Here is a 144,179-nt window from a genome sequence, read left to right as displayed (position 1 = left end):
ATTACCATAAAACTGTCCTCTGGTGGAATGAAAATCTAACACATTTAAGAAGTAAATGCAGAAAACTTAGACGTCAGTATCAAAACGCAATAAAAAACAACCAACTCCAACCTCCTCAAGTTAACTATAAATTCCATTTAGCAAAATACAAAAAATAAATTATTTCAGCTAAAAATATTTACTGGCAAAATTTAGTCAGCACAACTAATACCTCAAATCCATAGAACACAATATAAAAAATCTATACAAATAAACTCAGAAGAAAAGAGCTAATCCCCGTACTTAATAAACCAGATGGCAGAACCCCCACTTCCACAACAGAAGCCGTCGAAGTTTTATATGAAGCCTCCTTTTCACAAGGAACCTCTAACCAAAATAACTTGCCTGTAAGAAACACCAATATGCAAGAAGAACCCAAAATAACAAATCAAGAAAAAATTGCAAAAACAAAAGAAATAAAACTAAACACAGCCACAGCAGCTGATAGAATTGCTGCACACATCGCTAAACACTTACTCACAGTAAAAGTTGATTTTTTCAACTTTTTATTCAACTCCTGTCTCAAACAAGGAACCTATCCAAAAGGATGGCAAACAGGACAAGTCATATTTATTAAAAAACCCAACAAGAATTCTCATGAACCACATTCTTACAGACCAATAACAATACTACCTATAATATCCAGAATTTGTGAAAAAAAATTGTTTGGCAGATTATACCATTTTGTGCACACACATAATCTTTTACATCCATATCAATTTGGTTTCCGTCATGGGAATTCAACTACACAAATGCTATCTGAAATAACTAGAGACCTAAACACAAATAGAAAAACCAAATTACACTCAACCTTAACCTCTTTAGACATAAAAGGTGCTTTCAATGCCCTAAACCACTATCAAATTAGAAAAAATTTAGCAGATAATAAAATCCCAATTAACCTCTATATCCTAATTAGTAATTACCTCGATAACAGAATATTCCATACTAAAACAAAATCCGTTACCTTCACACACATAAACAAAGTAGGATGCCCACAAGGCTCACCTTTAAGCCCACTACTCTGGAATTTAGCTATTAATTCTCTCTTCAACATTTCAGACACAGAAAACATAAAACTGCTAGCATATGCAGACGATATCATTTTAATTATAAAAGGCAATTCTAGACAAAAAATAGAAGAATCAACAAATAAATTCCTATATAAACTTACCGATTGGGCCTCTAAAATCAACCTCGAATTCAATCCAAACAAAACAACATGCCTCACTATCCCATTTGGAAATAAATTTAAATCAAAACCTCCTAGTATAAAAATATACCAACAAAAAAATTAAAAATCAAAACACTCTAAAAATTTTAGGAGGCTAGTTCCATCTCAAATCGAACAATCCGGTACACTTGATATCTCGAACGAAGGGGGAAAAAATATATGTTGAAGCCATCGGAGAGTTAGGAGAAATAAACGCTTTCGGAATTCTCTGCGCTGTGTGGTTCAGGAAATAGGAGAGGAGGAAAAAACTGCCTTTCAAAAGACGATGTCGTCGCGCGCATGTTTGAGCGCTCCCTACAAGGCTATTTCTTGTCGCATTGTAGTAATTTCTTGATCTGTCTTTAGACCACTTAGGACACAACAGGATCCTGCGTTGGCAGTGATGTGTCCGTTTTTGTTTGTCTCCAAAAAAATATCAAAGTTGACTCAAAGTGCCGAAAAGCATCCTATTCACTGAAACATTGCGGACGATGTACGAAACGGATAAGATTGAGCTTTATGCCGTTTAATTTGTCATTCATGGGGCTATCGAATGATGTATAATTTGTTTCTCTACTCTGTCAGGAACGTAAGCGATGCCTCTTTAAGTAGCACCATACCACCGAAAAATGACGAAAAACCCCACCAAAAACTTTCCTCGAAATTTTTATATGACGTATAGGTAGTCCCTTGTACTATGCACAGAAGAAAAATTAAAATTCGGACTTGATCGGTAGGTGCACTATGAATTTTTTGCTACCCCTATACGCGGAGCGCATTCAAGCGGTGGCTCCGTGTCCCGCGTGTTGCAAAATCGAATTTTCCAAAGGGACTTTCAACTTCTGTCTTCACATGAAAGTAATTGCGACAGTGTGAAGACGTTCTGAGCGTTTATGTTCATAACATTGTTGTAATCGCTGAATGTAGATTGTGGAGCAACCAGATGTGCTAGCAGTTTTTTGCGGGATGTCACACATCCATTACAAGTGCTGGGAGCCCGTGAAGAACAGAATGCTTTTACCTCTTTGTAAGAGGTATATCTGTTCAGGGTGATTATAAACAAGCATATTTACTGTACACATTAAGTCAGGAGAGACGCAGTGAGTTCCAGCATTCTTTAAAACATTTCCTTTCCTACGGCTCCATGACCTCGGACGGCGGAACTCATACAGAGGAAAGTGTCGTTGTGTAGTGTCTTACACACACATTCAAGGCTAGTTCATGGTGCCTTTTGTGAACCTTGCCGAAACAGCCCGACTGGTGCCGCTGTCTAATATGTTCCTCGGTTCGACATGCTGCGACCATGGGAAGGTCCTAGTCGGATTAACTCTCGGAAGACACCTTGCGCAAAGTTTCGCATCATTCGTATCAGGAATGGCCTAGCTGTGAAGAAGCTGCTTCAAGTACTTCACAGCAAAGGTGGCTGGATAACAGCACGCAGCAATGTCGCCCACAGTTCAAGGAAGCTCACAGAGTGAGCCGTTTGTGCACCTGCCCGAAGTGGTCGAAGAAATAATTGAGTATATATCACCTGAAGCCATTAACGTCACACCGCTTAAGTAAAGACGGAAGTCGGTGAAGGCACATGCACAGCAAAAACACTCCCAAATACGCGAATAAATGGGCAGAAAGACAGGCCGTAAACTGGAGACCACTTTTGGTGTTGCCTTGCCAAACACCCAGGTTTAACTGCCAGGATTGCAGCGAGTGAGCATGTAACGTGAGAATAGCCTACCAAGAAAATCTGGCAAGAACCTGCCATCAAAAGTAACATTAAGGAAAGTGGCTCCTACAACAGCCTAAAAGCAGTTCATGACACGAGCACTCTCATCCACCCAGGATGTTCTGCATAACTTACGTTACCTTCTTACCTTCGTTACCTTGTCTTCTTCGCTGTCAAGTTGTTTTTATTATTTGTACTGTAAATATGCTTCGATATGATCACCGTGGAAAAATATACCTCTTATCAGTACGCAAAAGTATTCTAAAGCATTCTGTTCTTCACGGGCTCCCAACACTTGCAATGCATGTGTGACATACCGCAAAAAATGTGAGCACATCTGGTTGCTCCACAATCTACATTCAGCGATTACAACACTGTTCTGAGCGCAAACGCTCAGAACGGCATCAAATGCTAGCAATTAATTTTCATGTGAAGACAGAAGTTAAAAGTCTCTGAAAAATTCGGTTTTACAACACACGGGACACAGTGCCACCGCTTGAATGCGCTCCGCGTATAGGGGTGGCAAAAAATTCATAGCGCGCCTACTGATCAAGTCCGAATTTTGATTTTTCTTCTGTGCATAGTCCAAGGGACTACCTTCAATAGGCAGGCATTTTCGAGGCAGGTTTTTGGTGGGGTTTTTTAGATAATGGCTTCCGAAATTCGTCATTTTTCGGTGGTATGGTGCTACTTAAAAAGGTGTCGCTTACGTTCCTTACCGAGTAAAATAACAAATTATATATAAATCGATTGATTGATTGATTGATTGATTGATTGATTATGTGTTTAATGGCACAAAGGCAACAAAGGCCATAGAGCGCCAAAATCATGGTGAGTGTGTCGGAGATGATTATGGGAAAGCCCCATGAATGACACATTAAACGGCATAAAGCTCAATCTTATCGGTTTTTTACATCGCCCGCAAAGTCGCCGTGAATATGGTGCTTTTCGGCGCTTTGAGTCAACTTCGATATTTTTTTGCAGACAAACAAAAACCGACACAGTATTGCCAACTCAAGAGCCTATTGTGCCCTAGCTGGTCTAAAGCTAGATTAAGAAATTAGTACAATGCGACAATAAATAGCCTTGTAGTGAACGCTCAAACCTGCGCGCGACGACACCGTCTTCTGAGAGGCCGTTTTTTCCTCCTCTCCTATTTCCCGAACCGCGCAGCGCAGAGAATTCCGAAAGCGTTTATTTCTCCTAACTCACCGATGACTTCAACACATATTTTTCTCCCTTTCATTCGAGACATCAAGTGTACCGGATTGTTCGATTTGAGATGGAACTAGCGAGGAGCCACATATGACAGCCAATTATCTTTCATTCCACATTTAAACATAATCAAAGACAAAGTAGCCATTACCACAATAACTCTATCAAGAATTTGTAAAGCAAACAAAAATACTGAAGGTCATTTTATGCAAACATATTATAACAACATCATACAAAAAATCATCTTATATGGAGCACCTAGTTGGTGGAATCAAGAAAACAATTCTCACCTCGTTAGAAAAATAAATTCGATAGATAGAATTCCTCTTCTAAAAATTTGCCATGCCTACAATACCACCAGCAAAATAAACCTTCATCTACTAAGTAATATAATACCCAGCTATATTCAAGCCACAATTGACTGCAAAATTTACAATCTACAATTCGAAAACAAAGAATTAACTATTCAAGAAAACATCATATTTCCTCACCAACTTTAAAACCCATATGACATCTGGTCTATCCACACTGCTTCTGAACAATGCTTCCATTTTAATAAACCCGAAAAAGTAAAGTACGCAGGTTATATAATATTTACAGACGGATCTAAATCACAAAACTGTACAGGAGCTGCATTTTGCATCTTAAAAAACTAAGAATTAATTTATACCGAAAAACACAGACTTTCCCAAAACGCCACTATATTCGATGCCAAACTTCACGCTATCTAAAAAGCAAAATCCAAAATTTTAACTTATCCAACTTCAACTACCTTTCAATTATACTTTGATAGTCACTCAGTCTTATCTGCACTCTCAAATCAAAAACATAAAAATCCTAGAATACAAAACCTCGCCCAAGAAATAAAATTAGCCAAAACACTATATCATATTACATTTAACTTTATTCACTCGCATACAGACATTACCGGAAATGATATTGTAGATAAAATAGCTAACGAAGCAAGACTATTAGAAAACATCCAGTTCACTCCATTTAAAAAAAAAAATACATTAAAGCATTATCACACAACCAAGCAAGAACTCAACTCATAAAAGAATTTCAAAATTCAAACAGCAAATTGAAATTATGGACAACAAACCCAAATAACATCGTTTCATTACTTCCTACTAATCATTACATCACACAATTTCTCACTGGTCACGGAAACTTTCCAGAATATCTAGACAGATTCAAAATCAAAGAAAATTCAACCTGTAAATGCAACAAACAAAAAGCTAACAATGTACATTATATCATAGAATGCAAACTAACTTTAAAATACAGAAAACAAATTGAGAAATATATTAAATGTAATTTAGACAAAACAAACCTAAATAAAATTCTTATCAACAAACATGCACTCAACATTTTACACACCCTAGCTGAATATGTAATAACTGAACTTAATATTTAATAGCTAATGGTCATCAGTTTGTGTCATCTGAACACAAAATCCTGAAACGGATGAGACACAAATGGAAGCCATTAAGCATAACTCTTTTTTTTTTACCTGAACTACATATGACTCACAACTTTTAAAGCATCCATCATCCTAATCCAAAATACTCAAGAATTTTACAGGCTATTCAACAATCAAACTAAAGGACACAAGTCTACCACAAGCTCAACTCCACCACTTCAAGACAAAAGGAATCAAGTAACATCCAACACCAAGCAGGACCACAAGTCATAAGGCTAGCTCCAGAAATTGTAATAGCTATCATATCTTATTGTAATATAACCATACTTCAATACTAAAATAAATGCTGACAAGCTGGGCCTCTGCCCTTGACTGTGGTTTTGCGGATAATTCATCTAATCTCATCTTTCTCTCTACCCTCTCTCCTCACTTCTTACTTCCTTCTCCTGGTCTCTGCGATATCTTCGGGTGGTACAGAGAGCAGGTGATTCTCATCTTCCTTCGTCCCCCTTCTATATCCCCTCATAAAAACCTCACTTTCTTTACTTTTCTGTCCCTATTGGTCGCCCTAGGGACGTTGAGCTTGGTGGGGTCTTCCCTCTTCGACGGTCCTGCTGCGGCCGTCTCCCCGGCCGGGGCTTCGCTGGGAGATAGTGTCATGTCTGCCCCCCAGCAACCGAGCGATACGCTTAGTCCGTGGTACTTGGGCTGGGGCTCTCTTCGTCCCACTCTCTTCCCTCCCCAAACCAAACTCTTTCCTATTTTAATGTCCCTATTTCCTAAAAATCAACAACTTTATCAACTAAGCGAGATAAGCCTACTTTTAGCGAGGCTCAGGCTCTAACTTCTGAACCAAGGCAGATAATTGTACAAACTGTACACCAAAAGAAAGCTCTTGCATTCCGATTTTGAAAAAGTATAACTTTATTAAAATCGGACCATTAGTTTTTAAATTACAAACAAGACAAGAAAGTAAACAACGCGCAAGGGGGCAGCCATCTTGGTCGAGCACCTTACCAGCATATACCCCAGCGCCACCAGAAGCAGGAAAACTTTCCTAGACCTTCCTGATGACCTTTTCTTGAAGCCAACTGCCTTCAACCCCTCAAGATGGCAAATTAACTCTCCCTTTATCCCACCAGATTTAGCTAAATCAGCTAAATCCTACACTTCTCGATATCTTTGGTCCTATTCAACGTATTTAAATACGGTAAAGGGCCATAGATAGATTGGAGCAAAAGCAAGCTCGTCCAAAAGGAAACTGAAAACAGAAGTCAAAATCCCCAAAATCCGACCGCAAAAGGCCGAAAAATCGGTTTAAAGGTCAGAATATCCATCGACACCTGCAAAATACACAGCAAAGCTCAGGAAATGAGCTCTTGGGCACGACTCTGCGTTCTGCGTTCTCTGCACGACACCGTTCAAAGTTTCTACCCTTCACCTTAAATCCCCTCGGCATGGTACGGATAACATCTTGGGATTGGTGCTGGGGTCCGTAGTGGCGCCACTCACCAAACACCAGCCGAATCCGGTGCCCCCTGCGGGGACTGGAATATTGCCAATCTGCTTTACTGACAATAGTTCTGAGCTCTGCTTCCTCACCTCAATGTGGATGTCACCAGTTCTCAATTTCTTGCATTGTACACTTTACCTATTCCTTGTTTGGGAGTTTTAGCAACGAGAAAGGGAGAGACACTAGCTAGTGGTTTTGACTGATCTTCAGCCTGAAGGATAAGGATCTTCGGGAACCATGGTTCTGGAGTGGAACTAAAAAACTGCAATGTTTGCACTTCGGTGCGGTTCCTATTGTGGCGCTGATCATGTTTTTTTTTTCGAGTTTGTGTTATCCATACAGTGGACGAAGTGACTTGGTGCAGCAGGTGTGTCACCCACCATGGAGCCCAATGAGGGAACGTGTCCCACACATTAACACTGCCTCTGCACTATACCCAAGAGCAGTTTTCTAAAGAAAGAAGTACTGCCCAAGGTTGACCCTTGCCGCCGAAGAAGGTGAACAAGTGGGCTTCGGGAGAGGACGACAGACGGTCAGGATGTTGTTGACTCTCACGGATTTGGTACAAAGCAGAAGGCACGTCAGCGAGTCTGGATCGGCCGCCTGCAGAAGGCGTCAACCAAGGCAAAGGTCCATGTGGACACGTTTGGTGAGGCCACCTATGGTTTTCTCCGTATTGTCATTGTAGTAAAAACGCGGTCAATGACTAGCCGGGACAAAAGGGCAAGGGTGCAGGCCAGCTGGTACATGGTGAAAAAAGCATCGCAAGTCGCGTTCTCGCAAGTCGAGAACGTGTCGTGTCGTCCCTCCTCTGTCCTTTTCTCGGGTTCCAAATTTTTTGACTAGCCGGGAGCAGGAAGACTTTCTGGATGGACAGGCGCAGGCCGAGGGCGGTGATTCCGCGGATACCGTAACTGAAGGCGCTGATGACAGTGTGAACAGAATTCGGGAAAAGGAATTGGAGGTACAGGCGCTCCAGTTGCAACTTGAACTGGAAAGGTTGAAATTGCAGTCACGTTCATCAGGTGAGACGGGCGCCCGAGAAGCGCGACACCGGGTTGGAGAATACGCGAGTGAGTTGAGAGCCGTGTTGGCTCCCATGCCAGAATTTGATGCAATGGTTCCCGCCTGGTTCAGAAATGTTGATGTGTTGTTTGACTCGCTTGAGATCCCGTCCGCTGTGCAGGGCTCTGTTATTTTGCCGTTTTTGAATCAGCGGATGCGTGCGTTTATTGCGAGTCAGTCGCGTACTGGAATTTTAGCATATCCGCTCTTGAAGGATTCAATTTTGAAGGAGCTCCGGTTGACGGCGAACGAGTATAAAAGGCTGTTTTGGGTGTCCCACAAGTCGGAGAACGAATCGTGGTATCAGTTCACAACTAAGCTGGAGACCTTGTTCGAGTATTATGTGACCAGCAGGAAGGTCAGTACGTTTGATGAGCTTAAGGAACTAATGGTGTCCGATCGGCTCAAGCGGGAAATGTCAGAGGAGCTTCGTGGATATATGTTTTGCAAAATGCAACACAGAAATGGCTGAAACCCCGGGATGTTGCTAAGTTGGCAGAAAATTTTGAAGAGAGCCAAAGGACGTGGAGTGGCGCACGTGGAGCCAGGTTTCAGAGCAATGGAGATCCGAGTCCACGGATGAAGCGTGGAAGTACCGTATCGAATGACAATAGGAAGCCTGAGGGTTACAGGAACGACCGTTGTTACGAATGTGGGAAACTTGGGCACATGCAACGAAACTGTCCAGAAATTCATCGGGGTCGGGGAAATGATCTCCGTCACAGGAAGAGGGGACCTAACGCGCTAGTCGCTAGGGTATCGGGTATATCGCGGTTAGCTCGAGGTTGCGAGGGTGTGCAGTGGGTGGATATTACTGTCGATGCGAATGCAGTACTGGCCAGAGTGGACTCCAGCGCGGATATCACGGTCATACGTGCGGACTACGTGTCAGGTCGGGAGCCAGGCGCGGGGTGTATAACGTTGAAGGGTGCGTTCGGGTCGGTTGTTAGCGCGACATTGCAATATGGTCGTATTGAGTTGGGGCATAATAGCGGAGGACCAGGGAGACCTGTAAGGATGTTGTGCGCGGTGACGGATAAGTTAGCAGGTGATGTCGGAGCACTGATTACGCCTGAGGACTATGCTGCAATCTGCAAATTCGATTAGGAGCTTAGTAGTGAAGTAGAGGAGGTTCTAAACATAAGAGCGGAAATGGGTCTTGCAAATGAAAACACCGCAGACGAGGACGGTAGTCTGGACAGCGCCGCATGCTTACCTTTAAGGCTATGTTAAAGCATGTTATCTGTAGCAACAACCGACAATGGGACTTGTACATTCCATGCATCCTGTGGGCCTACCGTGAGACACCCCATGACATGAGCGGCTATTCGCCGTTTGAGCTGATGTACGGGCGCGCTCCACACGGACCACTGGCTATTTTGCGGAAGTTTTGGACAGGAGAGTGGTCGCCACCTGATGGGCTTAACATGTCAGCTGTTGAGTACTTAGATGACCTCCGAGCACGGATGACAGAATCTTGGCAGGCAGCGCAGGAACACAGTAACGAGGTTCAGAGGAGGTATGTTAGCCGCTATAATCTACGTGCTACTGAGAAGCATTTTCACGACAGGGGTGCAGTGCTGGTGTTAGAAAAAGGGCTGACGGGCAAGATGAGGCCTAGGTGGAGCGGGCCAGCGACAGTCAAATCGAAGTATAGGGACAACAGTTACGCGGTTAAATTTGCAGACGGTACTGAGAGATGGATCCACGCCAACCGGCTAAAGCGTTATGTTGCACGTGTGGACCACGTTACTGTTATTTTTGAGGATGACCGGGACTTTGGAAATGTAGAGCACATGCCAGTCAAAGTAAATTGTGGAAATTGCACGCTAGACGTAAGGAACACAGATGGTCGACTCGACCAAAGACAGGAGCAGGAGCTACGCAAATTGTTACACGAGGAAAACGAGTGCTTCTCAGAGGATCCAGGCAGGTGCACGGTAGGGTCACATAAGATAGTACTTTGCCCAGACGCACAACTTGACGACCGGAAATCGTATCGGGTGCCCATAGCGCTGAGAGAGGAAGTAGATAAGCAGGTTGACCAACTACTGCAATGGGGTTTCATATTTCCTGTCGAAAGTAACTGCGCTCATGCAGTTGTCTGTGTAGCGAAGTGGACGGCACAATACGTATGTGTGTAGACTATAGGAAACGAAACGCGGTGACCGAACCCGATAGGTTTCCTATGGGAGATTGCACGGAGCTTCTGTACAGCGTAGCGCGAGCCAAATTTATAACGACTTTGGACATGACCCGTGGCTACTGGCAGATCGCAATGGATCCTAAGGCCCAAAAACTAACGGCGTTTGCCACTCCTCGCGGTTTGTATGCATGGCGCGTGATGCCATTTGGGCTGCGCAATTCGGTCGCGACCTTTCAGAGGATTATGAATGAGATACTTCAAGATCACCGCGGGTATGCGGTAGCCTACATTGACGAAGTGGCGGTTTACTCAAATACATGGGGGAGCACGTACGGCACCTTACAAGCGTGCTAGAGTCAATTAAGCGGGCTGGGCTAAAGATAAACCGACGGAAACGTAAGTTTACAGAGAGTCAGGTGAAATATTTGGGACACGTAGTTGGTTCTGGGCGGCACGCGCCGGACCCTGAGAGGGTAAAGTCTATTAGAGAACTCGAGCTACCAAAAACAAAAACGGAATTACGAAGGGTGCTGGGGCTATTCAACTATTATAGGGACTACATTGATCATTTCGCAGATAAGGTAGCGAAGTTGACCGACCTTACAAAGCGGAAGGTTCCCTCGGTTATACCATGGGGGCAGGATACAAGGGATGCCTTTAGAAGCACCAGTCAATCTCGGCCTGTTAGAATGAGCCAAATTCCAGGTTCGTTCCAACATTTATTGACTGGGTAGCTTCTTCGAGCATCGTCCGCCGAATGTCTCCCGAATGTCCAGTGCCCGCGCTTCACAGCTCGGCACGTGCAGCCAATGTGTGTGTGAGAGAGAGAGATTATGGTTTTAATGGCACAAAGGCAACAAAGGCCATAGAGCGCCAAAAATACGGTGAGCCAATGTCCAAGCATCTACATCGTCATCGACGCTGATCGTCTTCCGTGTAACACCTCCCCGCCGAAGACGCCTGAGGCGTCTCTTCCTGCTCCCGGCTAGTCATTGACCGCGTGCTTCAATCCTGGATCGTCTACTGCGCCTGAGATATGTAATATGTAACGTGGATTAGAGGTAATTCAAATGTGGTTGCGGATGCGTTATCCAGATGAGTTAGTTGCAGTAAAAGGGGCTGTGCTTGTCCGGAATGAGGTCTTGGGGGTTATGCGTTGTGTGTGGGGAGGTGTTTCGGGTAATTAACTGTGTACCTTGGAATTGGTCGGCCATGACGGTACTGGAATGTACCACGGGTGTACTCGTTGAATTATCTGCGTGGTTTGTGTGTTGGTGCTGGGTTTCGTTTCGTCACCGGATGGATTGGGTGTCAGATGTGTGAGCAGGCTGCAACGCCCATCAACGTCTTCGGCGGGGAGGTGTTACACGGAAGACGATCAGCGTCGATGACGACGTAGATGCTTGGACATTGGCTGCACGTGCCGAGCTGTGAAGCGCGAGCACTGGATATTCGGGAGGCATTTGGCGGACGATGCTCGAAGAAGCTACCCAGTCATTAAATGTTCTCTAACGAACCTGGAATTTGGCTCATTCTTACAGGCCAAGATTGACTAGCGCCCTGTGCTGTATCCACATTGAATATTGAGGACAGTGTAGCAGCACCTGGTGCCAGCTCAACTGAACGACAGCCAAGCATCAGTGAGTATTTCAACCAGACTTGTGCTATGTCTTCCACTGGTCCGGCCACAATGCGTATCACGGACACTCTATTATTCATGATTGTTCGAGACTGCATGCCATTAGACACCGTCAGTTGTGAAGGATTCAAGGCCTTTGTGAGGGAATTTAACCCGCGCTACTGCCTGCCTTCACGACGGACTGTCACCAAGCTACTTGACAGCAAATTCCAATCCGTGATGCTGTATTTGGAGACAAAGTTAGATAGTGGTAAATATATCACTCTGACAAGTGGCATCTGGACTGACACCCTAAATACAAGGTCGTACATTGGACTGACAGCCCACTTCATTCTCCAAGGGAAGCTTGAGAGCAGGACTCTTGCAGTGAGAGACTGGCAGAGGCGCACACCGCAGATAACATCAAGAGCGTGCTCGAAAGTATTCTGAGTGAGTGGGACATTTCCAATGACAAGGTGGTGTCCTGCATCACCGATGGAGCAGCAAACATAGTAAAAGCTGCGGAGAATTTGTTTGGAAAGGGAAGGCACCTCCACTGCTTCGCGCATGTATTGAACTTAATGGCAAGCGAATCACTTCATGCGTGCACGAATGCGTCATCTCTAGTCAACCAAGTGAAATCCATAGTAACTTTCCTCAAACAAAGCGTGAAGGCTACGGTTCTGCTGCGCTCAGAACAGAGGAAGAACGGCGTAGCGGACTCGGATGTGCTGAAACCGCTGCAATAATTGAGTACCAGATGGAACTGTACGTACTACATGATAGTACGATACATGGAATTGCACAACTGTATTGTGCAAGTAGTGATGAACCTCAATGGACCGTCTATTCTTCCAAAAAAGAAGGTTGACGAAATCAGTGAAATAGTTTTGCTTCTTAAGCCCCTTGAAGTTGTGACCAGAGAAATTTCGGCAGAGGCATACGTGACCGTAAGCAAGGTGATTCCTCGCCTCCGGTGCATGAAGAACGCCATTGAGCGGTGCGTCGTAACAACGGACACTTGTTCCGAACTAAAAGACGTTTCTCATCAGAAGCTTCGAGAAGAGGTTTGGGAATGTGGAATCAAACAGGCTCGTAGCCATTGCCACCTTGCTCGACCCTCGCATTTGGCTAAACCCCACAGTTTGGCTTGGCCAAACCCCACAGTTTGGCTTGTGCACGAGCTCTCGTCGCATTGAACGCAGAGGCGGAGGTGCCGACTGTTGTGATTGAACGCGCACAGCGACCTTTACCGGTAAACATTGCAACTCCCGATGACATCTGGTCCTTCCATGACAACCTCGTAAGCAAAAATGTGACGACGCAGGAGGCCACTCTCGGGGGACTCCTCGTCTCCGTCAGACAGTACCTACAAACCCCGGTCATCGAACACACGGAGGACCCGTTGGCATATTGGAAAAGAAATAGAGACAACTTTCCAAGTCTTCACTTGTTGTCGGAGAAGTACCTGTGTATTGTGGGCACATCAGTTCCTTCAGAAAGGGTATTCTCAAACGCGGGAAACACACTGACAGTGAAGCGGAATCGACTAAACGCAAAGCGCGTTGAAAAGCTGATACTGATGGGGGTTTGTCTCTTGAAGAGTGGAAGAACGTGTGATGCATGAAAAACATAATTCTTATGTATCTTCATTTCCAGTTGTGCGATTTTTTAAATCATTTTCACCATGTGCATAAGTCTGATATGTGACTTCAATAAAGACACTCGATATATCTATATATCACCCGACATATTTCATTTCGTTTTCATAGTCTGCGGCGCCTTTATGTGGCGGGCTAATGTATTGCCTGAGCACTGTATTGACCTGATGTTATATGAAGCACGAATTACATGTTTGGAGAGCCTTATAAATTACGTCACTGGCAACCTACAGTTCCGAGAACACCTTCAGCAGAATAGCAGCTGCGCAGGGCTGATGGCATGTCTTCTCGTTTTTCGACAGAAAGAAAGGGCAAGTAAACCTTTTCTGTTTGTCTTTATCTCTATCAAAGACTGGTAGAAAATGCATTGTTCATTTCACCTCACTCTAATCGTGTGAATGAATCCCGTGAATCATGGCAGTTTTATACGTACACAACAAAAACGATCACGATGTGTGCCCATGTTCGCCGCTTGCACGCCCAGCGTCCAACTTTTGCAAGTTACTATCGACAGTTAAAACCATCGATAGTTTCCACGAAAAATATCGATAGTCAAATGAGTGGTCGACTCAACTATCGATAGTACAATCGATAGCCTTTGGACGACTAGGAACGCGTTCGTTCTCCACCGTTCTCCGAATGCACGTGCGCGCTGACCCTTTCTCGTTTCTTTACAACACGCGGGGAGAGGAGAACCGTGCCATGTGACTCGTGCTGGTCGCGCGTCTGCTGTCGACGCCGTTTGCAGGCATCGCTCGAAGCAAGGTTTTTTTTTTTTTTGCACGAGGCTTTTTTAGCGAAGAGCTTTTTAAGATCTAATAGGCATTATTGACTAAGGGAGCATAAATTATTAATTACACAGTGAATTACAGCATTCCGCGGAATTTCCGCGAAAAAAAAAGGTGATTCTGCGGAAGTCGTCATTTCCACGAAATTTCCCGGAAATCATTTTATGTAGATGATATTAATAGCTGTTGTCTTCTGTTTTCCGATTACCCTGGCCCCCCTATGCTGCGTATGTATTACTGAATGAGAGTTTGGGTGTTGTTCTTAATATCAGGTTCTCTTTCAGATCATTGCTGCTACTGCTCCAGTGAGTCATCTGGTTGGATAAGCAATATAACGAATGCTGATTTTTTGTTATCTTTCAGATCCGAACGTCCTTAGGGGTCTAATTGAAGAAAGCTTAAAAGAATCATTATTACATTTATTAAATATGTAATAAAAATATTTTTTGTTGCAGAAAATGTGTACGGTCTTGTATGTTTCTTCTGTTTCGGGTGTGAAGGTTTTTCTGCTCTTTGCAGGCAATATGTTCAGTCCAAAAAACAAAAAAAATCTTTTGCAGCGAGCACGACGTCTAGCTAATACAATAAGTAACACGGGCTATCGTTTAACCCTTTGCTGGGTGCCAAGCCACGTGGGCATACAGGGTAACGAAAATGCGGATCGTGCAGTTGCAGCTGCACTTTCAGCTGACATAACAGTCTTTGATGTCCCTGTTCAAGACCTCAGGTTATTTTTGATGAATGCTATCACCATGAAATGGCAGCAATTTTGGAGCACACAAGAGCAGAATAAGCTCCACTTGGTGAAGCCTCAAACAGGAAATCGCTCACAAAGTCTTGAAAACAGGTTACACGATGTCTTAAGGTGCGTGTTAAGGGTTGGACACACATACATGACTCACGGATTTTTGCTACGTGGGGAGGATCCACCTGAGTGCGTGCGGTGCAGAGAGCCCCTTTCTGTCCAACACATTCTAATTACATGTCCATTACATGAAAGTTATCATCAGCGTCATTTCACTGAATTTTATCGTTCTTTACCTCTTCATCCAGCTCTTTTGGTGGGTGATGAGGCTATTATTCCTTTTACTGGGGTACATACTTTTTAAAGAACACTGGATATCTTAACAAACTGTGAATTTACAGTGAGCTCTTTTCTTACCCTTTCATGTTTTTTTAAGCCACCACTAGCCAAGTTGTTTTATTATGAGCATTTCAGTTTTAACTGGGTTCATCGCATTACCTTGTTGTTTGGCGGATTATAGCCCTAGTAGCTTTTGCGCCAAAAAAAAACCAAATCATCATCATCATCATCATCAACAACATATTGAAGAAAATGTATTGATGCTTGACTCAGTCTTTGATGCTGCATAATGTTATTCAAAGGCCATTGATTTTCGTGGTAAAACCTTCCTAGTTTATGTATGTTCATCTCAACTTTTTTGGAAAATATCAGAGATTCGAAAAGAATCAAAGAAGACATCTCAGCAGTCATCGACCACATCAAGACACGAGTGGACAAAGCAATACTCCTAACACTTGCGCCATGCCCACTTGTCTCTAAAACATCGAGGGCATGGCACACGCTTCACTAAGTGAACACACATTTACAGACACTACAGTGTGGTAAGTTGCTCAGATAATGCAATAAATACTCTCATGACATAGCCGACTATGGAAAAAAGATGAAGTGGCATCCTTGTGCAAATTTAATGTTTACTGTAAACGCTGTATGTATTGTGGCAAGGAGAGACTGTTTATTCGGGTTGATCCTGGAACTTCCAGAAACGGGAGCAATCGAGCGTGCCGGATACGATGATCACGATGGCAATCGTCTGTCTCACAACTTCCCCCGGCGGAGAAAAGGAGCCAACCTGGCGACTGATGAACATGCATGTTCTGACGACTGATGAACGGTGTGGTTAGGGGGTGATGAAAGGCTTAAGGCGGGTGACGTGGACGGTTTCAGCGCCGCGGTGTCGACGGTCAGGAGGAGGGTCAACGGGTTCCACGACATAGTTCACCTCTGAGGTACGGCGAAGGACGCGGTAAGGGCCAAGGTATAGGGAAATGAGCTTTTCGCATAGGCCAGGAGTGCGAATGGGCGCCCAGAGCCATACGTTATCGCCGACACGAAATTCAGCGTGCCGGTGCCACTCATCGTAGCGATGCTTAGCGAGCGCTTGGTGGTGAAAGGTACGGAAACGGGCCAGTTGGCGGCATTCCTCGGTACGGGAAGTAGCGTCGGCCAAGGGTAGGTTGTGATCAGTTTGCGGTGTGTAAGGGAAAATAGTGTCGATGGTGCACAAGGGCTGGCGGCCGAATTGTAGGCAAACGTGACGTAGGGGAGGATGGCGTCCCAGTTGGTGTGATTGGTAGACACGTAACAAACCAGCACATCGGCAAGGGTGTGATTAAAGCGCTCTGTAAGTCCATTTGTCTGAGAATGGTAGGCAGAAGTGGGAGTGTGCACCACAAAGCAAGCCCGGAATATCTCCTGAAGCAGGGAGGCCAAGAAAGAACGGCCACGGTCGCTGATGATAACCCGCGGGGCGCCGTGACGTAGGAGAATGTAGTTGACGAAGAAGAGGGCAATTTCTTCACGCACAAGATGTTGAAGGTATCATAACGAAGAGGCGCGGTGGGCGTGGGAACAGGGTCTGGTAACGGTGCGACACGGATCCCTGCACGCACGAGTTCTTCGCGGAGAACGTCGCGAATCATGCTATGTATAGTGTCTAGAGTGGGCGACGCCGGAAAAATACTCGTGGGCGTGGACGAGAACGCATGGAGGGAAGGTATTCGTGCATTTATTGCGTCCTGAAGTGAACGACAAAGAGACACGACGTCAGCGACGGTCGTGGGAGCTTTCCTGACAAGAAGTTGAAGAAGAATCTTCACGGACGCCTTCGAGAATGTGTTTGATTTTGTCGGTCTCTGACATCTTCGGGTCTACCTTTGCACATAAGGAAAGAACGTTCTCGATTTACGACGGGTAGGGTTTTTCGGGAGGTTGCACGCGATGGGAACGTTTATGCTCAGCATCCACTTTCCGGTAGGCTTGCGGCCTAATAACTTTCGGGCACTGGTGTTGAATGCGACCCAGTTAGTAAAATCAGCTTCGTGGTTCAAGAACATTGTCTTGGCTAAGTCGGACAGATGGAATATGACATTGGTGAGCTTGGTAGCGTCGTCCCACTTGTTGTAGGCTCTAACCCTATCATAAGTGTCGAGCCACTCGTCGATGTCAACGCCGTCCGTACCAGAGAATGATGATGGGTCCCGCTGACGGAGAGCTGGCGCAAGGACAGGACGAACGTCGCCAGTAACGGTGTCAGTTGACATTCTGGTGAGGGAGCGGCCAGAACGAAACTCCAGAGTGGGGGCGTAGGCAGGGAACGGTAGCACCTCCACCAAATGTGGCAAGGAAGCAGGTATGGGCAAGGAGAAACTGTTTATTCGGGTTGGTCCTGGAACTTCCAGAAACGGGAGCGAGCGAGCGTGCCGGATACGATGATCACGATGGCAATCGTCTGTCTCACAGTATCTTTCATGCCTTTTAAACAAAAGTACGAGCCATTACGTTCAACGCTTGCAGATGACATTCAGCTCTTAGATGTACACAAGATCTTCATAAAGGGTCCCAGAAACCCGAATTATGGCATGTACGAGAGGTAAATTAGCAAAATGATCAAGCTTGTCAGAGCTGCATGGGATGTCTGAAACCTTTACTTGTACATAGGAGGTACAGACGTCGGCGCAACAAGGCAGCACCAAGGACTGACCTTGTGCACTGGAATAGGAGGGGCATGGATGCTGTTCACAAGGCCATAAAAGATTATCTGGGGCTGTAATTTCTAAAACTGTGATAGCTAGACACACGCTTAAAAATGAACATAACCGCATTGCACGCTAATAGCTAACCATCATCCCGAATGACATCATTATCTGCCCTGACTTGTTGAAAACTGGAGAAGTACGCCTGTTTTTGTGACAATTATGAACAGCATCAGTGTCACAACAAAGGCTTGTTGAGGTTTCATGCCGTGGACAGTCTGTGCGTGTGGCTTCAACACTACCGAGAGAGCATCAGTGAGACATCCAGTTCGGTCCACTCATCGAGAGAATGTGGTACACCACTTTGTCATCACACACCTCGCGCTGCTCGGGCCTTTTATTGTTAAAAGATAACTAATCCGAAACTAAAGGATTTGCGCTAGACGCAAAAGATACAGCCCAACAAATGCCCCCCTGCGTCCAGCAAATCCTACACATCAAGGAAAGTTTGTGAAGCCGAATCCTTTGCCGCACACGGTGTTCTTTGCGTTCGACACTGGTTTCGTCAAAGCGTCGGCGATCATGTCCTCAGTGCGTAAGAATGTGATCCTCAACCGTTTGTTTTCCACTTCATTTCTGACGATTTGAGATCGATGTGCTTTGTTCGTTGATGATACATCGGGTTTTCAGTTATTCTGATGGCAGACTGGTTGTCACAACGGACTTCTGCCATGAACGTTTTAATCTACTTTCCTTCTTTTAAGCCTTCCGTGAGCGCAATGTATTCCGCTTCGCATGTTGACAAAGCTATTAGTTGTTGTCTCGTCGATCTCAAACTGATTGCACCCAGAGACATTGTGAACACGTAACCACTCCTCGATCTGCCAGTGCCGCACTCGTTCGAGCTTGCATCGGTATAAGCTGTTATTGGCTCCTTGCATGCGCTGTACGTTATTCCAACGTTGCGGGTTCCCTTGAGGTAGCGTAGCACTCTTTTCGCCATCCTCCAGTGACTTAGCGTGTGGTTTAACTGGCTCAGGTAGTGAGTGACAAAAGCAAGATCTGGACGTGTCCCTTGCACCAAATACATTAAATTTCCTATCAGGGACTGAAATGGTACATTTGGATTCTTCTCTGCAGCAGTCGCAGTCGTCGTGTCATTCCTCTGTCCAACTTCCATTGGTGTTTTTATCGGTTTGCAATCCTCCATCTTGAAGCGGTTTAAGATCTCGTCGATGTATTTTCTTTGACTGATCGTTAGGGTCCTGTTCTGTTTGTCATGTAGTACCTAAATTCCGAGAATATAGGTTGGCTCTCCCAAGTCTTTCAGTTCTACTTTGTTCCCTAGGTCGTTGATAGCTGTTTTTAGAAGGGCTGATGAAGTGGCCATCATAAGCATGTCGTCCACATATACGCTTAGAATAACCTTCTGGTGTCCTTGGATCAATATGTAAACACATCTATCCGCTTCAAGTCTACTGTAACCCAAGTTCCTGAGGATTTCATCAAGCGTTAGGTACCATGTCCTCCCGGATTGCTTGAGGCCGTAAAGTGCCTTCTTTAGTAGACATACTTTATTGGCAGCTCCGGGATAGCCCAAAGGTGGCTCCATGTAGACAGTTTCCTCGAGTCTTCCGTGAAGGCACGCCGTCTTCACATCAAGTTGGCGCATCGCCATTCCTTCCTCAAAGCCTAATGCAAGGAGGATTCGCAAACTTGTCAACATGACAACGGGTGAAAAAGTCTCAAAATAATCCACGCCTTCAACCTGCGATGTCCCTACGGCAACAAGGCGTGCCTTATACTTGTCTATATTTCCTGCGGCGTCTCTGTTGATGCGATAGACCCATTTTGATTTGACCACTTTCATGTCTGCTTTCTTTGGTACTAAGGTCCACGTTTCCATTTTATGAAGAGATTTGAGTTCCTCTTTCATGGCTTCGATCCACTGTGCTCGTTGCGGCGACGCCATTGCTTCATCGTAAGATCGTGGGTCAGTTTGCTTTTCCTTCGTTTGCTGTTCTGTCGCCATTTCACAGTAGTTAGCCTACTTTGGATCAACTTGCATACGACTAGGTGGTCTACTGATTCTCGTCGATCGTCTTATTGGAGCGTCGTTTTGTGGAGGCTCCACATCAGATTCGTCAGTAGTTTCATATTCACTGTCTTCTTCAAGTTGAGATATTGAGTTGTGATTTTCCACCTGGGGGGGGGGGGGGGGGTCACAACATTCCCACCTTCTGCTTGTGATTCAGCCACATCCACATCAACAAATTCGTTATCATGAGGAGGTTCTGGTTCTCGTGGTGGGATCTGACTTGAGTACTGAAAACTTTCGTAATACCTGGCGGTTACTGTCGCTGTTCAACAGGAGTGAACCCTTTTTTTTTTCTTCTATAAATTTTACGTCTCTGCTAGCAATAATTGACTTGCTGGAAGGATCATAGAGAGGATAAGCTTTCTTGTCTTGGTAATATCCCACGAAAATAACCTGCCGGCTCTTTTTATCGAGCTTGTTTCTTTGGTTGCCAGGGATCCCGGCATAGGCAAGGCAACCAAAAACTTTAAAGTATCGTACCGATTGGTAGCGTTTAGAATGTCCTTTGCAGACGTCTGGTTTACGACGTAACTCGTCTGTGCGCTTGACAGCGACTGGACCATGACATTAGTAGCCTCGATCTCCTCCTTGTCCCATTCACGCCTGGCATCCTGGTCAGTTGGGCGTTCGCCTTCCACGGCTGACCAAAGTCCCTTCGCTATGAGGTATATCGTCATTTTAAAACGCCATGTGGGATAATTGCTGAAGTCAAGCTTCTCTAAGTGGACCGAGTGGTTAGTCGACGTTCCCTCCGCCATTTTGGTTTCTCAAAAGAATATGAACTTGCTCACCGCTTGAGGTTACTCGGTGTCTTGAAACCGATCTGGGCCCATAACCTTTGTTGAGGTTTCATGCCGTGGACAGTCTGTGCGTGTGGCTTCAACACTACCGAGAGAGCATCAGTCAGACATCCAGTTCGGTCCAGTCAGCGAGAGAATGTGGTACACTACTTTGTCATCACACACCTCGTGCTGCTCGGGCCTTTTATTATGAAAAGATAACTAATCCGAAACTAAAGGATTTGCGCTAGACTCCTCACATAGAGTTTTACCATGTGAAACTTGTTATCATTTTGTGTGGTCCAAGATTCCTAACAGGTATGATTGATCGCCCTCCTCAGCATGGGTCTCAACTCCTGATTGGGAAAGCCAGCAGGAGCGATCTCTCCCAAGGGAGCGGCTTCAGCAGCAGCCTGGTCAGCCTTTTCATTCCCCTGTATGCCTACATGGCTGGGTCAGGTGTTGAGCCCTGTTGAGCATTCTGTTTCAAGACATCGCGCTTGCTGGACAAGAGTGTTTTTCTTCAGTGCAGTCCACAAATAGCATGGAGAGTGCTGAGCGAATTTCTGTACACTACGGATGATTGAATTCCATTTGTTAAGGATGAAGCGCAGTACTAGCATCAGTCCAATGATTTCAGTGTGAAAATTGAAAAGTTCTGATGTAAGCAGTTAGCCTTTGTCACGTTCTCTCTCACCATGGCGAACAATACACCGACTTCGCTCTTCGATCCGTATTTATAACATGCAGCAAGGCCGCCGAAACTTTCCTCAAAGTCTCAAACTCCTGCTTCAAAGCTACAGTTGTTGTATTTCCCTTGTCACACCTTATTAATGATATGTTCGACAATATAACTAGCTCTCAAGGAGGTATTCCTTCGTTGTATTTCGAAAGTAAAAAATAATCGAACGTAAAACGGTACAATTCTGCACCTGCCGTGTTCACACACTAAATGGACGAATGACTCATGGCTTGTTTGATAGACTTAGATAGATTTTGAAGTGATCTGTTAATAAACGTACTTGGACATTTCTGAATGTGAAATCATAGGACAGAAAGGAAGGCACACAAATACAACAGAGGGTGCCGTTCATTTCTCACACTTCTGCGTTCAGGTGCAGGCAGACTTTGAAAATGGCATTCTTAGGTCCCTGGGCATTCAAAGACCAGTGAGAACAAAGTGCTTGAAGCGTTATGTCTAGATTCATCTCTTGCAGCTTTTGCATGGCAAATCGTGCGTGAATCAATGTGCATGCTCCTGAAATTCGAATATTATTATGTTACACATCGAAATTACCAACAGCTCGTTACAGAAAATGAAGCCACCTCTCGTAACTTAAGTAATTCATGCGAACGAATTTTGTTTTTCTTCTTGCAAACAAACAAACAAACCGTTTCGTCACATTCGTATGCAGATTATTTGCAGAAAGGCATTTCGAGAGTCTGTCCAGTACCACTTTCCTGCATTTATCACAACGTAGGCTTTTAAGAAAAACCACACGCGGGAAAGTACAGAAGCAGGTTCCGATGTCACGATTCTATGGTTTTGAGGCTGGAACACACACAGACGGATAAACACAACACATCCACAAGGTACCGGCATCGGGCTTCTTCGTCGATTGCCATTTTTCACCTCTCCGATTTTAGAACCAAGGCAGCCCTGTAGGAGAATGGCGACGTCCGCGACAATGTTCACAATATGGCAGGAGTCCACCATAGCTAGAACGGACACCGGGAACTATTTTGGTCACTGACGACACGTATTCAGAGTTGTACATATTCAAATTCGACAGCTGAGCATACTACTATCTACTATCTGCAATGTCAACAGAATCCTGATAGATAGATTGATTGATTGGGTTTTTTTTTGCGCAAAAGCAGAATCCTGATACCCAGCGAAAAATACAGCAAGCGATTCGCCCGGACTCGGTACTCTCGTTCCTAGGCCTCCGCAAAGAACCACACGCTTCTGGGAACTATTTTCATACGCGGGAGCAAGAAGCCTTCGCTGCCCTGGGGCTGCAGTGCCTGTCGACCAATCAGGGACGATTAATTTTGAAAGTTTGAATCCGAAGCGTTCATATCACAACAGTTTAGTTCTAGTAATCTTTACCCCGTGGATTTTTGCGTGATTTTTTTGAGGAGTTTGTTATCGAAGTCTATCTTGCGAAGTGTAAACCAGAGTGAGCCCTACCTCTGATGTGCCAAACGACCTCAGAGAGTCTCGGCGATGAAAACGGACAGCGCGGACGTGTATAAAACATTCAACACACTGAACGTCACATTCATACACGTTGGAGCAGAAAATTCGCTGGATTAACGAGATTCCCACTGTCTGAAATTTATATAGGATGGCTCAGAGCCAGAATTGAGGAGGCAATATATGTCAAGACGTGCTATAGCTGTATAAGCTACGGACATGTCACAAAGACCTGCCAAGAGAAGAGCAGCAATACCTGCCACAGATGCGCCAGACCTCATCAAGGGGAATGTAACCCCATCACTAGACTCCACTGCCTAGTATGCCAACAGGCCAACCACAAGTTTAAGACAAGACACGAGTTAGACCATGAATTTGGAACAACTCGCTGTCCACAACATAACAGGATACTCGCCATCCTACGTAGTAAGATTGACTACGAAACATAGGAGCCCTCTACTCCAAGGAAGAATTCTACAATATACTTAATCAAATACCCCAATGGCTCTCCGATTTCTACAAACAAATCAAGCACACTCCAAAGCTGGCTATCTCACCTTGGTCAAAACCCTTACAGATAATAATCCAAATGTTGTACTTATCCAAGAACCCTATTACCATGATCTATTCACATCTTCAATACCTCGCAGCTATTCCATTATCAAAGTAGAAAAAAAACCCCGAGTATGTACTTTAGTAAAAACGCAAGACTATGATATCCTCCCTCTTTTGATCACTCCAACCCTTATTCTCATAAAAATACAAAACAAAAACAAAACCTTCATTGTAGCTAATGTATATCGCCCACCTAATCAAAATACAAAGGAACTATTCGTACTTCAACAATACATATATCAAAATCAACACACGATGTTTATAATAGGGGGAGACTTCAATTCAAAAAACCCCCTATGGGGTGGAGGTGAGACTGACGAAAGAGGGGAGGAATTAGTCGATTTTATACTTGCTAACGATCTCGCTGTAGCTAATAACCCCCAGTCAAACCCTACATTTCAAGGCCCCAGGGGAACATCTTGGATAGATGTCACCATGATATCTGCACAATATTTCACTGAGATTTCCAATTGGAAGGTTTTGGACTTGGAAACAGGAAGCGATCATGGATATATCTCCTTCGAGATATTTTTAAACATCAAATCCAATGAAAAAAGATTAACAAAAAAAGGCCAACTGCTCTTAAACACTATCCTAGAAAAAGATAACTGGTTCACTTTCATAACTTCCAAATATACAATCGAAACACTAAATGTCAATCTGACAATACATACACTTAATAAGAAGATACAAAGATATACTAATAATTGCAAAGTTTATATCAAAAATCATAACAGAATGCTCCCCTGGTGGAACGAGGGCCTGCGATCCCTCAGAACAAGTTGCCGTAAACTACGACGACAAGCACAACTTTCACTGAAAACAGGACACAATATAGCAGTACGTACCATTTATAAAAAAGCATTAGCAAAATACAAGAAAGCCATAATACAGGCCAAAACACAATTTTGGGAAGTCATGTGCTCCTCCATTAAGGAAACTAATCCATACAACGACATCTATAAAATAATTACAAATAAAAATAAACGCATTGAGCACATCCCAACAATAAAAAGAACTGACAATACTTTCACTAACTCCACAGAAGAATCAGTGGAGGAATTATTCAAAAATCTTTTTAATCATAAAGCTACAGCAAACTCTTGTCCCTCAAAATACATATCTCCTGGCCAAAATGACCACCTCATAACCAAGAAAGAAATAATAGATGCCACAAAAAACATAAAAAATAACACAGCCGCAGGAGTAGACAGCATAAATTATCGAACCGCTAAACAACTATTAACAAACCACGCGGAATTTTTCCTTCTACTCTTTAATGCAGCACTAACTCAGGGCATCTTCCCTGACTCATGGAAGGTTGGACGCATTAAATTTATTTTAAAACCAAACAGAGACATTCACCTTCCTACTTCATACAGACCTATAGCAATCATGTCAATTCTATCTCGTACTTTTCAGAAAATCATATTCTCTAGGCTTTATCATTTCTGTAATCAAAACCAACTTCTGCACCCTCAACAATTCGGATTCTCTCATAATAAATTCGCTACCGAAGCATTATACTTTATAACCGAAACTCTTCGGGCAAACAAAAACAAAAAATTACATTCTGTATTACTCTCCCTTGACATAAAAGGAGCATTTAATTCTTTGGAACATGAAACCATCATCAAAGAATTAACAAGTAAAAAAATCCCAAACAACATACTCCAACTCATCATTCACTATCTAAAAAACAGAAAATTTCAGTACAATACAAATACAATAAACATAATCAAAGATAACAACATAGGATGCCCCCAAGGCTCCCCATTAAGTCCTCTTATATGGAATTTATCCATTGATTCTATCTTTGATATTAACACCCCAAACAACATTACGCTTATAACATATGCAGATGATATAATTATCATAATTAATGGTACATCAAGAATAGAAATAGAAACTGCCACAAAATACCTTGACAAGCTCACTGAATGGGCTACTTCTGTCAAACTTCAATTTACTCCTGGAAAAACCAAATACATTACCATTCCATACGGAAGTAAATTAAAATCTAGACCTCCCACTATTAAAATTATGAATATAAACGTTAAACACACAAATATCTTAAATATACTTGGAATTAATTATGATACTAATCTCTCATTCATTCCTCATCTTGACATTATTAAACAAAAAGCTATTGACGTAACTGCAAGACTCTCCAAATTCTCTAAAACCCGTTCTGGAATCCAACCCCCCATTATGAAACTATTCTTTAAAAACATAATACAACGAATAATTTTATATGCCGCACCCAGCTGGTGGAAGGATAATGACAACTCCCATCTTCTTAGAAAATTAAAATCAGTAGATAGGACCCCCCTGCTGCGGATTATTCAAGGATACAGAACAATTAGCAATATTAATCTTCCCATTCTTTGTAATGTCATCCCAAGCCATACTCAAGCCAGCATCGAAAAAAAATTCTTTGAACTATATAACTTACACAAAATAATCAAAATTAATCAAAAAGATATCACTCCTGATAACGTAGAAAGAGCATTTGACTTATGGACTATACATCCATCACAAATGGAAAGTATAGAATTTGAAGAACCTGAAATAGTTCACTACAACGGCCTCACCATCTTCACTGACGGCTCTAAATGCAATAACACAATAGGCTCAGCCTTTTGTGTTTTACACAATAAAGTACCTATCTACAATGAAAAAATACGACTATCTAATAATGCAAATATATTCGACGCCGAGCTCCTTGCATTAGAAAAAGCAGTTACTTACATAAGTTTCCATTCTACTTATACCACTTGTAGAATTTATTCAGATAGCAAATCAGTCCTCTCAGCTCTAAGAAACCATAGACATGATAATCCCAGAATTCACAACCTTAGGAAAATAATTATAAATACCCGTGATAAACATGACCTTACTTTTTACTTCATACATTCACATACTGAAATTTTTGGAAATGACTTGGCTGACAGCCTGGCAAATAGGGCAAGAAACGAAGAAATCACATATCATGTACCATTCTCCAAAAAATTCATTAAAAATCAATTAAAAAGGGAAGCCATAGAAAAAACAATAAAAAATTGGAAGGAAGATCCAGATAACAAACTTAAAATATGGATTAAAAACATTGATGAAATCTCACACATTTTACCTACCTCCCATTTCATAACTCAAATCCTCACAGGTCATGGAAATTTTCCATCCTACCTTAGGCGATTTAAAATAAATATGGAAGCTAAATGTAAATGTGGGAAACTAGATGCAGATAATTTGCATTACATCCTAAATTGTCCAGAAACAATTCAATTTAGAAATACAATAGAGCAACACATAAATGCTAAACTTGATAATTTAAATTTAAATAAAATTCTCACTAACCACAATGCCTTCACAACCCTTCGGGATCTGGCTATATTTGTCATAACTAATTTGAATATCGAATTATTCTCTTCAGAATGAGTCCAATTGTTGAGCTCAATTCCATAAAGCCTAGCAATAGGCGAGAGCTTCAACTTGTCCTCATCTATCAAGAAATAAGTAATATATTAAAATTATATCTAACATTTAAATTGTAACAAATCTAACAACAATTCTCTCTTTACAGACCTACACCTTACATTACAACAATTCAACTCTAGCCACACAGGACTCAGGGAATTCCAGCCGGAAGCCGGAAGCCCAGCCCCACCACGGTGCAAGACACACCGACTCTACTTTTAATTAATTAATATCTATCTATACATAATACAGAAGTTCTGTATTTTTACATAACACCATATTACCATTATATACAATATTACTATTGTAAATTCCTTTACCAACTACTAACACTATAAATAAAAGCCGTTGTTTTGTCGGTCTCTTCCCTTGGCTGTGGTTTCGCTGGACAGTGGACTCTCCTTCTATTTCTCTTCCTTTTACTTTCCTCTATCCCACACTCCCTCCCCCCTCTTTTTCCTACTCTGACTGAGTTCCTCTGCGATACCTTCGGGTGGTACAGGGAAACCCAGCCCTTCTTACTTCCTCCCCCCTCTTCCCTCCCCAAACATTTCTATCCCATATTTTTCTGTCCCTATAAGTCTTAAGTCCCTTTGCGCACGGGTTGGGACTCGTGCCGGGTACAGGAAATTTTTAACATCAGAGCGTGTTACAGGTGCCTATCGTATCAGCATGGGTCTCGGGCATGCACCGAGCAGAATGCCAGATGTTTTAGGTGTGGTGACGTGGGGCACCTGGCACGTCAGTGTGCCCGCGCGCGGGGTTCCGACCTGTGTGCTGCCTGCCAGAGGGAAAATGCACTTCATGGTGCTGCTCTCGGGGTGGATCATCCATTTGGCACCTCTATCTGTATCAAAGGGCACTTTATAGAATACGTAATAATGTTGACAACAGAACTTAATTGCACATTTAACAACATGGTACAACACAGGGAATCGGCAATAACCATTATTAATGGACAAAGTACACCTTAACGTCTTGCAGTTTAATGCCGGCAGGGGTAGAGCGGCCATGGACGCGATGATACAGTTTTGTACGGAGAATCAGATACAGGTTGCACTCGTGCAGGAGCCATTCATTTCTTCGGAGGCATTTTTGCCGCATGGTACTACGATAATACGCAGCATCGCCGGAGCAAAAGTTTGTGTAGTCATATTTGATTTTTACGGGGACGTAATGCCTTGCATGGTCAGGGAGGATCTTATTGTGGTGGTCATTTCAGTTGGGAATGTCGAGTGTATTTTTGTGAACGTATACATTAGCCCCACAACAGATATGGCGACAGTGATACATGATCTCAATAGAATCAATCGTACATTTCATAACAAAATGTTAATGGTTGTAGGAGACGTTAATGCGAAAAATCAATTATGGGGCGGTATTAAAGACGATGACAGGGGCGAAGATCTATTTAACTACATCCTAGCCAATGACATGGCTATAGTAAACAACCCAAACTCACTGTCCACATTCCATTCCCGGAATGGAGATTCCTGGATAGATGTAACCTTGGTAACGGAAAAAGATTTCGATAGAATTAGTAAATGGAATGTTCATGATTTACCTACAGCTAGCGATCACAGGTATATTACATTTACGTGCTTTGACTATAAAAACCCTGGAAGAATCCAATTAACGGCAACGGGGAGAAAAAGATGGATTAACGATATAATGGGGGATCAATGGATAGCATTAATTAGAAGGCAGAGTATTAGGACAGTTAAAGATTTGGAAGCGATAATTAGCATTTTACAACAACGCATCGAAAATTCTAGAGTTAGGCATTTAAGATTTGTGAAGAAAAGAAATAAAAATGTTGAGTGGTGGTCGGACGATTTAACCTCATTGCGAAAAAGAGTGCGCGCTATGCGCCGTCTATTTCAGAAGTCACGGGGACACAGGAGAGCCGAATATAAAGACAAGTATTTTCAACTTTTTAATGGGTACAAAGCTATGATTAACAAAGCAAAAACAGACTTAGTTAACAGGAAAATTAGCAGCATGAGCCCTGTAAGGCCCTTTGGGCACAACTATAAAGAATTTATGGAAAAATCCAGACATAGGATAATGATACCAGCCGTTATCCGTTCTGACGGAACCATTACAAAGGATTATACGGAGACATGTGTGGCAATTTTGGAAGCCATATATGGTGTTAATCATAATACGCATTCGGTAGTAACACATTTACTTGGTAACAGTAATTATTCGGAAGATATAAATGAGATAGATAAGCCCTTTGGAGTACAAGAGGTTAACCACGTGATCAAATTACTAAACAGGCGAGCCGATAAAGGAATAGATTTCGTAAATGTAGATATGTTAGAAATTTTACAGGACATACATGCTAACTTTTTGACATGGATTTTTAACAAAGCGTACTTATTTGGCATTTTTCCCCGAGCATGGAAACAATGCAAGGTCATATTGTTACCGAAAAAGGAGGCAGGTCAGTTAAGTCCGTGTGACTTTCGACCAATCAGCATATCAATGGGTATGGGTAAAGTATACGAGAGATTATTACACGGTAGGCTCGAGTCCTACCTATACAGTAATAAGTTTTTTTCACAGAATCAATATGGGTTCTATCATAAAAGATCATGTACACTGGCGCTGGACCGCATAATTTCTTCCCTGACTCGTGTGAGACATCAAGGACAGTGTGCAGCCCTGTATGCACTTGATGTATCAAATGCGTTTACATCAGTACGACCTCAGCATATAATTAATAATTTGGCCGGTATGAATTTTCCTAGAAATTTACTTACGACTTTGTGCGATTTTTTTACAAAACAGAAGTTACATGGTTATGACTACGCAGGGGAATGTAGGCTTGAAGGAAGTATCGGGATGTCCCCAGGGGTCGCCACTAAGTCCAATATTGTGGAACGTCGTCATCAACGAACTACTGTCGAGAGACATGCCGGAGGGTGTTGCTATACTTGCATATGCTGATGATATTACCATTATAGTGGAGGGGAACACCCGTAAGGAGGTCGAGACTAAGTCACAGGAAGTGATCGATTCGGTTCTTCAGTGGGGCAAGAATGTCAAAATAGAATTCAATCAAAAAAAAAACTAAGGCGGTCATGGTGGCCAAAGCCACCAAGTACGTAGGACGCCCACCGGTGGTTAAGATGGGAGCCAGGTCGATTACATTTTCCAACCAGGTAACGGTCCTAGGGGTGATAATTGATAGTAAGTTTTATTCCACACCTGGATAAAGTAAAGAACACGGTAGGTGATTTAACCCTCAAAGTAAACAGGCTGTGTGCTAGGCACAGAGATGAACGGTTTAGACTGTTCCATTCAATTTATAAAAAGTGTATTGAGAGAATAATGTTATATGGTGTGGGTGCCTGGTATAAAGATGTTAATAATTCACATATGAAAAGAAAACTGGAGGGCATACAGCGAATTCCGTTACTGAAAATGTGCAGGGGGTATAGTACTGTCCCTAATCATATTTTGCCGGTAGTTTGTGGGATTATTCCCATTACGCAAAAAGCCTGGGCCGAATGGGTGTTTTTCAAGATTCGTCAGGCTCATAAAGAAATACAGATTGGGGATACAGTCATTAGGCCAGACGATGTTGACGAAGATTTCCCAATATGGGCCTTGCACCCATTGCAACGTATATCGCTAACTTTTGACAGAAAGGACCAAGTAGTAGCGCAAGGTTGGCAACTGTACACGGACGGATCCAAAGGACAGGGTACAGTGGGTGCGGCATACTGTGTCATTGAGGGGGGACGGGTGGAGCGATACGGCAAGGCTGCTCTTCTGTCTCATGCTTCGATTTTTGAGGCAGAATTGGCCGCGATGGACTTTGGTATTAACGACGTCATTCAAAGTCGATACAGAGGGACGGTGCATGCATACACCGACAGCCTATCCCTTTTACAGGCCCTAAGTAATGCAGTCCATACAAACGTAACGATACAAAAATTAAAGGAAATCATTAAAGCTGCCGAACCTGGTATAAATTTTTGTTTTCACTTTGTTTATGGACATACAGGAATCTTTGGTAACGAGATTGCCGACATATTTGCAAACGAGGCGAGGGGAGGTCAGGTGGACCGGCCGGTACCCTATTCCAAAACATCCATTAAAAATATTATATATGAGCAGGTAATGACAAAATGGCAGGAGAGCTGGGACAGGGGGCAGCATTGGTGTAAGAACTGGATTAGGAGTGTCCGAAAGGACGTGCCACCGACACCAGACTACTATATTACACAGGTACTGACGGGGCATGGGGGGTTCCCGGCCTACCTCGAGCGCTTTGGCCTCCGAGATTCTGCCCGGTGTGGTTGCGGCAATGAGAACGCCGATGTGGAGCACTACATGTTTCAGTGTTCCGAGACCCGGGGTCCGAGAGAGGTGCTCGAGGGTGTCCTGGGGGGGCCTCTGGTGGCTGAGCGACTTGTCTTCCTGATAAATAGGCGCGGTGTTTTGCCGCAGCTTAGAGCGATAGTTGAAAGAGCAAATGACATGTAGTTTTTTTTTTTTTTTTATTTATTTTTTTCCCAGCCATTACCGGGGTTGAGGCCCCAGTCAGCCGTCTCCGGTTTTCGGGGGTGCCGGGGCGGGGCACTGATTGGATACAGGGCCAGGGCGCGCCATGGGGGGGGGAGGGTAGGTGCCAGTCAGGACGGAACTGTTGGGCAAGCCCCTGCGTGCTCGCATGCGGGCCTTAAGTACTATAACAATACAGTACTTTTTGAGGAACCCAAAAGGGAAAATGGAAAACAATTCCCCAGTACCTGTAGCTGGGAAAAAGGCTGGTTTCTGGTAAAACTGAAGGACCATATGTTGGTTGAGACACACCCAAGGGGCCTCCTCCCTTCACCCCCTGAGTGAGGCGCTCCCCTCATGGCGAAGGTCGTACATCGAGGAATAGCGATCAACCCCGACGTTGGTTGGTTTTTTTTTTTTTTTTTTTTCAAGAAACAGCTTGGAAACGGTCGTGGGCTGCTGGGGCTCAACTGGGGCGCTCCGGTGCCGACCTCGAGGGTCTACGGGATAGTATAGCATGGAAGGCCGAGCGATGGAGTCGGGTGGCTCGGAGCCGGGTCTGCCACGTGAGTGGTAGGCGTCCGATGGCCGGGTATCCCCGACGAGATCGTTCGACCAGATGGAGGGCTAGGTCCGGGGTTTTTGGTGTCCTGGGTGGGGCGGGGGGCCTCTGTTCTCCGTTGTGCCTCGTGGTCAGTCTGTTTAGTTGCCCTCGACTGGTTCTCCTGTAAGGGTGGTGTGCGGGCTGGATATCTCCAGGCTCCGCCTTGGCCACTGGTAGTTGTCATTAATGGATGTTCCTTGGTGGTAGACTGGATGGGGTTCGTTGCCGGTTCGATGGTGGTGCCCACCCACTTCCCCTCGTAGGGCATCTCTCACCAGGTTTAATCCAAACTGTAGGTTATATCTGCTTGATTTGGTTTTGTTTGTTATGTGGCAATGGTGGATCCAGTCTCCTCCTCTGATGACATAAGTATTAGCTGCACCCAATCTTAAGGCAGGGGGTAGGCGAAAGTGGGTCCGGTTATGGGTTGTGGCAAGGAAAGGGGCAGGTGGCGGCTCCTGGTTGACTTCTCTTTTTTTTTTTTTTGTGCTTTGCTCGGCCTTTTCCTGGCCTTCCCGTGGGGTGGTGGTGGTTACGCTCTGCTGCAGCTGCTTCTCCGCGGGGGGGCTGGGGTGGGGCGGGGTGGGGCCTAATGCTCCGGCGGTGGTGCGTTTATGCTTCGTTGGTTTGGTTTACTGCACGTAGGGTTCGTTGCCGTTGGTGGGGGGTGGTTACGCGCGAGCTGCAGCCCCCCACTGGCGGGGGTCCATGGTTTTCCCGTTTTTATCCTGGCCGGCATGTTGGCGGTGACCGTGGGTGTTGTACCACTCATCATTGACATTTTTCGTTTGTAGTATGGTGCCAATGTCCTGTGTTTCTATTCACTTTATCGTATTTACGTTTTGTGTGTTGACCAGGTGTGTCATGGGAGATAGGTGGTACCAGGGGTCGCAGGTACATAAATAACGTAGTTGCGCTCTTCCACTCGAACTGGTGGTGCATAGCTTACTGGCAGAATATGCAAGCCCACAGACACTTGCCACTCTGGCGGGGCCAAGCTGAAAATGTACAATATTAGCGGTGCTACTTATGCCAACGTCATCCCGCGCCCACCTTTCAGTTAGGTCTTTGGTAGATAAGGAAACGGGCCCCACCGCATCACAGACCATATATTGGCATTTTTCACCAAATAGAAATTGGAAGAGCATAGTCGTCTACGTCTAATGCGCCGCTCCTTCACCGTTTGGTTTGCGCGCTGGGAGAGCCGGGGTATTTAAGCACTTTGCAAGGAACGTTCTAATGTATTCGTGCATGGAGCACATGGATGTACATGCAGGATCCCCGTGGCGGCAACTGGACTGGAGACGGAGCGGCGATGATGGGGTAGGAGACCCGGACCCGGAGACTGAAGGAGGACGGAAGGAGGCCTGGTCCTGAGGACGGGGCGTCGGGGTGACCATCCGGAGGTGCAGCGCTGGTAGGCCAGGCAGAGACCGGGAGAGGCGGTGACGGGAAGACGAAAAGGACCAGGGACCGTGAGGTGGCGACGGGGGGTGCCCTTGACCATCGAAGAGAAGTCGGCCCAGGTGCAGCAGAATGTCCCCCGGTCGTGCAGCAGGACAGACTGCGGCTCGGGAATGGCAACGGCGGCTCCTCACGGGGGCGCAAGGAGAAGGTGGCCCAAGAGTAACGAGCCCAGAGCCGAGGACGTCAAGTTGGTCCACGCAGCACGAATATCCCGGACAAGAGTGGTGCTTCAAGATAAAGAACTCGGGACAAGTGGTGCTAGACATGAGGAGGAGACACGGAGGGTGCCTGGAAGAAAAGGGACTCATGCGGGGACTGTGTGCCTGGCAGGGTGGTCTCAGGTGTCCTTGGTGCAGTGGACAATTTGGATGGTGACTCTGGTGGTTGTGCGATGGAAGTTGACATGAGTAATGATATGTATAATTAAAAATCGTTTTTTTTTTGCGTTTGTTATTTATCCGGACTGAGCCAGCCTCCGGGGAGGCCATGTAAGTTGTTTGGATTTTTCCTGTATATTATGTGATATTATGATGAGAGTTCTTTATAAAAGCTGCTGTCCTTGCCTGTTCCCCGTTCCCCTGGCTGCGGTTTCGCGACTCCCAATCTCTATATTCCCGACTCTCTTTTCTATATTCGTCTTATTTCTGGGTATACTAACCCTCGCTCATTTGCTTTCACTATCCTTAGCTGTTTCTTTTCTATTTGAGGCCCAGGCCTGCGATACCTCGTGTGGTGTGGGTCTGGGTCTCTCTCTCCCTTCTCTCCCTTCTCGTTCTGAAAGTAATGTCCCTATAAGTATATAACTGCATAAGTAGTATCTCAAAACATTCCTCTTGATTTCGATTCTCAAAAACAGCTCACACATCAAAATCCGTTCAATACTTTTCAAGATACGATCATCCGAACAAGATAAACACACGTGCAAGGGGGCCGCCATATTGGTCGGTCACCGCCCGTGTAACAGGAGGTTATAAGATCTGCCTCCACTTCCTCCAGACCAAGTATATAACCCCTAGATCTCCCACACAACCATCCTTTGAGGGCCTTTGCCCTCACTTCCTAAGTAGGGCAAACCGAATCTGCCCTTATTCAGCTAAAGTTGGCTAAATTCTGCCAATACTTTAATCCCTCATAACTTTGGCCCTAATTGCCGCAACTTTATGCGGTAAAGAGCCTCTAGTAGAGGGTTTATTAATAAAGCTGAATAAAAAGGAAACTTACGATGGAAACACAAAAAACCCGAAAAACCACGGGAAAACCCCGAAACATCGGTTTGAAAGTTGTCACCCCTACCAAGTACGCTGAAACATCGTGGGCTACGGAGCCTAGGTGCAGGGCTTGCATTGGGAATAGTGGAATGGAATAGCCCATAACTGAGAGCGTCCACACCAACAAGACCCGACAAGATGTCGGATGACGAGAACTATGCGAAAGGAGGAAAAAAGACTAAAAAGAAGAAGAACAAAAACAAAGATAGAACTAACCGGGACGACACTACCACCCAAGATCGACCCGAAACTACAGAAAAAGATACTGAGAGCCAGCTTGAGACTCAGGACGACGGGAGCTCTAGCGACGAGGAAATTCGCCCCTCACCAGACAACCACCAGACCAAAAGTGAACAATGGCAGGATGTCAACGAAGCCCTAGAAAAGATAAGGGATAACTACATCGACGCAGAACACAACATCCCTAGGGAAAAACGCAATTTTCTAAGGGACGTCTATCATAAATACGAACGACTCATAAGAAGTCTTGATCTACAAAGAGCCACAGAAAGGGCAAGACGCAAAGAAACAGAGAGGCAAAATCTCCTCCTGGCCTCCAGATGCGACGAGCTCCAAAAACTCCTCGACGAGGAGCACGCTCTACCTAAACCCACCTACGCCAGCATCGTCAAAAGCCCGGACAGTGCCATCCCTGTTCCGGCTACTACTCCACAACCTAAAAAACCAAGAAACGACGCAATCATTTTTAAACCCAATCAAGGCTGTTCTACAAGAGGTCACTGAATCTCTTAAAAAAACCCTCGGAAAAGAAATGGACCGAAAAAACTCGGCCACCATAAAGATCACCAGGAGTGGCCTGGTTGTGTTGGAAGCTACGCAGTCGGAAGAAATAAAAGAAGTAGAGAAGATCTTCAATCAATCCGATGCCCTAAAGAAGAGAGCAACCTGTAAAATAAGTTCTCAGCCACTACCAGAAATTTGCATCAGGAAAATAAACAAGGACACTCCGGAAGAAGACATTGAGGAAGATTTCATCCTACTCAATGGGCTAGAAGAAATCAGCGAAGAAATCAAACTCCGACACATCAGGAGGGAACGAGACGACACCAAAACGGCGATATTCTCAGTCCCACTCGTACATTGGAGACACATTCTTGGGAAAGAGCGTGTCAAGATTGGATGGGAAAGCTGTCCAATCTTCGAACATCTCAACATCAAGCATTGCGGCAAATGCCTCACATACGGCCACCCAACGAAATTCTGCAAGTCAGAAGACGTCTACTGCACCTTCTGTGGGGGGAAACATCCCAACTCAGAGTGCTGGCAGAAAGAAAGACATTGCAGGGCCTGCGAAAACAACAAAGAAGTGGAAAGAAAAGACTTAAACCACGGCTTCTTTGATTGGAATTGCCCAACATTCAAAGAGCACCAAAACAGGGCTAGGGCAACCTTCTATGCCTAGATCAAAAGACCTAGGACACAACACCCTTCACCAAAATGCTCAACCACAACCCCATCAACTTTTTACAAATTAATTCAGCCCACTCTAAAGCTGCAACATGCACCCTAGTCCAAGAAATCAATAAAAACAAATATAACCTAATATTAGAACAAGAACCATATCCCTGTAACCTCTACGACTTCGGCCTAGAAGCCAAGTACAAAATATTAGAAAACAATACTCCTGCCCGAACAAGAATCATCTACTACAACTCTTCATATGACATCTTCCCAACCCACATACAAGATGATTTAATAGCGATAAGAATTAGTAGAAGAAATAAAGCTTTCATCATCGTTAATATATATAATTCTCCCAACGAAAAACTACATACTCTAGACCACCTCCAAAATATCATCAACTCTTACCCCGACACCACCTTCATTATCGGAGGTGACTTCAACTCAAAGCATCCCCTATGGGGTGGTGATAAAACCGATCCCAGAGGAGACGAAATACTTGAATTTACAACTTTAAATGACTTAGCCATCATTAATCAACCCAACTCAGATCCTACTTTCCAAGGTCCAAGAGGAAACTCTTGGATCGACCTCACAATCTGTTCCGAAAATTTTTATCAATCCATATCTAACTGGGAAGTTTCCACCAAATTCACTGCTAGTGACCATAAATACATCACCTATAGTATAAATGAGAATTCCACACCTATCTATAAAATAACAAGAAAATCAAAGCTTTTACTCCTTGAATATATAAGAACAGATCCTTGGTTTCGAACAATAAACGAACTTTTTACCACAGATAACTTAGACATAGACCAAACCATCAAAATACTTACACACAAAATTAAAACCTACCGACAAATTTGTCTCAGAAAAGTACAAGAAAGCGGTACCACTGGACCTTGGTGGTCTGAAGAAATTGAAACCTTACGTAAAAATATAAGAAAACATAGAAGAACCTACCAAAAATATAAAGGATCAACAGAAGAAAAAACTCATAGAACAATCTATCACAAACAATTTGCTATATATAAGCGTACCATATTTACCGCAAAAGATACATGGATAAAGAAAACCATAGAAAACATAACTGACAGAAACATCTTCAACTCTCCTTTTTGGAAATAAAAAAAAACGTGGTAAAAATAAAGACATAGGAACTGTGCTAAATCAAGAAGGGAAGCCTACAAAAACATTGGAAGAATCCTTAGACTCCATAATGGAATATCTTTTTGGGAACAAAGAAACAAAAGATCCTTCTCCCTCTCAAGAGGCACACCGAGAAACAAACGACTCGGCTATCACAGAACATGAAACCATTCAAACAATGAAAAACATCAACACCCGATCAGCCCCTGGTTTGGACCACATTGACTATGACATTCTTGTAATCTTCACAACACACACCACATAAAATTTACTACATTAATTCTCAACGCTGCCTTACAACAAGGAATATTCCCATACACTTGGAAATCCGGCAAAGTAACCCTAATTCCCAAAGATAACAAAGACCCTAAACTGCCTAGCTCATATCGGCCTATTACCGTTCTTTCTCTATTCAGTAGACTATTTGAAAAAAGACTTTCCAGACGAATGTCGGCACAGTTCCCCCTGAAGTCGGCCCAGGACGCATACTAATCCCCCTGTCCCCCACTCCTTCCTGCTCTCCTCTCTCCGTCTGTCCACATCTGTACGCCGCTCATAGCCACAGTTGCTTCGCGGTGCTAACACGCAATAAAAAACAATAAAAAAAATAAAGCAAGCAAAAGTCCAAAAACTTCATACCTCATTAATTTCCCTAGATGTTGAGGGAGCCTTTAACGCGCTCCAACACTGGAGCATTATCAAAACTCTAAACAATATCGGCTGCCCCCAAGACCTCAAAGATTTAATACAAAACTTCCTAAAACTCCGCTCCGTCATTGTAACAACTAAAACTCAATTCAAAAGATTCCCAATAAAAGTAGGTTGCCCACAAGGCTCCCCTTTAAGCCCTACACTTTGGAATCTTACAACTAATTCCATCTTTTCATTCCACTCCTAGAAAATACCCAAATCATAACCTATGCTGACGATATAGTGGTCCTAATTTCCGGTCCTTCCAGACACAATATTGAATTCAAAGCTAATATATTACTTGCTAGAATTCAGGAATGGGCCACCAATACTGGCTGAACATTTAATCCACAAAAATGTTACCAGATCACCATACCATTTGGAAAACTCGACATCAAAAGACCACCAACCATTAAATTTAACAACTCCAACATTAAACACGTCCAAACCATTAAAATATTAGGATTAACAATAGATTCTAAACTATCTTTCTTACCACACCTAGAAGACGTTAAAAATAAAGTAATAAAAGCCACTCACACACTATCCAATCTCACTAGGGCCACAAAAACCATCAACCCATACGTACTAAGAAAACTTTATATTGCAGTAATAGAAAAAATTATACTATACGCCGCGCCAGTTTGGTGGTCTCCAACCCCAAACTCGCATTTAACACGAAAATTAACATCAATTCAAAGATTACCACTTTTAAAAATATGTAAAGCCTACAAAACTACCCCTAACTCTACTCTACCCCCTTTATGCAATGTATTACCCATTAACCTCCAGGCTACCAAAGAATACTACCTTTTTCAAATTTTTGAACTTAAAAACAATGTCACCTACGAATCTCTTACAATAAATCCGACTGAAATAGAACAGCCGGTGGATTTTTGGGCCGAACATCCTGCTCTTCCACATGAATTTATATACGACTGCCCTAACTCTATAACTCACAAAAACATAACAATTTACACTGACGGCTCAAAATGTGATCAAACGGTTGGAGCAGCATTCTGCATCCTAGAAAACCAAGTACTTACTCACTCCGAAAAATATAAATTACCCTCTCACTCATCCATATTTGACGCGGAGCTTTTAGCACTCACCAAGGCCTGTGATTATATTAACAATAATAACCTTATTCAAACAAATATATACTCAGACAGCTTATCAGTTTTAAAAGCCCTGAAAAAACATAACCACAAAAACCCCAGAATTAAAATATTATACGATTTAATAGAAAAATTAAAACAAAAAGACTTTATCTTGAAATTTCATTTCATTCATTCCCACATTGATATAGAAGGGAATCATATCGCAGACTACCTGGCAAATAAAGCCAGATACTCTGACATTCTTGTTCCCATACCTAAATCTAAAAAAATACATCAAAAAACAACTCAACGAAGTAAACAAAAGATTATATCGGACCACCTGGTTCCAAGAACAAGAAAACGACATAAAATACTGGATTCCTGACATAGGATCCCCACCAAAAAATTTCATAGGAAATCACTATATCTCACAATTTATCACAGGCCATGGTAAATACCCTAGTTACCTTAAAAGATTCAATTGAAAAAACAATGATCACTGTAAATGTGGAACAGCAGGCGCCAACAATTGGCATTATCTACTGGATTGTACACTTACTAACCACCTAAGAGATAAAATAATAAAAATCATAAAAAAACCTCTAAATCAACAAACAATATCAATTATTTTGAAAGATGCTAATATGAAAATCTTATTCTTTAAATTAGCAAAATATGTCATAGAAGAAATAAACTACGATATCTAATGAGGGAAATGGCGGAGAAGACGGACCTACCTAAATGGATTAATATCCATCCGTACTTCTTCCGCCATTTCTACTCTTAATACATTTAACTATACTACAAGACAGAAGATAGAAGACCCTGAGCACGAAGACAAGACACATCAAGACAAATTCAAGACAACCAGCATCTACCCACACCAGCACCCACCCCCGGGAGAAGCCTCCCCACCTGTAACATAACAATTGTATAATTTTCCAAATATATCAACCAATGTATCCAAAGACAATAAACTCCCCATTTTATTTTATGCCATGGCCTGTTCCCGAACGGTGGTTTCGCTGGATAATTCTTCTCTCTCTCTCTTTCCTTCTCCTCTCTTTCTCCTCTCATCCCTCTACTCTCCCTCCTCTTTTTCCCAAATTCTTCCTACTCCTTTCAGTAACTCTGCTATACCTTATGGTGGTACGGAGTTGCTGAAATCACTTCCTTCGTCCCAACACTATACTCCCCCCAACCAACCTCTATTTCACCCATCTGTCCCTATCAGAATATAGGCAGTGGGCAAATTCACATGCAAAAGAAACAACAGCCGTTGCAGGAGCCTGGCCGCTTCCGCGGGACTTGTCTCGCTTATGGGGGCTTGTCAGACCTGAACCAACACGGCGGCTATCTTCACAGATTGAACGGACGTCGGGCTTGGTGGGGTCTTCCCTCCTCGTCGGTCCTGCCGTGGTCGCTCCGCCGGCTGCGGCTTCACTGGAGATAGTGCATCTTCTCTCCTCTCCACTATATTTTGTTTTATCTCCTGGCCTCCTCGTCTGTAATACCTTTGAGTGCGAGCAGGGGGAGGTTCGGGTTCAGTCTCTTCACCTCCTGTCCAATCATTCATTTTATCCTTCATTACTGTCAAGTTCCCACATTGAGGAGGTGTCCCTTGGGACCAGACCTTGGGAGACCTTGGGAGGTGGTGCCAGAGGTTGAGGAGGAGGCACAGAAGGTGTCTTGAACAAACGTGGCTCCTGGTGAGGACTTTGAACTTGGCAGGGTGGTGTGAGGTGTCGTGTGGGCAGTGGACAAGACGGATTGAGACTCTGGTGGTCTGGAGGTGTGCCCTACAGCTGGGACGGTCTTGGTAGGACTGGTGTGGTGCGCGTTGCTTTCTGACATGACGTAATGATTGTAATAATTAAAAACATTTTTTGTGTGTGTTTGTTACTTTATCCGGACTGAGACAGCCTCCGGGGATGTAATGTAAGTTGTTTGGGTACTTTGTGTACATTGTGTGATATGTTTCATGTGATATTATGTTATGAGGAGTGATTTATAAAAGCTGCTGTCTTTTGCCTGTTCCCCGTTCCCCTGGCTGTGGTTTCGCGACTCCCAACCAATCTCCTTCTTTCTGTATTCGTCTTATTTCCGGCTATACTAACCCTTGCTCACATGCTTTCACTGTCCTTAGCTGTCTCTTTTCTATCTGAGGCCCAGGCCTGCGATACCTTGTGTGGTGCGGGCCTGGGTCTCTCTCTCCCTTCTCTCTCTTCTCTTTCTGAAAGTAATGTCCCTTGGGACCTTGTCCCTAGATCGGACGGTTTTTTCCATCATCCAGAGGATCGCTGGTGATTTTCAAGCACAAGAACACCTCAGGCATCTGAAGTGAGTGAAATTTTAAGATAAAACCCAAAATTTTGACTAAAACAAACGATTTCTCAGACCAGCCCGGCTAAGCCTACTTTTAGCGTGGCCGGGACCGGATTTCGAGTACGCGACCAATTAATGATTTAAATTTATAACTCAAAGATAGATCTCAACTTCCGATTCTCGGAACTATAAAAATTTTGAAATTCCGCCCAGAGGATCCTGAGAAATCGTTATAAATAGTGAAGTAAACAAACCCCAAGGGGGCCACCATCTTGGATAGAAAGTAACAGTCACCTAAACAGAGTACGGTCCACCTTCGGACAACTTTACGAACCCTCAAATCGAAACCGAAACTAGATCTTACTGGTTTTCTCCACGAAAACAGAGCAATCCTATATAGCTCATATCTTGAGAACGGGTATAGATATTTAAATTCTATAAAAACTCACGGATAGAGGAGGGAAAGGGGAAGAGATTGGAAAAGGAAAGGAAAGGGAAGAAAAGAAAGTGAAAACGCCGAATTCCTACGGGAAATAGGCGAAAATTGAGGTTAAAGTTGGTAATGCTAAAATGGTGAAATTTAACCATTGAAATGGAGTTAGAATCCAAAGAGGACAATGAAAACGATCAGACGAGTCTCTCTGCTGCTTATGCGGCCGACAATCAAACACTAAGTTCAGGACGCAATTTGATACACACCATGTATTCGCCACTAACGCGTGTCCCTCCTTGAAAAAATGGGAGAACTTCGTTAGATCTCGAACAAGCTATACCGAGTAAACCTACACACCACCCCTTTCCTCTCATCTATTATAACATAACACCGCCCTCCCCCCTTAATCATGGTAAATATCCTTCAAATCAATACAGCAAAATCCAAAACAGCCCATCTTACAGCCATAAATACAGCCCTGGAAAGGAGAATTGACTTTCTACTAATTCAAGAACCATACAAATCAATCATAGAAGATCTAGACTATGACAAATTCACAAGTATCAAAAATCCTAAAAATCCCAAAACAGAAATAATAAGCCTTGCAGACTCTTGGGATATAATCCCAGTTTCCATATCTACAGAAATCATTGCAATCACCTGCAAAAATAAAATGGATAACTATCTCATAATAAATGCATACGCACCACCCAATGACAATTTAGAAAACATCCTCTACGATATAGAAAATATTACTAAAAACTCAACAGCAAACATAATATGATGCGGAGACTTAAACGCCAAATCAGCCCTATGGGGACCAACAAATGATGATAGAGGCAATGCCGTTTTAGAATTCCTAATCAACAATAGTCTCACTACTATTAATGACGCCGACAGTCCCCCTACCTTCCAAACCATCAATGGAAAATCATGGATTGACATCACTGCTACTAAAATCACATACGCTGACAAAATTACTCTCTGTGAAGTTTTAGACACCCCTTCTAATAGCGACCATAATTACGTTATTATATCCACCAACAAAAACAACAAATTTGAAAAGAAATTCACAAAAAAAAAAAGCCAAATCGAACTCAACCAAAAAAATAGCCCAGGACAATTGGTTCAAAACCAAACATCCCATACCAGATCCCATACCCTTCCGGACTTCGCCGCTGACGATGCAGTGCACGTGTGGAAGCGTAAGCAGAACATCCACATGGGCACTCTGTTGCCTCCACTCTCGCAGGGGGACACTGTGCGGTTGCAGCGGTCTGGTTCCTGGGACGTTAAAGCAAGAGTACAGGACCAGTTGGTGCCAAGGTCCTACCGGGTTCTCACCGAAGACGGGAGAGAGATACGACGGAATCGCCAGCACCTTCTTCGAACTCCGGAGGTATTCACCCTTCCTACGGTAGCTCCGGACTACAGCACCGCAAACAATACCACGGAAGCAGCAACACCTCAAGCCGAGCCAGGTCCCACATCAAAAGGTCCAGCCGAGGACAACAGCCAGGTACCACCAGTGATGGAGCCTCAATTGAGAAGATCATCGAGGCAGCGAAGGCCGCCAGATCGACTAATGTATAGTTAAAGCGTGCCGCTTTTTTTTTTCTCCTTGTAGAGAGTAATGCTTTATTGTTGATTATGTAATTTGAGTAGTTGCATTTTGATACTGTTTGACTCGTGACTGTTCTTAATACTGTTGTTGATACTGTTTAAACGTTGCTGTGAAAAAAAAAAGATGTATCGGGTTCGCCTGATAACCTTGGTAGGCAGCCCCGCCCACTTGTGCTTAAAAGAGCAGTTCTCTTTCTAGTGCTGACACGCTGTCTGTGCAGTCTATCGCGATACAGTCCCGGCCGGGATCGTCCTGCACTGATGTACGGCCGTCTCGAAACCTTTTGCACCACTAAAACGCTTTGCTGCATCTAAGTGTATCGTGGCTATACTGGGTCTGAAGTCTTCTGTAAATCTCAGATGACTTTACGCCTTCATTCACGAGAAACTTCATGAAAATTCGCTGTTCGATGTGCGCGCTCACCTCGTTGTCGGCCATCTTGTCCAGCACGTGTATTCTGTTTTGCACAAACTTTGGATCACCACGTGGTGAACGCGGAGGCCTGTCGCGTGTGAAAATGACGAAAAAGATGTAGCGCGAGCCATTTGTACACTCAGGAGACAGAAACTCCCGGTTTCACTTGAACACCCCTCGTATGATGCTTCTTTTACAGGTGGTGTACGCATCAACTTTGAGGGTATGACGGATGCTGCGGTTAAGACGACGGTGAAGAAATGACTCTACCCTGCTGCAGATAGAAAAGGTGGACGGTCAAGGAGGCGGAGGCGAAAGGAGACTGCGCAATAGAATTCTATTTCTACAATTCTTGTAGAACGTACTCCTATTACTTCTTCCTTCTACCCGTACATACTCCCGATGATTTCTTTGAAACTGTACGTTTGAAAGACGTTTGTTTAAACCGAACGAGAGGTGCGCAAGAAACACGACAATCGTTCCATACTTCACGGTGTTTTTCGATTGCACGTATAGTATACATACACACACAGGCACTATGTACAATATATAATTACATAGAGATATGTATTGTTAAGTATCCACATTCGCGCAAACGTTGACCAGTCAAATGGAATTCGATCTTTTGCCATTTTGGCCAAAGGAGCCGACGCCAAACGAGGAATGTGCTGCACAGTCAAGCTTGTTCCATGTTTGGCTACTTTAGCTTGACAAACACGGCCAAGTTTGGGTTAACATTGGGCTACATTTGGCATGGAGCTTGGGTACACATTGAAAGTGCCCAAGGGGACCAAGCGAAAATGGAAAAGTTGCGAACGCAACTGGCAAAACAAGAAAATGATCCTGTTGTCCATGCCGAACAGGAGAGTTCCGATCGTGCGAAGGAGAGGGTTCAGAAAACGCCGCAGAGGAGTCAGGAGACACCTTCGCCACAAGTCAGAAAAGGCTGTGGATTTGTACTACATACGGTAGAAACACACAACATTTGCACAGCACATACATATTTGCCTTTTTTCTTATTCTTTTACTGAATGTATGCATTGTACGGCTCGCATCTCTCATGATCATACTTGTCTCGAGACTTAAACCCTTAAAATTATTTTAGGAAACAACGCATACCTGCATCAAATTTGTCCAGTGACGTGGACAATGGCTCAAACTTTTTTACACAGAAGTTGTTGCCACGACAGATATTTACTTTCTCATGTACAGGTTTTCCCGTCCATTTTAGTCCAAGTCATCTGATTTAATTCACGTGCCATCTGAAATAATCCAGGCGCTATACAACACAATCCAGGTGCCATGGCAGTTTTAAGCACTATAGTCTGTATCGTCGCTCCACGAACATCATCGCAGAATATTCTAGCGGAAGGAAAAGTGAAAAAAAAAAAAAAAGTTAAAAGTCTTATGTTGAGCATTCACCGTGCGCCTAGGCATTGGAAGTTGGAGCCGGAGTACAGCGAACCACATTGGTGCTGTCGTCTGCAACACAATATCTTCTGACTTAGACACGATATTCCGCGCGGTTAGAATAGCACGAAATGGCGCGACCAACATAGCAGACGATAGCCTTGGTCCCGTCGTCTGCTACGGATTATGTTGTAGCTGAGCCGCATGATATTCGTTGCGGACAGAGGAGTACGCGAATGGACATGGCACACATAACAGACGACACCATTGGTCCTGTCGTCTGCTACGGAATATCTTTTGACTGAGCTGCTTGATATTCCGTGCGGTTAGAAGACCGCGAGAAGACATTAAACACATAACAGACAAAGCAGTTAGTTCTGCCGTCTACTACGGAATGACTCAGCTGCAGGTCCTTCTGGCATTAGCTACTAAGGTCATAATGAGCCAAATACTACTGGAAGTTTTACCTAGGTAAAATTTGTGTGTTCACTAAAACTGGGCTAAATGCTAGGTTCGTAATTGAAATCACAGATCTTTAAAAACCCGGAATCCCTAAAAAACATGTAGACCTTTCAAAGGATAGCAAACTTTCATCACCCAGCAAAAGCGCCTGATGCAGTGGTAACAAGCTTGTATAGAATAAACCAAAATGACGCTGAGGAAGATGCTGATATACTGGGCATAGAATGAGCATGTGAATGATTGAGAGTTGTTCCCCAAAGTGACTGCACTTGGGAGGGTCTTCCTCCAGTAAGAGATATCCGTGGGTTAAGTAGGTGTGTCCCAGGCGGAGCCAAACAGGATAGCACCTCATACAGACGATTAGATGTAGATGGAGGAGGGCTTATCTTAGGTTTTATAGTGTGTAACTTGTTGCTTGTCTGTTGGGACCAAAAGCTCTGCCAGTGTCTGTTGGTGCTGCCTTTTAAGCTTTGATTTGATTTGATTTGGGTTTTTCTGGCGCACTAGCTAGCCTTTTAAGCATAGCCTGAGATCTTGTGATGGAATGTCGAAGGGCGTTATGTCGTTTGCTAGGGCAGGTACTCTGCTAGGCGATGTACTAAGACGTTACCACGATGCCCCGTATGCAAGCCACCCCGGAGCGACAAAAACGGGGAAAAGAATCAGTGGGGCGTACTTCTGGGGGAACATGAGAAACAGCGTTCAGGCGTACAACGCATCGTGTGAGTCATGTCTGAGGCACAAATCGACGAAAAATCGTTTTGACCATTTGACCGCACTGGAATGGTGATGATGATTCGGTTTTTGTTTCTTTTTCTTTTTTTTCTTTTTTTGTCGCATCGAGAACTATGGCCATAAGCACTGCAATGGCCGTACTCAGATCCCTATATGTGATTTTAAACGGCAACAAGTATATTTAATGAAATATGCGAAGGCAATTCCCATGCCTGACCAAAGGGCAGGCAGCGTAGCCAGGCTATTTACCGAACGGGTTGTCTTGCGGCACAGCTAGGGTTGTTAATCCCGAGCCATTTTTGCAGTCTCGGGATTTCGGAAATTTTGTTGTCATTCCCGGGATCCCGGGATGGAATTTCGGGATTGTGACGAGTTCAGATGGTGTTTCCAAGTATAGCCCTGCGCGGGTCAGAATTATCTAACCCGCCATTATCTAACCAAGTTCATTTACTTCAAGTGATTATAACGGCGTGTTGTACGCAGTTCATGTGCGCTTGGTCAATCCTACCATTTCCTGAAGGAAAGCACTCGAAAATTCTCAATGAAACCACACTGATAAAATAGTGACGGCGAAATACTTACATTTCACTTGTTTGTTTTTTTCTGCTATGACAATGCCACTCCTTTTCTATTCATGTGCGTTTCACTGTTGCACGTAAAAAGATGTCGAGTTCCTCTACACTTGAAATAACAGGAAATATTACTAAATAATTTCCTCAAACGGTGTAACATTCCACTTGAATGAGGAACTGCAACGAAAAAGACAAATGGAAAGAAACGAAACAGTAAACAGTTTACAACACTGTCGCTGCGTGATTATTACATTGTACAATGATTAATACACGACCTGAGAAAGCACGAGCGTCGAGGTTTGTGTCCCCCAGTTCGGAGAGAACTTTTGTGAAAATACTGGCTGCCAAACTGAAGGTCCGTTCAGCTTCTGCGCTACAACAAACGACAGTCAGCAAATATCTGTACGCACGTGTAGGTAGCGGTCGTCTGCCCCTCCAGTCATAAATTTTCCTTACGAATTAGCGAGTCTCTGCCTGATGGCCTATACGTGCTTGATTTTCCTGTCATATTTGCTCTCGGATATCACGTGATTTTGCGGAAGATTGATTGATTGATTGATTATGTGTTTAGTGGCACAAAGGCAACAAAGGGCAAGAAATCTCGGGATTTCGGGACGTCAAAAATTGGCCGGGATCAGGGGATTTCGTGATATCCCGATTGGCAACCCTAGGCACAGCGTAGCCAAGCAATTCCTAACCGACTAGGGGTCTCATTTCACCTCCCAACTGATGGAGATACACCAATTCCTTCGAATAAAGAAATTGCAAATGACAGCGTGGTACCCGCAATGCAGTGGAGCCGTGGAGACTTCATCAGAGTCTCGTGAAAGTGCTGTCACACTTCGTGTCCCATGAATAGGGTTCCTCGTTTTCGGCATTTGTGAAAAACACCCGCCGAATATTTTTCTTGAAATTCAGAATATTCCGAAAAATCCCTAATTTTACCCTTGCATCTGGTGCTACATGCCGAAAATGCCAGTCCCAACTTAACTCTTTTTTTTTAACTGTGGAGCGTCACATTTTCGTTTTTCCCCATTTGGTTTCCACGTGGAAAGCGGACTATACTGCGCTGAAGAATCACTAGCCTCTGGTGCCACAGAAAACATCTCGTGTAACCCTTTCGTTAGTAGGTCAGAGGATGTTCAAAATGTATGTGAACCCACCAACAAAGGAAAGGAGATTCCAGGCATTCAGGTTCTTCAAGCTAGCTGTTCTCCTTCCGTGAGTCCTCCAGGCCATGCCTCGCATTGGTCAACAACCAGTGGCGACCCCCGAAGTGCAGCCGTCCTTCGTTTTTTTTGGTTTCGTTGGCACTATTGTCAGGACAATTTACAGGAAAAGCGCAGGTGATTTTCCCGTTGGCCTCGCAATGGGACGCAAGAGGAAGGCCCCCGCTGATTATGCCAAAGAGTATCCTGATTTCGAAGTATCGGCTGTGGGAGGCACCGACGGTTTGATATGCAAGTATTGCCGGATTGCGCTCAAAAGTGAATCTGGAAAAACCGCCCTGCGATTATTCGAACATGTGAGCTCTGCAAGACTCCAGAAGTTGAAAAGAGCGCGTACAGGTGCCGGCGCCGTAACTGGTCGACTCCTCCTTAAAGTGTAGTTGTCATGCTGTTTTAACAAGCTGGCTTTTTATCATAGTCTGGTTCTCTAACGAATGTCTATGTGGTCTCATTCTCAGCCTGTGCACGACAGCCGTCGCTGGAAGAATCAATTACACGTGCACGAAATAGCAAAGACGACGCTAATGACATCGCTCACGAATTCTGCCGAGCCCTCTGCTACTCCGGAGTAAAGCTGAACGACGTCGACGGACCCTTAAGCCAGTTCTTTCGCCGACTGTGCCCTGCAGCTCGAACCATGGCTGGCAATGATCAGTTCTACAGGAAATATCTTCCGGAGGTATACAGGAAGGATATTTGTGTCATCCGAGCAGCGATGGAAGGCCACGCTTTAAGCATCACTGTTGACGAATCTCCGGATCTCAAGGGAAGTCCGGCTGTAGCTGTGATGGTGACATACCACGACTCGTCGGCGGTGACTGGATGCAGGACAGTGATGTTAGACCTTAGGGTGATTGATCAGTGCAATGCTACGGCAGTGGGAGCGGTGATGCAGCAGGCACTGTGCAAAGTCGGCAGGGCATTCGAGGACGTAGCTACGATTGTGACGAACTCAGCCTCCTACATGTCGAAGCTGCATACCGATCTCAAAGAGTCATACTCAGAGTACAGAGCACTTCACATAAAAGATCCCTGCCACCTTTTGAACAATGCTCTTGGGCACGCTCTTCGCATGGACTCTTTCAAATATGCACATGAGTTTGTCGTTCACGTGCCCGCGATGTTGAAAGGGTCTCGTGAACTCAGGCGAAAGTTCGAAAAGTTCTGCAAGGCCATGGACATTGAGCCGAAGTACTTGTCTACGGTAAGCCCGTCCCGATGGTTTTCATTTTACGAATCCTTGTGCGACGTCCTTTCTTTTTTGGCGCCCCATCGTTGCTTTCCTTAGAAGAGCAGAAGCGTATAGAGAAAAGTGCAAGAAGTTACGTGCCATGGTAGATACTACGGATAAAATGCAAGAGCTTCTTACTAAGCTAAAAATTTTGAGGGAGTCATCAGGCCTTGTGTTAGAGGTAATCCAGAGGATGGAATCAGAACACACCCTAGTTTGTAATGTTCACTCCATCTTAGCCGTCCGGCTTCCTGCGCATTTTTCGAGATGGTTCGACACCACGCAGTGCAGTTACGGATCTGATGTGTTGACACTTTTGGACGCCATAGAACCAGAACTGCGCGCATCTACACTGGAAGCTTTTTCTCAATATTACGAAGCCATTCAGAGCAAATGGTTCGGTTCCGTTGAGAGGAACGTGCAGGGTGATCTTAATTATGGTGAGGACTCCTTTTGGTACCGCACACAAATCCTAGACCCAAATCTTAAATCCGAACTTAAGACGAGTTTTATTCTCTACGAAGAAGTGTTTTCCACTGTACTTCGTGACGAGTCTGTAATGGATGGCTTGATTAAGGAATTTTCTGAATACGCCGTGTACGTCCCCCCAGAAAAGGTTGTTGCTCCGCCACAGTTTTGGGCATCGCATGAGAATACGTGGCCTCTTTTGTCAAGATATGCACTGGAAATCCTAGCAATTCCAGTCTCGAGCGTAAACGTAGAGCGAGCCTTTTCGAAATTGTGAACCGTAAAGAACGAGTAGCCATGTCTGATGAAAGTTTAACGATGTAGTCATGCTTGTACTATAATAAGCCCTAAACCGAATTGCTGTGTATAAATGTGCTGTAAATTGTGCTCTGTGAAATAAAGCAAATTTCGAGACGGGTAAAACATTTTCATCCCTGGTTGTTTCGCATCTTGTATTTCGTGCGGTGTTTGGGGAAGCTGCGCATTCCTTGATATTTTAGCTGCCGACTTTCCGGCATCTATTTTTCGTGCAAATGATATAAAATGCCGAAAACATCCGAATTTCAGAAGAGACATAAGTGCCGAAAAACACCCCCACGAAACTCCTGAGATATAGATGCCGAAAACGTGGAACCCTAGGAATAACATGTACAAATAAAACGGGAAAACTGTGCAGAGATGTCAGAGAAATTCCTGAAATTGAACCTTCACCAAGCATACCCCCTGAAATCTCGGCACCCCCCCCCCCCCCCCCCCCGCAGTGAATTTCTGGGTAAATCACTGCCGAGAACCCTGCGGTTGTGACTCCAAATATCCTATTGACACAAAGACGGGAACACCATCCACCTGCTGGAAATTTCAATGCTGGTGACATCTATCAGAGGTAATGGTACAATCCATGGCCCACGCTTTCTGGAATCGTTGGAACCAAGACTACCTTCCAACACTCGACGGTCGTCACGTGTGGCAGACACATCAACGAGATGTTCAGGAGGGTGACACTGTGTTTCTCAGGGATATAGACATTGACTGCAATGAATGGCCAATGGGTCGTGTTGTTAGGACGCTACCTAGTTCCGACAGGCGTGTTCGGAAAGTGCACGTCGTGATCTACAAGAACTGTGCGCCAAAGGTGTTCCAGCGACCAATAAGAGAAATTTTCCTCTTTCTTCCTAGAGAAAGCGCAAGTGAACATTTTTTTTTTCTTTTGCTCTGAACATTTGTACGTGTGGTGGTATCTTGCAATACCAGACGGGGAGTGTTCTGCCTTCGTGGCTTTGTAACCCAATGTAACCAGGGCTACTATTAGGACTCTGTCTCGGCCGCCCCTTACGCGGTGCATCTCCGAGATGTGAGGTGCCCTCATGGGCATGCTCTACAGTACATTTTCATTGTCAGGGAACATGGACGACTGCTGCATGCAGGGATGCGCGATACTTTCGTTCAACGACAGAAGATGATGATGATAATTAGGGGTTTCATGGCGCAACGACAACGAGGATCATAATGCGCCAAGACTCTGTTGAAGTTTAAAACAAATTTACTTTAAAAATAAGCTGATTAATTTAAAACAGGGGTAAAAAGTTCAGAGTTCTGTTCTGAAACTGCAGTACCTCTCGTTGCCGTTTATACCGACGTGACTAGGAACCCAGCAAAGTGTCCAACTGTACCTTTTTTCTTGTATAACAGCTGCCATAACAGCTGCCAGGTACCTAGCACGTCTCACCAATAGATTCTTGCATGGTTGCGGACTACATATGGCACGTACGGAGCTCAGCGAGTCTGTGTAGATGACTGATGATATACGTGTCTGTAAAATGTGATTAAGAGCGACAACAATAGCGTGCATCTCTGCACTAAAAATCGACAATACATTGTTCAGGCGGTGTGATTTTGTGCATGTGCCGCTTACCATCGCGCATGATACTCCCATGTTGGTCTTTGAAGCATCAGTGTGTATATCAACATGATCACGAAGGCTTTCTTTAAGATGCTCAAATTCATACTGTATTTCTTCAACAGCATTTTCCCGTTTATTGGACTTAGTGAAATATTGTACTGTGGTGCCGGCTGCCAAGGAGAAATCATCTTGCTAGGCTCTAAGGAAGAATGGACGTAATGTGTAAAACCAAAGGATTCAATATCTCGTTCAAGCCGAATGCTAAAAGGTGGTATAGCTTTCGGCTTGTTCATGAAAAACTGCTTGAAACGAGTGCCCTTTATACAGGGCAATGTAGGATGTTGAGGGTAACCTGTAATCCTTAAACCATATGATGTTCCAAGATAAGAACGCCGTCTTTGTGAAGACCACTCATTCGATTCAACGTACAGGCTCTCTATCGGACTGGTCCTGAAGGCTCCAAGCACCAACCGTTATCCTAGGTGGGGCACGAAGTCCAATGCCTTCAAAACTGAAGGGCGTGCTGACGCAAGTTCATGATCAGAGGGTACTACTGCTCTCTCTAGCACTGTTGTGTATGATTACTTTTTCCAGAGAGTTGCAGAGCAATTTAAATTCAATTTTCGTGATAATTATGACTGGGTCGAATTAGTTCTCATAGTATATTTTACAGGCCTGCTAAGCTTTAGTTTAAAATTTTAGTTTAGCAGCCGTGCAGATCGAAAAAAGTTTTGTCGATGCATTGTCCAAAGTTTTTTAGTTTTGGCATACGTGACCAATGCTTTTTATTTGCATACAGCTTGACCTTGGAAATGGACTTCAAGTCACACAGAAGAAACTTGACTACCTGTGGCAGCACGACGAAGAGTCACGCTTCGTCAAGGAACTCGCAGTGGCAGTTTGGGGGACGTCCGTTCTGGCACGGAAAACATTCACCGGAGAGCCGTCTAACAACTCTAAGTCGAGAGGCAAAACGGAAGTGTTTCCCGCACTAACGCCTGAAAAAGTGGAGGCTGTGCGCCGTAAGTGTTTTGTTTTTGTTTTGTTTTTCTGTGTCTCATACTAAGCCCAGTCTCCTTAGCAAAAATTCCCATTTTGGCTAGCCATTTACTATTTTTGACAACATTTCAAACTGTAACACTAAAAAAGACACCTTCGTGTAAATTCTCAGCTGGCAAAATTAGAAGACAGGGTTTGTGCTTCAAGTAATGTACCAGGTAACGATGGCCTCTACTGAAGTCAGCACAGACTTTGAACACAGGCCAATCCGGGTGGCTTAGAGAGCATAAATACAATATTGAAAGCAAGCAGGTAGGCTGGGGGCTCACTGCAGGGATTGTGGTACTATCCTTAGTTATTGCATCAGCAGATAAAATTTGACAATAGAGTTTTCAACCAGAAACATTGCAATGAAATTGGGAGCGACCAAATAAGGAAACCCGGTTTAACGTGTGAGCTGCATGAAGGGTGTTTCAAACATATTCTTTAAACAATCCGTTGTGCTGCACAGCACAACAAAGTGCTGTGTATATTTGTCTTTGAACACCCTGTGTTTCAAAATTTGTTTGTGCTTAAACATATATCATGCATACCAACAAGCTGCTCCTTTCCACCTTTTGCTTTGTGCTTATAACTATCACTTCAGGTAGTGCAGTCAAAAGTACCAAATTGCAGTTTTACTTCAAATCTTGTCGTTGAAGTTCTAACATCATTTGTTACGCTCCAGACCTTCGTAGCGGTAAAGTACTGGCTTCTCTTCAGGAAGAAGTTCCTGAAATCCTGCACATTGTGTAGCTTTCTTCTCAGTTTCAAAGAGATTTTTGAAACGTGATTATTTTGGGGTATATTTAATTTACACTGTATATTGATGCTTTCACTCTGCCACTATGTTCACTGCTAGTTGACCTGCAAATTTTCCTCTCTGCGGAGACCTACAGGAGGTATTTGACTGCAAAGAAACATCTTCCGTTAGAAGAGCTGAGGAAGAAGAGTGCTGCAATGCGCAAGTACATGAGTGAAAAAATGTGTGACTTGCGGCGCAGGCGAAAGGACGTTTATTTTTCAGACTACGCAGTCTAGTCAGTTTTATGCGCACTAAAAATATACCTTCACTGTACAGCACGCCGTGTGCGAGCCATTCCAGCCTTCCATGCCTACCTTCCCGGGCTGTGACCACAGAGTCCAGCGTCTGCAATCTTACAATACGCTGCTGCAGTCCAGAACAACCAGCAGCAACGTTATTGCCTCGCTCCGTTTCTTCCTGCCTTCGCTTCAACTTGTCGGCGTTCATGCGGTGCCTGTTGCTCATTACGTGGTTGTCGATCGTAGATTTACGTCGATGGTCGACAGACATAGCACGCACCTTGCAAAAAAGGATGCCTCCGTCCTCATAGAATACGGCGTTTCTGTATTCCCGAGCGCGATCCCGCGCAGTTTTCTTCCCAAGGTGCGACATGACATCGTATTCGTATGAATAGGAAGGCGTTCGTTCTCCACCGTTCCCGGAATGCACGTGCGCGCTGACCCTTTCTCGTTTCTTTACAACACGCGGGGAGAGGAGAACCGTGCCATGTGACTCGCGCTGGTCGCGCGTCTGCTGACGGCGCCGTTTGCAGGCAAAGCAATGTTGTTTTTTTTAGCACGAGGCTTTTTTAGCGAAGAGCTTTTTTAGATCTAACAGGCATTATTGACTAAGGGAGCATAAATTATTAACTGCACAGTGAATTACAGCATTCCGCGGAATTTCCGCGAAAAAAAAAGGTGATTGTGCGGAAGATCGTCATTTCCACGAAATTTCGCGGAAAGTTGGAGGCTTTAACCATCAGGGTCAAAAAACCTCCCAGACATCAAGTTTGATGGTCCATCAGAGGAATTTTCAATAGGGTAATAGTTGTTGTCTTTTGTTTTCAGATAACCCTGGCCCCACAATGCAGTGTATGTAATAGTGAGCGTTGCTATTATGTTCTCCTGCAGGATATACATGATTCCAACGAGTAGCCGCTGCGCCGCGCCATGTTTAGTGCCACAGCGACCTCTGCCGGCTTTCTCCTCTCCTCCATATTGGACTCTTGGAGATGCGCGGTCTTCTACTTCTACCTCGTTGATTACTCGGGCTGTTTACGCTTCGCACTTTTCTTGCTATTTTTATTTTTTGTCATCGTTGTTTCCGTTTATCTTTACATCTCCTTATTACTTTTTCGCTACTGTTGCGAGGTGCAGTGCCTACCGCGAAGTATTGTTGCTGTTTGAAAATATTTACGTCGTGATGGCTCCGGCCTCGCGAGAGCCGTCGACTACAAAGACGAAGCAGGCGAAGATCCCGCTAATGATAGAAGGTGAGTGGCTAGCGCTCTAACAGTTGTGTGTTTTTGTCAGGGCAATGATATCTCCACGGAATCTGACGCACAGTTGTAGTTGCGCTACAAGGTTCAACTTCTAATTCTAGATGGCCGGTACTACCCTCATCCCGACGATCTTGACAGCTGGAGCGACGATATGAAGTGGTGGCCGGGAGTCACCTCAGGTGACATCGTTTACTACCTTCTCAGCTCAAAGGCTTGTGACTTGAAAGACGTGAAGGCCTATAAAAGCCTGGAGTCATACAATTACCTACAGTGCGGGTGGGTTGGAAAACTGTTGGTCCACAAAGTAGACAACGAAATAGTGTTTGTTAAAGGTGAGGTGACACCATCGCAAGCTGTGCACAACAGACCCCATTCTGTATGGATATGTGCGAAGTACAGTGGCACAGTTCTGACTGCTGGCTGTACCTGCATGGCAGGGAAAGCCAGAGTATGCAGCCACGTTGGAGCAGTCCTCTGGAAGATAGACCTTGCAGTTTGCAATGGGCTGACTGGCATTTCCTGCACAGACACAGTAATGCAGTGGAACAGAGGAACGAAGCAGAACGTGGAACCAGCTGTGCTAGGGGACGTCTCATTCAAGATGCAGAGGCGGATACTTGACCCGGATGTAAAAAGGGAAAAAAGAGCAGCACTACCAAGTGACCCGCCTATGGATGACAGAACCTTCAAGGAGTTCATGAAGTCATCACCCTTGTCTCCTCTCTTCAACGTTAAAGGTATTTTGGTCCATTTTGTGTACTAAAGTGTGTGTGCGGTAGCATTTTCAAGAAGTGACAGGACCAGACATGCTCATTTCAGTTATTCGTGAAGCTCAGTTGTTATTTCTAAAAAGCTCAGTGTTGCCATGTCGCAGGATTTACAGCTGTCCGACATTTTGCTCAAACTTATTTCTTTTTCATATAGGAACACTTCTGAATGAAACCTTCCACCCTCCTCCACGGAATCAAGACCGAGGAAATATGAAAGGTGTTGCGTCACCACTGATGGAACATTGGCCCTTATGCCCAGGTAACCATGCAAGCCATGATGCAGAATATGAGCTGCCGCACAGTTGCTCGCCATGTAGTACGTTTCATAAGAACTATATTGTGCTATCGCCGACTGCAATATCCACGCTTGAGTACCATACACGAGGCCAGGACAGTGAACTGTGGCATGCAGCACGTCGCTTGAGGCTCACAGCATCGAATGTCAAGAAGGTGCCAAAAAGGGAGACAACATCATACAATAAGGCAGCAAAGGGTATTGCCATGCCATCATTCCTTGGGAATGCAGCGATAAAACATGGCAAAGCATGTGAAAATGCAGCCCGTGAATGGTTTATGGCTAGGACTGGGCTCCACGTTGTGAAGTGTGGAATTTTCGTGAGTGAAGATTACCCATGGCTTGCCGCCTCTCCTGACGGCATAATTGAATCTAAAGACGCTGTCCTCGAGATCAAGTGTCCCCATGTTGAAAACTGCAAGGAAATGATTGTGAAAGGCAAATACGATGTGAGGCTCATCGACGAGAATTATGTTATTTCAAAGAATGGACCTAATGGGTTGTTCATGCAGGTGCAATTCCAGATGCTGTGCACTGGAAGACGACGGTGTTATTTTTATGTGTGGTCTGTTGCCACAAGTGGTGATGTGACTGATATAGTTCTTGAAGTGCTATTTGACCCGTCGTTCTTGGCTACCAATGTTGTGCGACTAAGAAAATTTTACTTTTGTGCACTGTTGCCAATGCTTGTAGAGCACCACAGAAATGGACAAAGAGAACTTAATGTAACATACTGCAATATCCTGAAGCTGTAATTAAAACATTGATCTTAGTCTTGTGAAAGTCGCAACATATCGGCCATCATTTGAACCCCCATTACGTCAACTCAGATTCCTCTCCACAGGACATACATGATTTATTGGAAAATGCTCAACACACAACATTTACCACCTATGCTGTCCTGTGAGCTTCCCTGATCAGGGTGGCTTTAAGTTACAGAGCCCAGCACATACAAAAATTATGTTACTGATAACCTTCTTAGATGCAATAGGTAAGGCCTGTTTCAATATGCGATAGGTCTTTATCCTGTTGATCGCTCTTTCAACGTGGATCCGTACAGCGGCTATCCGTCTTGTCTGGGTCACTTCTGCCTCTGTTAATTGAGACTTCCCTGCAAAACAAAATTGTGGTTAAATGCATGGCTGCTTTTGAGCTAGGGCACTTACCTCTTGTGAATGCTGGGGTGTTAAGTCGAATCCCCTGCACTTGCAGTTCGTGGTCCAGAGTGAAGCCTCTATCTGCCATGATTTCATCCCCAGGCATGAAAAGGTCACAGATGCGACAATCTTTCGTGATAAGTTTATCGGATGCACGCCCACCATAAGCTTTGGAAACAAACATTATGAAGCCATTCAGGGCAATTGCCACCAGAAACTTCACTGTATTGTTAGCTTTGTAGTTACTGTAGGTCTGTGCTCTAGGCATGAGCTTCCTCGGGCGTTGTAGCACAACTTCAGTACAGTCAAGAATGCATGTGGTGTAGGAATATCCATTCTGAATGAATGAGTCGGGCATGGTATTGCAAATGTAGCTTCGTGGTAGCCAGGTAACAACTTGCTTCATGATTTCAGAGAGAATTCCAAGTATATCAATAAAGTGGTTCCCCACACTTGAAACGGACACACGAAAAATTCTTGCAAGATGTCCGTAGAGGAGCCCCAGACGTAGTCTCATAAGGCACAGCAAGAGCTGGTCTTCGCGTGGCAGAAAGCTTGGCTTCTGTGCAAGCATTGTTACTATTTCTACCATCTGACTAAACACTGGCTGTGACACCCCTGTGTAGAAATTGTCATCAGCAGAGAGTGTGCTGGCAAATGACGTGCGGTGCGGCTCAGTAGCAGGAATTTGCGCATAACAGTGATCCTCATAGAGGTTCCGTTCCCATTGCGTTCCCTGGTCATGTGTTTGTCCTGCTACCGTGCTGGTGGCAGTTGTCTGGGTACCCTGACATTCAAAGCAAAATGGCGTTAAAGAGAAATGTTTGGCAAGCCACTGTTTGACTCATAAAATGGTTGCTCTACTTACGGCATCCACTCTTTCCTCAACAGCAAGCCCGCCTCTGGCAGATGTCTGGGTTTCCTGCAAGAGAGCAGCGTTAGCAGAGTTCCTTGGAAAAGAAGCTTATTTTTCGTCATGATGTAAATATCACAAGCTGCCATCTTTAGAGTAGTAGCAACACTTTCAGCCATATTTTGTTTTGTACTTACTGCATCCATTCGTTGCGGTTGTGCACGTTCGGAATCTTGGGAGCCCGTCACAAGAATGTGTGCTGATGATAATGGTGAATGAAGCCCTATGCTACTACTCTCAAAGCAAATGTCACTGTCCTGTAAGGAACAAATACACATTCTACAAACACACTCTCACTGTGCATCAGACACATCATCAGGTGCACCTATTTCTCTGGAATTTTACTTACACAATTTGTGTTTTGCAGTTCAAATTTGCTCTGAGAAACTACTGCACATTCCAATAAAGTAATATAAGAGCATGTGTACCTCAAGCAATGCAGCAGCACTGAGGAAATGTGACACTGCAACTTCCTCTGTGTTGCATTGTTCCTTAGTGGCACTTTTACGAGGTTCATTCCTCAACATCTCCTCCTGCATGTTTGCGCGGAACTTGGGCTCGTTGACAGTAGCCCCCGTTGGCTCTCATTCGTTCTCTAAAAAATAAAAAAAGAATGCTTGATTATCAACGTCATTACTCGCTTAGGTACCGCGCACCATCCTCTTCGGCGTTCTATGTGTACGCTTTACGATACGCCGATGACCTTTTAGTACCTGCAAAGTATGAATTCTGTAGTAGTGCACAAAAGCATTAGCACGCATACCTTTCTATCGTAACCCAGAGACAGCATGGGCACGGGGTTCTGGTCTGTTTTCCGGCCGTCCACGAAGTGCTCGGAGCACACGCACGAAGATGGTGAAGATACGAAATCTTTGCGATTAACAGCGCTTAACCACTGTCGTTTCAAATCCGGGTCGGCCGGGAACCTGTGCAACAGGTACATGTTGCAGCCACACTGTTCCTGCAGCACACCGTGAACATCACACGGTTGTTTTCTTGCAGCGTTCCTTTTCTTCTGGTTATTCAGGCAGCCATACACAACACAGTGCTGCCCAGATGAATAGGGATTACTGTACGGCATACTGTTCCCGTGAAAACCGGACACTCGTCACGCGGACCTAACTTCGCGCGGCAGCCGCCAGCAACGCCAACAGTCCAGAGAGAGGGAATGGTGAGGAGGAGCACCCGCTACTCTCCACCCCAGATTATTGCTGTGCGATATGCGCCCTGGTATTCAGGTTGCCCCTGGAAAGGTCTATAGAGTTCCAATGGCTTATCATTTTATGTAGATGATATTAATAGCTGTTGTCTTCTGTTTTCAGATTCCCCTGCCCCCCCTATGCTGCGTATGTATTAGTGAATGAGAGTTTGGATGTTGTGCTTAATGTTCGCTTTCAGATCATTGCTGCTACTGCTGCAGTGAGTCATCTGGTTGGGAAAGCAATGTGACGAATGCTGATTTTATGTTATCTTTCAGATCCGAACGTCCTTAGGGGTCTAATTGAAGAAAGCTTAATAGAATCATTATTACATTTATTAAATACGTAATAAAAATATTTTCTGTTGCAGAAAATGTGTACTGTCTTGTGTGTTTCTTCTGTTTCAGGTGTGAAGGTTTTTCTGCTGGAGTTTTCTCCTTCACGCAGATTGGCAACACAACTGGTAATCCCCAACACTATTGGCTTTAATTGGCATTAATAAAATATTTTTCACTGGCAACATAATTGGCAATCCCCAGCACCATTGGCTTTTATTAGCATTAATAAAATATTTTTCACTTGTATAAATGTGTACTTGTGTTGATTGCATGTCTTGAGGAAGAAAGTATGCTATGTTAATTGCGGTATGAAAACACTCCTCGTTCGGGGATGTAATAAATGATGTGGAAAGGGAATAAGATGTATTTTGCATGTCAATGCATGTTCAAACGCGAGAGGGAAAGCCCTCTGTGCGCGGCCGCGGAACGTGTGGGGCGGTCTTGGCACGCGCTCCTTCTTGGCGCAGAGTATCCTGCTCCAAATACCCTCCGATATCAGACGAGGGGGGATACCGACAGTCACCAGTATCCTTGGTTAGGATAATCCTTCCCCTTCTACTACTCTTGTCTCCACCTCCTGTTTCTTTGCAAAACAGCGACAAAACAGCTCCAGAGTAATTATTTGGGGGGGCAGAAAGCTGCCGGTTTGGAGAGCGAATAGGAAAATGAGGAGATGACCTTGTTTGCAAGGGAATGAATGGAAATCAGTGGTAAGGAGGCGGCATGATAATGAGGTCACACCACTTTTAAAAAGTGAAGGTTTGTTCCAACCATCTCATTTAAAAGATGTCTGACGATGACACCGGTAAATTTTGCTGAGCTGTGTAGTTCTTTTTCTCATGAATGTTGTCTTTCTCAGTCTGTACATCGAGTCCGGTCTTGTTTTTTGGGGATGGTAAGGAATTATAGTGAATATGAAAAGTGTTTAAAGTTGATTTCTTGTTTCAACCCCAGAGTCACTGCCACCGAGCTGTATGTGTTATCAAAATTTGATTGATTTGAAATAAATATACGAGTTTTTCAGATGACTCGGTGGAAGCAAATGAGTCAGCATGCATGTACTAACATATGACTATGTTTGGTTATGATTAATTGCAAGTACCTTTAGGCACTACACAGGTGCCGCCACGAACCCCGGAGGTGAGTAAAGTTATAGGGTTAGATGTACTATATGTTATTAAGAGTAAATAATTATTTCAGATTATTGGGGTCCTGCTGCACCTCATTGTATGCATTATTGTAATGTTTGTATTGCTGCTGATAGTAATTGAGATTCCCTTTTCAGACTGGTGCAACGCGGGGTATGTATTAGTGAATCAGATTGTGATTTCATATAATAATAAGTCCCCTTTCAGGTTATTACTGCGGGCTACATGAGCTATCAAGTGGTAAGCAACGTGTCGGACGCTGATTTTATGTTTTCTTTCAGATCCCTAAACCCTAAGGGATTCAGTAAAGGATAGTTTAGTTGAAGCACTATTGGATTTATTAAATAGCCAACAAATATATATTTTCTATTACATGTCTACTGTCTTGTGTTTTGTTTCTTCTGTCTCGGGCAGTGAACGCTTTTTGGTTAGGACTTTCTCCTACACCTGATTGGCATCACAGTTGGCACAATTCTCAGTACTACAGTCAAACCCTCGTACAGCGATATTGACGGTTATCGTAAATTTGATCGTTATACGGATTATATCGCTAACCGCGGGCTGGGCTAAAAATAGCCGCGCCGCATTGTCTATCCGCTGCGATAAGGCAGACTGTACCAGAGTTCACTTTGGAAACCAGCATTTGTTGAAAATAGCTTGTTATTTTCGCTTGCTTCTGATTGTTCGTGCGCACTACAACCTCGCGCTCAAGGGCGTCGAGGATTGCCGCGTACTCAACGGGTAGGCCGCGATCCACAACGAAGTCCTTCAGCGCGTCGAGAGCGCGCAGAGCAGCGGCGCACGAAACAGGGGGTGATGCGTCGTCGTCTTCGTCTGATGAAGCGTCGTTCACATTCCCATCACGCAATTCGCGAACCTCATTAACGATGGCTTCGTCGGTAAACTCTTCTGTGGCCAGCACATGGTCGTCACTGTTGATGTAGTCTTCCAAAGACACGTCGCGGTCCACGAGGTTTGAGTCCGTTGCTTGTTGCCATAGGCTTCGAATCCCGTCAGTAACTTCATCGTCTTCGAGCAATGTGCCGTCGTCGCAGAGATCGTCATCAGCAGGTACAGGGGGAAGAAAGCCCCCTTTGAGGAAACAGTTTCGGATTGTCGACCGGCGCACCTCGTACCACGCCGCATTGACAAACTGCACAGCCATTAATGGCGTCACCTTAAGGTCAGGAACATAGTCCGTTCCTTGCGCCTTGCTTCTGTCTATGTTGAAAATCATGCGGTCCACAACGCGGCGCCTGTAGAAAGCTTTCACGTTGGCGATTACGGCCATATCCATGGGCTGTAGTCCAGAGGTCGTGTTCGGCGGAAGAAAGAGCACTTCCACTGACGATAAGGTCACATTAACTTGATGTGCAGTGCAGTTGTCTAGCAATAATAAAACCTTCCTTTGTTGCTTTAACATGTCCCTGTCGAATTCTTCAAGCCAATCTTGAAACAATGCACGAGTCATCCAGGCCTTTTGATTGTGCGGGGTTGGAAAAACCGCGTGGCTTTTTCGATTTCCCTATCACAAAGGGTTTCCTCCGATCGCTACCATCCATATTCGAACACAGGAAGACAGTAAGGCGCACCTTGCTGTGTTTCCCCCCCGCACAGTCTTCTCCTTTGAGAGCGTGCGTTGCTGAAGGCAGCAGTTGGTAAAACAACCCCGTCTCGTCGCCGTTATAAATGTTGCATTCGGTGTACCTTTGAAAGATGTCTTCAAGATGCTCATCCAGCCATGCCTCCCTGCCTGCACGGTTCATTGATGCACTTTCGCCGACAATCCGTCGGTACGTGATGCCATAGCGGTCCTTGAATCGTTGCAGCCATCCTCCGCAGGGCTTGAAATCTTCATCGAGGAGGTAAGCGAAGTGTTTTGCTTTTGCGGCCAGGACCGGCCCACTGATCGGGATTTTCCGACTTCGGGCGTCGAGAAACCATTTGTAGACTGCTTCCTCGATATCCTCGTACGCGCGATCCCGAATCCTTTTTCGCTTCGCACTCGCTCCGCTGCCGGCTGCTTCTTTCCGCAATTTCTCTTCATTCTTCAGGATTGTTGATATCGTTGACTGCGAAAGTCTGTGCTTCTGTGCCAGGAACGTCACCTTCGTTCCCTGTCGATGGTCATCGATGATGGCGAGTTTCGCTTCCAAAGATATTGCCTTGCGCTTCCTCGGCACAGACGCCATGACCGTCTGTAGGGAATGTTGATGCTCACAAGCTGCCGAAGTGGATGCCTATCAAGCACGAAGAGATTCCCACAAAAGAAACTGGCCCAAGAATGCAAGCAGGAGAAATGCAAAACGGGAATTAGGGCAAAGGCGCGATGGTCGGAACCGGGAGCGACCTTGACTTGTGAGTCATTAGGGTCAACAGCCTTGTGAGTCACGGAAAGCACGCGGAGTTCTCCTCCCCGCAATGTGCTCTCTTCGGCGCGCTCGCGGAGGTGTGTAGCACGACGGAAAATGACGATGAAATGCACGTGCGGCAGCGCGGCTGGTATCGCTGTACAAGTACTGGGCGTGGAGGATTTCATCGTTATGCGCGGGTCCTTTTTCCATAGAAGCAATGCAAACTTTGACGGTAAAAATGGAAATCATCGTTGTGCGGGATATATCGTTATAGAGAATATCGTTATGCGGGGGTTTGACTGTATTGGCATTACAACAGGCAATATAATTGGTTTAATAACTACATTTCAACTTGTACTTTTGTGTACGACTCCTCTTTGCATGTTTATGTTATAAGCGCATTGACAGCCCTCCGCCCACGTGCCATCCAGCGCGCGCTGCAAAAAAGTTGCGAAACGAAGTCGGCTCTGACGCGACGGTGTCGCCACATGGCGTCTAGGGGCGAGTTTCTCCTAAGTCCTATACTCCGGTATTCAAATCTAGCTTCTGAGACGTGGTAATCAGAACAATGTGTAAGAATAGCAGCTGAAAGCACAGAGACAGCTGGAATTTCTCACTGTTGAGGAGACATCAGATACCCAAGAAGCCTCGGATGATGACACAAGCGAATTGACAAATGCAGCTGCAAATCAGCAATGGAGTGACTCTTCATCTGAGGAGGAAGAAGGTACCAACATACAGAAAGGTGACGGACGAAGATGACGGTGGAAAGCAACGGACGTCCACTTTGCGGTGATGATGATTGGAGTTTTAATGGCGCATTGACAACACAGGTACTCCCACTTTGTCGTCTCTGGCCCTTCAGTGGGTGCAGAAAACAAACCAAACTACGCTATGACAGGCTGGAAGGCAAACAAAAAAAAAATTGCAGTATATCCAGGATGATTTCTTTGATGCCATGACAAAAAGAAAACATCCGTGTTATAAAGCAAAAGGGTAATGAGGACCAAGCGAAATGAGGAAGTCCACCGTGGAACTGCCGCACCAATGATGAGTGACAGCATTAGTAGGGAAAGGTACTTCTAGATCAGGAGCAGTGTGGCACTCGTTGACGACGACCGGGTGAGAAACGAGGACAAAAAAGGGAGAAGCTGCGGCGTGTCCGTCCTGTTATTGACAGAATCAAAGTCCTGCCACAACCTTCCACGACAAAAAGCGTTCTGCATTGATGAGCAGATAATTTCCTTTTCGTGGACAACACATCTGAGTTGCGGGAAACTCAGTACTAGATCTTTGCCACACAGTACCTTAGCAGAAGCAAGCTATGCTTCGACAGGTGGTTTACCACAGTTCCACTCATGGAACAACAACAACTTTATTTTCGGCCTTGGAGAGTGGGGAGTTTCATCGCAACAGGCGATACTCTACCCCAGTGCTTGGTGGAATGGGGGGAATAAAATAACGTGCCCCTTTACAATAACGATCGAAGTCTGATGGTGTCCAGAAATGTCAGAAGTACTCATGGACATGGACTGCTACAGGCACCATCATGAAATCGCATGTGCCGAAGGCCATTCACTTGTGCTCCGACAAGAAACTGCGGAAGAAAAGATGGGACTCGCCCAAGCAGTTTGTGTGAAGAGACAATAAACTGGCCTGTGTATTCCGGTATGATAACATGGCAGTGCTCCATGTGTCCACATCAGGAGCAAAACCTGCAGACATTTACAAGCTGTAGCCGAAAAAGAGAGGAAATAAGTTGATACCGAAAGGCCATCTGTTGTTCGACACTATAACACAAATATGGGTAGAGTAGGTCTGTGTGAAAAGCTGCTCTCATTCTATTCGTCCGGACCTACGACGAAAAGACGGACACTTTGAGTTCTCGTGCAGTTGCTGAACTTCACCTGTGTCAACTCCTGGCTCCAATACAAAGAAACCACGCTCCTGGAGGGCACGCCACGAACAAAATCTATCGGGTACATCGACTAAAAATTGGACATTATGCACACACTGCTCAGCGTGGACATTCAAAGGACAACACAGAGCTATGAAAGTAGTGACACCAATGAAGAACCAGCTCCAAGAAGAAGGGTGGTTCCTTTGACACCTGCTGTGTTCCAGAAAACAACGGGAGGCAAAGCACTTAGCAGAGTTTTTTTCCGCTGCACAGCTCACCACAGTGCAGGAACCCAAATTGCAGAGAAAGGAACCGCATACGCTATGCAAAGTGCAGTGCGTCTTGTGCGTGGCAGCAGACAGGATATGTTTTATCGATTTGCATGTGGCTTGTACGTCAAAAATGTCCAATGACACTACATAATCCATGGTGTTCAGTAACAGATTATTGTATCGAGTAGTTTTCAAAATAGAGGTGCCAACGTAGAGCAGCATAAATGCCTCAAATTCTTTATTCTTCAAAACTATAACCTGCAAGCAGCCTTGCACCAGAGACGCTAATAGTTTTTTCCCTCAGCTTTTGCCTTGTACGCAACCAACGTTCACCAAGCATGCTCGACAGCCCTGCCGACGTCCACTGCCAGGCACGCATGGCAGTGATTCATGGCACTCTGGTCCCGCAACAACCAGGGCAGCTTTATACGTCTGCTGCTAGAGAGAGGGTCGAGAACGAGATCAAGTGCATAGGATGCACCTATACCCCCTGACAGTACTGCAGGCAGGGCCGGTGCTAGGTGTGTGCGGGGACTGAGGCAAAGGCACATCGCGGGGCCTGTTTCACACCAGCAGTAATGAAAAGATAAGAAGTGATAAGATTTTCGCAGTTGGAGATTTTAGCAGTACGGGAAATGTCAGCAGGAGAGAAGGGTGCGAAATCCTCCGTATTGCTTGCAGGGTTGGCGGATTTTTCTTAAAAGTGGGACTTTTTCTCATCACATGACGGAATGGCACATAGCCCATTTTTCTCTCAATTCTGTTTTAGTCGAAGATCGCGCGTGCGATTAAGTGCATACTTGATATTTAAAAAAAGCAATCCCTGGATGAGCGCTTTGTGCATGGGACCTAAGACAGTCACCTTACTCCCCCCCCCCCCCCCCCCATCGCCGGCCCTGACTGCAGAAACCCTGTTGCTAGCATCAAGAAAGAAGAGAATGAAATAGCATACAACTACCCCTTATATGCGGATTCGGGATCCACTGTGTGTGTCATTAACTTCCAACAACAACGAGAAAAATATCAATTCCTTTTACCAATATTGCTCGACTTCTGTCTACATATATTCTGAAGATCTTCCTGTCTTCCTATTGACTGAGTTCCTGGTCGGATCTTGAAATATATGCAGGGTGTCTTTCTCTAGGAGATAGATTTTTCATAAAAAACTATAAATGAGAACATGTGTTCCTTTCGGTGACCTGATATCGCAGCCGTTTTCAGGACAAAAATCCGTTCGGTTGAACGTCCACCAAAAAAAAAGAAATGCGTGAACGACACCCTAAAGAAAGACACCCTGTATATGGACTCCCAACAATTACCACATCTGTTTTGTTATATATATATATACCTGCACCTTGTCATAATGCAGTTATTTTCCTGTATGACTGCTTCATTGGTTCCACACCGATGAAGGTGTTTTGGTTGTGAGGACCCATGATCAGTCATAACTGTAGAGGTGAACATTTACTTCCCTGGTTTTTCTGTTGATTAGTATTATTACTATTAGTTATTGTGTCATGAGAAAATGTCATGCACGTTTCCGATGCAGTGTCCAGCGCGCAACTGCATACTATATTAGCGGCTACGCTTCCTGGCCCTACACGTCGCCCGATATTCACCTTTCACATGGTGACCGTTATCGTTTTATTTAAGGTTCGCGAGCTTTAAAGCTGCTTGGTAGGCTAGCGCAAGAGCTCGCAGCGAATCACAGGCCGAAATGACGCACTTAATGCGCACCTGCTGAACTGGCCCAGTGGTTTGCCTGTTGACCATGTCACGTCCAGAGTCACTAAAGAAGCTACGGTTCAGAATTTCGCCACCTGTGCAGAAGGGCGCTCCATGGATGGCGCTGGAGGTGAAACGCAAATAACATGGCGGCTCCAACTGTCCCTTTTGCCTCTGTGTCAATACACTGAAGCGTAGCTTATTTACTGACTCTAATCACACCGAGACTGGGGGGTACCCGAATTCGAATCCTGGTACCGGCTGTGCTGTCTGGGGTTTTTCCTTGGCTTTCCCTCAGATGTCGTCACACATATGTTACTAAAGTTCCCATAGAAGTCAGCCCAGGACGCACAGCCCTCGGAGCATTAGTCATGACCTGCTGCCAACAACTGCCTCTTTCAGCACTACCATCATCACCATCTGACGCCCATTATGGCATAATGACAAGTTGAAGATCGTGCTCCAGGTGGCGGGACCTCCTGTGTCCCGGCTGCCGCCGCATACACTCGCACTAGAGCTCCTGCACCATCCGCAGATGGAAGCGGATATCCGCAAGATACTTGCGGATTCGGATGAAACTTTATCACTTTCTGCGGTGTGCGGTCGGATGCGGATGGCTCGAGGTCTGATGCGGATCGGATGCGAAGGCAGCGGATCGGTAGCGGATCGGACGCGGATATACCGCATGTTGTAATTTTTCCACTAGCAATTTATTTGTATTGCGCGCAGAAAACGAGCGCATGCTCGGGTTCACCTTTGACCATGTACGGCAAAGACGGGAGAGGAGGCATTCTGGCGTCCACACGAGCACCGGCGAGGTAGCGTTCCACGTGTTCCAGAAGTCTCTCCATACCGTGTTTGTTGAAAGGTTTATCTTTGCTTGTCGTCGTGCGTCCTTCCGTGACAGCATGGAGGCAGCCGAAATTATACCAACATTCTTCCAGCGGTATTTACGCGTCCTTCAAAACTTGCGGATTTTGCGGATCGGATGCGGCTATTACGTTTTGCCCAGCGGATCGGATGCGGATGTAAACGGTTGTGTATGGGGCGGTGCGGATCGGATGCGGATGTCAAAACTCTCATCCGCGCAGGGCTCTAACTCGCACCACAGCCAGTGCCACCGCGGCAGTCACCTCCGAGGTAGCTAGAGCTACTGCTATCGTAACCACTCGCCAGATATGATGATGATGATTGGAAGTTTTATGGCGCAGCGACAACTGGGATCATAATGCGCCAAAACTCTGCTGTTGTTTAAAATCAAAAGGATTCGAAATGAGGTTGTTCGACAGGTGTGTAAACCACCACATAAAATGAGATAACTAGGATATTACAATTCATTCACGATGCCTATATCCCTTAAGAATAGGAAAACGTCCTCAAAGGGATGAGGGCCTCATCCCCTAACAATAATGCGGGGTGAAGGGGAATACAGTACTTGTAGAAGATATGCAGCTTTTTGTCTGTATCCCCTCACTAAGTGTCATTGGTGAAATAAATTATTATTATTATTATTATGTAAATGACGTTGGCGATGTGTCACAAAGGAAGGGCAACGAATGAGTACACGCAAAATGGAAAGGTCTGCGCCACAGCGTGCACACTCAGGTGCATCCTCTCCTGGCAAAAGGTACCCATGGGTCGAATGTGTGTGACCCAACCTTAACCGACTTGACAAAACCTCGTGTAGCCGCTTTTTAAATACTTGAACTGGGGCTCCAATTGAATTAAAAACAATTAAAACCCCCAGTGCTGGGTAGGATAAGGACAGAGGATAAAAGACAAGGACCGGCACTGAGTTCCTTTTATCCTCTGTCCTTGTCCTACCCAGCACTGGGGTTTTTTAATTGTTTTTAATTCAATATGAACCAACCAGCCCAAACGCTTGCTCTGCTACATGGGGCTCCAATTTGAGGTTTAACTGTGTGCATGCAATTTGTTATCAGTTTGTCCAGACAAGAAAGCTTGTCACTTCCTGCTGATGACCCTTTTCAAATTCAGCAGTTGATCAGGGAGAGGGATCTCAAAAGGAGTGGTGTCATGGCCATGGGCAGCGAGAGCTGCACGGTCAGCCCTTTCGTTGCCGCTTATACCGACATGGCTGGGTACCCAACAAAGTTTCAAACTGTACCATTTCTCATGTATGACATTTGCTAAGTGCTGCCCACGTCTGACTAAAAGATTTTTGTGTGGTTTGACGCTACAAATGACATGTATGGAACTCAGTGAGTCTGTGTATATAACAGACGACGTTATACGTGTTTCTACAATATGATTTAGTGCAACAATAATCGCATACATTTCTGCGCTGAAAATTGTCAGAACTGCTCAAAGAATGCGATCTTGTACATGTTCCTGAAATCATGGCGCACGATACTCCTGTACTAGTTTTGAACCATCCGTGTAAATATCAGTGTGTTCACCGAAGCCTTCCTTGAGGGTCTCAGATTCTTGCTGTATTTCCACAGCATATCTCTCTTGTTTGTTAAATTTTGTTAAAGAAGTATCATGTGCCACGGGTGTTCGCCAAGGAGGGAGCATTTGTGGGGGCTGTAGCGGAGGTCGATTGTAGCTCCGCGTAAAAGTATAGTGCTCTACATCTTGTTGGAGCCGAATACTGTATACAGGTATGGCATTCGATTTGTTCATGAATAGCCGTTCGGAACATGTACCCTCCACACAGGGCAGCGCAGGATGCTGAAGGTAACTTTTAATTCTCAGCCGATACGACGCACCAAGATAAAACCGTCGTCTTTCTAGGGACCATTCGTTTGCTTGAACATAAAGACTTTGGACTGGAGAAGTTCTGAGGGCTCCAAGGACCAGCCTTAATCCGAGGTGATGCACTGTGCCTAAGGCATTCAGAACTGAGGGACGTGCAGTAGCCTGGAACGGACAGCGGATATGTAAATGCGGTGGAGGGTTTCGCGGTCCGCTACCTAAGACCTGCGATAGAGAATTTTAGGCACATTTAAAGGTTTTAAGCATTTGCGTCTCAAATCCTTCACATGGGGCAGGAAGGTCAGCTTTCTGTCAAAAATCAGACCAAGAAACTTATGTTCATACTGAACACAAATATCCTGGCCTTTCATTTGGAGTGATGGACCCGGAAAAAGACCTCTTGTTCTGGCACAACGGTACACAAACAGTCTTGGTGGGTGAGAACTTGAATCCGTTTTCAGATGACCATTTGGTTAACCTGTTGATAGTCAGCTGGTGCAGTCTTTCGCACACAGCAAGTTTAGATGACGAAACACATATTTGCAGATCGTCTACATACAAAGAATACGAGACAGATGGGGGTATAACACTGACAAGTGAATTTATTTTGATTACAAAAAGGGTGACACTGAGAAAGCGCCCTGCGGGACACCATTCTCCTGTACGAACGGCTTCGATAAAGTAGTGTCCAACTGAATTCTAAACAGTCGCCATTGGAGGAAGTGTTTGACACAGCGAAACAGGCGACCACATACTCCCAGAGAGTGGAGGTCCCTGAGAATACCATAACGCCATGCTGTGTCATAGGCCTTCTCCAAATCAAAAAAGACAGAAACACAGTGCTGTTTCCCGATAAAAGCCTCCCTTATTATAGTTTCTAGGCACAGAAGATGATCAGTTGTTGAGTGTGCAGTTCTAAACCCGCACTGAAAAGGGTCGAGACATTCGTTTAGTTCCGGGTAGTACACAAGCAGACTGTTCACCATGCGCTTGAAGGTCTTTACGAGACAACTGGTAAGAGCAATCGGCCTGTAGCTTGATGGATCAGATTTATCTTTTCCTGGCTTCAAGAGAGGGATGACTGTTGCCAGTTTCCAGCTAGAAGGTAGCATGCCTTCTTGCCAGACCAGATTAAAGAAGTCCAAAAGACTGTCAAGGGAGGTGTCTGACAGATGGCTGAGCATAGAATAAGTGATGTTGTCTGGTCCAGGTGCCGTGGCTTTACGAGAAAACAAGGCGTGAAGAAGTTGTCTTTGTAAAAGGCTTATTGTAACCACATCTGTTTGTTTTTCCGCATGTTCCTTGAACCTTAAGAAGTCAGGTGTGCAATGTGATGAACTCGAAACGTTTGGGAAGTGAGCACCAAGAGCATTTGCCTGTTTATCTATGCTCTTACAAACTGTGCCATTAACCTGTAGCAGCGGTACGGAAAAGCTGGCGTAGTCGCCCTTAATTTTTCTTAGTCTATCCCATAGTGCATTTTAAAGGACTATGAAACGATTTTTTTCTTCGTTTCGTTCGAAAGAAGACATTTTTCTGAGTCTAGAACCGAAATTTTACTTTCGTCGCGCGAGCGGATTTCTCGGGAGCGAATTTAAACGGAGCGGCGAAGGGAGGACAGCTGGCGCCGCGCCGTGACGAGCTGCCGAGCGGAGACACAACGGGTAACTTGACGCGACCACGGCCGGCTCAGCAACACGTCATCGTGACGTGTTGCCGAGCCGAGGAATCCCGCCAGGAGCATGCGCCGTAGGATCCCGCGTATGCGTTCATCGGGAGTGGAAATCTCCATGACAGCAGCTTTCGCGCGATCGGCAGATTTCGGCAGTGGCGGCAGCCACAGCGCGAGCTCGCGGCATTACTTGCCATTGTGCAACACCGGTGACGTAACGGGGAACCGAAGAGCGGTCCGTACAGTTACACCATCGGCAGGGAAATATGCGCGGGAGAGGAGGAACGCGGAAGAGACATTTCCAGCGCGCGCTCCTCGCAGAGTGGAGCGATTTCGTCCGGAAAAATTTGTGGCATATTAGTTTCTGTGCGGGAACAGTCTCCATCGAAAAAAAGTATGGGGGTTCGGGAAATTTCATAGTCCCTTTAAGATACAGCGAAAAGGATGACGGAAACGAAAAGGTTCGGGGGAAGACATGTTGCGTGCGTACACGTTTCACGAAGAGAAAGAAGAGACTGAGACTCGAAGAGAAATGCAACGCTTTTATTTACACGTCGTCGTCCTCTACATTGGAACTGCGTTCCCAATACAGATTATCCAGGCTAAAGTTGGACTTCTTTTTCGCCAGTCTGTCCGCGGTCGAGCGTCTTCATCTTGATGCGGTCGAGATGCGGTCGAGCGTCTTCATCTTGTCCTGACACATTTCTTGACGCGCTTGCAACCATTCCAGGCGGTGGACTTGAAAGGCTTCCTCCACGATGCCGCGAATAAATTCGCGAAGTTCTTCGTTTTTTGTCTTTTCCTTGCGACGACGAGAAACGCAGGAGAATAAACCACACATGGCGTTTTCCACGTATCGGCCAGAATGATGACGCGAGCGCAGTGCGCGGTGCCTTTATAGAGATAAACGCGCGCGCGCGCAATAGTGAAACTGGAACTCAGAAGCCACCCGTCGCCGCTAGGAGCGCGCGCGCACGCAGCGGAGAGCCGAAACCGAAAACACCCGCGGGCGGCGCACAGGGCGCTAGGAGCGCGCGCGCGCGCATGCGCGGACGGGTGGAGCAGAGGCAGAGGAGGCACAGTAAGCCGGTTTCGCGGCCGCGCAAATAGTGTCGCCACTGGCATTTCCCGCCAAATTCCGGCTATTTACTTTCCATTGGCTCCGGTCTCCCACGTGACCCTTCTCGATCATGATTGGCTGAGGCTCATTTAACCGGTGGATTCGCCCGCGTTCGTTTCTCCGAGGCGCCGACCCGTCTGACCGTTGTGTTGCTCGCGTCTGCCTATGTGAGCAGGCGGTGATTTCGTTTCGTGGATTTCGAAGATCTTCGAGCCATGGATGAACGCCTGAATGAAAGGTAAGCAGATAAACGTATGATGCATGTCAGTGATCAGACGTTTAATACTGTCGCCTAACTGTGTGCACCTTGCCCCGTATTACATCACTTTCTGCCGGTTAACAGTCATGATCTGGTTGATGATTCTGCGTGGCGTTGCTTCTTGCGTTTTGTTCCGCTGTTTGAATGTGTCTGATGCTTAATACACTGGTATGCATGAAAAGGAAAACAGCGTGCATCGCGTACGCAGGGCTCCTCCAATTTTGGCATTAGTCGACATTAGACGCGTAACGCTGGCATGTCTTATAGAGCGTATTCAGCCAATTAACGTTGCCTGTGCTCCGGTTTACCATATCAGTAACAGGTTCCCTTGTTTTTTGTTTTTTCATTCAGACATCGACAGCTGTTCGTGGCCCTGCGATCCGCGAGCATGTGGCCCCTGTCACCAGAAAATTCGACAGTTGTGCTGGGATGAAGCGGATGGCTTCTGCGACTCATCACGTGCTATAGATATGTGTAATAATATCTACTTTCTCCAAACCGAATAGGTTCCCTTAAGGATTGTATAATATGATAGTCACGCTTTCTGTTGCTCGGCGCTATTTATTCTCTGTTTATTCTGCAGTATTCTGTAATAATCGTGTAGATTTACTTGCATTCAAATGTTGCTTCTTGTGTATATGTTTACCGTGTCAATAAATTTGTACATGTGAATTCCTTCGTCTTCTGGATTTTCATTTTCTGCTTCCCGATAATATTAGCAGATGACCTGGCGAAGCGCTTGGAACAGGGGGGGGGGGAGGAGATGAGTGAGAGGGTGTGGAGAGGGCACGCAGCGCACATGCGCAGTTCGATCAGCCAGCGCGCGCTCTTTGGCGCCGTTTTCCGGCTATTTTGTCGTGATTCGTTACGGATGATCACGTGGTCAAGGGGGGCGGTGGTTTTCGTGGCGAAACTGTGGAAGCTACAGCTGCACTCCACTGGCAGAGGGCGCGCGCGCATCCATAGCTGCCGCTGCGCGTCGCCTCACTCAGTTTCTCTCGGGCTGTCGCGGAAGACGGACGTGCGCTCCCAGCGCTCGCTCAGTTTCTGGCTGGCTGTCGTACAGGGCAGACGTGTGTTCCCCGCGCTCGCTCAGTCTCTGCCTGGAAGTTGCCGCGGGGGAAAAGGTGAGTGATTTGACGCACTCCTTTTCTCGTATGTTTGCCGTGTTTAGCGGTGACCAACGAGTGATTTGACCGCGCTCGTATTAAGCCTTTTCTCGCATGCTTAGACTTGTTTTGCGGTGAGCAAGGCTTTTGTTCGTGTTGACGCATGTTTAGCGATGTGTGCCCAGTGGTTCCCGCCTTGTGTTAGCTGCATAGTGTTGTGACGTTGAGGTTAGGCCTAAGCGCGCTCCTTTTCTCGTATGTTTGCCGTGTTTAGCGGTGACCAACGAGTGATTTGACCGCGCTCGTGTTAAGCCTTTTCTCGCATGTTTAGACTTGTTTTGCAGTGAGCAAGCCTTTTGTTCGTGTTGACGCATGTTTAGCGATGTGTGCCCAGTGGTTCCCGCCTTGTGTTAGCTGCATAGTGTTGTGACGTTGAGGTTAGGCCTAAGCGATCGTCCCCGTAAGCCTTTTTCCCCCGATGTGTACTGTTTTCTCCGTGCTGTTTTAGCAGTAGCGGTTAGACCTTTTCTCTCGCATGCCTAGACTTGTTTAGCAGTGCTGCCATTTTTACCTGCCGCTAGTATCTTGTTCTGTCTTTCTCGTCTAGAGCTATGACGGTGGCGGCATCTGGTGTGATGCCTTGCAACTACGTGGCCACCTGTCGTCGATCTCTGCAACTGCTGGGTGCAAACTACCAACATGGCGGGCGCTGGTCACTCGGGTGTTGCGGAGCGGCTTCTTCGCCTCGGCATCGTTGATTTTCGAATAAATTGTTTCTCTCCACTCTATTTCTATCTTTTTATTTTATTTTCTGCCTATTATTTTTCTTTTTTATGGACTCACATAGTGCACAACGCTCAGCTGGTCTGGACACGAGTTAGACTTTCCCCAATTAGTGTGGTGGCTCCCTGGAGGGTGCTGATTAATGTGGGGGGTCCCAATTAGCTCTAATTGCTAATTAAATCGTGTTCAGGCCAGTTGGGCGTTGTGCACTATGAGAGTCCAGTACCTACTACTGATACATACCACCGAATGATGAATACACGCCCGGAACAGGCGGAAAGTAGTCAAGAAAGACCCATGTACGTTACCATCCCCTACCTGAAAGGTGTGTCAGAACCAATTAGACGGGTGCTCTCCCAGGTGAACATTAAAACTGCATTTAAGCCCACGACAACACTGAGGAACGTACTAAGCCTCCCCAAGGACAGAACACCACCGGAAGAAGAACGAGGCGTTGTACAAGGTATCTTGTCAAGATTGCCCTGCCGTGTACATCGGAGAAACAGGAAGGAAGACACGAACAAGAATGAAGGAACACAAGAAAGATATCGAGAAATCAGCAACAAACCCAACAGAACTGTGTGAACACGCGCGCAAAACAGGACACATGTTAGACCTTGACAACCCATGCATTCTGGCGAAAAAGAACAAATGGGGGGTGAGGAGACAGCTGGAGTCATGGCACATAAAGAAAACAAAAGAAGCTATCAATCGACAACCAGGCCCCCTCCCAGAATGCTACGCTCCTCTTCTACGTAAATACCCGGTGACGACCAGGACAGCGTCATTCTAATGATGGGACCCGAAACGTTAACTGTATTTTGTTATGTTTGTTGAAAGCCGGTGCGGTTCAAACTAGTAAAGATGACATTGTCGTAATTGATTGGTAAGAAACGTATAACAATCCAGGTGATACACACAATTTCTGCGTAATGAGAAAAGCATAGAGAAGCAAGTTGTGAACTTGCGAATGTGCCTCGCGACTAGACCTTTCGAACACAGTAGCAGGAGTGGGAAACCAGTAGATTCTTTGGTGCATGAACGGTAATAACAGATCGTGTGTGTTTTTTTAAAATGAAAACAAGGGTATATTACACTGGTTTACACAACAGTAAAACAAAAATACAGGACGTTTCTATCTGGCCATTTCGCGTGTGTACTCAAGCTGATGAGGACGCCCGTACAGGCGTCGAAACGTCCTGTATTTTTGTTTTACCGTTGTGTAAGTCAGTGTAATATACCCCTGTTTTCAACATGCTTCCTGGCTTTTGGTCTGTATTCAACCCCAACAGGTGCTTTATACTTTTTTATCGTTCAGTGATTGAAAGGGCACTTGTATTGGGCAGAAGCAGATTGCGAGCGCACTATGCTTTTCGAAACCGCTTGTTACTCCTAAAATCCATAGTACGATAAAAATTGCCTGTGCAAAGTTAGTTTCACTTTCTGGCTCCCATAAACTCATTGTTCTTCCTGCTGGATCAGTGGTCGAGGCGTAAAGTAATGTCGGACACGTGGAATATTTGGCACACGGGCCGCCAAGTGCTCCAGGATCGACACTTTCTTTCTGCCCATTAAGAAAGACGCGAGTTCTACCTCGTCAGTGCCCTCGGAAGCGACTGCATGCTCCTCGACTGTGGACTTTCAGATGGACACGGATACGTCTCACGCACAACCGTCAAATGATCCTGGCCCAGACTGTATCGGAGACCAGGCAGATGGGAATTGTAATGACGGAGCGGTAACGCTTGGATTTGCGGCACCCGCAGAAGTTATGGACCTCAACGACGCCCAGGTTCGCGTTCCTGTTTATTACATTGAACAATACGTCGGAAAAGAAAGTCCCAACGACTACACTCTGGTGAAGTTACTTGAGGAACACTGGCATCCACCGCTTAGCTACGAATTCCCATTGTCGAAACACAGGAAGGGCGGTAAAACTGAAGCACGCTTCGTCCTGCGTGATCACCTCAGCAAGTATCAGAGGTTGGTCGTTTCGGACACAAGGAAAGGACTATTTTGCAAATATTGCCCATTTTTCGTGAATCGCGCAGAAGGGGATATCAGCAACTTGGGAACTTGGTAACAAGACCACTTTTGAATTTTGCCAAGCTTCTCGGGAAAGACGGCGCCCTCGAAGTGCACCAGAAAAGTAAATATCATCGGGGCGAAGTTGAAGCAGCGAAGGCATTTCTATCTGCCTATCACCAGCCGCCAGAAGGCATAAGCAACAAGCTGGAAACTGCAAGGCTCCAGCAGATACAGGAAAATCGTGCTTGCCTTGCTAGAATCATCGACTGTGTCATATTCCTCGGAAGGCAAAATATTCCATTTCGAGGCCACCGAGACATTGAACCTTTGGAGGTTAGACAAGAGGAGGACACCGAAACCGAGGAGAGCGCTGTGAATCAGGGCAACTTTCGAGAGCTACTTCAGTTGATGGTGCGATCAGGCGATGCGATACCGAAGTGTCACCTGGAAACAAGAGTAGTACTTTGGGGAAGATACTCCTGACCAAAGATACTGGTGACCATCGGTACCCACCGCTCTAGATAGGAAGGTATTTGGAGCAAGGTCGTTCGCGCCAAGGAGGAGCGCGCACCAAGACCGCCCCGCGCGTTTCGCGGCCGCGCGTCGCGTAGAGAGGGGTTTCCTTCTCACATTCGAGCATGCATGAACATGCAAAGTACATAACCACCAACCCAAATGTTATTGCCCGCCCATCTTATTCCCTCTCCGGCCCAGTTCCAGATACAATACATCCTGAGTGAGGAAGTCCACTCCAAGGAAGAGTGTTTCATCTCCCCATGCTTCCCCTTAACATAGCGTACTTTCCTTCTCGCGTCCAGACATGCAAGCAACAGACATACACATTTGTACAAGTGAAAATATTTTATTAATCTAAAGTACTAGCAATCAGCATAGAGAGGTGTAAAGTTGAAACGAACAATTTCTGCAACATTCACATCCTACACACACACACTACAAATTTTATGATATCGTAATATCTGCAGTTAAACCAATTTAATATCAAATGGATAGATTCGATAACTAGAGCGCGCAGACAATCGCTTCCCCAGAGCAGATAATATTTATTAAATGACCTTCAGGAACACAACTTTTAATTAAGGAAGAGATTCTTAGTCCATACATTAATAATTAAAATTAAAATTTCTACCATAACAAGTCTGAGCTTCTTCTATGTGACCTCCATCTTCATGTTGTAAAACAACATAAAAAAATCATACATGTAAATAATTAATTATTCCATGCTCAAATCATTTCAATGCTATTAAATACGAGTCATTTCGATTGAAGAGCACAACAGGGGGGACACACCGCGCCATCCAGGAAAGCACTACTTAAACAAACAATAGTTGTCGGAGGGACATCATTAGCACAACTTTTAATTAAATAATCTTTAACTTCGAAGCTTGCTATCAATACGACCTGAGCTAGGACGAATACCGAGGAACGCGAACTATATAGGGAGGACAATTTTCATTGATATGAAAGATGATACAGCCTGCACTTTCTTGTGCATTCAGAATCATTACATGTACACACGTTAAATACAATTCCGACTCACATTTACGCATTTTTGCCGAACATTTCCATGAGAAGAACACAGTGACACACACGCACACACACACAAGCTCAGATAAACTTATTTCCTGACCCGAGTCTGCTAAAACCGGTTTCACCTCTCCTTTCACACATCCCTCTTTCACTCTTTCCTCGAAACGCGTGGGAGATCTCCCTCAACCCCATATAGACGATTCCATCCCAAAGTCAAAATACATATTGGGTGCCATCATCATTAGAGTGAAGGATGATATCAAACCACAAGTAACACCACAAATGCAACGACTGATCTTGCTGTTATATTATGGCGATATTTTTTTATTATCCTAATTGAACAATATACAATGATCACAAATACTCTATATGTAAGCATCTTCAGGGTGGCCAATTCGAATTTTTTTGTAACTCACACCCCCGTTTTGTTTGTTTGTTTGTTTATCAGATCACCATCACAAATAGGTGTAAGGAAATAATAATTAACTGCTTATATTAATCGAAAGCTACCAAATACGAATCTACCAAGTGAAGAGCAAAACGCAGGAACATGTGGATAGTTGGAGAAGTAGAATCAGACATACGATCACAGCAACAATTATCACTAGTCAACACTACAAATATTATGCTAAAAAGAGGAGCACAAGTTAAGAACATGTATATAGATGGAGAAAGTATGGAGGAGTAAAATCAGACACACAGAATCGTAACAACAATTAGCAATAGTCAATGCTTAAAGAATTAATAATAATTATCTACGTATATTAATCGAAGGCTACCAAATACGAATCTATCAAGTGAAGAAAAAAAACAGGAACATATAGACAGATGGAGGATTTATATCAAACACGCAGAATCGTAGCAACCATTATCGTTTGTCATTGCTTGGAGGAATAATAATTCTCAACTTATATTAATCGACAGCTACCAAATACGAATCTGTCAAGTGATGAGCAAAACACAGGAACATGTAGATAGCAGGGTGTCGAACCGCAAAAAATACGGGTTCGGTTCGGGTTGTTTTGATTTCGTTCCGGTTCAGTTCCGGTTCGGCCACGCCAAAAACCGAACCGGTTCGCAAACCGGTTCGCAACCCCGAACCGGTTCGCCAATCGGTTCAACGCTTCCGTTTTATATGTTCCATAAAACTGCTTTTATCAGGAAATGCGTGGCTAATAACTTACTGCTGTTGTCGGCATTGACGTCTTTAGCGGTGAGGTAGCTCTTTAGCGAGAGAAATAAGAAATGGATGAACACTTATTGCAAATAGAGTCCACGCTGATGAAGCGGTGTTGTCCCGCTACTTTCTGTTCCCAAAATCTCTTTCTCACACGCACAGTGCCAGCAAGATAAACTGAAAGGAAGCCTAATAAGATGGACAGCGTAAGATAGACGACAGTACTTGCCGGCACACTGCCTTCGCAGCGTGAATCGATCTGAAACCGTACTGAAGCATGTCGAAAATAAGCCTGCCAGCCTTACTCTGTCGAGCTCACAGCAGTGTACTAGTTAATCCACCTCACAAAGGCAATGCATCACGGCACAACTGCACTACCAATAAGCAGAACCACATTTACTTTTCAAACCACGACCAATCAAACAGGCACCGTTCTGCGTACGCTCCTTCTTCACTTCTCATGTTTCTGACTTGTTTAATTTTTACTGCTCACGTGTAAAAAGAAATCTTGGGCGCTTATTTGATCACATATTCGTCGTGTAGAGCTACATAACTGGCCTACTTTATTCCTGTTGCATTCGTCCGCGTGGCACCTCGTCTCTGAAGAGTAGACGCCGCATCACCGCGTGCGTGAGGCGCCAGCCGCGGCGCTCACAAGGACAACTGCGCTTCAACATGTTAAAAAGATGCTGAAAGTATACTTACTATACGTCGTCGTCTGACTGCTAGGTGAAAATTTCTGAAATCCTATCTGAGGCCTATAAGGCCTCTTTCCGTTTACAAACAAAAGACGCCATTGTTGTGTGGGCAACCACACGAACGCGACTCTCGATTGCCGTGTGTAATTGCAGATTGATTCAGGTGTTGTCGAATTGTAATTTCTGACAAACTGTCACATTATTCTCATTGTCCCGGACTCTCTGTTAATTTGTTAATGATGATACCGATGTGTCTTCGTTCGGGGATAGAGAGGAACTCTTGTGCTGACTTCTATGTCCGAACCGTTTTGTTGCGAACCGGTTACCGCTATTATTTTTTATGGTTCTGCTCCGGTTCGGGTTCAGCAGTGTTCTGAAAATTTCGGTTCGGGTTCGGTTCCGGCAAAAATAACGGTTCGGGTACGGTTTTCGGTTCCGGTTCGGGTTCGGTTCGACACCCTGGTAGATAGTCTGGAGGAGTAGAATCAAACACACAGAATCGTAGCAACAATCACAGCAACACTGTTAGAAATAACATGCTAACAAGGGAACATCGAATAATCATTAAAGGGATAGAATCACGGCGAGCAGTCATAGAGGTAATTAAAACAATCAATAGTCAATGCTAAAAACTGTCAGAGGGATATTATTAACACAACTTTTGATTAAAGTAGAGTTAACTTTTATGCACGCTGTCACTGCGACCTGACCTAGGGCAAACACCAAGCAACACGAATTTCTATAGCAGGACAGTGTTCATCAATCTGAAAGAGGCTACAAAGCCTACATTCTTTTGCATTCGGGATCATTACATGTGCACAGATTAAACGCAATTTTGACTCACATTCTCGGATTTTGTTGAATATTTCCATGAGAAGGACAAAATAGCATACACACAGAGACAAGTTCACTGTCCCCCAGTCCCTACAGAACCGGTTTCCCCCGTCTTTTCATTTGTCCCTCTCCATTCTTTTCTGGAAACCTACGGGAGAGGTCCCCCACCGCAACCTACGGTTTCCCCATGGCCGAAATTCCTATTGCATGGCAAAGCAGTGGACTGAAGGATACCAACGCACAAGTAATGTCATAGATTTTTTAACAATACGATGGGTAAAAGCAAACGACATGCTTTAATTGAACGTAGAATCCCCAAGTGAAGAAGTTGTAACACAGAGTAAACATCATCGCTTTTCTTTGCTTTTTCTCTCTGTAGCATTCATTATCACTACAAATTTTAAATATACTCATACCGTTTTTTTAACGTTATGGATAAACAACCGCTTCACATGTATCGAATCATTATTCTCTCCCTTAATCAGTAGCATAAATTTGAAAATGAAAGAACATATGATAATACATCTATAAGCTTACTTTTATTTTTTATTTTTTTGAGCAGTTTCATGGCTTCGAAGACTATTTCAAGACAACTGCCAAAATAGTCCAATGCATAATTGAAAGAATGAGCATGACCTCATTTATCAATGTAATATCAATGTAATATGATATAATGTAAGGATCACTGTCCCAAATTTACATCACATGATACAAATGCAACGAAAGCAGGTAAAATGAGAACAACGAACATGACCATTTAGTGATGGGAAGCTCTTTTTTGTATACTTAGACAGTCATAAACAGCCTATGTCAGGAACTGATTTTCTGGCGGTGAAATGACAAACCATATGCATATCTAAGCAACAAACATGTATTTTTCATTGACCTACAAGAACGAGCTGGGCTGGAAATATTCCTACAAAGCCCACGAGTTCTCTCATGTATTCCTCACTGCATGCAAGTAACCTTTTCTCAGTTGTGAGGAGGCACAGACAAAACCTTTCTAGCTGGCTACAACACAATTGACCATAAGCTCCCCATCCCGTCAACAATAGAACGTGGAGATGTACGGTCTTTTTACGACTTCAAACGCCCCAAGGATGGAAGTAATTGATGTTGGGGGAGAATCGGTACACAGGATGATGATAAAATTCTCTCCACACACACCTCAAACCAACGCTTTTTCTTCTTTACGCATTACTATCATGTTTCAAACTTAACAAAAAAACTCAATCGAAAATATTTTTGAGTGTCAAAACAGACCAACCAATGCTATATGAGGAAGAACTGTTTACATCAGCATATGGACTCAACAAGACAAGCAGGACGAGCGAAAGCTTTGTGAAGCTTCTAAAGCAACTGTGAAAATAAACAATTCCACAGCTGAAAAAAAAAGAACGAGTATAGGTTATTTTCTCTATACATCGCAAGTCAATGAATGTTCAACTGGAATCTTGTAAACTACTCCACTTCTTTGCCAATCAACCAAACGAATTTGATTGCATTAGAAGGAGAACACATAGTTATTAATCATCTTTTCCAAATCGTACGGAGATTCATAGAGATGCTCCCCAAATGCCACAGTCGAGGCCTCTGTTGGAATCAGCGCGCAGACGAAATAGTGTTCACGAACGCACATCATCCCAATGCAGTTGCTTCTTCAAGTTTGCTTCTGTTTAATCATATCTTCTTAATCAAGCTTCTTCTTAATCATATCGTCGGTTATCGACAAAATTCTATGTCAGTGTGACCTTCGTGTCCTCTTGTCGTCGACGTATCAGTCACATGACTAAAGCTTGTATATTGCTAAAATCGCACTCTTCGTAAATGTATTCGTAACCTGGAACAGAGGCCTTTTAATAATAATAACTGGGGGTTTACGTCGCGAGACCATTGAGATGCAAAGGCCTTTTGTGATTACACATCCTTTGACATGCTCACCATATTGAAAATCCCCCGTCAGGAGACAATCAGAATCTTAACAAAGAATCACATTTTTAGAGAGGGAAAAAACGGGAAAACTTTCTATACATACCGCGTAGCACTTCTGCGCTTCAATCGTCGACTGTGAGGGGGATGTTGAAAAGGAATCCGATGGGGAGGATGTGCATACTTTCACTCTTGGTTGCGTTTTTCTTAGTTTGCAATTGGTTGTTTACTACAAAGACTTTTGCTACATGTGGATTTCTCTAGCCCGCCCCCACATCAACATTTTCACCCTATAAATTCGAGCATGGATTCGGTTATTTCCGGGACCGTTTTTTCCTACACCCGGCGTGCAGTGTTTCTCCAACAAGTTCTGTTGCCCTGGTTGCAGTGCTTGTTTCATTTTGCCTGCCAAATTTTGTTTGGTGTGCTGCCCTCCTGCTCAAGTTCCAGGCCAAATTTTGTTTGGTGTGCTGCCTCCTGCTCAAGTTCGTGACCAAAGCTTGTTTGTTGTGCTGCCTCCTCCCCAAGTTTCCTACTAGACCTGCTGAGAGTGAGTATTTTTCTTGATTTATCTTCAGATATTATAACTGAGACCTTTCCATTTTCTTTTTTTTATTTAGTGCCTCGCTGTGGAATTTGTGGGTATGATGGTATTGAACAATTAATACAACGTATTGAGGAGAGGGAGCAAGCTTTGCAAATTGATGCTGGTGGTGTGGAAGCTAATCATCCGGAGTGGGAATTGGATTTTAATATGTTACTGGATGATGGTCTGTTTGATTCGGATACTCCAACAGATGCCATTCAAAATGACAATTTTGCCGAATTAAACAACCCATTACCACCAGAGCCAAATGTCGATCAGGTACAAGAGCTCCCAGAACATATCAGAGGTGCCCACCCCGGCGTTGAAGTTCCATACCTACCATTCTTTCTAACTCAGAGTGCATTTGGTGGTCATAATAGATGTTTTGTGCTGTTTGCTTCTCCACATGATGACAGTGTGGAAGATCCGATCGATTATGTTCTTTTGTATCAGCATGATATAGTGCGAATGTTGCAGGATCAGTGTATACCTTTCCGATTTTATATGCGACTAATTTTGCATATGGTGAAAGAAGTAGGTGACAATATCACAACTAACATTGCATACATACCAACAACATCACAAGAGATACATAATCTTTCAGATATAATGGTTGCACTAAATGAGAGCTTTTCTGAACTCTCGCAAAACGTGGAAAACTATCAACGAGTTGGTAGTGGGTTTGTTTCCAGCGATGTTTTGGAACTTGAGGTAACTATCACTAAATTAAAAAAGAAGCGCATTGGGTGTAGAACGGCTATACCCGATGAGTTGAAAAAAAAGTGCAAGACAATTACCAATGTGGACTCTCCTCCCAACGCCCCTCACGAGTGCTTCAAATATAATACATTGGCTTTGTTGCACCCTCAGAAGAGGCGTATAAATAATTGGCAATCATATACCAAATACTTGAAAAATTGTGAGTCAAATTCTATTGCTCGTGTGAAGTGGTGGCCTGAGGGTCCAGTCTCATATTCTGATATAGATCTGGGAAGATCGTAATCAAATTGGTGTGTTTATTTACAAGTATGAGGATGGGACATTGCATGCCTCTCGCATACCGAAAAAGGAATGCAATGATAGTATTAAGCAGTGATGGGCAGTAGTTCAATTACATGTAGTTGAATTACTAGTTAAATTACTTTTCGAGTAGTTACTTGGTAATTATAACTACTCTGTCATATGTAGTTGCAGGTTGGTAGTTAAATTACATTTTTTGTAGTTAACTACTGTAGTTTAACTACGAAGCCGCGCCCGCGACCTCGTGGTGATCGCGCGAAGCCGTAGCAGACGCCTTAGCCCGAGGCACCCGCTTGGTCGCGGCCGGAGGCAATCCAATCCAAGTATTAGCGTTCTGGGTTGCAGCGAGCATGCGTTCGTTGTTGTTGCAGCATGTTTCACGTTCTTCTTCTTGTCGGCGTTATTGCCTGTGTCACTGTCGGGATGGACTCCTTCGTGATTGAGTACTGCTACAAGAATGTTAAGGTCAAGGAGGGAAGCGCAAACTTCACTGCAGAGTGCCGGTTTTGCCCCTGTCGTACGTTGTCCGGCAGCGTGAGAAGTTCCAGTAACTTCTTGAAACACGTACGGGTGAGTAAATTCACTTGCGTTAATAAATGATCTGTGTATTCAAGTGCTTTGCTATAGACAATTTCCACCGATTAACGGCAACTCCTATTTACCTATGTACCAATTTATGACCGCAGACAGGTGAGCGCTTTGGGACTCAGGGGCACCAGGATGGTGTGAACGCATTACGAATGTACATCGAATTAAATTATTACTTCAACCGATATTGCTGTCTATTATTACTTATTAGTGACACCTTTATTGTTCTTACAGCCATTTTCCACAAAGTAGTTGGAAAAGTAATTGAAACTACTTTGTAGTAGTTACAAATATAGTTTAATTACTTTTTGCAAGATGTAGTTAATTAGTAATTCCAATTACTTTTAAGGGAAGTAGTTAGTAGTTGTAGTTAAACTACCTCATGAGTAGTTACTGCCCATCACTGGTATTAAGTTGTTGGAGGTGAATGATCACTTCTTTGGTATCAGAAATTTCAACGCTCTGATGAGTAGTAACGGTCGGGTATTCTGCGAGAGATGCACTCGTGGATTTTATACAAATGATTCGCTAATCAGGCATTGTCGTGTGTGTAGGAACTTGAAGGAAGTCATCTTACAGTTCCCACCACCGGGCAAAAATATAATAAAATTTAATCAATATTTCAATATGTTCGCCTATCCTTATGTGATAGGACTTGACACAGAGTCCATTCTGGACCCTAATACAGCAGTCAAAAATGCCGTACAACGCCACGTAATGAGTTCATTTTGTGCAGTTCTAGTACCTTACGACTCGCAGATCGTTGCAAAAGATGTATATTTGGGACCTGATGCTGGTTCCAAGTGTGTAGAATATCTCATGCTTCTACACGACATCGCAGCAATGTATAACAGCGAACCAGCACCTATAATTTTGTCACCTGAGCAAGAGAGTAAACACAATGCAGCCATTCAGTGCGAGTACTGCGGTGTTCTCTTTGATCAAGCTCACCCTAAGACTTGTCACCATGACCACAGTAGGTATGATGCCCAAACTTTTTGGCCTCTTTGTGCAACCAATGCAACGTTGGTTGTGCAAATAACGGTAAGATACCAGTTTTGGTACACAATTTGGCCTATATGACATCAGTTCTTTGCTTCGTGGTTTCCACGACATGAAATGGAAAACACCACCCAAACTTATTGCAACAAGTAGTGAAAAAATACGGAACTTTGAGTATGGTAATTTCATTTTCCGTGACACTACTCAATATTTGAATTTAATCACTGTCCTGTCTTGTTGACAGTTTAATGGTTTCTGAGGGTGTTCAAGTGTCTGAAGTAGGTATACGGCGAAGATTTTCTTCGTCTGACTCGGAAATGTGTCTTTCCATACGCCTACATTAAGAGCTTTGATGTGTACAAAGAAGAACTAGGACACCTGTGAGCGACGATGACTATGCCTATGCACAGGATATATTTAATCACTTTTCTTGCAGGACCCTCGCCGATTACAACAACCTTTATTTGTTATGTGACACATTGTTGTTGTTGGATGTAATGCAGCATCTTAGGTTTCTATCCTTGAAGACATATGGGTTGGAAGTGCTTTGCTTTGTGAGTTTCCCAGGTTTCAGCTGGCAAGCTGCTCTGAAGCACACTTCGGCGGAAATAGAGCTCTTCACTGATGAAGAAATGTACCGTACGATTGAGGGCTCCATTCGTGGAGGTATTTGCCAACAATCGAAACGCTATGCTCGAGCTAACAATAAGGATTGCCCTGATTACGATGAAGAAAGACCATCGAGCTATTTGGCCTACTATGATGCCAATTCTTTGTATGGTGGTTGTCTCACAAAGTGCCTTCCAGTTGGAGGGTTCGAATGGGTGCCTGAAGAAAAGTTCTCGAGTATCGATTTTGTTAATCACCCAGAGGATGCAGCTATCGGTTATATATACGTATGCGATCTAGTATACCCTCCTGAGTTGCATGAGAAGACACGGTATTTCCCGCTGGCGCCGCGCAAGCAGAAGGTGGACTTAAGTTGGTTGTCAACGTACCAACATCAACTAATTGAGCAGCTTAATTACAGGACATCCACTCAAGAGAAGTTGCTTCTCACATGTATGGACAAAACAGGGTATGTTGTGCACTATCGTTTGCTAGGGTTGTACTATAGATTGGGTATGAAAGTGAGCAAGATCCATAAAATACTACAATTCAAGCAGAGCAAGATATTTGAACCATATATCATGATGAACATTGAGCGTCGTAGAGCAGCACAAACAGAGTTTGAGAAGAGCTTGATGAAGCTCTCTATAAAAAGTATATTTGGAAGAAGTCTTCTTAATCCTTCTCGTTTCAGGAATATTAAGGTAGCCTTTAGTCTAGAGGAAGCTGAGCGGTATAGCAGTTCAAATGACTGTGTTCATTTCGAAATTCTCTCTGAGAATTGTGTGCTGTATGAATTGAAAAAAAGAACTATCAAATGTAACTTCCCATTGCAGATTGGATTCTGCGTGCTTGACCACTCGAAGTATGTCATGTATGAGTTCCTCTATTGTACTCTACAGAGCAAGCTCTCCTGTACAGTCATTCCCATGTACACGGACACTGATATTTTTATCCTAGAGTTGGTGACTGACGATTATGAAGGTGAACTGAAGAAAATTGCAGATGAACATCTGGACCTGTCATCATATCCTGGAGATCACGCATTGTACAGTGACAAAAATAGGGGTAAGTTGTTTAGATTCAAGTGTGAGACTGGTGGTCGTATAATTGAGGAGGTAGTTGCTCTAAAGGCTAAAATGTATTCGATAAAGTTGGTTGGTGATGATCAAATAGCTAGAGCAAAAGGAGTGAAGAAGGATATACTTCGCAAGCATTGGCTTCGTAATGTGTACAAAAATGTGTTGTTCAATAGTGAAAAGGTATCTCATGTGCAAAGATCAATATGTAGCAAACGTCAGTGCATGTATACCTTGGAGAATACCAAGCTTGCTCTCATGCCCTATGATGATAAACGTTATCAATTCAATGCCATCGATTCATACCCTTATGGAAGCTGCCAAATCAATGAAGAAAATGTGTGAGTATGTTCCGTTCTCATGTCTTAATTGCCATCCTGTAGCATCTTTGTTGTCTTTTATGTTTCTTCTGTTTCAGGTGTGAAGGTTTTTCCGCTGGGTTTTCTCCTTCACACAGATTGGCAACATAATTGGCAATTCCCAGCACCATTGGCTTTAATTGGCATTACTAAGCATCATTGACTTTAATTGGCATTAATAAAATATTTTTCACTTGTACAAATGTGTATGTCTATTGCCTGCATGTCTTCAGGAGGAAAGTATGCTATGTTAAGTGCGGTAGGAAAACTACCAGCTCGGGGATGTAATAAAAGATGTGGAAAGGGAATAAGATGTACTTTGCATGTTCATGCATGTTCAAACGCGAGAAGGAAACCCCTCTCTACGCGACGCGCGGCCGCGAAACGCACGGGGCGGTCTTGGTGCGTGCTCCTCCTTGGCGGGAACGATCTTGCTCCAAATACCTTCCTATCTAGAGCGGTGGGGACCGATGGTCACCAGGCTCTTTGGTTCTGCGTATCTCCCTACGTCTACTACTAACAAGCACGTCGAAAGCAACGTATATAAGCAGCCCAGTCCAGAATGAACTTCTCAAGTGCTGAGGACAAGAAGTGCTTGCCGCGATTATGAAACGTGCAACAGCATCACAGTTCTACAGTGTCTTGTTGGACGAAGCAACGGATATGTCCCAGATACAATGATGGGCAGTACTTGAAGTACCAAGTACTCAAGTAGTACTTTAAGTACATTTCAGTGTACTTGTACTTTACTTTAAGTACATTTCAGTGTACTTGTACTTTACTTTAAGTACATTTTAAGTCGTGTACTTTGTACTGTACTTAAAGGACTTTCTCCGAGTACTTTCCCATCAAGTACTCAACTACCCAAACTTGAAGTCCAGACAAAGAAATCACAAAAGAGTATCAAAAATTAAACCTACTAAAAGCGCTAAAATAACAACAAGAAAACGAAAACACAGATAGCAGATAGCGCTATCTGTGTGTTTTCGTCTTCTTGCCGTCATTTTAGCGCTTTTAATGGGACGCACTACCAAGAGTCCCAGTCTGACATTTTACCAAAAAATGATTTTTGTGCTTTTAAAGAGCATATTTGTTGAAGCAAATTTATTGTTGAGCGGCTTGAAGTGTTGAAAAAGTATCAACGCTTCTATGATTATGTAAAACGAATGGAATGCAAATACACGCACACATTATGGCACTAACCGGCAGCACAATGACTTGGTCAATTGTTATTTCAGTTCTCCCAATGCAGGGTTCTATGCTTTTTTTATATTGTTTCCTTCGTTGGCAATTAATAATCATTTGATATCCCAATGTGTGATTATTGTGTGGGCATTATATTACAGAACACTCTGAGAAACACACATGAAATTTTTACATTGTACTTTTTTTAATTGGTCACATGGATTACATTGCTGCAGATCACAGTCGTATAAAAATGATGGCTTACATTGTGCTTCATCCTTTTTTACATTCTTCATATTCTTTGTTTAAACATGTTGTATTTCAAAAGCAGCATGGAATGCAGTGAAATATATAATCTCCGTTGGCTTGTACTTCCCCCCCCCCCTTGAAATTCCCTAGCCTGGCCAAGCAGATTAGTACCGGAACACCACACTATGTGGGAGATCTTGGATCAGTCAGCGTATAAAACATAATCACAGCACAGCTGACGGATTACCTCTCTACATGTGACTGCAAATTATGCCATCTGATTAAGTTCATATTCACGGGTTAGCTCTTAACCTGGGACTTCATGGCTTTAGAGGATTTGTCAAGAATGCTCGCTAAAGTTTTGCCAAAAAGAGCAAGACACAGATACTAAACAGTGAAATGAAAAGTGATACAAATTAAATTCGTAATGTACTTGATGAGTACTTGAAGTACTTTGCCTAGTACTTTGTATTTTACTTGAAGTACATTTGGAACTGGGTATTTTGTGCTGTACTTGAAGTACTAATGACCCCAGGTACTTTGTACTTTACTTGAAGTATAATTTTGAGGTACTTTGCACATCACTGCCCAGATCTCCCAAATGAGTCTCTTGCTGAGGTACACCATCACGAAGTCGAGCAACGGTACGCACTGTATAAGGGAGGACTTTGTTATGTTTGTGAACGCCCATGCTGCACTTTCGGAAGATGCACCTGGAAGTGACCAGACATATGAGCCATCGCTGCACTGGTGAAGTGCTCGGAAAGATTGTGATCGACAGAGTAAAAGATATGAGACTGAATCTTGAAAACTGTGTAGGCATGGGAACTGACGGATGTAGTGTTATGGTATCGGAGGCCTGTAGTACAGTGAAGGAAATTAAGAAGGAGGCTATCAATGCGGCTCGTTGACGTTGCTTCCACGCCTGCAACCACGCCTTAAACTTAAGCATATCGAAATCATCTTCTGTACAGAGCGTTCGTAACGCAATGGGGACATTCCAAGTAACAGTGTCCTTCTTCACGTCATCATCGAAACGTATGTCATCCGGCATGTCATCATCCGGATTGTGTTGAAGGGAAAGCTGATGGGCCTCTGTGAAACTCGATGGATAGAACGGCACAACGCAGTCTCAACGTTCACGGCCTCTCAGTCAGGCATCTTAGCAGCGTTGGAGGCTGTGTCAAATTGGAAAGGACAGCCGTCATCTGCTATCAACGCTCGCACACTAATAACGGCGTTGTCCACAGTTGACGTGATCCCCATCGTGCACGTCATGAGTAACATCTTTTTGGACACATGTCCTCTCAGCAGACTATTTAAGTGTGAGACACTCGATGCAAATATTGCTGCAGAGACCCTGAGCGATATGCTGTGTCAGCTGAAGGCGAAACGGGAAAGTTCCTTGCCCTTACCATAGAAATCATAAGGAGAGGCTAGAAGCAAAGGTGGCGCTAGCTCTGCGTCAAGACGAGGGATGTGCCATATTGTGGCGGCCAGTGTTGCCATGTGCCAGTGCTGTCTGCGCGCTGTCCCTGGCATGTCCATGGTGAATATTGTTACTGTAATCAATTTACGAGGAAACAAATGTGCAGTAAGCATAAAATAAATATGAAGTTAAGTAATACTGCGCCCTCCCCGTGCTGTAATCACCTGTTCTAGAAAGAAAAGGCGGCCTTGAGTGCAAGGGGCAGCTAGGACAGTTTCGGTTCCGGAGTTGTCGACAGCCGGTCGCGGTTATCAGCTAAAGATAATTACGCGGAGTGCGACTTTGACGCTCGCTGCATCACAAGAAACAATGCGGCTGAAACAACTGACCAGAAATCGTTGACTAGAACGTTAGAACATGTCGAATTAGGGGAAACTCCGACGGGGTAATGAAACGATTGGAAGACTGGTTTGACCCTGGTGATGGTAATCCTGGCGGTCCATCCTTTGTGGGACAGCCGCCACAGACGAAAAATATTCGCCTCTCCCGGAAGAGCCTCGTAAGCACACAAACAAACCTACCGCCTCATGTGCATTCTGCCGCCGCTAAAAACATGGGGCCTTGACACCATAGAAATCATAAGGATAATTTCTCCTCATGATTTCGGTGCCTGATGCTCTTACGTTCAACTTTCGGGTGCGACGACTTGTTTTCTTTTCTTTTGACACAGTGATACACAATTAATACACATAAAGCAAATCAGTAAATTAAGGACATAGGGAGTGGTAGGCTAAGATAAGGAAGATGGGCTCACTAATTTTGTGACGGGGAAGGGGTGGCACCTCACAGCACAAGCTCGCCGAGAATTCTTTGGGGCTCTGACTTACTTTCTTTTTAATGTAATGGCCTGCTTCCTGGAAATGTGGAGAACAGTTTTGAAGCCAGTGCAAGGAAGCTTCCGGGACCGCAGGATCGTGGTGAATATTTGTCGTCAATGTACACCGGCAATACCCACTATTCCCACTGTTGTTGTCATGTCAGCATTTCTTCATTTGTAATAAGGTGTTTGGTGTTGGCTGGTGAACTTGCGAATCTTGCTACACTGTATCTGGAGTTTTGTTTCCCGAGCTGTGTTTGTGCTTCGGGTACAAGTCATGCCCATACCATGTGCGCTCCCAAGGTGTACGTCACACAAGTGATTCTGCCATATCTGGAGTATCTTTCCACAAGTGAGTGTCATTATTCACTGACATTCCCTAACACCTTTATTGGAGACATAAAAATAATCAAATCATTATTTCTATTCATAGGCGATGGGAATTGTTGAGGTGCCATAGGTCGCCCTTTCAGGGACCACCGTAACCCCCTCAAGACCGTGGCTTTCGGGCGCGAGCGCGGGCTCTAGCTTCGAGCGTAGTTCAACTCTACCAAATTGATGGCGCTGTCGAACACTATGACGTCATTTGTTTACAAACAGCGAGAGGTCTATTTTTCCTCGTTAATACGTACCTGGCGGGGAAGCGGAAAAAGTACGTACTACGGGGTCACCAGAGGTGCAGATACATGTGTACACATGCAGGTCAAGAGTATCTTGAGAAACGAAAGCGTTTCCTTCATTTTAACGCAAAGAATCTCCCAACGGCAGTGGTTTGGGCTGCAACTGTACATTATTGTCCGTTGGCTTCGCTACACATCATGTGGAGAGCAGTCCCGCGGCGGCATGGCATCAAGTCCGTGCACAACACTGAATACCATGCACGTGACAATATGCACCTAAGCATTGCCTTTGTTCGAATTTAGCAATAAAATAAACCTTACCGCATTCTATGTCGACCAAACAGCCTAGCAAGTCTGGCGAGCGCGTGTCCCCACCTGCTCAAACCCAAATACGGGAGTCACGTGGCAATAATCGCGATGGTGATGCAGCTGATATGACAGCACACACAGGGGTGACACAAAACCACACAACTGGAAAGTTCGCCCTCTTCGCCGTTCCGCAGGACCCAGAAAGGTTTCAAGAATGGAATCAGCGTACAGCAAGTGCAGACATGCCTCTCCAAAAACATTCGGCCGTTTGCGAAATACATTTCGACGATTGCGCTTTTACGCCAACGCACCTGTCGTGAACGTCAAGATCGAGCCGATGAAGCGTGACCGGCCTACCCTGAAAGATGATGCGGTACGCACAATACTCCCGGACCCAAAAATTCCCGGACAAACTCCAAGAAACTGCCCGCTCAGCGCAACAGGAGGAACCGCAACGTGGAGTCGCCAGTGCCTTGCTAAAGGAATACATCTGATTCTGACATGGCTGATGAAGCTGTAGACGCCGGGAATACGTCTGCACAGAAGGACCCTTCCCTTCTTCCTTTGAAGCAGCTTTCACTAGATTTTTTAGCATGTACAAATTACATACTGACAGCCTCCATGAGTTGACCACCAGTGCTCCAGCCTCAACACACCATGTTGGTTGTGGTCTCCACAGAAATGAACTAACAGGTGCTGTGTGCAAGTTTTATTTGATCACAATGCTTTATTTTTACGTAAAGGGCGTAAACCTCGACAGACAGCAGAGAAGAGTATGCAGGAATATGTCCAAACAGTCTCGACTAAACTCATATAATATAACAAACTCAAAAAATATAACACGCAGGAAGACAAGGCCAAGCGCTTTATTTATTTATTTATTTATTATTTATTTGATATTTATTTTATTTCCGTTGCGGTAGCTGCTATGCTAGTGGCCAGGACTTCTGGGCAGGGCTGTAAGATTGTTCTAGTCATAAATAGTGATAAATGTATCCTGTTTGTGCAGTAAAGTGCCGTTATTGCTGAGGAAAGGGCGGATAACTAAAAGGTGTAGTACGTAATTGGAGCAGATGCGGCAGCTTTTTGCGCTCGCTAGAATCTGTCGGCTGTTATGGTACGAATTGCGTTTTGTTATTGTTTTTCATGTGAAAGCCTCCCATTTGTTCAGGAATACACGTAGCCCCTGTGCGTAGTGTCTCGGCTAAAAATAAACTCGCAAGAAACTGCTTCAGAACGCGATTATTGGCGAAACTCATCGAAATGCGAACCGTCGACTGGGGAAAGAACGCATACCTCAGGCTTGAAGCGCCCTCTGCGCCTTTCTTCCAGCGGGAGCGTGCGCTTCTCTCGCCGGTCGGGGTACCACTACCACCCTTTCTACCTACCATACACGGAGCACACCACGCGGAGGAAAGACGCGACGCGATCCAGGGTGCTGTATTTCTGTGCTCTGGCGATGTATTTCACGTCAAAGTTAGTGAAATTCGATGTCTGAAGTGGGTGAAAACTACGTATTAACCGGGAAATTATTATAAATGCCCAATTCGGGCATTTACTTTCTAGTCTACGTCTTGGATTTCAATTTCTCCAAACATCATAAATGCCGATAAACACCCCCAGAGTTTCTATATATTATAAGTACAAAAAACTGGAAACACTGGTTATAACCACCTGTAACCAGAGCTATTGTTCCTTTGCTACTATAATGATGGCTAATTTTATTTTTCCTTCAGATTTCTTCATTCTGCGCCTTAGCAAAGGAGAGAGCCCTGTCTCGGAAGAGGAAGCCATCAAGAGAGCACAATCAATCAGAAAATATCTCAGCGAAAAGTGCACCGATTTAAGGAAAAAGTAAATTTCCATGTGGTTCATATGACATGTGGTCACATGCACTCTCTTAGGGAACAGTCAAAGCCATTTTGGTGGTGGTAGCATATATCAGCACAGCACAAATCTTACACAACACATTTTTCTGGCTCCATCAACTTGTGCCGTTACAACAGACCAATACCACAGAGAACTACCCTCAGCCTGATGGGTTCTGAAAGCCTCTCACCCCTGAGGGGTTTCAAGCACCTCTCAGCCTGAGAGGTCCTGTTAGCCTGAGAGGTCCTGTCAGCCTGGGGGGTCCCGTTAGCCTGAGAGGTCCTTTCAGTCTGAGAGGTCAAATAACACCTGAGGCCTGAAAGGTTAATTTCTGATAGGGCGGGGGAAACCAAATGAGTCAGACTCAGCAGGATCTAAAAAGAGAATAATCTGCAGTGTCTGCTTCTGGGTCAGGAGAAGGGGTTGAAGGTATATGTGAGGCCATAACCCTCGAGGGCATATGGGATACGTGAGTGCATAAGGGCGTAGCACACAGAACGTTAACGGCATCTGAGGTTAGCAAGTGTGAAGACACCAGACGTAGCTATCCTTTTAATGAAGTGAATATGATGTTGCCACCCGATATTTTCATGAAGCACAATGCCCAGAAACCATAAAGATGATACCCGAGTGAGTTCATGTGGCCCGAGCCTAAGAACATTGTTAGCGAGGTTAAGGGCTTTTTGGGGGAATGGTGAAAAAGGGGTTAATTGTTAAGACCGTTTCATGGATACAAGCCTGGTAATACTCTCCAATCAGTCGGAGATGGCACAAGACATGAGCCATGTTGATAAACTGTTTATGTTTTGCAGTTTGGAAAATGGTATGCTCGCTGAAAGATTCACTGTTTCACGCCCAACCAGAGGCGTAAAGCTCAATGCATGTTCAAAGTATTAATGGACTGTCATATGTTGTTAAATGACAGTGCTGCATTCACGAGTAAATGATGTGTGTGTGAAGTTCCTTAAATGGAGACTTCGGAACAAAATGGATTTCAAGCTTGCGGTATTCCCACAATCATTTACACGAACTGAACACAGTTGTAAAATATCTCGCTTGAAAATGAAGGTGGAATCATAAAAACGACTTTCAAAATTTGGAAAAGTCTGGATCCCACCGAACGTCGAAGTACTTCTTCCTTTCTCTGTTCGGCCAACGTCACCGTGCATTAGTCATACCATTCCTGCGCTGTTTTCTGGCTCTCAGGGGAGCAGATGACCGTTGTTTCTTTCCATCTGTGTCTGAGTGATCTGATCCCCAATCTTCGTCCACTGTTTTGTTCCGGGAATGTAACGCAGCGACTACGACCGGTGTGCTATACTACTTGTCCGCCCCGTGCAGGGTGACGTAACGTGTTGGCGTTCGGAACGGAAAGTGTTTGAGACTCCTCTCCACGTTCCCGTTTCGGTTTGAGTGCTCGCTTATTTGAGGCATATTCGTCACACGAGGTAGAAACAAAGTTGATGGCAGGTAGACTGTGGATGTTATGCATCAACTACGATGTGCAGCAATTTTTTCACCAATCGTTCCAAAGTATCCCTTTAAAGGGACTATCGCATCCGGGAACGTATGATACCGACAGGGTAATGTTCGTAACCGCTTCGACTTTCGCTGAACCAGCTAAATGCCTCAAATCAAAAGCAGTAAGAAACACAGACGTAATCATGACAGTGAGTTAATATGCCAAGCAGTTCTTGAGTCCAGCGTTATCGGTATACGCAATCGCATTGAAATTAAACACCTCACCCTTTAGTTTGACTCGCAGGCAAACAGGACTCTCGAAGTTGTGGAAGCTGGCGAGACAAGCAATATATAGTATCTGTTTTCGCTTTGGAAAGGTATGCCACTGCCTTTCTAAGTTCACGGTTCTAAGAGCTTTTTAAAAATGCATGTCCATTGCCCGTAACAGAAATACTAGAAACAAACCACGATGAGCAACTGAGAAAGAAAAACGCAGTGGCCGAAGCTGAAACAAAATGGCAAAATAAAACGCCTAGTAGCAATCTGTCCACCTACGCAGCAGCTCAACGAAGAGCATCAATAATAATGAGAAAATACAGGGCCCTGAGCACGAACGCAAATAAGTCCGTGCAACGTCCTAGCATCTCCGTGTAACTTCCTGTGAGGACAAACGACGGATGTTTGTGGGACGTCCAAACCGTGATCACTCGGAGATGTGGGGGATATCTGTACGAAGAAAGTCTGTCTCCCAGGGAGATCCGAATTTCCGGGAAAGGATACCCCCAGGAACACCGCAGGAAGTTTTGTTCCGTTTGGGAAAGTTCCCTAACGACCTAGATGCACTTTCAAGGGATTTTCAGGAGGTTAGAAGTCAGATTTTCATTTATTTGTGTTCTGCATTGGATTAATCCATATATACCTGATTCGATGCAGGCAACATTTCTTTGAGTTTGAGGAACAAAGAAAAATACCAAAAACAGACACTATACTACACATACAGGGTGTCCACGCTAAGTGTGAACAGATTTTTTAAAAATATATATAACACTTTTTCCAATATGAAATCAATTGCAATATAGCATATGCTAAAGGGCACTCCCTAGCAGGGCATTAGCAAAGTCCAAAGGCAACGTCTTAATCAAATTTCATTAATTAACATTTTAATTATAAAAGCTACAAAGTTGTCCCAATGAGAACATCGGTTCCTTTCGGTCACCTAATATCGTAGCCGTTTTCAGAACAAAAATTCGTTCGATACATCGCCCGCAAAAAATTCGTGAAGGAACGCCATTTTTTCTTTATTTCGTTCATTGCGCTTCTTAGAAGACGCGCCTTTCTTTCACCCCCAATCTGAGAGGGAGAAAGAGCACACTATCGCCTCTCGCGTCCTGGAAAAAGATTAAAAGGAAACAGAAAATGCAACCCAAGATAAGGCCAATTCCGATAGAGTCACCCGATACATTTGTTTTTGTTTTGTTTCCGCAAGTTAAAGGGACGGTCTCGTACCCCCTGCCCCATTCATAAAGTGTACCATTCGATTGTCCTTTGTTGAAAATGGAATACTGCTAATTTACCCGACAAAACACGCCACAGTTATTAAATAACCGAATTAAATTGATAAAGATTGCAGAGCACGCCGCGATCTGTGTTGGCAACAATAAGAACGGCCACGTCGCCCTGCGGGTAAGTCCATGATAGGATACAGAAATCGTCTGCTTTTGCGCGTGCTAGTGCATCGGCGTGAGCAGACGATTTTCAGAAGTTACTAGGCACCGCGGCAACTCTCGTACATTTTGTTTCAGTTCTCAGGTGAAAAACGCGCATTCTAAGTAGTGGCAAGCATGGTGGTTCAGAACAACTATGTTCATCCTCAGAAACAAGTTAAAAGTCGCAGAACAACCCCATCCACAATCACAAATCTGAAGTCGCTGGCCATCGGCGCGCGTGGTCGCATTACACCTCCGACCAAAAATATATTACGCGCGCTTCCATTACACTCCCCGTTGTATACTGGTCATGCTTCGAAATCAAGCGTCGCTGACGACGTACATGGAGAAGGAGAACGTGTTTATTTAAAAACCGCATTAAATACTCGCGGAAAGAAAACACGTGACTTAGCTTCCACGTATTCTATTGTGCGCCACATTATGGGAGACCCCACAGTCAATGCTCGGACTACATTCTCCGCTCGCGGAGGTATATGCCTGAGTGTCCCCATTTCGAGAGCAAAGAGGATTACTCAGACAAAGGTGCTTCTGCAAGTTACAATTACCATGACAACGACGACGCACCCGCGGGTCGACGTCATACGTGACGTACGCATGAGAGAGGCGCAACTTTCGTTGTCTGCTCTTACGGCACGTTTCGACAAATTCCTCGAAAACGACTTGGTTATTCCGAATGAAACTTTGACGGTTGTATGTGTACAATACTTGTGAAACTAGTTTTGGCTAAGTTTCGGAATCGCCCCGGCTGTACGAGACCGTCCCTTTAAAGCTCATCTTCGACGCATGAGGCGGCACTGTGCTCCTTCCCCCTCTCCCGTTGGGGATGAAGGAAATACGCGTCTTCTAAGAAGCGCAATGAACAAAATAAAGAAAAAATGGCATTCCTTCAAGAATTTTTTGCGGGCGATCTATCGAACGGATTTTTGTTCTGAAAACGGCTACGATATCAGGTGACCGAAAGGAACAGATGTTCTCATTGGGACAACCTTGTAGCTTTTATAATTAAAAAGTTAATGAAAGTTAATTAAGACATTGCCTTTGGACTTTGCTAATGCCCTGCTAGGGAGTGCCCTTTAGCATACGCTATATTGCAATTGATTTCATCTTGGAAAAAGTGTTATATATTTTTTTAAAAAATCTGTTCACACTTAGCGTGGACACCCTGTATGTACGTGTAGTGTCTGCTTTCTGTGCTCTTTGCTCCTCAAACTCAAGGAAATGTTGCCTACATCAAATGCCTACCAGCTCACTTGCACGCTCCTCATCTGTTCCTTCACTGATCTGAATGTTCTTAAATGGGTTGAGACAGGCCATCCCACATTATCCAAGATAAATGTAAAAAATGGTTCTCTGCACCAGTGTGAACCCGCACTGAAACTGCCACAGCGATGAGGGTAACAGAAACGGAGAAAATGGGCACTGTGAATACCGAAACTCGTGCGGCCTTGACGTCACGGGGTGCGGTACAACACGTCCATAATCTTATTAACCAATCTATGAGGTGTCCCAGCCCCCTTAAGTTCGCTGCTTTTGCCTCACTGTACAGAAAGTTGTTTATTTTGTGATATTCTGTTCTAATCTCTAACATGAGGCACCCTTTTCACAGATTTCAGGAGTCTCAGGTGTCAGCGGGTGCACTGATCGGACCTACACCCAGATTCGGCGCCCGATACACAAGATAAAAGTCCACGTGTGCAAATAGACATGATATCCCAAGCAGCACAATGTACTGAAAGTCGAGTGCAACAGGGGTGGACGGTATGTGTGTTATCAATGTTCTTTAGTTTCACGAGCCTGTTCACGGTCTTCCACCTACCCGTACACCCCTATTGCACTCGACTTTCAGTACATTGTGCTGCTTGGGATTCCTTCTCCGACCATGCAGGGAGTGTGCGATGACAAGCGGCGCTTCCTCAATGTTGAACGGGTTTCCCGGGAAAGGTACATGATGCACCGGCTTTCACAACCTCATCAGTCACAGCAAAGCTGCCATATATATGTTGTGCAAACAAGTATCACATTCTTGGTGACGCAGCATATCCCTTGAGGGAGTACTTGCTTACTCCCTTCAGGACTATGGTACATTGACAAAGGAGCAGGAAGAGTTTAATTTTAAGTTCTACAGGACACGTGTGCGCATTGAGAATGCATTTGGCATTCTAAAGCAGCGATTTCGGCAGTGCAGCTTCTTGACTTCATCACAGTTGACCAGACGTCAAAGTTTATACTAGGACGTTGCATACTTCGCAATCTCTGCATAAACTCTGGTGACTCTTCCATTGATGATGTTGAATCTGCTCCAGAAGTTCAAACAAGTGAACTATAGGAGGGTTGAGGATTGGGCTAGTTGGTAATGAGACACGGACAAAGAACGGAGAAATAGACAGGACGGGCGCTTACTTCCAACTAAGTTTATTGAAGAAAATGAGCAAGAAAGCATAACCCCTCACAGCACACGTGTCACATTCTGGGCGCACCGGTTCTGAGCACACCGGTTCTGAGGAAGATCAATTCCTTTTCGGTTAGAGTAGTTGTCATTCCCTACCTGCATAACATCTCGCACCGCCTAAAAAAGATTGGTGAAAGGGCAGGAGCAAGGGTTGTCTTCTCGGCCCCAGAAAAGCTAAGTAAGCTCAGTAAGTTGAGTTGTCCCCAGGCTACGCACACAATGCAGTACCAAGCACAGAAATCCATTTGTTCCATGTGATGAAGGAGTGGTGTATAAGTTACCACTCACTTGTGGAAAATGTTATATAGGCCAAACAGGGCGATGTATTAATGATCGCTTGCGCGAACACCGGAACCATGTGAACAACAAGAAAAAAGAGGGGTGGTTGGCTTATCATTATAACACTCATGGATATGAACCCATCTATCAAGATTGCCATATCATCGCAAGAAACAAGACTAAACTAACAAGGGAAATAATAGAAGCAGAAAAGATAAATAACCATCAAGATGTATGCGTTAGCACACCTTCTGTACCTCTAACCGAAAAGGAACTGATCTTCCTCAGAACCGGTGCGCCCAGAATGTGACACGTGTGCTGTGAGGGGGTTTATGCTTTCTTGCTCATTTTCTTCAATAAACTTAGTTGGAAGTTAGCGCCCGTCCTGTCAATTTCTCCGTTCTTTGTCCGTGTATCTTGCGCTCTCAGTTCAGAACTATAGGAGGTGCAGATGTGCGGGAGTGCGCCCTTAGAAAGCTTGGAGAACTTAAGCACCTCATAGTCATGAGGTCTATGAATCTGTTTCATTTCATATGCATTCATGATGGTCTTAGTCTGTTTCAGAGGTGCACTTGATCAGCATGTCACCTGATCGCATGTGTTTGACCCTCAGGAAAATACATAGACAGAGAAGTCGCCTTCTCAATGAAGAATGGTGACATCTTACCCAAAGTGACTACCTTTTCTCTGCCATTTCTTGCTGCTGCAAGAACTGTATATTTTGCAGTGAATTTTTTTTTTGAATTCCCATCGTGCACTCCAGTTGAGGGTTGCTTTGCGGCCCCGCTCGTAAAAGAATTTTTTACCATGCAGTTATAGGAAATGGACGGTCCAACAAGTCGCTCACATTTCACGTTTATACGCATTTGAAGGTCCTGGAGTTTTAAGGAAAACCCAATCGGCTGGGGCTTGACCAAGACCCTGACCACCACCGTTCAAGGCTTCTACACTTCGCCTTTCCACCCCTTAGCACGGTACGGGTAACACCTTCGGACTGGGAGCACCACTCATGAAACATCAGTGTACACTGATTGCCCCCATGGGGCTTTAGCACAAGAAGAGCATTTAGTTGTATGGTGCTAGTGCAATGTACTCGTTAGTATTCACTCGATTTTTTTCTTGTATCTTTGTCTTCTGTATCATCATTAGTGCGCTGTTCTAACTGCACCGTTTTCAATACGATCAGCAAATCTCTGTCACACTGTGTGTGCTCTTCACAGGGACTGACATCGAACAGGCACAGCACCTGTTTGCCGACAAGACTTCACTTTTCCGTGTTACAGATGTAGAGGAAGGGGTAGCCAGTATCCTGTCAGCTTACTGGTTGCTCCAGATAGTGTGTTGCCAGAAGCCTTACAGCACGCTGTGTTCATTAGAAATGCTTTGTTTAAAGCTCTCAGATTTGCGAGTAAGGGCCCCAGTAATTATGTTTCTGAATAAATACAAAAAGCACTTTGAATGAATGCTGTGATCTACAACTATGGATCTGGCATAGCAATGGTGGGTATAGTGATCGCTCTTCCTAATGGCCTAGGCATTCGTTTATCTGGGGTTGCTATATAAGTTATCATTTGCTGAGCAATCTCTGATGAATAGTAGCACAACTGCACCATAGCACAAGTTTGGAATTTGCTGTAGTGGTCTTCCTGAGCACATATTTGTGTCTAATGTACTTGTACTGCAGTGCACTGTCATACTACAAAACATAACCTTGAGATCAAGCCTAGAAAAAGAACTGCAGGCTACTTCGGGACACAGATCACCACACATGAGAGTTGCTGTTACTGATATGTTGTTGTTCTTAATGCTTGTGTTCAGTAGAAAGACATGCCACAATCAGGCAGCACCTGCTTTATTGTTTTGTAGAGCACCACCGCGTGATAAACACGAAAAAAACTTGCTGTTTGTGCAACATCACTCACGTGCTTTTAATGCCAGTACTTTACATTTGTGCTGCCCATTTTAGTGACTGCAGCGTTCTGCGGTGATATGCGTTTCAAATGTGGCCCGGGCCTTTTTCTCTCTCTCTCTCTCTCTTTAGGCTTGATCTTTCTGTTATTGTTTGCAAAGAAACATGTGACAATGTAGTGACACAATGCACCAAGGTACAAATACACAAAACAAAAAATGTGTTCAGTGTACTTGTGCGATAGTGCATTGTGCCACTACATCACCACAGGTTCCTTTGCAAAGAATAACCGAAAAATCAAGCCTAGAAAAAAAAGTCCGGTCCACTTTTGAAACAGAAATCACCATACCTGAGAGATAGTTAGTTGTTCATTCCGTTGCTTCTTTGTTATTTTTTTTTTTTTTCTTTTCACGTATGTTCAGTGAAGAGGCATGCCGCATCCGACCACCACTTGCTTTATTGCTGCAGTGCATTTTTACTGAGTTTTTCGTCTTAGTCTTTCAGTCACACAGCCCCAACAGCGCTGCGTCTTCTCAACAGCGTAGCCAATCACCTATGACCACAGACACCCAACGAGCAAGTGGTGAAGGTGAGACCCATGTGACAGCCCTTCATTTGTGCTTTATTAACTCATACTTTGAAGCTGGGTTGCAATCCGTTCTTTTGTTATTGTTGTTGTTGCTTTTGCTCTCGTTTTTCCTCTCTAGTCTTTCAGTCAAGCAACCCTAGTGCTATGTCTTCTGAAGAGTCTAGCCTATCACCTACACCACAAGACGTCCACGAGGTCAAGGTAGATTTCGTGGTTTTCTTTTCAATAACGCATTATAAGCTCAGATTTCTGAACTGCCTCGCAGTGTGTTTTCAGCTTTTCCGCCTCAATGTTTCACTTTTTTATGAAGTCACCTGACTGAATACAAAATTAAACTACCTTAGTATTCAGCTGCCTCAGTCATAAGTGAACTTGTACAGGGTCGGACACACATAAGCGTATCGCGGGAGCGCATGACCTGCAAGTATGCCAGCGCCGCGCAACGGATACTCCTGGGTTTGAGATCTCGCGCCTAGCGAACACATTCGCCACCTCTCGGTTGGGTCCGTCATTGCCCTTGTGGCGCTGGCGGGCGGGGCGACCCACCTGCTGTTGCTATTCAATCTCTGCTGACGACGTTTTGATCAGTGCGTGGCGAGACGTAATCTTTGTCTTATCGGAATCGAGAAGAAAAGTGAAACAGGCGCATGTCGTGGCATACTTGCATTTATTGTAATGTATAGTTATCTGTTCGTTTGCGAAGGATGCATCGTATGTCATCACATCCGTCTGTTTCACTTTCCTTCTTGATCCCGATAAGACGGTGATGTCGTAAAAGATTACAACGCGCCACGCACTCATCAAAACATCGTCAGCAGAGATTGAATAGCAACAGCAGGTGGGTCTCCCGGGTCTCCCCGCCCGCCGGCGCCACGAGAGCAATGACGAACCCAACCGAGAGGTGGCGAATGTTCGCTAGGCGCGAGGTCTCAAACCCAGGAGCATCCGTTACGCGGCGCTGGCATACTTGCAGGTCATGCGCTCCCGCGATACGCTTATGTGTGTCCGACCCTGTGCCATATTCCAGCTTCATGAGATAAATTAATCCCAAAGTTCAAGGGACCCTAAAGCGCCCTATCTTTTTGGCAAAGTCTAGTACAGCTAAAAGCGCACCCTCTTGTTTGCCCTCAAGTGCTATTTGTGTTGTTCGTTTTGGTGCTGATTTATGCAAACTTGTCCTGTACAGACTCTCCAGATGCCCCAGAAGGCACCTCGCTTCCTACTGGGGAGAGGGTGAAGATAATGTGGTAAGACACAGCAGAGTAACATTTTCTGTTGAGCACTATGGTACGCTTCGCACAGGATATGATATGCCTCGGCTAACTCCTTTGTACGAGGGGCGTTCAATTGAACGCCCCTCCCGGTTGAAGTCCCTGTTTGACTTAAGTCAAACAGGGACTTTTCATTTTTCGCAAAAGTAAAATGAACTTACAGGCGAGAAATGAGTACTATTTTGCAGCGCGATTTCCAGCTGCACTATGCACTTGTCCCAGCGTTTCACGAGGGCTTGGATGCCAGCAGCGTAGAAATCCTTACCGGTGCGTAGCAGCCATGATCGGACCGCATTCTTGACCTCGTCGTCGCAGCTGAAGTGGCGGCACCCAAGGAACGCTTTCAGTGGCCCGAAGAGATGGAAATCGCTGGGGGCGAGGTTTGGACTGTAAAGGGGATGTGGCAGCAACTCCCAGCCAAGTTCCTGTAAGGTGCGTGTCGTGAGATGCGCCGTATGGGGGCGTGCGTGCGTTGTCCTGTAGGAGGAGGACTCCTTTGGTGATGAGGCCCGGCTTTCCGAAGCTGGAGGTGTTCATGAATGATAGTGTTCGACGTTCCCACAGAAAGGTCCGTCTTTCGAGCCAGTTCAAGACATATTATCCGTCGGTCCTTTAAGATCAGGCGTTCCACCAGTTGGATGTTCTCAGGAACTCTGACACTGGGCTCTGAGCCGCCCCGGCCTGGATCGTCCTGCACTGATATACGGCCGTCTCGGAACCGTTTCCACCACTCAAACGCTTTGCTGCGGCTAAGTGTATCGTGGCCATACTGGGCCTGAAGTCTTCTGTGAATTTCAGATGACTTTACGCCTTCATTCACGAGAAACTTCATGACAATTCGCTGTTCGATGTGCGCGCTCACCAAAAGCCTCCTCTATACTCTCTCTGCCTGTCAGATAACCTGTTTCGCCCTGTCGTTCGCTCCTCCTCGCCCCGGCACTTGTTACGCCGCCGCCTGCCGAGAGAGGTCGACAGCCACGTAGGGATGTACTGAACCAAAGACCATAGACTGAACTGAGCGTTTGCTTTAGATGGTTGTCTCTTCGTGTGCGTTTTCAGATCTTTCTGTTGTTTTCTTCTGGAGACGTTTCCGTTTAATGAAACTGCGACAGACTGTGACAACAGCACAGCACGCTGTGTACGTTATATTCGGACTGACACAGTGTAGGCCGTTTCGTGCAGCCGGGATTTTCAAACTTCAATGGCATACTGCTGCGTGCCGCGATGCCGGTCAGATTGAAAATGCAAGGTGCCTGGCGTATCATTCCACGAGGTGCCGGCGGACGCGACTGTGCGAGAACAGTGGCTAGCTGCTCTAAAAAGAGACGAGTGGATGCCAAACACCACGTCTAACTACTCAAGGGTGTGCAGTAAACATTTCAAGCAGGATGACTTCATAGAGGGTAAGCGACGGCGCCTGAGGAAGGGTGTCGTACCTTCAGTGTTTCCCGAGTACCCATCCTACATGCAGCCCCAGCCCGTGAAGGAGAGGGCTACAGCAAGCATAAGAAAGAGATCAGCTGCGCAGAACCCTAGTGGCAAAGATGAGCCACCAAAGAAATAAAAGAGGTGCTTCGAACCAACTGTGGAGATTGAGGAGCCACCACCACAGGCTGTTGACTGTTGCACCGCTCAGGAGTCATCATCAGAAGAGTCGACATGCCATTCGGAAGCAAGTATTCCTGATGTCGAAGCAAGTGTGTATGCTAAAGATGTTAATGTAACAGTAGCAGACCAAGGAACACAAGCAGATATAGGGATCCCAAGCCTGCTAGCAAGAGAGAGGGCAAAATGGAAACGAAAAGAACGAGAACTTAAGAGACAGCTGGAAAGCCTTCGCAGGACAGTAGATCACTACAAAACCGAACTTCAGAAAATGAAAGATGACTCTCATTTTGGTGATCTACCATGCATCAGAGAGCAAGCAAATGAAAAGAACCTCTCTGCTGTATTCCTATGGGATCAGATAGTTAATTTCAAACGGAAGAAAGCACTATGGTCTGAAGATGTCGTGCGCCACTGTATAGTGCTGCGGCACTTGTCTACAAAGGCATACGAGCACATGAGGAAAGAAATGCTTTTGAAGCTCCCAAGCAGGAACACACCGCAGAATTTCATTGGTGGCATCAGTGGAGAAACTGGGTTCAGCAACCTCGTGCAAGCCCGGTTAAAAATAGAGCTTGAAAAACTTGACACGCCCCAGTCCAGGGTCTGTTCTCTTATTGTTGACGAGATGCGTGTTAAACAGAAACTGCAGTATAACAAACAGCAAGATTGTTTTGTTGGCCATGTGGACATGGGAGTAGCTAATGAACTGCAAAGCAAGAGGCTCCTGGCAAACCCCTTACTGTGCTTCGTGATAAATGGACTCTCCACATCCTACCGAATTCCAGTGTCACACTTCTTTACCAAGGGGCTAAATGGCGAACTGCTGTCAAAGTTGATTCACTATGTGATGAACAAAGTTGAGGAGGCTGGGTTCAGGGTGCTACGCCTTGTGACTGATAACCACAAGGTCAATGTCAATGCTATGAAGGAGCTTTCTGGTGGGTTTCTGACCTAAAGGATTCGGCATTCATGTGACCCGGAAAGGCTTCTTTTCATAAGCCTTGACTACTGTCACATACTGAAGAACATCCGTTCTCAGTTCCTTGCACGCAACTTTGGCAAGGATGGAGAGGTGTCATCCTCGCACTTGAAAAAGCTCTACGAAATACAGAGAGACTGGATTGTGAAGCCTGTCAGGAGTTTGACCAGGAAACACGTATATCCGAGCAATATAGAGAAGATGAACGTGAAACGAGCTGTAGAGGTACTGTCTCCAGACGTAACCTCAGCATTGGAGTTCCTCAGGCAACAAGCAGGACACAACTGCCACTTGCCCATCAATCGTGTTCATGAAGAATGTGTACCGCTGGTTCATACTCCATGACACAAGCAACAAGCATCAACACATCGAGCAACGCAACCCCGACGTAAGGCACTACGATGACCCGAACGACCCTCGCTTGGAATGGCTTGAAGTGACATTCCCCATGTATATGGAGGAGCTCAAGAATCAAGCAGCCTGTGCACATGGTTTTCTCACTGCTGAGACATATGAAGCACTACTTCTGTCGACCTACTCAACTGTGGCCTGCGTGAGACATTTACTGGTCAATGAGAAATTCTATTTTGTTCTAACAAGGAAATTCAGCAGTGATCCAATCGAGGCACTGTTTGGGGCATTGAGGCGGTCACTGGGCTGCAATGACCAGCTAGATGTGCGCTCTGCCATAGCAGGACTGGAGAAGCTATTGAAGACCGGAGTTGCAGCTGCACCAGAAAGCAGCAATGTGATGCACACACCAGAGTCCCAGTGCAGCAGTGTAATTCCGCTCCAAAAGCCACAAGCGCCCAAAACACTTCCAGGGCTTCCAGTAGCAGCATTGCAAGTGCTTCAGCGTCTGAACGTCCCCAGGATACCTGCGATGTATCCAACACTACAGTCAGCTACAGTGTACATTGGAGGTTACATAGCACGTGTAGTAGGTGAACTCATTGAGTGCGAGATATGCAGCTCTCGCACAACGAAGCCCATCACAGGTCAGCCACTCCAGCAGTTCACGCAGCATCAGGATAGAGGAGGTCTGCTGTATCCCTCTGATGGACTTCTTTATGTTTTGGAGACTCTGAAACTTTTTGTGGAAGCATCACTTAAGGACGATGCCCAAACTGAGAAGCCACTCAGGAGCCTAGTGCATGTGGCAGCACCAGCTGTGTCAAGATCAGACTTGCTCACCTGTCCTGACGGTGACAGCCAGCATCACAACATTTTGGCAGAACTTGTGTGCACAAAGTACATAAGACTCTTTCTAGTGAACTATGCTTCCACAACAACTGATAAGAACGACATCTACAAGGCATTTGCACGCAAGCCCCTGTCAAGAAAATTTGTAAAATTATAAAAAGAGCTTTGATTTGTATTTCATTCTACTATGTATGTTTGTATAAATCCTTCTGCTTTTGTTGCACTGTACATTTTCGTGGTCTCAATTATTACCTCGCAACCGCAATGCAAAGACGTCAGCATATAGATACACAAAATTCAGTAGGCACTTGCACCCCCTCGACGCCCTCGTAGTTACACCCCGTTCTTGCATACAACTTTTAGATTATCTAAGCATGTTCAGTTATATTTTATACTGCAGATGGGAATCTGTGTTGCCTTCTAAACGGTGCATATTCATGCAACAATCCTTCAGGTACCTGCGCATCTAAACCCCCACACACTCTGCCACAAGAGAGTGGGACCTAACAAACTGGGACCCTTAAAGCACCTTCCATATGGGGCACTTTGTGTGTCTTGTGACAGTCAGGTTGTCATTTGTGTTTCCCAATACGCAAATATAAGTCCTTTAGTGAAAAAAAAAAAAAAAAATATATATATACACTGGGCTTTCAGGGGTGAGTTTCTCACCCTGACGGGAGGACATCACGTTCCACGTGACCTTCCGACGCCACTCGCTCAAACGTCGCCCACCTATGCATTGCTGATGAAGGCCCAATAAGGCCGAAACAGCTGTCCAATGTTGGTGTGGCGACGTTTGGGACTTATAAACACATGTTCAACGTGCAGCCAAAGAGCCTCTGCTAAGTTTCTTCCTATATATATGTCTTATATATGTATATATTCTTCCTATATATATGTATGTATTGACTTGTAACAGGTCCTCAAACCTGAAGAAGTGCAGCCTACTGCACGAAAGTCTTGTTTTTAATGTATATAGTAAACAGCTGATGCTCTTAACCTCTTTGTTATTTTTGATTCTGCATCGCCAAAAACTTGCACATTGTTTTTCTTCATTGTTTTTCTTCACGTTCTATATATGTAAAACAAAATATAGTTGAGCCACACTTAGATAATGTGAATAATTATATAATGTCAAGAAGGGGGGAGATTGTATGAATGATACTTCTGTCCACCTATTTCAGGCTGAAAACAATTATCTTGACAGCTCATTACAATCCTGTCTGTACTTTTTATCACTGATACGTATCATTGTGTTGGTGACATTCGGCACTTGCAAGATATCTAAAGTATTGCATTTGCAAGTGTGTGCAAGTGCTTGGGACATTGTAGCACACGTATTTGTATCATAACATCACAATCTGTGGTAATCAACTATCTTAACAGCTCTCTTGGATGGGCACCTGCCAAGTATCCAAATCTTTTCGCATTTTCCTACTGTTGACATGTGTGCCGCAATTACTTATTCTGTTTGTGCATACTTTTTGCGCAGGTATACGCAGACTCAGGGGTATGGATCTTGAAGGCTGTGTGGGAAAAGATTCATGGGTACATGGAGAACTCTATGTTTGTTAAGCAAACCCTCGCAATATGGTCAGCACCTGCGCTGGCAAAAAAGAGCATAATAGGGACACTCTCCAACCATGCCGAACCAGATGGTGCTCAGCAAGCCGAGGGAGACACTTATACCCCACACAAATTGGAGACACTGTATGGTGAGAACTATATGGAGGTTGAGTCTATTACGGTAGCGCCTTTTTTGAGTGCGTGCCACTGTACAGTAGTTCAAATTGAGTAATTCTGTTTTTTCCTTATTTGCATTCTGCCAATTTTTCAGGCATGTTCAAGAGGCGTAAAGGCGGCAGCACGCCGCAGAAAGAACGTGTGTGTGAACAATTATGTTCTTGTGGTCCACCATCTTATATGTCTGGTGGAATTTTCAGTAGGAGCTCAGGAATGCACGAAGGGTACGAGAAAGCGGTGTCTTAATGTTTCTGGTGTCAAGTATGTATGGTGATGTACACTCCTTGTTATCCCACTGTGGTCTCCGCAGATGCCAGCTCCTTCGGTCTTGGGGCAATTCTTCTGCAGCGACAACTGCGGGGAGAGCTTAGAGCAGTTGCACTTGCATCACGTTCCTTAACACCCACAGAAGCAAGATATAGTCAAGCCGAAAAAGAATGCCTTGTATGCACTTGGGCCGTGCACAGGTTCAGTCAGTACCAAAGACAACTTTTCTTTATTATTGAAAAAGATCATCTTCCGTTAGTATCACCTCTGGGATCTGAAGACGTAGAGATGGTACCTCCTCGTATCCAACGAATGCATATCATGTTGATGCGTTATCACTTCAACGTAAAACATGTTGCAGAAAGACTTCTTGCAACCGCGGACAGCAACCGCGGTTCCTTGTAAGCCTGGGTCATTCAGCAAGCATGCATGGGAGGGAGGGCGGATATGTTTATTAAGAAAAAAAGAAAGGAAAAGTTAGCATGTATGGGTTTAAGCACGCTGTCACATGGATGGGCCTTAGTAAAAGTTGCCATATCACAATCGAATCCCAATTGCACCTGCCCGATGCAGAGACAGGAATGACGGGAGACAGGGCAGTTCGGCAATGATCCAGATACCAGCTGAGTAAGGCCCTCTAATCGCAGCCCTCTCAGTCAGAACAGCACAAAAGAAAGACAAATGCAACGGGTTATCACCTAGTTATGATACCCTTTGTTAACTTCTTCCTGGATTTTCAAGGTTGAGGGCCCCTAAGACGCCTGCTGCAGGGTCACCGCAACGCGGTACCGCAAACTCAAGGTTACGGGAATAATTGCCTGATCCTGGCTCCTCACAAATTCTTGAATTATTGAGCCAGTGAATTTAACGACTTATACAAACGAAATGAAAAAAAAGTGCCTCGCGCAGCTCCCCGTTCATTGCTCCATTTGCTCACTCATGCTCGACTCATTCGTCAAACGGAACATGAACGAGCATGCTCATGAGTTTTGTTCAGGCATGTTGCAGACAAGTAGGCTCGTATTTTAGAGGAAAGCATAGAAGATGAAAATGAATCGTCATGTCTTATTGTTATATTTGCTTTTGGCGGGTCATAAATTGTTTCCTTGGGGTTAAATCAAATTGCGGGCCCTCCCACACCTGTATCACGCTCTCTTTTGTTCATCACCGTCGGTTTGCTCCTGTATCAATATTAAATTTCGTCTACCACATGCAGGTAACCACCAAGGTTCAGTGCCACAGCAGCATGAGCCCATTCTGCCTGGGAGTGATGGTATCTGTGGAAGTGAAGGTGATGACATAGCAATCGGGTGCTCCCCAGGAAATCCAGACTCTGATGCTAGAACCTCAGGTTTGAACTGAGACAAAGTAGAAGGCCCTGCGGAGGAGGATGAAAGCGACACAAGCATGTTTCACTTCAGTTCCAGTACTTTCGACACAGAGTCTTGGGACTCTGAGGCAGGTGCCATGAATGACAACACTGACTTAAGCGAATTCCTCGAAGAATACCCCGGTTTGACACTTCCAAACCACTCCACAACAAAGGCGCAGGCACTTCTCAAATAGCTTATGCTGCAGCTACTGATCTTTCATGGACGCATGCTGACAGGCTCCTTAAGCTTGTTAGTGCACTGCTTGGAGGTCAGGTTCTCTCAAATAGCAAATACATGATCCGCCAGCTATGGAGACGCACAAAAAATGCCACCTTAGAGCTGCATTACTTTTGCGAGGAATGTGATACATTTGAAGACAGCTTGCAATGGCTGCATCTATGATGTGCTCCTCTTGCCATACAAAGTATGACATCACTAATCTAGTGACACCTGGAAAGTTGTTTTGTTATTTTGATATCAGGTTCCAGCTACAATCCCTGCTAAAGCGATTTTCGAAGTCTATCCTTGAAGCTATTGAGTGGATTAGGGGTCTCTCATTATCCCGTGATCTTTGTGACATCACTGATGGGCAACTCTACATGGATATATCCGCATATTCACGCTGTTGCATGCTGTGCCGATGCTCCAGCCAGGGTTTCTGTCCTGAACAGAAAACAGTACAATGGCTACGATGGATGCCCCTGGTGCTACCGCCCCCGAAAATATACTGAATACAAAATACAAAATAATTAGTAAATCTGGAAATGTGTGTGCTCTTTGCACTTGATTGTACATACTATTATTTTAGGGACTGCTCTTTATTTTCATACTTTGTACTGTTTTGCATATTTTCCACTTAGTGTTGGCTGAATACTGTGTGGTGAATTCGGCCACCACACATAGATGGCACCAGGCAAAACCAGTGTTTAGGTCAGGTATCAGTCTCACGTGCTGTGCGAGGGGCCTTTGCTTGTACAGATAAAAAATCGTGAGCGCGTGTGAGCGTGGACAGAGCCTGGAGCGGCTGGCCTCGGAGACAGTGCTCGGAACGACTGGCTTCGTGAAAGCTTGGGGAACATTCTCTGTGCAAGGCTTACATTATGTGAGTAACTGAATATCAAGTTTCTCTCCATATCTTGACGTTGTCTCTGTGTCTCACCTTCCACGGGGATTGAATGGACGGGCTTTGCCCCCAAGAGTGGGAATACGCTCCCACAACTGCTTCATATAAATGACTTTTTTCTGTGCAGGAACAGTTCACTATACTGATATCGCAAGCAACTGAGGCTACGCACTGATGATGAGGTATCCAGGGACACGAAGAAAGCCACGAGTCTTAGAATAGTTGTGAACGGCAGCAAAGGTCTCAGTGCAGTGGTTGGGCTACGAGGCTTTGATGTTGTAGGTGGCATAGCGTCAACTACATGCGTTGTGTATTAGAAGGTGTCACAAAACAAATCCCTGACTACCGGATGACACAGTGTGCGAGTGAGGCATACATTGGCAACAAAGTGAGCATATTGAATGAATGACTGGGGCAGATACATCCACCAGTGGCATCCTCACGTCACCTCAGGTGCCTCTGCAAAAGGGCGTCGTGGAAGGCTACTGGCTATTATTCTACAGCATTACACATGTCGAAGGGATCCTTCCCCTGAGGTTTTTGCGTCACTTCACCCTTTTGTGTGATGTTTATGGACTGCTGAAGTCCACTGCTCTGCCAGACGAGTTGACTCAAGCAGAAACATCCCTCAAGCAGTTCGTTAAGCAGACAGAGAAGCTATACAGCGAAACAATGACAATGTATAGTGTCCATCAGCTGTTGCATCTTCCTAATACTGTACGCAACCTTGGCCCTCCGTTGGCAGCTTCAATGTTCCCCTTTGAGTCCTATATATTGGTTTCATTCTTCATATGATCACTGCTGCCAAACAAGTTCCCTCCTCCAAACAGCATAGAGGCATGTAATGAGCCAGAAACTACAGCACCTTAGTTCACATGTCGAGTTCCCTGGTGGCTTCAACATTTTTGCCCATAACTGTAAATAATCGAGTCGCGTTCTTGGTTCCAAATGTACTCCACTGGGCATTTCTCGTGCAATCCAAGACATGATTCAAGAGCGCTTGGGACACTTTTCCAATTTTGATGGGTACCTCAGGGCCTCTATGAACGGTTTTGCAATACATAGTGCTCAGTACCACAGGCCAAAGAAGACATGCTCTCGATTTATCCAAGCTAGGTGTGGTAGCCTTTGTGAAATGTACGAAGGAGATTCTGCTTGTCTGCAGGGAAGTCATTACAACCCCTGTAAGGCTCGGAGCACGACACATTGTTAAATGGGAAATCCGGCCTCAATGGCAAAATATGTGTGTAGTTAGAGAGAGTGAGGTGGAATGCCCTGCTATTTTCATTGATGTCGCGCAGGAGTCATTCATACAAGTCGACCAAGTTGACCTCAACGATGACAGCAGGTATGAACTGCTGACTCCAGGTGTCGTTAATGTCGGAGCCACAGCTTCACTTACAGCTGATCAGACATCGCAAGACAATCTCAGCAATACATCACCTGAAAATGACGTGGGCAGTCTGGAACATTCAGACAGTTGAGAAGGAATCAACAAAGATAATACCCTGACTGGAAGTGACATCCATGCTCCATTCTCAGACGGTGACTGAGACAATTACAATGATGACTTTATTGCAGATGACGATGAGGTGAAACGCTATAGTAAAAGATGTTCGACCGAGACCTTACCAAATCAGAACATAACAAAGGCTCAGGCACTGCTGCTTGTACTGGCGTACGTTCTGCAAGCAGCACTGTCATGGTCACAGGTAGAGGGATTACTGAAACTTGTGAACATCTTGTGCGGTGCAGATGCTGTTCCAGATACCAAGTATATGTTTCAGAAACTGTGGAAAGACCGGACGAAATCACTTTGCACGCACTTTCTCTGCACTAAGTGCTTCGGCTGCCTTGGGAAGAAGAAAACAAATGGGATATCCCCAAACCTTCATGTGCATTACCTGCCGAGCATCACATGGAACGAAACAACTGATTAGAAAAGGATGCTTTTTCCTCATCTTCAACATGCGGAGACAAATTTATGACATATTCCGACGCCACACTCAGTGCTTGTACGAGACTCTGAGGACCATTGAAAACTCACTTATGGCATTTACTCTGACATCATTAATGGACGGATGCATAAAAGTATCAGACGCCACTTGAAGTGGAGCAACATTACTGTGACTCTGAATACAGATGGAGCACCAGTCGTTAACGCAAATACGTCCAGTGTATGGCCCATGCAGATGATCCTAAACCAACTGCCTTTCGATGTCCAATTTCACAACAATTTGCTTGGAGCCTTGTGATTTGGAAAGAATCACCCACCAATGCACCTTTTCATGAGGACATTTGTGGAAGTATTCAACAAGATTAGAAGGATTAAGTGGCACTGCCATGGCGAGACGATGTCATCACAGGTTTACATAACATGTTGTTCCGTAGATTCACCAGCAAGGGCTGCTCTGCAAAATATGAAATAGTTAAACGGCTACTTCGGCTGCTCATGGTGCCTCGAAGAAGGAGCTGTTATAGATGGTAAGTTACTAACACGCCTATCACATCCTTTGCAAAGCTGTTCTGCCAACAAATGTAAACCATACCAAGTGGAGTGCGAGAAGGATGAGCAAGCACGGTTGACAGAGAAGCAATATCAAATATCATTAGGGATGCAACTTTACTGGATCTCCATGCGGTAATCACAAACAGCAGACACGTCTGTTTTGCGCGTGCGTGAGGTTATTTTTGTGCACAGTTTTCTGTGAAGTGATTTCCGTATCCGTGCAACACACTTTGATGGAAATCTTGTCAGTGAGTGACAACAATGCACTGTGGAAGCGATGCTATTTTCTAAACTTCCTGCAAAAACTGGAATGTGGTCCTTAAACTAAGCTGTGGAACCCAAAGTCACATGCACTGCAGATTCTTACTTTTCAATCTAAGAAAGTTGCTAATTATCACATACAAGACTGTTATATGTGATACCCCGTGAAAGGCCATCTCCCGCCCGTACACACCGAAGTATGGTGGAGGACATGCAAGATGCATTCCACTGAGATGAGCTGTCACACAGCATGTCACAGCATGTCATAGCAGGTCATCTCCACTACTTCAGCTCAAAGGTTTCAACCTCGTGTGGTCTGTGTCTCCTGATCTCATGCATTGCGTGCTGGAAGGAGTGACAGACACGGCAGCTACTAGGCTTGTGGCTGACGATGACCGGACAACCCTATTACATATTGGAAGGTACATCCCAGGTCTTGACGCCATCATCATGAACATGAAGCCACTGATGATGTTTTGCTGGCTTCCACGACCAATCAGCGATCGAGCACACTGGAGAGCCACACAATGGCTCCATTGGCTACTCTATTATTCACTTATTATTCACTATTATTCTATTATTCACTGCCATGCCTGAAAGGCATATTACCAAATGTGTACCTGAGTCACTTTGCAATGCTGTGCCAAGCTGTATTCCTACTCATGCACACGACTCTAACGGAAGCAAATCTTGAGGAAGCTGACAATTTGTTGACAGCATTTGTTTCTGGAGTGCATACGCTGTATGGACCCACAGCTGCTACATACAATGTGCATCAGCTGCTTCATGTAACCAAGACTGTCGAAACGCTGGGCCCCCTGTGGGGAACCTCAACGTTTCCATTCAAAAATGGCAATGATCACCTTGTTAACCTTGTAAAAGACGCTCAAGGTGAGCCACTTCAAATTGTTGAACATTGCATCATGAAAATCTGGTTCACAACAGCCCGCAAATTTGTAGAGCTATCCCCCGTGCTTGAGGGCAGAATGAACAAGGTGCTAAATGAGCAGCCATTCATGATATGAGTCACGGACATTGGCAAATTGACAAATCATGGCAGATATCTTGTGACATCAATCACAGGCAAAGTCAATTAAAATATAATAAAGGAAGAATGACGATGCTTGACAAGGTGATGCTGCCAGGCGGCCTGTAGATGGCGCTGGAAATGTATCACATGTCCTTCCGGTTGCCTATCTCCGCCTGCCTGGGCTGTCGGATGGGTCTGAGGCTCGGGTTGTGGGTTCAGGCTTTCATTTCGATGGTCACTTTCCTGCGCTCCTTCTCCCATGCCTCCAGGTGTCACTTTGTTCGCTCCGTGGTGTGTTATGGATTGCTACCGTTGAAACCAAGTAGTGTTGGGGGTGATTCTGCTGTCAGTCTTGTTGAGGCTGTCGTCGGGCATGAGAACAGTATACAATGACGATCCTCATCTTCTCCTGTCTTGCGGCGAGTGCATTTTGCTGTATCCATCTGTAACAGTTCTTCGATACCTTTCTTTGTTAGTCGTGATCTAGTTTGCGCTTGGAAGAGCAGGCCGCTTCTGCAGTCTCCCCGGTAGAATTTTTCTGGTGCACGTCGGCCCTTGTATGTGCTGTGGAAGTCAAAACTTTTCTTTTTTTCCATTGCTGTCAGCAATCTCTCTTCTTCGACTTGGTGCATTGCTTTTCATATAATTTTGATCCACTCTGCCTCATTTTTCACCTTTTGTCTGATGGTTCCCTCGCTGTAGATCTGGTCTATGTGTGAGATTCTCTTCACCCATCTTGTTTTGGTGCGTATATATCGAATATGCTGAAAGATATGTTTTATATAGCTTTTTACGAGGCTGTGAGTGAGTCGCCTGAGGTATCCGATTTTAGATCTCGTAGAGCGAAGGGCATCCTTGTCCAAGGCCAATCTCTTGCTTGATTCGATCTGATTTGTATGGGCTTAGGTAGTATGTACTGTAGATTTCCTTGTAGAGACATTCTACAAATGAAATCAGGCTTTCTGATACGCCCGTTTCTCACATTCTTTAAAATCATTACTTTGTGTAGTATGGCGTCATACACTTTTTCCAGGTCTAACAAGGTTATGTATAGACCCTGTCCGAGTTGTTGGAATACCTCTATGATTTGCTTTAGGATAAAAATGGTGTCCTCTGTTCTTCTTTTCCGCCAGAATCTGTTCTGCACCCCACATAATCGGCTGTTGCTCTCTTCCTGTAGTTTTCCTGCTATAATGCGTGTGAATACCTTGTATAAGTTGCTCTGAAAGGCTATCCAGTTCCAGATCCTCTTGCTCTGTAAGGCTATTGGGCGGTATCAATTTAGATCCCACTTTGGTTTGGTTTGGGTGTGCCAATAGGGCGCGTATGTTGATGGTTCATGCAGCACTTGTCGCATAACTTGTGATCATCTCTTTCATTTTGGTGCTTTCTCATGATTTTCAAATAGTTGCCTTCCAGACCATCACTCTGGGAGGAGGAGGAGGAGGAGGAGGAGGAAGAGGGGGGGAGGCTCTTTCTCGAAGGATGTACATGAAGAAGAGGGGTACGGACATGCCTTGTTCCTGGATAAGGTCGAGGCGAGGCGTGTGGACGATCGAGCAAAGATAAAGCAGTGAAGGCAGTGAAAAGAGCACAGAAGTGTATGAGGGCACGCGTAGTGAACCATCGTGATAATGAGAAGAAGTGTGCCCCAGTGTCACATTTCTTCGCAGCTGAGAGGGTGCCAGGTGACAGTTTGCAGCGATCTACGAGAGTGACGCACCACATCGGTGCATTTCTTTTCAGAGCGCATACCAAAGAGCCATCCCTGAGAACCTGGCAGTAATATATACTATTGATGGTGGTACCACTGGGCAGAAAACCTACATGAACAACGCAAGCCTTGTCCCAGAAAACCGTGACCATGACCTTACCCGCAGACAGGGGGCTTCGGAGCTGCTTGGGAGCTGGCGAGCCCGGATGCTTCCACTGTTTTGATACGCATTTAGACTCACGAGTGAAATGGTGCACCCACGTTTCATCGCACGTGATGATCCGATCAAGGAACGGCTGTCCTTCAGTGTCGAAATGATACCTTAGCTCTTGGGAGATTTCCAGTCTTCTCTGCCGGTCAAACACGGAGAGCTGCCTCGGGACCCAACGGGCACTAACTTTTCGAAACTGGAGGTGTTCATGAACGATCGTGATCAACGTTCCCACAGAAAGGTCCGTCTTTCCAGCCAGTTCAAAAACAACATCTAAAACAAACATCTGTAACCTAAACATCTGCTTACCTTGTACATGTTTAAAAAGTTACTGCATATAGCGAATTTGTGTCAAATGCACAGCACATCTGAAGTATTTTGGTGGAATCACTGAGCCAGTCTGGTGGATTGTTCCTCTAAAACTCTGGGAATACATACATGGAGTACAGGGCAAATTCGAAGTCATGGATGATTCAGGCACTGTTTGACAGTAATGGACAGGGCATGGCACAAATGAGGAGATCTTTAAGGAGCAGGGCAAGTTGCCACTGTGACCACAACCACGTTTACACAAAAAGTCAAGCACTCCCGTGCTTTTCCTTGCCGTCTGCCTGGTATGTGCCATTCGAAGTTCTGCTGTAGCTGGGACACAACGAAACACTGTGTCGCAACACCGGGATGACTTCGACTGGCTCCTACGCCTACGGCATGACTTTCAAGTGATGTGCAAGATTACATTTCTGCACTCTGTGAAGCAGGTGTTTCTGTGGACACTGAATCGTACATTACTCTGGATGATGATGTTGCTACCTCCAGGCAGGACACTATGGATGCAAATTGTTGAAGAGGTGTGACATATTGAAAAACCCTCAAACAGTGAAGTTGATGACAACAGTCGTCAAGACTGATGTCGAAGTTGCTCCATTGACTTCTCTGATCGTGCTCTGAATGTGCCGCTCCAATTTTTCAGGAGCGTGAGGGCTCCGAGGAATACTTGAGGCATATTGGACAGATGTCTTTTGTTACAGTGCAACACCTTGCTCAGCAGAGGCAGCCAAAACTTACAGAATGGCTTAGTTAGACAACAAGCAGTGGCCAAGGCACATTTTAGTGCTTTCAGTGTGTCTGAGGTTGAATCGAATAAATCACTGAATTTATGTTCAAGGTAAACGTTCAATGTATCCTATGAGATATATATTCTGGTTTCGATTTCAAAGTTTTCTGCAAGTTGCTAGTTCATATTCCGTCACTAGGTGCCCCGAAGTGCGCACTAGTTAAATGGCGGTGACCAGAATCGTTCGGTAATCGCATGTGGCCTTCATTTCTGTGCTGTTCCTGCAAGGGTGCATGATATTTTCACCCGACGATTATAGAATATATACTTGAAAGGCTTCCAATTGCCATATGGATAAGATGGGTGATTCCACTTCAGGCAATGTAAAACTCAGGCAAGGTGGTCCGGACTGCAAAACTTCAAAATCCAAAGTCAAATAAAGTTGTTGTTGTGGTCCGGACACCATGAGTGAGCTTTATTGAAAAAATGTATCTTGTAGCCTGATTCAGACTGAGAATGAGACAGCAAGTATCTTTTCTCTAGTCTCTTTAGTTACCGAGGAAAAAAATCCGGAAGAATATGGCAGGTCCCGGGCACTTTCAAGCATAGCGATTTTGGCGTTCAATATCTGTCCAACGAATGCGTTCACGGCTTTGAATTTCTTTCCACGCTCTGTCAGCTATGTTGGCTTCTAGTGCTTCGGTTCGGTTCCACCGGGGATTTTGTTATTTCGCAGCTAAACATACGCAAAGTTGATGGCGACAACGAAAATCGCTCATATTCTTACGGCTATGCGGCACTTGTGTACATGCCAGTGAAACGAGAAAGGCATCTCCATGTAGCGGAGACTGAGCTCTATAATTTGATATCAAATTTAAAAGTCTAGGCGAGGTTAGTGTCACGCATGGAGGCGTCTACAACTCGTGACGTTTGAAAAAAATGAGGTTTTTGAGAGCTCATATCTAAAAAACCCCACCTCGAAAATTCTTCAAACTTCGTAGGCACATGCTTCCGTACATGACGTTTGAGTGCACAGAAAGTTGAAGGTTTTTTCCTTCCACAATAAAAGTTAGAGCGTGCCAAAGTGTCAGTGTTCGACTGTGGTGCGTGTAATGACCATGGAAGCGTTGCGAGAAGTTAACTGGTCGACAGTGACGTTTTCTCGTGACAGCCGCCCGTGCTGTTCGTGATGCTATTTGAGAACCCAAGGAGTCGAACATTCTTCCAGGACGTCGAAAGCAGCATGACGGTTTCAGAAGGACACTATAGAGAAATGTAGATTGAGTGTATGTGTCACTCCTTGCCCAGTACGTGCGTGAAAATTCGATGTTTACATCAGGTACAGATGTGGCCGTATTGCAGCTTCAAAGCTAAATGCTGTGTCTGCCACTAGTGTCCCAGTTCTTTCAATGAGTTTGGTAAAACAAGTCTGCTACACTGCCAAATATGGAGCTATGGGACGTGCTGTGGCATATGGAAGAGCTAATGAAAAGAGTGTCCTTGCAAAATGCAAAGACCTTGTTCTTGCTGGACATGACAATGTGGTGTTTCTAGTGACAAGGACTCTTTATTTCCAAGGAGAAACCCTTTTTGGCAAGTACGTCTGACGTGATGGGGGGTGTTCTTGTGTGTCTTGTTCTGAGAAGAGTGGTGGAAGTCAAGTGCCTGTTTTCTGTTGCAAATGGCAAGCTTGATGAGCTAGCCTATAAGGTGGGTAGTTATGTGTCACTCATTGATGGCCAGCTGTCACTCTATGAAACCTATGCATATTACTACCGGGTACTGTCAGGTGGACCAAGGATGAAATCTCCATGCACGGGGCAACAAATTTCTGGAAACTGCCATGAGGAAGGCAGAAGTGTTCTTTAAATGTGTTGTTCTGCCAGAAATGGTTGCAAGGTGGTTCAGCTGACAAATAAATTAGAGCTGCTGCTGTTTTTCCTTCACACAGGATAAAAAACATTGCATAAAGATAAAAGTCTTAGTTTTACACGTTCTGGTGCGTGCACTGTGCAACATGTTTTAACAGCAGATACCATATGATGACTGTACAAGCTTTATTTGTACCTTGATTTTACAAATGCATGTGCACAAAATTTAATCAACAGCTAAAAAGGTGTGAGCTTCAAAAGAGCGTGCATTTAAAGCTAAAATTGATAAGCTAAGCAGGACTGTGGATGCCTACAAGAAAGAGCTTGAAAAGCTGAAAGAGCAGTGTCATGTAACCTCATTCATGGAGGTTGCATCCGACGCAGAGGCTGGAGATGTCAAGGCAGTCTTGCTGCTAGACCAAGTGAAGAATTACAAGAAGAAGAAGCCAGTGTGGTCAGAAAAGACAGTGCGGCACTGTATTATCCTCCGAAACCTATCGACAAAGACCTATGAGCACATCAGATCCGAAGGATTGTTCAGGCTACAGATGCAGAGGTACACTTCAGAAGTACATTGGCACTATATCGGGCGAAGTTGGATTCTGCTGCCGTTTAGAAGCAGAGCTACAAGCACTTGAGACCCCTCAAGCAAAAGTCTGCGGACTGACTGTCGATGAAATGAGGATCAAGGAGCGCCTAGAGTACCACAAACAACGAGACGCTTTTGTGGGAGACGTGGACATGAGTCCTGACCTGCAACATTTGATTCCTGAGTCAACAAATGGAACATTGACAAATTCACTGCTGGGCTTTCTTTTTTGTGGACTTCACGACCGGTTCAAAATACCTGTCAAAATATGTCGAGAGAAGTCCACCCACTCCCAATCAATGAACTCGTCTTCGCACAGAGATTAGGAGCAAAAATGTTCAGCAAATTGAATACCAACTCGGGTTTTTGGCAGTATGAGCCGACAGAAGAGACTCAAACATTGACAATTTTCATCACAACATTTGGAAGGTACAAGATTAAGTGTCATGATAAGGCAAGCCTGAGCGATGGGCAAGACACGTAAACAAACACAAACACGAAGGCTCAAACCAGCAAAACGGTTTTGGCCGGTTGGTTTTGCTGGTTTGAGCCTTCGTGTTTGTGTTTGCTTACGTGTCTTGCCCATCGCTCAGGCTTGCCTTATCATGGAATTTATCCACCAGTTAGCCTGCATTTACGCCATTTTGTCAAAGATTAAGTGTCTTCTTTTTGGGATTACGTCTGCACCAGAATTTTTCCAGCGAAAAATGTGTCAGCTACTGGGCGACCTAGATGGTGTCGTGTGTAACATGGATGACATTCTGGTCTTCGACTCTACTCACGACGAACACAATAGGCGCCTACGAGAAGCGTTACTCCAGAAGCATGGCCTCACACTCAATGATGAAAAGTGTGAGTTTGGAGTATGCACGGTAAAGTTTCTGACTCACGTGTTAGATGGGATAAGACCTGATGAAAGCAAGGTACTCGCTATTAAAAAGTTCAAGTGCCCTAGGTCTGTACATGAACTGAGGATGTTCCTTGGCATGGTGAACTACTTGGGCAAATTTGTGCCTCATCTTGAACATGTGGCTCATCCTTCGAACATACTTCTTAACTGACATTAGTGTTTCAGCAAAGGTCTAGACGATGTACTGGTTCCACAGCTCTTCCACACCGTGTCTTTGTGTGTTCCACTTGGGAAGTCAGCTGCTTAATTGGATGTCTGTCGTGGTCTGACTCCCAATCTCCTCCTGAGACGGTTGTGTCGCCCGTTGTTCCTGGCACGTCGGCCGGCAGGATGTCAGGGAAGTCTGTAGACTCAACAGCCTGAGCAGCTGTAGTGATAACTTTAAAGCCCACGCTCATACTGGGTGGAAACCAACAAAGGTGTTGTGAGGCGCAATCGGTACCGTCTTATGCCAATGGAGAAAGCTATCATTACAGCTGCTCAGGCTGCTGAGTCTACAGACTTCCCTGACATTTTGCCGGCTGACGTGCCAGGAACAACGGTCGACACAAAAGCCTCAGCAGGAGATTGGGAGTCAGACCACGACAGACATCCAAGTAAGCAACTGACTTCCCAAGTGGAACACACAAAGGCTCAGTGTGGAAGAGTCGTGAAACCAGCACATCGTCTGGACCTTTGATGAAACACTAATGTAAAAGAGATAAGAAGTGTGTTCAAAAAAAAAGTCGAAAGAAAAGTGAGAAAAAAAGAAGGGGGAGATGTGTTGTTAGCACTCTGTGAGATGGGGCTGCATGTATCTTATGTATCTGATTACTAAGGCCACCCGTTTTCCGCGATTCCGCGAATCCGCGAAAATGCGCGGAATTGCGACTTTGCCGCGGAATACAAGAATCCGCGTGGAATCCCGCGGAATTCCGCTTTTTTGCCGTAAATTCGATTTCAGCCGGATCGACTTCCCGCATCCTGCGCCATTTTTTGTCTTAACTTCAGAAAATGAACGCCACAAATGTTCCCGGAATTCAAAACGCGTGCCTGCGCGCGCCTGCGGTGGCAAGGGGCAAGGAGCAACACCGGCGGCGCGCGCGGCACATCGACGAAACTTTACTTTCGTTTCTGCCATCTCGCTCTGTTGTTTTCGAGTGCGAAGTGTGGAAATGTCTAAGCGGTCCCATCTGGGAAACAAAGATGCCAAACAACGGGTACGTGAGTACGGCACGGAGGACTTTTACGAAGACGGCGGTTTACTTTTCTGCCGGCCTTGCGCGAAAACTATTGACCACCAACGCAAGTCTACGATTGACGACCACATCAGAAGCAGCAGCCACCGGAAAAATGTCGGAAAAGCAAAAGTGGACCCAACGGCGTCTGGATCGGGGCTGCAAAAACGGACCAGGCTGCAAACTTTAGAAACCGTTTTAACGGCAAAAGAGGCAAGGGAGGACCTGGTGCTCGAATTCTTGGACATGCTTGTGTCGGCCAACATTCCAATAGAAAAGACTGACCATCCGAAAGTGCGCACGTTCTTGCAGAAGCGGGTTACAAATGGGGGATCAGTCCCTTTAGCCAAAAATCTTCGGAACAGGCTTCCAGAACTTTTCGCTAAACATCAGTCGGCACTAAAAGGCATGTTCAGCGGTGCCACTGTATCGGTCGTCATCGACGAAACGACCGACGATCGAGCGAAATCCGTTGTGAACGTACTGTTCGTTAAGGCGTCATCAACTGGCGACTCTTTGCAACCAGTCCTTGTGGACGTGACGTTCACAAATGAGGTGAACGCCGCAGTAATCGGCCGGATCGTCGTCAAGGCACTCACGACGTACGGTGTTGAGTTCGAAGACGTAACCGCGCTTGTCACCGATAGCGCGTCATATATGAAGAAAGCATTTCGCGAATGCATCCAACCACTGTGCTCCAACGCCGTCCACGTGACGTGTGTCGCGCATGGTGTCAATCTGATCGGCGCGACCATGTACAAATCATTTCCCCTCGTGGACAAGTACGTTGGGGATATGAAGAAGGCTTTTCGACTTTCGAGCGGAAAGCGCGCACTGTTCAAAGCTCATCTGCAAGAATGTGGTGTGGAAAACCCCAGGGCGCCACCAGCCCCTGTGAAAACCAGATGGAATTCATGGATTGAGGCTGTGGAGCTCCACTCTGAGTACTTTGAGCACTACCCCTCTCTTTTGGAAAAAGTACAAGAAAGGTATGGAGATGCTGCTGGAGTAGACAGTTTAGTTTCCATGATGCAAGAAATATATACAGAGCTGAAGTACACCACTCGGTGTATTGCCATTTTTGGCAAAAAGGTGGCCAGCCTGTTGAAGGCTGCAGAAGGTCAGGAAGTGGCTGCACACAAGGTGTACAATGCCTTGTTTGCACTCTGGGGATACCTTAAAGCAGCATCTTTGGAAGATTACGGCGCCCTTATGAGGCAAGAGGGTGTGCAAGATGATGAAGCTGCTTATGTAGGAGAACAAATAAGAAGCGGAATGTGCCAGGCTGCCCGCAAAGCACAAGAGCTCTTGGAAAAAAGTGACACTTGGAAATTTTTCAAGAGTATGAGGGCCCTAGACCCGCTGCAACTAAAGTCGATGTCACATGAACTTTGTGACTATGAGAACATCCCGGGTATAGGAAGAGATGCTGGAAACCTAGCAGCTGAGTGGTTGCTGTATATCAACACTGCAAAAGACTGCAAGTCTTCTGACCGTGACCTGGCCCCATCTGTCTCGAAGCAAGTCGACCCACCGCCACAGCCCTTTGACATCATTGGCTTTTGGGATGGCATGAAAACACTGACGCCGGCACTGGCATCAATTGCAGTCAAGTACCTGTGTGTACCCATAAACTCTGTTGATGCAGAGAGATCATTCAGCAGATATAAGATGATTGTCAGTGATAAACGTCATTCTCTGTCAGATGAGAATACGAAGTACCATCTCATGCTTAGCCACAACAGCTTTTTAATGCTGTAGCTTCTTTCTGTATCTTGGGGGCCCAATAAAGATCTTTCTGTTTGAACTCAACACCGTTGAGCATGTGCCGCAGAAAAACGCAGAATTCACAATCCTCTGCCGCGGAATTCAGGATCTGCCGCAGCAGAAAATGGGTGGCCTTACTGATTACACAAGAGTGTAAACGAATAAAGCACCTCCTGAGCGGGACTACACGGAGTCGCTCGCGTCTTCATTGCCGCAATCCGAAACCATAGGCGAGCCCGCCGCAACACACTATGTGTCGTGTGAGTCATTAATGAATCAGCTTAGGTTGCGGCACCGTTGTCAAGTATCAGGCATGAGATTTGCACTATTCTGCTGGGTACCGGATGGAGAGATCCTCCATGTAGGGCGTTGCATTTGGTGGAGACCGGTAATGTAACTATTTGGCTGAATAAAAAGATTCCAAAAATCCGAGTTGTCCACCTATAATCTTCCCAACTCAACAAACATGACGGAAGTATAGTCCAGACGAAGTACACTCTTGTGAAACAAACTGTGACAACCGCATGATTTTCAAGAATTTGTTGCTACATTATTTAACTCTGCATTATCCACGACGCAGTGTAGCAACTTGAGAGACAATGCGACAATCCACACAACTGTCAAGTACAAAGACACGCCAAGGGATTATGCAACAATAGCTAGCTACAAAAAGGAACATTTTCTTTTTTAAATTGAGGGTTTACGTTTACGTCGCGAGACAACAGAGATCATGAGCGACGCCACAGCGGTCGGTCTGTGGATTGCTTTTGCCCACCCGAAGGCTCTCTAACGTGCGATGAAAGCTCACCACACAGCACCCCGTATTTAACAACTCTCGCGGAAGACGGCGTGTCTAAGCAACTTGTACCCTGCCACCAAGTTGCTGGTGTCCTCGCCCGGGTTCGAACGCGCGATCTCAGGATCAGAAGGCGAACACGCTACCGACTGAGCCACCGAGGCCGGTACAAAAAGGAATAGAAACCTGTGTGCATATTACCTGTTGTCACAAGCTGCACTGCTGGGTACTAAAGTCATATTGCATTAAAACAAGAATTGCATGCTGGCTTACCTTGAGGGTGATCTTATGCTATACTATTTGAATGTCCAGAATGAAGCCCCAGGACCATTGGGCATTTGTAGACTGACCACACTTGCAGGTATGTTACACATTGCAGGAGTTCACATCACACATTCAAATGTCCACTGAACACTGTCACGTTCCACTGTAAGAAACAAATAAAAGAGCTCACCCAGAGCACTTCTGGACCACACAAAAGATAAAATTGCTGTTACATCCCACCCCTCCTGTGATTCCTAAAAATGAAGGAGATATTACCAGGCCACAGACAAGAAGGCCACACATAAACGAGTCCGAATTCTTTATGACAGACATCCTTGCCCAGCTTTGCATTACATCCCCTCGAACATCAATGGTCACAAATAGGGGACAAGAGCATTACATACAGACTTTGTGAAAGAAATTGGACTCTCAGCCAGAAGCAGAGCTGCGATGCAACTGAACTTCAATTACTGCGATTAAATATTAATTGAACTGTATCTAGATACTTTGAAAAATGAGTAACTGTAATCGTAATTTAATAATTCTAACTTGTATTCCAAGGACAATTACTTTCTGCTATAGTTTCATGCTGCTGTGCTCAGGTTCTTCATTTTTCCTGTAAGTAGTGGTCTTCCAAAGGTTAATTTAAAACATGACATACTCAAGCAATGTTTTAAGTGTTTGTGTCAATACATATCATACTCAATCAATTTATTTATCTATGCATACACCTCAAAGGACCTTGTTGAGTAAAAAATAAGCATGGCAATGGAACATTGTACTGTACGAAAGTGAGTAGTCTTAACATACACAGCATATACACACACAGTGCATAATAAGTTACACAATGTAAAATAAGAGAACATGGTACAAATAAGTAAGGTTAGGAACATTCAAGCTAAACCAAACAATATAGCAAGTTCCTGTTTAAATATGGTGTGTTGGTAAGGATGGTTAGCAACTGTGGAAGGGTGTTTCATTCACGGATAGCTAATGGAAAAACAAATCAGAATGCTGAACTGTCCTTTACAGAAGTGGCTGAATTGTGGTCTAGGCGAGGTGAAACGTATGGTGCCAGTATGAGAAAATGAGGTCTTCAGAGCTGATTATGAAAAAATTTATGAATTAGACATAAACAAGATAATTTTCTGCTGAGTTGAAGGTGGGGAAGACCTAAGAACAGTTTGATAGATATGATGCTGGAAGGATAAGCGTAGTTGTTTGAGATGAAAGGAGCAGCACAATTCTGACAAGACTCTAGAAGATTAAAAAGGTAAGAGCGATTACGATACCTTATGCTGTACCTGTATTCAAGTTCTGGACACATCACTGTGGAGTAGCCAGTTGTTTAACGGATGTTCGAGTGCATTTAAGGTTACGGCAGATGATCTCAAGGCTCCAAAGAGCATTATTGACAGAATCAATATGGTTGGACGATGAGAGATCTTGTGCGAAGTTTAACCCAGGATATCTGTACGAGTTAGACATGGAAATAGGAATGTTGTTTAATCTATAGCGCTGAGAGTAAGGCTGTTTGGAACGTGAGAATGAAACATGAGATCATATATAGATGTTAAGGGAGGGTTTTCAACTTGAATACCATGAGGAGATGAAGTCAATCTCATGATGAAGTGAGAGCTTGTCAGAAGAAGAAGAAAACAAACGGTAAACAACGCAGTTGTTGGCGAATTATGTAGACCGGTGTCACGTCAGTTCAGGCAGGGGGGTCCCATCAACCTCCTGGATTTCTGTTTATATTTAGAAGCTCATCGTATACGATAATCAACAGCGGCAAAATGAATAATTTCTACCAAATAGTTTTCGTGCAAAAAAATTGAGAAAATCTGGCCCTGAATTAGAGAGCTTCAGTTTTAAAAGACATTGTATGCCTGCAGACCAGCAGTCTGAGCACCAATTTTGGCATGCAGGTGCTATGGTTTGTGCTATAATTTCTACCAAATAATTTCTACCAAATAGTTTTCGTGCAAAAAAATTGAGAAAATCTGGCCCTGAATTAGAGAGCTTCAGTTTTAAAAGACATTAAAAGAGTTTTAAAAGACATTGTATGCCTACAGACCAGCAGTCTGAGCGCCAATTTTGGCATGCAGGTGCTATGGTTTGCGCTATAAAAAATGGCGAACATGCTTTCTCATGCACTTTTGTCCCAACTTCGATGTGTGATTTCTCTGGCTGTAGATGTCCCTCATTACTATACTTGGTACCAGTTCACTAAGCTTCTAATGCTCTTTCATCTGATATATCTATTGTGCGTATATTCCTCCTATAGGTATTTTCTGAAACAGGCAAATGTTTAGGCATAGTATTTCGAAAAAACAAGGATTTTGCGCGCCCGTTTCTCCAAAAGGCCCTTTTTGATTTCATTTATATTTTGTCAGGACATGGCCGGATGTTAAACCTTTCATCTGACGTACAAATATTCTGCTTCAAAAGGCATACACTGGCGATTAGTGCGTTAGAACACGGCCCTACTCTGCGTGCGTACGTGTCGGATCCCGGCTGGCAGTCTCTGTCGATGTCGTACAAGAAAAGGGGACACCTTTGTGTAATCAAAAGTGGTCGATATATTTACAAGATTGCGAAAGCGGAAGCAGTATTTTACGACAAATGATTTCACTCAGTTCCTGTGAAAATGTCACTTTTCTGCATTTACTGTCCACGGTACGAGCTATGAATGTTTCTCGGCCTCCACTTCCTGATGTGTTGCTTTACCACGTATGCAAACCCTGAATGCCCCTTTGATGCATGAATGGGTATACATTCACCCATTCCTTTGTCTTTTGCATTCGAAGAGAAGCCACGTCCTCAGAGTGTACATGGAGTAAATGGACGCGCTTTAGGCATTTTGGCAGGCACGTTATCGTATCTTGTGACCCTAGAATGACATCTTGCTTGTGTGAACGCAAGTTAGGTGTCGTGGCATGGTGCTTGATTATTTCACCAGTCCTGTCACACACGCTTTTGTCACTTTTGTCATGGCCTGTTCCTCCCGGCCCGGCCATGTCGCGCTCACAGAAATAGATTTGGAGAGCTCATACAGGCTATGCCGATTTTTAAAATGGCTTGCCGTTCCTCCATCTGACACGTAAATCATTAGCTGCAAGAGGAACATTCTCGTCAAGCCACTCTTCAATAGCAATTGAAGCTAACAGTGAGTGTGCTGAATCATGACAGAAGACTTCCCTCAGCACACCAAGACTGTGCGTTTCTGTGCCAGCTGTTACCACACATGTGAATGTGGGAATCTGTTTTTCCCCAGTGGTATTCTTGTATTTCCTATGCACTTGTATTTCCAGATTCAACAAAATAGAAGCGCATTTTGTGCACCTTCGTAGGTGGATTATTCTTCTCCCATGTGGGTTTGCTCTGAACGTCTCTAATGTAATTATGACAAATGCGAGAACCCACCCACGACCTTAGCTCCGAGAAGAAATGTACTGTTGCTGCGACTTGAGCACAGAACACGCGAAAGCCTTCTGCATAACTTGGAAATACTGTAAAATGAAGTAAAACAAGCTTCATAGGAACTTGCGGGAACCCTGGAAAAAGCAACTACTAACTCGATTTTATTTGTACAGTATGCATATCACCGTGTACCCAACTGCAAGAGAGAGGTCTTACCTTCCCTGACCCTTTAGTCGTTGAAATACGGCTTTACGGCAACGTAGGATTTTGTTCAGATGCTTTGTGGGAAATCACGAACTCTCAGGCGTGGATTACGTCCTTAGCAATGCGTAAACAGTTTGCGAACGACTAGCTCAGGTACAGCTGAGGCCAGACGAAAGGCCTTGAAGAGGAAGAAAGAAACAGGCCTTGCCCAAATGAAGGACGCATCAACTGCAGTCCTGCCATCCCGCGGATCTGCCAGCCGTGGTTCGACACGTACGTACTCAGGGTATAGGGCCACGTTTTAGCGCTAGTCGCCAGTGTACGCCTTTTGAAGCAGAATTTTTTTATGTCAAATGAAAAGTCTAACGTTGGGCCATGTCCTGGCAAAATATAAGTCAAAATTAAAAGGTGCCTTTTCAAGAAACGGACGCACAAAATCCTCGTTTCCTTCTAAATGTGCCTTAACATTTGCCTGTTTCAGCAGGTACCTGTAGGAGGTATATGCACCATAGATATATCTGACGAAAGAGCATTGAAAGCTGAGTGAACTGATACCAAGTTTGGTAATTAGGGACATCTACAGCCAAAGAAATCACGTGTCGAATTTGGAAAAAAATGCGCGAGAGAGCATGTTCGCCATTTTTTATAGCACAGAGCGTTGCACCTTCGCGCTAAAATCTGCGCTCAGACTGCAGGCCTGTAGACATTCTCATGCATAAATTTTCACTACAATATCTTTTAAACCGTGCCAAAATGGCAAAACTGAAGCACTCGAATTCGGGGCCAGATTTGCTCAATTTTTTTGCGCAAAAACTATTCAGTAGAAATTATTTATTTTACCGCTGTTGATCATCATATACGATGAGCTTCTAAATATAAAAAGGACAAAAAACCAGGACGTCGATGGGACCTCATTGCCTGAACTGACGTGAAACCGGCCTGTAGATTTTTATCCTCTCTTTTTATCAGTTTGTTCTATCGTGATATGTACACACCACTGTAATGATGAGTGCCACATCTGTGACATTGTTTTTAAATATGTTAAGGAAGACTCAATATCCATCTACTTCAACCAAACATGATCTTGATGAGTAACTCAAGGGGAACTTAACTATATTGGATAAGTAATTGTAATTGAATTACATTCTGCTTTCAGTGACTTTTCCTGTAGCTAAATTACCTTCTGAGTAAAGTACTTCTTCAAAGACGGGATGACAATTGTTCAGACATGAGTCCAAATGATTTTTCATGGGCAGTGTCGAGTGAGCCAGACTGCCGAAGGTGTTCATTCACGCACTTTGAGGTCTGCCTATGTACTGGCTGCCACAACACAACGACAGGGAATACACAACTTCTCTATTGCATGCAACAAACTTTTTGCAAGCCTTTTTGCACTGTGCAGCCCTCACCCTTTGCCACCCCATCCTTGAAAAAGCAGTAGTTGATGATGATGATTGGGAGTTTTGTGGCACAGCGACAACTAGGATCATAATGCGCCAAAACTCTGGAAAAGCAGTAGTCAAGTGCAGTCATCGCACAAGCCGCAGAAAGGAGATTATCAAGGCAACCTTCACTGAGCACACGGACAACCGTGTGAGCATAAAATCTGTGAACCTGTTTCCATCAGAAGTGGCCTTTGTGGTGAAGGAGTGGCAGTCTAGACTGGACATCAGTGTCATTTGTCTTCATTGCTAGTACATGCTATCCTCAGCCTGTCCATGTTGTCTTGCCATTTTTCACCATGTCACCGTATTTTCACGCGTATTAACCGCGGCTTATGCGCGATTTTTTTTTTTTTCGCGGACGCTCTGCGGCTTATTCACAGGTGCGGCTTATCTGATGGCTATTTTTCCCTGGTATTTTCCCCATACCCCGGATTAAACGTGCCGAAACGAAAGGGCCGACAGTGTCTCATGTTTTTCGGAACAGGACCGCCCTGCCAGTGCACGAACAATACCGAACAGGGGCGGGTCTACATTCGAGTGGACTGACCTTCCAAATACGTTCCCCCACACAGCTTTAACAAAAGGGGTGACAGTGATTAATGTCTCCTGGAACACCACTAACTCGTCAATCCACAAAAAACACGCAACAAGGGCACAATCCGATCTTCGTAGAACACTGGAACTGACCTCCTTTGTTATACATCATGCCGATACTGGAATGTGGACCACAGGGTTTATGGTCTTCCCTACAGTCTCCTTTGTCGGCAGATCCACAGGAAGGGTTCAATACACCTGACATCGGGATAAAACGTGGTCAGCTATGCGTGGACATGGCAGTTATAGGTAAGGCATGGCTCCATTGCGGAGGCACAGCTACGACAGCGGCTTCAAACTAAAAGTCGTCGACGTCGCGGACCAGTACGGGAACAGGGCAGCTGGCAGGGAGTACGGCGTCGACGAGCGTTGAGAGTCTCTATTGATTTTATTTGTGCATCACTGGTTTAGCGCACAAAGCGGTCGCGTCGTATTACCCGCGGCTTATCTGCGAGTGCAGCTTATCTGCAAAAACATTTTCAAAATGTATAGAAAAACGAGTCCTGCGGCTTATCTGCGGTGCGGCTAATACGCCTGAAAATACGGTACTTAACCAACACACTCTAAATCTTCCCACACAGATCTGACCAGGTGACAGAGAGGTAATCCTCCTGCATTATCCAGTAATGCAGCAGCATATAGGAAGGTCACAGCCCTACCAGCATTGAATTATTGCCTCTCAACAACCCATTCAATGGCAGTGGAAGACGAGCCACTATGTAAAATATTGCTGTCTCCCAATCAAAGTGTCTCATGAGGCAGCAATAATGGGCTACGGTGAAGTATTTTTTGCCTCTCAATTTCACGTATATTAATATAATCAGCCTAAGGTGCAAGGAAGCTATGTTAACAATAGCCCAAGAAGAGTTATGTTGCTGTCAGTGCATTTCAGCATTGCCAACGTGCATTCATAGTGCGGTTTCATTAGTTTCGATTTAAAAAATTCACTTTCCTAGCCAAGTATCACAGAAGTAGGTCATTTTCTATAGTCCTATTCTACCACATAACTCTGCAATACTCAGTGACATCGAAAGAGAGCAAGGTGAGAAGTCATAGATGTTGGGCATTGTTACGGTGTTCGAGAGAATGACGACGAGGACACTGAGAATGAGAGTTTGAGGTGAGCTGAGAAGAATGTGAGATGTACAGCATCAAGTAGATATTGGCCCGAGCTCGTAGCAGCTACATTAAACTACACACTAGTCTCCTCATCAAATATCTTTATGAGACGCTGGAAGGAAAAGCTCTGTGCAGCCTGCCAAGCCCCTAGCTCCCTTTTACATACCATGAACACAAGGTCGATATACTGACATATCAGTGCTATGTATAATCCCGTGGACAGTACACTACGTGGCACCATTTTAACACAGATGGGCTATGTCAACCAGAAAAATATTGAATATGATTACTCCTGAAGTCCTAGGGTTTAACCTGATTCCTCCCCGAATTTGCAGCCCGAATTGAAGCTTGCCTCTTTAGGGTGAAACCTGATTTTTACCTGGCAAAATCAGACGAAAAAACTAAGACGAAAGACGAAAACAAAATCAGACACTAGGAATCTTGTCCTGAACCTGAACCTGTGCACAAAAGGACACAAAAGACTACACTGCTGGAGCCTTCTAATCTGCAGTAAAAAGAGCGTGAAACTTTGCGCTTCATTTTCTCAAACCAACTTTTCACTCTACCTGCCCCACTTGTGAAACTGATATCTCCGTAACGACTCGGTCTATATTGGTGCACTCTGTTTTCTTACAATCACTGAACATTTCTAGGGGTAGTGACATTCTTATTTTTTCAGGTAAATCAATTTACAATTTATACTATCGTCATACGTTTGTATGCTAGATGTGTCAGTTGCGACCGCATGCAAAATGCAAACCAAAAATTGTCAACGTGGAAATTGAAAAAACTAAGAATGTCACAACCTCATTTGGGAATACACTCTAAGACTATTCGTCTTCTATCATATTTTTCAAACTCTGCAGGCCTTTCACAAAATGCAAAGATTTTGTAATTTGTAAAAATTTGTAAAAAAAAAAAGTTTTAGAGATATCATAATATTTTTTCTGGTAAATTCATTTTGAGGGCATTATCAACGATGGTGCAAATTTTCATCATAATCTATTAAGAAACAAAAAAGTTTGTGTTGATCCCCACGTCCCCCCTTAAAGGAGCATTAAAGTGGTATCTAACATGGCCAAAAACTGCTGCCATCTTTTAAAGCAGTACATGAAAAGCATTCTCACAAAATATTTTTGTCCAAAGTTGTTTCACCGCGGCACAATTAATTTTCAAAATCGCCCACCCACTCTCTCAAATCACCCACTCTAGTGTGACATTTGTGGTAGAAAGTCCCCTCATTCGTTGGTAGGAAAAACCGTCTGCTACGAACATTGCGAGCTGTTTCTTGTTGACTGTTGTTCTTTATATGATTTATCTCACGTTTTCTAAAAAAAAAAAAACATATACGCAGCCTGACAAAATAAGATTGCGATCGCGAGAGTAATACAGTCGAGCCCGTTCATAACGATATTGACGGGAACGCGAAATCTGATCGTTATATCAGAGTATCGTTAGAAAACGAGCTTTCGAGAAATTGCCGCTCGGGTTCGCGCAAACGAAGTAGATCGCCACAAGTAGAATGCCGCTGAACATGCGCGTTTGTTGGGAGCACAGAAGCATTTTATCTAGCTGACTCAGCTGTGCGTCGAAAGCTTTTGATAACATAACTGCCAATATCATGTGAGGCGCCGCACCTTTTGCGATTGACGACCTCATTCACTGCTCATCATCCAATGCCGTAGTCATCATCATTCTCACGATTGGGACTGTGAGGTCCAGCAGAAGGTGCTTCCGCCACGGGCAATCCGTCGACGCGTGTTTGGGTGGTGACACGCAACTGTCTGCCAATACAAGTTTTCGAAGCTGCAGCACTTCACAACGCGGTTTTGCACCAGTACGAAACCCCTAGAGCGCATGTAACTTAGGGTCGAGCCACGCGTCTTTCCTCGCGCGTCTCGGAACCACGGACGCCATCGTAGCAAGCACGCAGCAAACGAAGAGAAAAAGCTTGAAGACGAGAGTATGGACGAGAGAACGACGTGGAAAGGGAGCAACCTCCTCTACTTCTCGCGAGCTCCTTCCGCCCTTTCGAAGTCGCGTGCCATGCAACGCACGCATCTAATCCACGGCAGTCATGCGTGGATAAACGCACTGCGTTCGCACTTTAGCGGGCACAGAGGCGAAGGCTCTTGAAAATGCCAATGTACTGTAATTTGTTTTCAGTGAAATGGTGCAATCTTGCTATCTAATTTTCACGCGTTTTACAGGCTGCCGGGAGAATTCCGATCGCTATATGCGAGCAAGCGCTTTGTTTTGTTTACATGTAGTTCAATGGGAGAGCTGACGGGAACCAACAATTCGATCGCAATATCGGAGTTATCGTTCTATCAAAGATCGTAATAAACGGGCTTGACTGTATATCCGTGGCATCTCCACGGTCTCAGAATTCACAGTAGCAGAAAGCAAGTGATGACAGCTCTATTGTGGCGCCACCTGCTAGCCACTGAACCAACCGTGCGGCGAAAACGGTCAGAGAGGCTGCACACTGTCGGAATGCACTGGGGTATCGCTGTACAACACACAGATCGGGCTGTACCACTCTTTCTTCCTGTGGTGTCTGCGGTTCCAAAAAATCGTGGTCGTGGCGTTGACAGCCTTCAAATCCTCCGTTTCAGACATCACACAGACGGAGAACATGGCGTCTCCGAAGCGGTAGCAGACCGGCCTGCGTGGTGTTGCTCACCTCGATCATGTGACCAATGAGGAGCATCCCTACCACTCACGTCACATAGTGATGTGCATGGCGGCACTCATCACGTGTCAATCGTGAAGGCGAAGGAGGGTGTTTCGCACACGGGAGGTTCAGGGGGCTATTGCAAGCGTCCCAATTTCACTACGGTTGCACTAATTGTGGGAAAACTGTTTTCGGCCGCCTAACATTCCATACCGACCAAAAATAGAAACAATGTTGTGTGCCTCTAGACCGCTACTTTAAAATATTTAGCCTCAACCGGGTTCTACAAGCAGCATGCTTGATTGGGCTACAGTGATCGTAAAAGCTGGGGTGGTGGTTGATCGCACAACTGGTCATCAATTGCAGAAGTCAGCTGGACAACTACAGTAAACCCTCGTTAACTCGAACTCGCTTATCTCGAAATATCGGTTATGTCGAATATTTTTTGCGTCCCGATCCATGTCCCAATGCTTCCTATATATTTGGGCCCTTTTAAGTCGAAGCTTTTTTTTGCCCGAGTACGGATATCTCGAAATCCCATCACCGGTAGGTCTGCGTACCTACAGCTGATAACGTGCATTCTTTGGTCCCCCAGGCTAGGTCAAGGTCAAAGCCTTTCAGTCCTAGTGACTCACGCCTCACGCGCCGCTAGCTGTGGCAGGCAGACAGCACTCCCCTTTCCACCCGTCACTCCTCCTCCTCCGCATTCGTCCGAGCACGTCTTCGTTTTGTTCTTTGCGGCGCCATGATGGCTGAACAACGCGCATGAAAGTCCCTGACTTTGGAGCGGAAGGTGGCACTTATCAAAGGCCTGGTAGCAAGTTCATCAAGCCAGTAGCATGAACTGTTTCATTCATGTGGGTTTCTGGTCTTCCATCGCCGTACCGGAGCCAGCAGACCACATCAGTGGCTGTGATGAATTGTGCAACGACGTGATGCGCCTCGCATGTTTTGGGTAGTGTGACTTAGGACTTCAACATCGAGGACTATGCGCTTTACGACGGCGATGTTCCAGTAGCGGTGAACTGAGTGATACAGAAATCGTCGAGAGTGCCTGCGGTAGTGACGTGCCGGGAGCGTCTCGTGCGTTGCATTGAAGTGCTTGAAGATGCTTTCTTGTTCACAGACGCAAATGCCAAGCAGATTGCTATTACGGAGTTATTCAGTCTCAGATGATGTTAAAAAATAAATGGCTTCGAAATTGTTTACGAGCCCTATTACTGTAGGAACGCTTTTTTTTTTTTACGTTTCATAACATAGCGCATTGTGGTAACATCGTGGCAACGTACTTTTCGCTGTTCACTTAACTCGAAACCCCGCTTATCTCGAAATTTTTTCCGGTTTTTACGACGAGTTATCGGGGGTTTACTGTAAATGGTTTCAGTGAAGAAAGATACACAGCAAGAACAACTTTGTGAGACCACTCCCAGTTCTGATAATTGATAATTCGTGTCTTTACGTCGTGAGACAACTATGATAACAAGCGACACCACATTGGTCGGTCTGCGGAACTTTTGCTCACCTGAGGGTTCTTCGTGTGTACCCTGCCACCAAGTTGCAGGCGTCCTGGACGTTGGTTCGAACCTGCTACCTTGGTATCGGTGGAAGTACACGCTACCAACTGATCCACCGAGGCAAGTCACCCAGTTTTGTCGCAGCACGAAGAGAATGGATACCTGGAGGGAGAGGTGCAAGATTCAGACAGAATGCTGAGGTTGAGGATTCAGGAGAAACAATTAGAGACAGGCTAAATCGAGATAGACGGGCTAATATAAACGTGACAAGATCCCAGGGTTCAAAGTGCTGCTTAGAACTGTGCTAACTTGTGTCATCACCATCGCAAAGAAGGCAAAGATTTCCAAACTGTTTCAATTACTCCTCTCTCAGCCCAGTATCCACGACGTGTCAATGTTGGGGAAAACTAAACATGAAGGACCATTGTCCCGTTCCCCAGGACAGCAAGAGCCCAGCATGCAACATGCATATGGAGCATTGGGATTTCCTGAAATTGCCCTTTAATCGATTAATTGGTACAAGAAACAAGAAATCAGATGTTTGTCCCAAACTACTCACGACTGGCTACACCCGGACGCATTAATTGGGGCTCATTATACAGGGTGTTTCACTTAAGCGTGACCCGTAATTATCACAAAAAATGCGCTTGAGATCAAAATTAGAAATCTTCTGCGTCATACTTGTGGAGGTCTTTGCCGCCCATACAGGTGGTTTCTATCAGTGTACCTCATTAACTTGTCTAAATAGCTTAATTGAACCCAAAAATTCCCAAGGAAAGATCACTTTTTTTTGCGCTAATTAGAAAGCCGATGGCCACAACCCCCCATTTCAGTCACAATTACAGGATCTTTCAAGATCTTTCCGCAAAAATTTGACACCCGAAAACATGTAAAAATTGCCCGAAAAGCCTTCGCTCGTCGTTTGGCAAAATTGTCCCTCCAAGTATGGGGAGGAGGAACGGACAACACAGGAAGCAGCAAGAAGGCAGGTCCACCCCTGTATGCTGCCTCGTTTTTTGGTTGGTTCCTTTTATCTGTCGAGACAAACTCTGTTTATCAGAAAATAAAAGACAGAAGTTTCCCTTTTGATCACGGCGCAATTTTCTGGAATGTAGCATGTGCCAGCCCGTAGTGTGTGAGTTCGTGATGTCTGGGCTCTGCTATTCGATTGAAGAAAAAACGAATATGATACCGGCGCTTGGAGCGGCAGGCATGAGTCAAAATGTAGCTGCCGTTTTGTACGGAGATCGATTTGAAAGCAGACACACACCCCAGGAGCGCGTACAATCTCATGGGTGTATAACGAGCTCAGAGAAATGGGATACTTCACAAATCGACCCTCACATCGGCACCGGCAAAGTCGTCACGCGGCACCCGTTCTTGCGTCAGTTTCAGGGGACCCACATGCCAGCGTCCGACGCATTGCCAGTGAGGTTGGGGTTGGTGCTTCAACAGCGTGGCGCACCCTTAACACCCGAGTCTTCATCAGGCACTAAACCGAGTGACTTTGCCAAGCAGGTGGACTTCCGCAATTAGATATTAAATATGCAGAAAGAATAGGGCACCTTCCGTAAGTATGTGAGCCGTGTCGACCGATGAGACTCATTTTGCACGCAATGCGCAAGTGAACCTAAACAATGCGCACTATTGGAGCACTGAAAACCCACGTTGCATTCGTGAATCCAAGCACCAGGTGCAATGGTCGTTCAATGTGTGGATTGGAATGTTCGACGGTGTAATCATTGGTCCTCACTTCTACAATGAGAACTTGACGGGCCAGAAGTATGTGCGAGAGATCCTCACAAAAGTTCTGCTGGATTTTGTCGATGATCTGCCTTTACAGAAGTGTTTCACAATGTGGTTGCAGTACGACGGAGCCCCACCACACGCATTTAGTGGCGCAAAATAATTTCTTGAAGGGCAATTCCGAGGCAAATGAATCAGACGTCAGACGGCCTTGTGCCTTGGGCTGCAGAGTCACCAGATTTGGCCCCCTTGGACTTCTACCTGTGGGGCCGCATTAAAGACACGATTTACCAAAGCGAGTTCGCAACGCAACAAGAACTACAGGGGAGAATAACTGACTCCTGTTGTGTGATTTCACAAGAGGAACTGCGGATGGCCGCAAATCATGTACTGTACAGCTGCCAGCTGTGCACCGGGGAAGATGGGAGGCACTCCGAGCACCTTCTTTAAAGGGGCCGTAAAGAGGCTGCCAAACATTTGGGAAACAAGGGTACCCCATGAATGAACGGAGGTCATAATTCCCAAATATACATTTCATTCGGCTCGTGCCAGCTCAGTGACCCACATAAATGCTTTCAAAGATGAGTAACCTGCACGCCTCTCCCCCACCACGCATACGTCACATGGCTACGCAGACTTTTGCCATCCAATCGGGGGCCGAGCACCAAACGTGACATTTCAAATTACCAGCCAATAAACAGGCTTCATTATCAGCTGTGAGGCGGAGTGCTCAGTCTGTATGGAACAAAATTTTGCGCTCCCTGGTTCCGAAAAAGCGTCATGACATCTACAACATCTTCGACTGGCACAAATGTCAACACGTGAGCTGCTATCATATGATGCAATTCGAACCCGGGTACCACCCGGTCACGACGTGACATGACCAGCACGCTAACCACTGTGCCACACGAGCTGGTGATACGATGCCGTGTGGCTCAAGCCAAAGTACGGCAGCCCTGTCGGAACCATTTGTACATGGCCCAACGCGCACCCACCTGAGATTCCGGAACTGTAGTGCCGGATATTCATTCGCACTCGAGGTGTGCTCCGTCCTACTGCGCGGAAAACGTAGTGTGCGTGTGATATCTAAATCGAACTCATTTCTGTTCCAGTTTGATGTTGTAACTCTCTAGGTTTTGAATGAAATAAGACTCACATTCATCTAATCCATTTCCGTAAGTGAAATAAAATCACGCGTGCAACCAACACTTGATCGTAATTGATGAGGAAAGCGCCACGTGAAAATGACGTAAAGTTAGAGCGCAGGGCGGAGCTAAATATCGAAAGAGTGCATCGAATATTTCATCCCTATGCAAGGGGCGTTTGGTTTTGAGCACTAGTAATTGCAAAGAGCTTTCACTGCCTAAGTTGCAATAACATAACGCAGAGAAATGCGCACTTTGTGTACCTGTTTACGGCCCCTTTAACTATTACTTTTTTTTTTTTCATGTGCTTTACGTCTATTTTTTAAGTGAAATAGAGAAGGGATTTTTAAAAAAAAACATCCAGACAGCCAACTCCGACAGAGGACAGCCAACTCCGGTGATTATCAATAACTCATAGCTGCCAACAGATAAGCTGTGGCCATGGGCTTTCTAATTAGCACAAAAAAATGTTACCTTTCCTTGGGAATTTTTTCAGTTCAATTAAGCTAATTAGACAATGAGGTACACTGATGGAAACCACCTGTTTGGGCGGCAAAAGCATTCACAAGTATGACGCGGAAGGTTTGTAATTTTTATCTCGAGTACATTTGCTTTAATAATTAGGGGTCATTCTTAAGTGAAACACCCTGTATGTGAAACAAATATCACCGTCTTTTCTTCCATAGGTGTTGCATAAATCGAGTGTACGTAAGAGGTGGGGAATGGAGTCAGTGGATGTGAGAGGGAGTGCGAGCACAGTTAGCTTCTGTGCCAAGATAAATGCTGTTGTACAACCTCGGTTCAAAAATGTTGATACGCTTTTGACTTCAATGAAGGTCCTGTCAGGTATGTAAGAGTCAGTCATTCAGTCATTTGTTAGTGCGCACTGGAAAACGACTCTGATGATGAGCGGGACTTCGCGGCAGCTGTGATGCATCACAAAGATGCGATAGTGTGTGTGCACAAACTAAGGGACTTCTGTACCCAGAGTGGACTGAGCGACTTGGCATTCAGTTGCCGCGCCGTTGTTGGGGACGCACGTGCAAGACACGGTCAGGAAACTACGCCAGACAAAATTCAGCGTTTTTTCCAGGCTCCGTGAGAACATTGTTGAATACATTGTTTTCCCTGCAAGGGACCTCCGCGCATGGTATAACAGAAAGGTGGGCGCTCAATCTCGGGCATGTACAGTGGAACCTCGTTAATAAGTACAGTAAACTTCCGTTAATTCGATCCTGAAGGGAACGCGCAATTTGATCGAATTATCCGACGTTCGAATTAACGAAAAGGCAGGAATATGAACACAGTAAACGTTCTTTTTATTGATGAAAATAATCAGTGATGGCTTGTTGTCGCCTACGCTTGAAGCGCGCGGCGGAAAACATGCCGCGCAGAGCATTGATGTGTTCGAACGCTTTTTCGGCATTGTCTTCGAAAGATAAATACAGTTCGACAGCGTTGAGTCCCGCTTCCACATCGGCAGCGCTTGGTCGTGCACACTGCGCACCTTCTTCGCTGAGAATGTCAGTGTCACTTTCACTTTCGCCATGGCAATCCTCCGCGGAGCACGACACTTGCCTCAAAATATCGTCGTCTGTGAGTGGACCGCACACTTCAACGATGTTGTCCACGTCCACGAAGTCGCTGAAACTCACATCGCCGAGGGCCCGCTGTACATCTGGCTCTTCGGACAGAGTCAAGTCCGTCTCGAAAGCACTGCTTGCTACGTCCACGCCGTCCGGTGCAGGAGTCGAGGCATCTCTTTGTGCGACGAACCCACACTTGCGAAAACAGTTTGATACTGTTTCTGGCTTCACCATCTCCCACGCTCGGGCAAGCATGTGCAGTGCACTAAGGAGGTTGACCCCGTACTCCTTACCGTTTTCGAGGCAGATGATGATTCTTTGCAGCACCATCTTTCTGTATAACACCTTCAGGTTTTTTATCACCCCTTGGTCCATGGGCTGCATTGTTGCTGTAACATTCGGGGGAAGAAATTCAAGGCGCACTGCTTTCAGTCCTTGTACGTTGCAGTGTGCGCTGCAGTTGTCCACGACGATCACCACTCGGCGATTTTTCGACGCAAACTTTCGGTCCAGCTTTATGATCCATTCCCGGAACAGCTGCGCCGTCATCCAAGCTTTTGAATTGGCAGCATAGTCTACAGGAAATGTTTTGATTCCCTTGAAGCATCGAGGCTTTGACGATTTTCCCAGAACCAGCAGCCGGCACTTTTCTGTACCGGACATGTTGGCGGCCACCATCACTGTGACGCGTTCTTTACTGCGCTTTCCTCCGGCACACGGGTCATCCTTAAATGCTAACGTCTTCTCTGGAAGCATCTTGTAATAAAGTGCAGTTTCGTCTGCGTTGAAGATATCGTCGGGGCTATAGTTATCCAAAATGGCACGCAGTCGTTCATTCGCCCAGTGCGCACAAACTTCTGGATCGACGTCGGCACGCTCACCGCAAACTGCTTTGAAGGCGAGGTTGTGTCTGCTCTTGAACCTTGTCAACCAGCCATCAGAACAAACGAATTCGGGGACGTTGAGTCTCGTTGCGAACATCTTTGCTTTTTCACACACAATAGGTCCGCTGAGTGGCAAATTTCGACTTCGCATGTCGCGGATCCACTCTAACACCGCTTCTTCTACGTCGGGATACGCCGATGTCCGCATTCGCTTCCTACG

The 144,179-nt window shown here is 44.9% G+C and overlaps 2 protein-coding genes, 1 long non-coding RNA gene and 1 pseudogene across 3 annotated transcripts; all 4 read left to right on the top strand.

Annotated features, from left to right (window-relative positions):
• Window positions 1-41,780: 41,780 nt before the first annotated feature.
• Window positions 41,781-47,754, top strand: LOC135371759 (uncharacterized). Its single transcript, XR_010415718.1, has 3 exons — window positions 41,781-41,914; window positions 43,585-43,919; window positions 44,570-47,754. It is a non-coding gene; the product is annotated as an uncharacterized LOC135371759 (long non-coding RNA).
• Window positions 47,755-55,642: 7,888 nt separating this feature from the next.
• LOC135371681 (uncharacterized) lies at window positions 55,643-56,484 on the top strand. The gene is made up of 2 exons (XM_064605660.1): window positions 55,643-55,712; window positions 55,823-56,484. Exons 1-2 carry the CDS (start codon window positions 55,643-55,645, stop codon window positions 56,482-56,484), a joined length of 732 nt encoding a protein of 243 aa, XP_064461730.1.
• Window positions 56,485-77,098: 20,614 nt separating this feature from the next.
• Window positions 77,099-109,080, top strand: LOC135371659 (uncharacterized; annotated as a pseudogene).
• Window positions 109,081-124,401: 15,321 nt separating this feature from the next.
• On the top strand, window positions 124,402-126,688 carry LOC135371749 (uncharacterized). The gene has a single exon (XM_064605719.1). The coding sequence runs from the start codon at window positions 124,433-124,435 to the stop codon at window positions 126,554-126,556; it is 2,124 nt and encodes a 707-aa protein (XP_064461789.1). The 5' UTR covers window positions 124,402-124,432; the 3' UTR covers window positions 126,557-126,688.
• Window positions 126,689-144,179: the final 17,491 nt, after the last annotated feature.

The sequence above is a fragment of the Ornithodoros turicata genome, unplaced genomic scaffold (genome assembly GCF_037126465.1).
Source record: "Ornithodoros turicata isolate Travis unplaced genomic scaffold, ASM3712646v1 Chromosome12, whole genome shotgun sequence".
Lineage (NCBI taxonomy): Eukaryota > Metazoa > Arthropoda > Arachnida > Ixodida > Argasidae > Ornithodoros > Ornithodoros turicata.
This window is presented reverse-complemented; position numbering and strand designations above follow the sequence as displayed.

What these genes read in the sequence shown, in the direction of transcription:
- LOC135371681 (XM_064605660.1), top strand. Translation starts at nt 55,643, where the DNA reads ATGGCTCCGGCCTCGCGAGAGCCGTCGACTACAAAGACGAAGCAGGCG. An exon ending in GATCCCGCTAATGATAGAAG is followed by an intron (nt 55,713 to 55,822) that starts GTGAGTGGCTAG and finishes TTCTAATTCTAG; the next exon opens with ATGGCCGGTACTACCCTCAT.
- LOC135371749 (XM_064605719.1), top strand. Translation starts at nt 124,433, where the DNA reads ATGCGCGGAATTGCGACTTTGCCGCGGAATACAAGAATCCGCGTGGAA.